The sequence below is a fragment of the Macrosteles quadrilineatus genome, unplaced genomic scaffold, assembly GCF_028750875.1.
Source record: "Macrosteles quadrilineatus isolate MER2022 unplaced genomic scaffold, UCM_ALF_1.0 Scaffold_9__3_contigs__length_116548681, whole genome shotgun sequence".
NCBI lineage: Eukaryota > Metazoa > Arthropoda > Insecta > Hemiptera > Cicadellidae > Macrosteles > Macrosteles quadrilineatus.
Window position 1 is genome coordinate 97874816 of NW_026542602.1, and position 144179 is coordinate 98018994.

Below are 144179 nucleotides of genomic sequence, written 5' to 3' on the forward strand. Positions count from 1 at the left end.
GAAACTCTTTTTTTTAGTCTTTCTGTCATAAAATTTAAATAACGGATGTAAGATTTTTGTATTTAAAAAGACAAGGATTTTAAAAATTGTGTATTTTGTATAGGCTACGGGATTAGGCTTACTTTATATTTATGTTCCATTCATACTTAATATGATCAACTTATAACTAAGGTCCTAATATGAAATGACCCAAGACAATGCCTTTATCTGAAGTACAATGGATACTCCACATGATCCAAGTGAACTTCTTCTAAATTGTATAGTTGTTGTCCTTAGAATCACACGTCGACACCTCAAACACGTTGTTAAAATGCATTTGGTCATAATGAGAAATTTTCGTATGGTGTATTGATTTCAAGTTAAAACTGAAAGCCATAAAAATGTTTCACTCATTTTCGAAAAGATTTTTAGGTCGTCGAGCTGGCACTTGTTAGTCCTATTATGACCACTATAAAATAAATTACTTACGTTTTTGCTGTTGCCACACTTATACTGTTGATATATAGCCATCTTGATCAATATTGTATCCATTTTCTAAACTGGTGTAAACTGTTGATAAATAAATAAATTGCATTTGCTTTGTGTTAGATATCTTGTTTCAATGCCTTGAAAAAGTAAATTTTTATTTTTTCTTTAAAACGTTTACAGATTGAAGTACATAGTTTGTACTGGGAGATTTTGCTCCATGTCCAGGATGATTCTATTCTCCTTGTTTTCCCGAAGGGATTTTTGTCAACCATACTAAACACAGTAACAATTAGTACTTTTACTTTTGGCACGTGTGTCATGATTGATCGAACGTAGGTATTTTTGTTCATTGTTTTTAAGTGTATGATTTGTAGAGTTCAGTTAATTTGCCCCTATCCATTGTTTTTCTTTTACAAATAGAGGTTTAATAATTATACATAGCCTACTAGAGATCGTCCAGTGGTTGAAAACTCGACCAAAAATATGTAGTGTACAGACTTCTCTTATTTCACCACACGCTGTAAACAAAATCATGTGATTGGAATTTCTTCCATTTCTCTTGATTGTCTATTTATATTGCGTCGTTATTTCGTCACCAGTATGACAACCCATGTTAACCTTTTTTTTAATATTAACAGATTTTTTTCAGCTTATTTTAATTTATAAAAGGGTTCTGCAATCTGCACATCTACCGGAAAATATCTTCCTAACAGAATGAGTTGGAAAGATTTTCCCTGCGATCCACAAGAGCTGAGAAAAAAGGGTTTCAAGAAACTCGCTTGCCTAATAATATATAGACATATTGTTTCTTCCGATGAATACCCACTGAATTAATTTAGTTAACTATGTCTGAAGTGGTTGGAGAGCTTCATTAATTGAGTTTTTCAGAATGTGTATACTCTAATCATAGGGTTAAGAATTCTTTTGATGAGAAGATTGTTTTGATGGCATTTTAGTTTGAACGTATCTAGACTTTAATTATAAAATATATAACTAGAAATTGATACGTCTGTTCATTAGTAGAGGGACATGATATATTACTGGATATCCAAACAACTTCAAAGCTTAAACAAAACCAAAATCCTTATTGTTCATGTGGATTTTGGCAGCAATTTCGTATGAAATTCCCCAATGATACAACCTAAGCTCAGTAATTAATATATTGTGAATTATCAGCTATTAAAATGTTGATTAATGATAATGAACTAAAAATTCATAGCCATGTACCATAGTAAAAAATATTAATTTAGACAATAGTCTATATTAGACAATATAAACAATAATACAGACAATAGTCTGACACAGTAAAATGAAGTAGAGTACTTATTTTAAAAGAACAAAGCAATAAAGTTTTTCTTGAAACTACATTCAATTTAGTCTTATAACCTAATCTGCAGCCGTCTGATGATGTAGTACGTGTTATTGCTGAGTAGGTTACCTACAAATAACCCTTTTTGTTCGATAACAGTGGTGATTTATGTGTGGTGGATTTAATAGGCTAAATCAGATGATAGATTCGACAAAGAAGAAGACAAATATTTGTTTTTTATATTAATTCATACTTATTAAACAAATAATAGTTTGCAGAACTTAAAGTTATAAAGTTATCGTTCAAAAGGCATAATATTGCATAGACAAGTTTAAAGTAGTTTTCATTTGCTAAAGAACCTCAGTCAAACTAAACATGGTAATAGGATGTGAATTATTCAGTTCAGGTCTAACAAGGTCAACGGTTCTGTTTATTATGTGTGTACAATTACTTGATTTCAAACAGTGATTTAAGCTTTCAAATAGCGATATAAACTCATGAAAACGTTGGTTTGCATTATATTAAAACTAATCAATAATTTAGTATGCAAACATTGCTAGTAGATGAAATTAGATATAACGTATGACTTTGTTGGGCAAAATCTTCTCCGCTATCAAACAAACCTTAGTTGGATGTCAGTTCAGAGCACACAAAATTTTGTGTACTTTATTAGTTCATGATAAAATATGTATTTGGAAATCATTTAGATTTTACTGCGTGAATAATGAGGGATGAATACTTATAATTAATGCAAATTAAAACCATTAGTTTTATTTGATCAGTGAATGATATAAAACCAATATTTTCCAAGTAATGCTTAACTACTTTACCTTCTAAAAAACATCTTTGGATCATATCAAAAATAACTAGAATTCATGACATTTGATGCACAAAACACAAAAAGGACATGAACCTAGTTTCCAATTCTTGGTTTGGTATTATGGAAAATAACAATGAAGAATGTTTTAGTTATATATAACTATTAATTTTAAGTTTCATAATTAACTGCTTAGTCGTCTAAAATATCCCATATTTTAAAAGAAAATGTCGCAGTGAAAGTAAGTAAAAACGTAAATACCAGAGAGGACTTAAACCGAGCAGCTGATTCCTCCAATAAACAGTTGAGACTGATTCCATAAAGTCAGCGAATTCTGATCCCTTCATATTAAACCTTGAGCTCAACTTCCTTCCAATGAAAGTTTTGACCTTAAGGATAAATTTCAATAATTAATTGTGTAAGTACAACTAAACAATGTTTGTGCTCCTATTGATTTTGGGACAAATTAAAAAGTAATATAAAGTAAATACACTAATACAAAATAACATTTGTCGATGGTGTATTTAAATATTGCTCTCGTTTAGATCGAAAGTTTAAACAGCTTTAAATAAGAGATACAGAACTTTTAAAATACAACTAATCTTCACTCACAGCTTAAATTACGCCTATTGTATATACATTATTATCTAATGTTACCATACAGTTCAATGTGATGTTTAAAACTACTTCCTTATTCTTCAATGGATTTAAAAATTGATTCTAAACATATTCAATTCATCAACTGAAATAACTCATCTTAATAAACTGAAACTTCGGTTCATGATTATATATATGGCGAATAATTAAATCGCGATGACTAGAACAGTGATTTACAGTTTTGTACACAAGACAAGCCCCTTGTCTGCAATACAATGGCTGCTAGACATACACACGAACACTGGACTGGCTCCAAGCTGTATTTTCCCTAAACAGCTGTACAACAAGGTGTATTGACAAAATTGTCATTTAGCGATAAAATATCTGCGTAGTGTACAGATGTATTGGATCACTTTCGTTGTGGTTGCCTGTGTTCATAAAAGGGTAATATGTCTGTGTCACCCTATGATATTTTTCCAACTTGGCATCTTTAGTGGTCTTTTAGACTCATTATTAATCACAATACTTTGATTTATGAGTTGGTTTTCTAGGGCCTCACAAAAATATTTTGTGTCCATTTTAATCCAGTTACTAGATAGATGTTTTATGACAAACACGTTTAACTAGAAATATAAACCATATGAAGAACCCATTAAAAATCTTAAATTAGACAAAACATTATGCAGAAATCTACTTTTAAAGATTAATAGGAAGAAAAATATGTGTTGAGTTCTTTGTATGAATTATTACTATGACAAAATGTAATTATCATACACCACGAAGCATTCAAAACCTGTTTCGAGATGAAATTGGAATTTGATAAAAATAAATACAATAACAATAAAAATAAAGTAAACTAACTTAAAAAAATAGAAAATACAAGTATAGTTGTCTAATACCATTGACTATTGGAAAGCTAATACTTGGACCAATGATAAGTTAAGGGAATTTTAAGTGTTCGAAACTACATCAACTAAGCATTAATCCACAATGAATCAATCAACTTCAGCCAAGGAACGTGAAGTGAATAGAAGTGTTTTACTTAATTAGATGAAGTGTTTGGTTAATTTGTATTCCTCCTTGTCTTTCAAAATAGCTTAGGTATAAATTAAATATTACTGCAATAGTAAACAGGTTATATGGTCGAAGTGGTGTGAGGCAAAAGTATAAAATTTTAGATTTCATAAACAGTTATGTAGCTTGGGCAAGTGTTAATATTTCCGATACCTAGAGCTTAATACATAAATTAAAAATATAATTTCTTTCATAATAGTTCTGGGAATAGATGCGATTTGTAATTTGGCTATCAATTAATGATGATGTATAAGAAAGTTTAGAGAGAGCTACGATAGAAAAATATCAGTATTTGTACAGTTCCCTTACAAAGAAAACACACTAATATGAATAACGTTAAACCACATAAAAGAGAAATAAGTCATAGCAATACAGAAAACTACAAAAAATAAAACAAGTTATTTATTCATTGTCATGATTTAAAATCGTTCTATTTTATTTGAGAAGATATCTTTGATATTTGAGGTTATAAGATAGTCGGAAATTCAACGAGTAAGCCATGATATTTTACTCCATATGTATTTTTTTTTGCAATATGTCTTACTCGACTACTAAAAAGCCAATTTCATGTTGGTGGGGTTCAATTTGAAATACAGCGACTTCACTGAATTTGATAATTTTATTAACCTAAATGAGGTTATTTGTTGAAAATATGCTGATCCAGGAAATAGTATATTTCGTACCAAGGGCCAAAAATTCGTACATTTCAGTCCGTGGTACGAACGCTATTTTTCTCCACACTATTCCACGCTATTACCACTATTCACCATAATATTGTTTGATATTTATAACAAAAACTAGCTTGTTACCTTAATGAGAGTGAAATTTGAGTAAAACTTGAGTTGCGTAATTTGTTTGGTTACCATTATAATAAGCATTAAACCATACAATATTATGATATTTCTCTTTTCACCACAGAGTATTTTTTTGTCCCAAGACGCTAGGCACGAGCCTGGAATTGTTTTTCACATTTAGTGCGTGGAACAAGCAACATATTACCTAGTAATCTTTCACTTCCGGAGACCAGCACCATACTTTGGAAATCGACTAAATACATGTAAAAGAGTGAAAATCAGCCGGGAGGCAAGCTTTAAAATAATTAGGTCACGGACAGTGACGTAATCAAAATGGCCGCTCAGCCAATAATAATAATGCCGCATATCTCGGAAACCGCGTAACCGATTTTGACGCATGACATCTTATTTGAAAGGTCTAATTATTATCTATAAAAAAGGTTATTACACCTTTAGCGGTTAAACCAACAATTTCTTTGTATTTTAGAAAATATTAATTTTTTACGCCCCACAAAATGGATTTTTTGGATTTATCATTTGGAAAAATTAAAATAATCAAAATTTACTTTCCACCGTTGAATCCAGCTTTAAAAGATGAACAATTTAGTATATTGAATCATTGCTCTATGTATATTGGTTACCGAGATATTGAAAGTAGTAAACACAGAACACTCTGTCCCCCATGTTATCCTTATGGGAAAAATAACATTCTATATCTCAGTTATTTTTTAACGTATCTTAATACAACTTGGTATGTGGTTTCACCTAGTTGAGCTACTTGATAATGACTATAAAATATTTATATTTTACATTTACATGGCAGCAAACCTACATACTCATTTCCCATGTTATTCATATGGCGAATTTATGCATGATTATTTATAAACATTGTACTGTACTTTCTCAGGTTATGTTGACAAAACTTGACGTTGAGCTTAATTTTAATTAATTATCTAAACATTTGAAATTCACTGAGTATGCAGGTCTACTGCAACGGGGGTTTTATAAATATAAGTAATTTTATTTGGGAAATATTTTTTTCCTGGATTGGTCAGACTAAAGCCGGGTTTACACGATGCCAGTTGGCGAGACAATTGCCAGGAGACAACTGACTGGCTTGGAATTACTGGCTTCGTGTAAACACTTCAGGCCAATTGGCAAGCCAATTGTCCCGCCAACTGTCCCGAAATTCAGTTGTCTCCGGGAGTAGACTGAGGACAATGAGCTGGGCCCAGTGAGGCCCCCACCCCTCGAAAACCCAGTTGTCGTGACAATTGGCACCGTGTAAACGGTGTAGAGGCCAATAGCACTGTCTTGTCTTTTGGCAGTAGTACCCTGGTTCACTGTAAAATGCCTGGGCAAGTGTTGGCCACGTGTGAACAGGTTCTCGTTCAACTTGTCTGGCCTACGACAATTCCAAAACCACGTGATGCCAATTGGCAAAGACAATTGTCTCACCAACTGGCATCGTGTAAACCCGGCTTAAGAGATCTGATGGCAATTTGTCGCAATTGTTGAACAAGAAACGTGATAAAATCCTTACGTGTTGTTTTTGTTTCTTTTGAGTTTACATTTTTCTAGTAATTTTCATATAGGGTTTGACGTCTTGTGTGCTTCTTAAAACATAGTTATTGATCGTTTAGATTATTAAAGTGGTTACCTAAAGAATATAATATTCATAGTATTTTTTTTTTGGGGTAAAAATCTTTTGAGCTTTTCAAAACACAGTTATGGATTGTTTTTTTGTGGCTACCCTACCTGAAGAGTAGTATGCATTTCAGGCTTTGGACTGTGGATTCCTCACTTAAACATATTACATAGCAATAGACTGTTTATTTAATCCTTGTATTTAACTGAAGAATATTATGAAATACGGCTTGGCGTCTCTGTTATTTCCCTTTAACAAATTAAAATAATGTATTATATATTTATTGTATATAATACGCGAAGCCGTTTTTGTTAACACTACTCCTCCCTTATTTGTGGGCCAATTTCAACGTTTGAGGTGTCAAAAGATTCGTCTCAATTTCTAAGAAAAAAACCACGCCTTGATATTATATGCTTGGATGAGAATCTCCCCCAGACAAATTCCGAAATAATTCAGACGGAGGCAGGAACTATTTCAAGACAAGATTAAGTTGCACTCCATTTGATATAAAATCCACCTGCAAAATACTAAAAACTTGCATACTTAGGGAATTTAAAATACTTCGATAATTAATTAAAATTACGCTTAATGTCAAGTTTTGACAGCATATGTTGTAATGAAGTGTTGAGGAAGCCCAAGGTTGGGTAATGTAATATGGGCTAAAACACCAAAGCACCGAGGAATGGTCCTCAGTAACCCGAGGGAAAAGTACTGAGGGAAAGTGATTAGGGAAAAGTGCCCAGTACTTTCGGCCAGGGGTGGATACTGGGTACTTACCCCCAACTCTCCAAGCATCTTACGAGTTACGACCCTATATAAGGAGCATTCTTGGGGGACTTCGACATGTTGGGCCTCCGGGCCCGACCCCGTCGGTAGGCGCCACCGGTGGGGTATGCACTAGAAACGTGTTGAGCCCCGGCACCCCCGCACTAGAGGTGTGCTGAGCCCGGTACCACAGACAATGGAATAAACCATTAAAGTATTATATTGTCTGTGCCGGTACACCTCGCACTAGAGGCGTGTTGAGCTCGGTGCTTTCCGTCCCTGTACTAGAGGCGTGTTGAGCCCGGTACACCCTGCACTAGAGGCGTCTTGAGCCCGGTGCAGCTGTTTGGCGTGTTGAGCCCCGGCATCTGTTTTATTTCAGTTAAAGTCCCCGGTAGCCAAAAAAGCTGCCTCCCGGGACCATAGATCCGTCTGGACGAGGATGAAGAGGCCCACCTTACCTATTTAAGAAGAGAAAGAGTTGTCTGGGAGAGACGGCAGTCTGCATCTGCCAACGGAATGCGTAACACCGACGGTAGCTGCTGCATTTGGGATAGTAACCCACTCAGCATTTCCCGAGACGGAGCCAGTTGGAGGACTGCAGGAGCCGTGTCGATAGGACCTCTGTGAGTCGCTACGACGGGACAGCGTCAGGAAGGAGAACCAACGTGAGGAACCCAGGACAGCTAAACGGGACAGAGGGGTCTTGAGCCGATCGACCAAGACGTCAAGGGACCGCGTAATAGATTGCCCTGGTCTATGGGGTTTCGAAGTAGAAGTCATTTATCAATAGTTTTTGTGAACAGTTCTGAGAATAATAAATGTATCATAATTCCTACAAGTGTTCAGTCAATCTGTGTCCTGAAAACTCCCGAAAAGGTCTAAAGCTGTAAAGTAAGGAAAAGCTGAGAAAGTACAGTACAATGTTTATAAATAATCATGCATAAATTCGCCATATGAATAACATGGGAAATGAGTATGTAGGTTTGCTGCCATGTAAATGTAAAATATAAATATTTTATAGTCATTATCAAGTAGCTCAACTAGGTGAAACCACATACCAAGTTGTATTAAGATACGTTAAAAAATAACTGAGATATAGAATGTTATTTTTCCCATAAGGATAACATGGGGGACAGAGTGTTCTGTGTTTACTACTTTCAATATCTCGGTAACCAATATACATAGAGCAATGATTCAAAATACTAAATTGTTCATCTTTTAAAGCTGGATTCAACGGTGGAAAGTAAATTTTGATTATTTTAATTTTTCCAAATGATAAATCCAAAAAATCCATTTTGTGGGGCGTAAAAAATTGATATTTTCTAAAATACAAAGAAATTGTTGGTTTAACCGCTAAAGGTGTAATAACCTTTTTTATAGATAATAATTAGACCTTTCAAATAAGATGTCATGCGTCAAAATCGGTTACGCGGTTTCCGAGATATGCGGCATTATTATTATTGGCTGAGCGGCCATTTTGATTACGTCACTGCCCGTGACCTAATTATTTTAAAGCTTGCCTCCCGGCTGATTTTCACTCTTTTACATGTATTTAGTCGATTTCCAAAGTATGGTGCTGGTCTCCGGAAGTGAAAGATTTTTACACTTGTTCCACGCACTAATTACTTCAGGCTAGACTATGGGTTGCGGCATTATCTTTTAGATAAAATCCATTGGTGACTGGCGGGATTTGAACCCAGGACCTCAGGGACTGGAGTCCCGCGCTCTAACCACTAGACCAGCTCGCTCCCCCCATTTCACTTATAAATCTTTTGTTTTCGTAAGACAGTTAAATCAGGAAAAGGCTTACACCAATTCCTGGTTAAATGTCAATATTTTAGAATCTTGTAAACTAATCTTATTAACATTGTAATTAATTAGTCTAATTTATATGCGATCGAAGCAGGAAAGCCATAGGTTCCATAATTTTCACGTTTTATTAATAAAATTAGATAGTTGTTTCATCTTTTGTAAATTATAGAAATCCTGATTCTTAGGATCATCACTAAACCATGAAAACGCTCAATGCTTTTATATATTCAAACAATCTGAATAGAAATCACAACAGAACAGATAACCAGACCTCAAACTCTGCCCCATTAGTAATCAGTTGCCATTAAATATGCATCTGACCCAATGCATTAACCGAGACAGCTGGTCGGTAGTGGTCCTATTGAGATTGATAGTATGTACCATTTTACATCGAATATATATTTAGATACAACAGTAAATCAAATTATACACATTATGATTATATCAGGTCTACGCCTAGCTTAAAAGACAAAGATAAATGCGATAGTCTATTTTTGTATTTTACGCTCACAATATCAAGAGTAATTTTTATAGTTTTCATAACGGGGTTCCAACTTTGAACTCACTCATAGCACACGAAGTATGGCTATAACTATACGATACTGGTTTTTTATGAGACGAACTGCGCGGGATCAAACGTCATATTACCAAGGACTATGTGACTTAGTAACTTGATTAATTAGTTCGGCCTTTAGCATTAGTTTGTGTCGGATCTTGTACATTTCGCACGTAGATGAGGTTTTTAGTTAGTACTAAAGTAACTTCTTATTTTGAAAAGACATGCTTTTAGTATTACACAACTGATTTGGCAGTCGTGGTTAAGCGTTCGACCCGCTTGCGGGACCAGATGCGTCATAAACCTTCAGGTTTGGGGAGCAAAACCAGGACACCATCCTACCGAGGGTTTGGGAGATATGAAAAGTCCCCACAACACTTGGTACTTGGTATAAATTAGTTGTGAGTATAGTTATCACTTATAAATGTAAAGTAAATGCATTTTCATTCGGATTTTATTGTTGATTAGCTAAAATAGTTAGACTAAATTTTTTTATTTGTGGGTGGTGGGCACGTGCTCCCCCTCCCCCCGGCGTGACACCTATGTGCGGGAAAAAAGTCAAGTTTTTCTACCCGAAGAAGCAGATGTTTTTTTCGGGTTCCGCGAAACGGCGTAGGCCTACGATCTCTAGGACGATTGTATTTAATGTGTACGTGTGTGTGTGTGTGTGTGTCTAACTGTACATGACGGGTCCCGGATATCACCAAACAATAATAAAGGTAAGTAAAGCCCACAAAACTTTCACAAATAAAGTCATTTTCTTACTTAAAATTGTCTTACTGAAGGAAACTAACTTTATATCTGCTTCGTGGTCTAAATTCTATATGTAGTCTTAAATACCCATACGTTACTTTAAGGTATTGGAAGTGGTTCTATTTATTGAATTTTAGGGGCGAGTTGTGTGAAGGGCTATCTTGGTTAATATTGAAGGTAGTACCATTGTCCCTTTAAAACTTAAAATAACCTAATCACAGCCAACAAGGTAGGCATAAAAGTTCAGGGTGTTACTTCGAAGCTAAACAAACAACGATCTTAAACCCGCGGATTAAATAACTGATGAGCAAAATGGTTTCGATGATTTAGAGTTGTTCTAAACAAATGGGGTTCTGTGTTAAATGTTGCATTAATGATTGCATTTCGAAACCACTCTAATCATATTTTGCACTCAAGATTAGGTAAATTGAATTTTGAAGTGAATTTTAAACTGGCAAAGCAATTCTTGAACAAATTGGTAAGATTGTTGAGCGATTATTAGCAACCTGCCAGTTACGTCAAAAGAGGGTTTATGTAGACATGTAGTATGCTGTCGGAAAAAGATTTTCAACCTATTACCACCAAAGCACGATGGTTTAAACATATGGACTTACATTAGAAATGGACGACTAAATGGATGCTTTATAGTTATTAAGCTAAAGCAAAGTGTAATTCAAACTTGGTCTCGGTTAGCTTAACCCAACTGATCAATTTGGGGTTTAGTTAAGGTGGCTCCTACACAGCAAACTTACTAACTACGAAGATGAGCTTAACTCCTAATGACTGCTTGGTTCCCATATATTGAGTTACACCAAAGTTAATTTTATAAAGGTGTAAGATATTGAATACACATGGTTTTATGGGGACAAACAAACACATAGTATGGGGAGAATGTATGATTTTATACCTGCTTACAAAAACGAAAGGAAAAAAATCATGCTATGGAAATAAAAAATCTGTTAATTTATGAAACAACAAATATATAAAGGTGAGGAAGCAGTGATTATATCTATCATCATCATCATAATATCTATATATTAATAGGCAAGCATGTATCTTTAAAACCTTTTTTCTTAGCTTGTGTGCATAATAGGGAAAATCTACGCTTACTGTTAGGAAGATATTTTCCTGTAGGTGTGCAGAATCCCTTTAAAAAATTAAAATCGGCTCAAAATAAGCACACAAAAATAAATTTAAAATAAAAACAAATTAACATGGGTCATATGGGTTGCCTTTCATATGGGCCATAAGCCTTTCTATCGCGTGATGAAAACCCTTGTTTAATGTTTTTAAGATATAGAGAAATTACTGCGCAAACAAAACAAGCGTTTATCACACAGCCTTGAAGGCGGGACGTTGCCTCGCAACAAGTTGATATTGATGATAACAGACCTTGTGCTGATCTTATCTCTTAGTTGTTCTCAGCGTTGCATTGTATATATTATTTGTGTTACATGGCGTATAACGTTGTTCAAACAATTGTTCAATGTGTAAAAACATATTTTACACAGTATTTACCCAGACTCCGCTTAAGATCTGGACCTAATGTATAAGTGAGTCGAATATTCACTCTGCTTACTTACAACTAAACATCAAACCTGTACCAGACCTTACAATAGGGCGAGTGAAGTACAGTATTTAAAAACGAAATATAGGTCATATAAGTTATACCTGACAACCGTCTTATGCAGAGACGAATTAATTTAACTATTGTTTTGCATATTGAAATGTAATGTGTAATATTTAAGTCCACAAACCCTACCTTCTTATGAAATCGTAGACATAGCATATCCGTGTTAAAGTCGTATACAGTTTTGGGATACAAATAACCATAGTACTGGGTCAAGTCCTGGATTCTACGCGGTTGTAAATTACTGGAATTCGTTGTATACATCAAAGTTTGCTGAATTGAAAGGACAACCAACAGAACCATAGCTTTCTTATAGCACAAAAAACATAAAATAATTGAAAACTAAGTGAAAAACTATAATTTTAGTACTTGCACGTGTGGCTTATATTCAACTGTGTTTCTATTTAACTTATTCATTCAACTATATTTGATAGTCAACGATTTAACTTATTCATGTGTTTCGATGACGTTTGTTTTGCTATAATATTAACCACAAATTAAGTTCAGTATTTTTTTTTCATTTTTTTAAGCCACGGCACGAAAATCAGGTGAAAATAACAGCACTCCTTGATTACCAGGCAGATAAACTTTCTTGTTTCCGAAACTTCTAAAATTTACGGGCGTTAAAGACAAATTGCTCAAGTTTAGAAACAAGTGTATTCAATAACTTTACTTGGTAATAGGTTAGCTTTGTCTTAAGAGCTTCCTTAACAACAGGACGTATCTGTTGAAGTTTCCTAGGGGGTTTTATCTTAAGAATTTCTTAATCATGGTCTCGTGTTTTAATACAGTAATGAAAATATAATTTTAAGCGTTGTAACTTAAATTTATAGCTTTAAGTTTAAACATTTGGTTACTATAATGGATACTACTATTACTATTATTTCTTGTTTTGTTACAGCGCTAACGATTTCACATTTAAAAATTTGTTATACCGACAAGTCTTTAACCACACAGATTTGGCAGGGTGAGGCTAAGTGACTTTAGGCAGATAAGAGCACTTAAATATTGATGACGGGCAGATCTCTACGTTATTGTATAGTCACGTCACACTTGTAAAATGTTAGAGGTGAGGATTATAAAATTTAAAGCTTGGAATCAATACTATATAACTTAAAGTGTAAGAAAGCAATATTTTAATATTTAATTTGATAGCAAGTTTTAAATATTTTAAAGCTTTTCCTTTGTATTTTTTATTTTGTAAAATTATATCATTGTGACAGTGATGAATTTGTTGATAAAACGAGAATGAGAGCTTCGAAAGAAGAGTGGTAGGCTATAATTATAGATTTTCAATATCTGAAACGTAAGCATACGAATTCTTTAGTTGAATACACTTTGAAATGCACTTTTATGAGACCTGCTTTGAATACCGTATTATAAGCGGATGCGTTTGAGAGAGATTATCGTCTAAAATTGCTTCTAATATAAATTTGTACGATCCATACAATCATGATATAATAATGATGCACTCAATGCAATCAGCTTATATGTATCATAATATTATGCGATGGTTTACCCTGTTTAAGAATAAATTTCTCGTTGCAATACTCTCATTTTGAAAACAATACTTTTAGAGCACTAGTTTGAAGATGATAATTTTATGTAGTTTGAAACGCTTTAATGTTTAGTGAAATATCAACCATAAACAGCAACATACCTTAAACGTCCATAGGAAGTATTTTCTGACTCCAAAAAAGGTCTGCTTGTTTTTTGTTAGAAAGAAACATTTCATGTTTGGAAAGAGGAAATTTACAATGTTTGTTAAGAGGTTTTCACTCGAGTTTTGTCATTAGTAACACAAAACCAAGAAGATCCTTTCTTGAATATTCAGTACCCTCGTCCACCCAGGATGATTACTCAAGTCTTCGGTGACTTTCAAATACAACAAAATGTAACATATTTTGCAACACATATGCAACACATATTTTGGTGTGTAGGCGATTTTTAAAATTTTTAGTTGATTCGCCACTACAAACGGTTTCCATACAACTGATGCAAAGCTGGTTAAAAGCCCAATTAGCAAAACGTTTTTGATCGTTTATTGAAAACGTTTACTGAAGTGCTTCAGTACAACATCGATTTTAAGACTAAAATCTACAACAATGATCACTATAGTGGTTTGTGGTGACAAACTGGCTAATGTGTGTTTGGTTGTATTGTATGATCAAAACTAAAACAAAGCACCCTTACTACCCTTACTGCCCCTTACTACAAACCCTTACTACCAACCCTTACTATAACCATTGACTTTATAAAGTCAATGCTATAACATAACATTTGTAGTGAATTCCCCCATATAGGGAATAAGCTATTGCCGTAAGTCTCATGATAAGATCTGGGCCCGGGACTGATATGGTAAGTCCAGTGGGTTTAGACTGTAAAAGGTTTTCTGTTTTTTTCTTATATTAGAATTTTTATTTCTTTATATATTCTAAAATTAAACTGACAGTACCTAATCAAAGAAAATTTATGTTTTTTACAATATTAATTTCAATTATTCTCAATAACCGTTTGAGATAGGGCAAATATGTAAACGAGTAATGGCTGTATTTTTGTGTGTTCTTTAACTTAAAATATTACAATATTAAAATATTACAACGGTTAGAACAATATTTCTTTATTTCCAACGGTTGGTGAAATATGGGCAAAAAAGTGAAAATTGGCCATCGTTTTCCAAGATGGCGGCCGTAGCACAGCATGCTCGTGTGTTGATTTTTGATATGTTGTTACTGGTTATAGTACTACACATGTGCAAAGTTTCACCACTTAAGGAATTATTTCCAGGTAGACGTGTATTTTTAGCCTACCTAAAATGACTGGACTAATTATTTATAAATAATTTCGTTAAATTATTTCTACGATATGTTCTGTTTTAGGTGTGATTAAATTAGGGGCCCAACCAAGTCTCCGGTTGGGAACATAAGAGGGTAAGCAAGTGGATCTAACGGGGTAGCGAGCTGGTGTAGTGGTTAGAGCGCGGGACTTCGGTCCCTGAGGTCCCGGATTCAAATCACGCAAAATCACCAATGGATTTGATCTAAGTGATAATGCCGCAACCCCTAGGTCTAGCCTGAAGTAATGTGAATAACAATCCCGGGCTCGTGCCTAGCTTCATATGAAAAAAAATGGATCCAACGGCGGATCTAGAACGGACACGCCTTTAAAATTATTGGTAAAAAAAAACATTTAATACAAATAACAAACAGACGGTAAAAGCTACGACGAATGTCTATACATGATTGTAGGAAATGCTATTACAAAGACAATAAAACAAATTGCAATTCAATATGTTGTTTAACAATCGAGCAAAACGTGATTTACGAAACCCTTGTACTACGACATATCATTATTATTTCACATTATTATTTTTATTTTTTTACTCATTATTTTTGTATGTATGTATTGTATGTAATTTTGTATTTCTATTTTCTTGGTATGGAAAATATAAAATCACATGTCTTACAAAAGTTGAATTTATTAAATAAACAATTAAAAGCATTTTGACACCATCTTTTGATCAACACATCAAAAGTACAATTATTTCAAAACAATATTTAGGAAATCTTATTATATTTGGAGAGAGAAATACCTTTAAACAATTAATATATCCATAGCTAAAATTGTAAGACCCTCCAAGATTTAGTTATTCTTTAAACTATTAATAAAAAAAAGACCAGAGCACACAAAATCGATTTAAATTTAATTAATTAACAACAGCTATTTAAAATTGTTTTTAGGGAATTTTGCCCATGGAAACATCAACCCTGTGAACATAAAACAAATCAAATTCTGTAAACTATGTAAACTTTAAATTTTAATCTCTTTGACATTTTACGTATTACAGCCCAGAATAAAACTCCTGAAATTGATTAAGACAATGAATTTATTTTTAAAATTAAATTTATAGCAAAAAGAAAGTTAAAATAGCTACTTCACCTCTGATTTAAGGGTGATGTGAAGACATGTGAGACTTGTTCGAGCTTTGAACTAAGAATGAAGAAATTATTTCCTACTGCACATGGGGCTGTGAGGAGGGGATGTTTCCGCCAAAACTATTAACCAATCAAACGCTCGCATTGCCCTAGTCTCATCCCAGCAAAACTTAACATGATTTTTTAATTTGCTTGTTCCAACAAACTTCTGGTTAATTTCCTGTAGTTTGCTCAACTGTCTTATGTAACTCATTTATATATTAAATTCTGTATGAATTTTAAAAATTAACTAAAAAAAGTACTAAATATGGTACACCCTTACACTTTAAATGTTTAGGGGGGCACAGGGGGGGGGGTTAGCAAGAGGGTTAGGAATGGGGTCTTATGGCTGAACACTATTTTAAGATTTTTGGTACACATTTATTTAGTACTTTTCATTTCTTATCAGACGATAGACTATACATATGAATGTTGACTGGGCTATAAAGGCATTTTACTCAACAAACTAAAAAAGTATTATCAAAGAACATATCTAACTTCGCATAAACGAGGTCAAACAAAGCCATGAGAGGGGCAAATTTAAGCTGGCCAATAAAACTATTTACTATTTAACAAGCCAGAAAATAAAATAAAAACATTTTAAACACAACAAAGTAACAAATTTACGGATCAACAAAGATTTTTTACAGTTAAAACAAGAAAACTGATTTTAAATTAATAAGTAATAGTCAACAGTATGATTAACAATCTAAAATATAAATTAATTAACGAGTTTATACATAACACATTCATTTAGATAACGAAAAAATACATACAAAATATTGCTCCTCCAAAATTCTAACGGCACAACAATGCGGATCTGCAACTAAGTTAGTGCTGTAGAAATTAGGACCCTAAAAACGTCCAGCCTTGACGAAGTTCAGTTGACCAGTCAGCAAGGGATGATTTAATTTATTATAAAACACAATACAAATGTTTCAAAAGTAATATTAATTTTATGATAAATATTCGTACAAGACTACCTCCACGAATAAATATCCTCAAAATAAAAGAAAATTAAAAAATTAGAAAATATGATTATTTATGTAGTTTAATAGTATCTGGCATTATTGGTGGACATTTAAAATAACATTGAAAATTATCTCTTTAAGTCTACTTACATTATGAAAAAGTGTTGTCAATATTTTTATTATTTTTTTTTAGTTTTACCTGTACTTCGTAAAGGGGAGTTGTTTTGTGAAACAGTAAAGTGAATACTGAAAGCAATGTAGACAATAGTATTTATTATTTATTTGAACTATTGCCTAAATATCTATTTATTTCAAAAAAAGTTACTGGTAAATGTACATTTTCTTTTATAGTTATTTGTGCAGCTAGTGAGAAAAGTGAGCAATTGACTCACTCGAGAGAAATCCTTACTCACGAGCCGTAGGCGAGTGAGGAATGGTTTCTCGAGTGAGGCAATTGTACTTTGAACTCGAGTTGCATATTATACTTTTCCTACAGTTACCATAAAACAAATAAATTGGGGAAGAAAAATAACCTATTTTTACACAGAATTGAACTTTTAATATAACATTTAATGTGAAGTGACAAATACAACAGTACAACAGCTGACCAGCTGATTTACATCCAGTGCTGCCAACGAATTTCGCGCGCATACGACGTTGCCTGCATGTTACGCGCTCACTATTTCGTGCATTCACGTTGCAAATCTGGAGTGAGACAAAGTAATTAGAGTGAGACAATGTTAACATTGTCTCACTGATGAGTGAATTGGCCACTTTGCTTTCTCAAATCAGTGAGAGAACATGTACATTGTTAGGTAACTGTAGGAAAAATTATTTTCTATTATATGGCTCTGACGCACTCACAAAAAATGCTAAGTAGCTTAACCGTTTTGCGAGACTTTGGGAATATTTTATTTAAACCAAATGCGGAAGGAGGAAAAACAAACCCTCTCTGTTTTGTCCTCGTGGTTATTCATTTCTCCAGGAATAACATTAAATGTTTACGATTTAGTCTTAAGGTATTTAAACAATTATTTCTAAACATAGTTAACTATTTTATCGCTTTTATACAATTAGGATACAAGCCTTTATTGAAACGTATATTTAAGTTATAATGCTGCATCAATGATATACAACACTCCTGCTGCATAAACTTGACCAAATTGAATTTATATTACATTATATACATACATATGGATATACAAGGAGGGGTTCTATGTTTGTATGTCTAGATATTTCCCTATGGCCATTCACTGCTACCCACTCATGGTTGCAAAAGTAGATTGTTCTTGGAATCCACTCCTGTGCCCATTTAAAGTTCCGAGATGAGCTTTTTAAAAGTCCCTAAGGTACACATTTTTTCAACATGGTCATTTAAAACCTACCTCATAACACTTTTATTTTTAACTAAATTCATGTTTATAAAAGCAAATTTTTGTGCAAATAATTTTAATAATTTTATAACACTTTTTTCAATACAGGATGGAAAAAAGTCACTTTCTAAAAGTTTTCCATTTATTCTATGTAAAAAAAAAACTTATTTTGTATTTAAATTGCAATGGTTTTTAATGTATTTAAATTCACCCATCCAGTTTCTAATTCAAGCTAAGTTGGGGTATTGTGTCCATTTTTTATGCATAATATACTTTTACCTCTTTAAAGGTTATTTATATTTTCCAGCATAATCAAGTCTTAGCAACACATAAACTAGGTTCATTAAAATGTGAAGAATACTTACTAGGCAAATCTTTAAGTAATAAAATATCGCAGTTATAAAGTTACAAGAAATCTCTGCTAAATACCTAAAACACAGCACGACATGTAATGTAAATAATGTTGCAGCTAAGTTCACAAACGTAACTTACCATTCAGTAAGTAAAATAAGTGATAAAACCAACCTGTCCTAAAGTTACAAGGTAAAGTTGCAGGTTGTAAAACAAACCTTGGTTGCTGAAGTTTACAGATTGAAGGTTTATGTTTGTCTTTCCCTTTTACGTCTTTGCGCTGCACAACGTCTTTATTTAACTGAGATCCTTTCAAAAATGTAAAATATTGACGTTGAATTGGACTAACATCTGCTCATAATCCTGATCCTGCTCAAAAAAGTGTAAAACACATAAAATATTTAAAATGCTCCCGCTGCAGCAAACCTGACGAATAAATACTTAAATTGTTACTTAAAATGTAACTAAGCAAAGTTCAATTTGCCTGGAATGATTTTCAATTAATCTATTAAAGTAACATTTATGATTAACAAGTACTTAGGTTTGCTGCTACAGAGAAACTAATAAAGTGCGTTTTTTATTAAAAAAATAATAGCACAGTATAAAATAAGTAAATCTGCCAAGTTTGATCAAAATAAAACCATTAACAAGTCAACTACAACATTTTACAATATTCTCCATAAGAATAACATGGGAGTTTTTAATTAAAAATTGTTTGAATTTTCTCCGCAACCAATCACCGTACAAAAACACGTTGATATACTAATTTATTTGTTTTTTAAGCTCTTTAAAAAGGTCTGGAGAAAATTTGATAAATGTTATGTTTTAAGGGTGAAAAATGAGGAAAACCCATTTTTACCCTATAAACCCCGCCCGTTAAACCCAGTTTCCATGGTCCGAGAATGCTGGTTCGCGAACTTATCCAAGTTTATCCCGTCTTACACCTTTAAACGAAATGTTATTAAAATCTTACAAAAATTACCCAAGTTACCGAGTTCACGGACACACATATATAATAATGCATAAATAAAAATTTGAAAGAATAGTATTTTTGGCCTACGGGGACATCAAAATGAAAAAGTAAATCAGTCCCGGACTTAGGTCTTACCATGAGACCAACGGTTGATAGCTACTTTCCTATAGGGAAATTCGCTAATAAAATAAACGGTATCAGCATTCTGACACATACTTTCTCCCATAAGTTTGTCAACAACCTTTATCATGTGTAAGCGGTGAGAGTAAATATACGGAAATGGGATTTATACAATTTTGTTCACAATTTAAAGGACTACATACTACATTTTTATCAAAATCTTTCGGGCCATTTTTGTGAAAATCGGACTTTCCGTTATTTTATGGGGTTTTATGGGAAAATAACTTAATTTACAATAACTTTTGAATCATAATTTTTACAGAAATGGGATTTGTACCATTTTGTTCAGAATATAAAGGACTATAACATACAAAATTTTTATCAAAATCGTTCGGGCCGTTTTTGGGAAAATCCTATTTTTCCGTTATTTTATGGGGTTTTATAGGAAAATTCCCATTAAAAATAAAAATTTTTTAAATATTAAAAAACTATCAAAATTTTAAGAACCATAACATACTATGTTAAAATAAAAACGGATTTTTTTCTAAAATCCAATTTTTCGTTATTTTATGGGGTTTTTATGGGAAATAACATAATTTACCATAACTTTTGAACCGTAATTTTTACAGAAATGGGATTTGTACCATTTTGTTCAGAATTTAAAGGGCTACAACATACTACATTTTTATCAAAATCGTTTGGGCCATGTTCGAGAAAATCAGATTTTTCCGGTTTTTTATGGGTTTTTATGGGAAAATCCCCATTAAAAATCAAAATAAAAAAATGAAAAAAAACGCCTAGAGATACCATGGATTAGAACCTACATACCAAATTTCATCGAAATCGGACCACAGGTGTAGTCCCTAGCTCTGTACACATCCAGACACACAGACACACACACAGACATCACTTTGAAAACCACTTTTTTGGGTCCAGGGGAGTGTAGGAGTTTTGCCAACGGGTATCAGGTAGAAAGGGTCCCCATCCATGAATTCCACATACTGCGGAGTTTTGCCAACGGTTGTGGGTTGAGCGAGAGCGATTACACGTGACCGTGAGAGTGGCTTCCGCTAGGGGTGGACAAACCAGGCAGGATGCTGACTGCATTCAAAGTAATGGAGTTATGCACCTCTGACTGTGAAAGGAAATGTATTGAATTTTTAACCTAACCTAACCTAACCTAACCTAACCTAACCTAACCTAACCTAACCTAACCTAACCTAACCTAACCTAACCTAACCTAACCTACCTAACCCACTGCGACAAGCGCATAACTGCCAAGCGTAGACAACCCTGACAATCGCTCTCCCTCCCTCCGTCACACTCTTTCTCCCACCACCACCGTTGGCAAATCTCCGCACCAAGAGGTGGCCGAAGGCATCCCCCCCATCTACCTGACACCCGTTGGCAAAACTCCGGTTCCCGGTCCAGGGGGACCCACTCAAAACTCAAACTCGAAAATTTTGACGAAAACAATACTTTCTCCATATACTATGGTATAGGGGGAGAAAGTAAAAAGAAAAACAGTGCGGCCACAAATTAAGTGCCCTGTAGGACTTATTATCTGTGTTTAAAAGATACAGTTTTAACATAAATTTTGACTTTATTTTCATAACATTATTTTCATCAGGATTTTCATCAAGACATTATTTTCATAACACAAAATTTATTAGATAAAATTCATCCATCCAAGGTAAATTCTAAAAGTTACTTGAAACATTTAAAGCATTTCCTACACTAATAAGTGCCTTTATTATGCATCTACTAGCTGCTGTACCCGGGCTTCTGAAGCCATGTGTTATGAATTATTCAAGCTTAAAAAATAAACGAAGTGGATTAAAAACACCAGGATGACGCAATAACTACAATATTTTATAGTTAAAACAATATTCATTAATCAAAACCAATAAAAGAACTATAATTGTAAAACCAAAGTAGTAATGAAGCAGCTTTTGTTTTGTTTAATTTTAAACGTTGATGACGCTATCAATGGAGTCTTTACTCAACTGTCACAAACACTCTATAAAATATGAGGAGGTCGTTTGAAACACATTAGGCCGGACTCTTGCTTTGGTTCATTCTCGTGTCGCAATTATTTTTAATAGTAAATTTAATTGAAGTTATTTATTACTCAACAATCTTAACAATTTGGTAATAACGCTTCCGTTGTGATTTTAATAAAAGAAGATTATAGTAAACATAAAACTAAACTGTAATTTTAAAACATAAAAAATCATAAAATAATGATCAGCTGATCGGCGCAAACAAATTTATGTTGATAAGCTACTCAAGACAATTTTTCATGTATTCAGTGAGTTCATTGAAGGTTTTGGTTACCTGTTAACTCAGAACATTGTATCACACAATGTTTGGTGCAGCTCTGGATAAAGTGTACAAACAACTTAAACTTAAAATGGTTTTCAAGTCTTATCAAGAAGTTTTTTAATGTTTCATTATCTGTGTCGGGGTTCATCTGTAGTTTTGTCCGGTGTAAAGAATGACTGTGGCTGTAATAATGCTATTAAGTGTAAATATACATTTTCTAAATCCCCTCTATAGTCCTCTTCCTTGTTCTAAATAATCTTCATCTTCAATATGTAAAATATCTTAGTATAGTGACATGAATTTATGCTAAGCTTCCTCTGCTACAGCAGATTCTACCAGGGGCATCATTGACTGGTAAACCCTAACAAGTGTAGAGTTCTTGTAATTTGTCCTTTTGGTGATCCTCTTTGATGTTTTAGTCTTCTGATATTATTTATTTTATCACTCGTCGCCATTTATTGGGATTTTAATAAAACAATATATTCTATTAATTTAATGAACTCATTTTATTGCAAATGTAAACATAAAGCTAAACTGTAAAATTAAAACATGAAAAATTATCATGATAAAATAATGATCAGCTTATCAGTCGGTATAACAATTTCTTTAGAAAATCTTTAGCAGTGAAAAAAAATATGATTATGATAAACTTATATTAACTGTGACACAGAATTCAAAACCGAATAGGTATTAATTTGAAAAATAAACTACCTTTGCTTAGATTACCTATACCTGTATTTATGAGCTGTTTAGCTTTAATTACATAATAAAGGTCTTTTTTAGTGAAATTCTTACTAGGTATTTAAAGAAAAAGATTATCAACAAAGTTATTTTTTGTCAGCTTGTCTAGTAAAGATATGAAATTACGGAACATCAGATTAGTTGTAGTCATAAATTGTTACAAACGTACAACAAAACTATTATGTACTTTAACTAATTTAATACAATTAAATTGTGCACATAATGTTTACTGTGTAGTGTATATTTATTACTGAATAACTTCACATAAACATAAATAAAAACAACAACAAATAATCAACTGATCAGCTGGACAGTCTTTGGAAATATGTATCAACCATTTTATGTAATGGCTTGTATATTAAAATAATGAAGGTACGGAATTTAAATTGTTATTACATAGAAGGTAGGAAGCTATATTGTTGTACTGTATGTGATTATTTCAATATCATATGCTCATAAACATAGATTTGTCATATTCGGGTATCGCCAGTTACTGTAAAGGCTTTTTGACGATTTAATGCTGTTGGTAGAGAGATTTCATGAAAATACCTACAAATGTTTATTTTCTTTAATTTGATATTTTGGTACAGTTATATATATTTCGAAACATCTTCTGACTTGTCAAAATTACAATTAACACTGCATAGACGAATGAAGAAAATACTTAAACCAAAAGCAATAGAGTTGTGAATAAGTTGAGTAAGCTAGTAATTTCTCACTGTCACTCATAAATCATTGGTGTCTACAGGTTCATTCTGTATGCTTCCCATCTAGCACCGACTGTAAATATAGAGAGTGATATTGCTACCTCACCATCCGTCATTGTCATTCAGGTTGACATTGTCGTCACCTCGATAGCTTCAGCTCATAGTGGCAATTTTGTTGTAACTGTATAATATTTCAGCCGACCTATAATAAACCGATTCTCGCATTAGTAATGAGGGATGTGCAACGTGACACGACAGAATAAACAAGTTTAGTCATTGGAGCAGCTGTAAAAAAATATGGTATAGCATTCTTGGTTATAGGACTATCAATAAACGAAGACTTCGTTTTTTACATTGGCGACCAATACTTACTTCTCAAAGTCCCATAAAGAACACACAACAACAATTTTATACCTAATGAATATAAATTGTAGCATTCCTATAACTATAAGCTTATTTGTGTAAAATTCAGGCTAATCTGGTTCAGCGGATTTTTTGTTGATGGAATGAACTCTTAACAAATAATTTTCGGCTCAACTATATAAAGAATCGAAAGTTTGAGTAGCGACTTAATGTCTAACTGAGGTCAACAAAAACAAACCGTTGTACTTATCCTTAGTATATGAAACCAGTTTATGAGAAATGAGTTGGCCTAAACGGGTAAATCCACCTCATACCTTATTCATCGGGTATTTTTTTAAAAGTCTAAATAGAATTTTTAAATTTTGAACAACACATCTAATAAAGCTTCTTGCAGGTCTTTTTAGCGAATTTCCCTATAGGGAAGTAGCTATTACCGTAGGTCTCATGGTAAGACTTAGACCCGGGACCAATTTACTTTTTCATTTTGGTGTCCCCAGAGGCCAAAAACACCATTCGTTCAAATATATATATATATATGTATATATATATATATATATATGTCCGTGAACACGATAACTTGAGTAATTTTAATCCGATTTTGATGAAATTTGGTTTTAAGGTGTAAGGCGGGATAAACTTAAATGAGTTCGCGATCCAGCATGATCGGACCATGGGAACAAGGTTTTATGGGGGGTTTTATGGGGTAAAAATAGGTTTTTCTCACTTTTGACCCTCAAAACACAAAATTTCCCAATTTTTCTCTAAACCTTCTTAAAGAGCTTTAAAAAACAAACAATTCAGTATATCAAAGTGTTTTTGAACGGTTATTTGTTACGGAGAAAAAAAATTGTAAATTTAAAATTCCCATGTTATTGTTATGGAGAATATTGTAAAATGTTGTAGTTTGCCTGTTTATGGATATCTTTTGATCAAACTTGGCAAATATATTCATTTTATACTAAGCAATAATTATTTGACTTAAAACACACACTTTATTAGTTTCCTTGTAGCAGCAAACCTAGGTACAGTACTCGTTAAACCTAATGTTATTTAAATAGATCAATTGAAAATTTATTCAGCCAAATGGAAATTCGCTTAGATGGCAGGTTTGCTGCGGCCGGGGTATTTTTAATTACTGCCACTAACCACTTTAGACGTAGAATGGGTCAAACATGAATTACCCCTACTTAAGCAACATTGTCTTTTTATATGCGACTCTAAATTTTAAACACATCATTTGTTCTTTACACCACACACTGTTAGGTAATGTTACATGATCTCTGTCCCAAGTTTGCATGTTTCACTGGTCAGATACTGTATCTACGTTATTCTGACGTTAACGTGGATTTACGGCTTTATAACATTGAGCTTGGGGATTTGTGGGCCTCACCAGCACTATCTCTACCAATCTGGATGTTTCAAAATCCAAAACGTTGACAATGGAGGTAAAAGAATTTTTTTAACAATCGTCTGTTAAAAAAATCCTGAAAAAAAAACAAAAAGATATACGTCTAATGACACTCGTAAAAGAATTCCGACACCAAATCGACCCCCAAAAATATCTCTATCATAATTGTTTGTATAATTTAGTTTAATCTTTCAAAGATACTAAACTACATGTTAAGGCTATATTTTTTTGAGGCCTGAAGCTAGAATTCCTGTAAAAAAAAATATTGGATTTGAATTTTTCCGTAGGAAAACAGACTAAAACAAATTAAATAGATATTTGTTGATAAATTTATCCACTTTATTAACAAGCCTCATCTCCCCAATTTATAGTAATATAGGAATATGACTCAGCATTTAATTTTTTTTACAACTAATTTATAATTTCGTTTAGCAAAAAGAAAATATAATCTTTTTGAAGAGACAAAAACACGGTATTCCATTACATTAAGTTAGATAATTTGCTTTTGAATTGTAAACACATTTGCGTTAGAATATAATTGAAAATACATTTTTGAATTAAGTCGAAATTGTCTACAATCTTTTGAATTCAGTCACGGTTTTCTCAGTTTTCACTTCTCCCATTATACTATTCCAAAGAGAAAACAAAACGTGTCCATTAATCTTCAAAGCATTTCTCTCCCCTGTAAATAGCTGCCCATTACTGCCTTTCTTCGAGGCCATTACTATAATTTATATAAACAAACTTCACCACTGTATTATGAGGCAATCTGAACTGTTTGCTAAATATTCTCTAACTTAAATGTCTCAAATGAAAGTCAAAATCATATTTTTTACGTTCGTGGTGTACAATAAACATTAATCTGATATGATAGCTCTTGCGAGTTTAAAAATAGTTCCGGCTAAAAGTTAAGTCGAAAGTTTCAAGCGTGTAAGTATATCATATTATTCAATTTCATGATTAGTTTCACTTAAAGTTATTTTATTTCACCTTAAAGCGGTTGTACCTCAATGACAATAAGTGCTATTTACTTTCTGTAAAAGTGTAATGGTAACTACAAATATTTAATCCGGTTGGAATCCAGACTAGAGCCGTATATATAAAGTAATTCTGTTGTCGAGTAAAATGACAAGAACGCGGAAAGTGTAAATTTTAAATAAAGTGCAGGAAACAGTAAACTCTGTAAGCTCCGTGCCCTGCATAGTGACAAGGTCTAGTTTTATTGTAACGGCTTGTACCTGCGTTGCACCTGAAATATATTTACAAGGCGTAATTGTTCCAATTATTTTAGTGACTTGAAGCAAACACACTTTCAAGTATTCCTGATGTTGGTTTAGGTTTGCTGAACTAGCACAGTAGAGGCGACGTAAAAGTATAAAATGAAACCTACCAGTAAAAATGGTAAATGAAATGTACCAGTAAAAACTGAATTTCTCATATCTAGTATCATTGGATACTTCAGGACAAGCAGTAGTTTAGATGAATATATTTGTTCTATTTCTATTTGTTGTAGGTTTTAAAGCTGCAAAAAAATGTGAATAAAGATATGTTACTATCGTTCTCTATCGTTACCGGACAAAAATAGTTTTAAGTTACAAATTAGTTTCAATGCTCACATGATTATTGTTAAAAGTATATAGAATATGACAATAACCTTGTTGATTCTCACGACTTTATAAAACAGGTTCACCGCCATAGCCATCTTTTGATTCAACAAAATATATTTCCGAACCAATTACGTTAGATACGTCATTAATAACGTTGTCACCATTGGAATTGCAGCATAAACTGAAACAACTCAATTTAGAGCAAAAACAGCCAAATATACTTGTTTATAATCATTGAGTTTTGAACGTCAATGCTCATGGGAAATGCTGTTTGGGCACGGTCCAGCTTAAGTATAAGGGTCCACAGGAACAGGGTCTGTCATTGTATGGAATATAAAGGACTTGTCTTGTGTGATTTACTCAAGAATCAAGGTATAGTCCTGTTTATTAAAAAAATTGCAAACTATTATCATGAATCAAATACAAGCTTTAAATCAATATTTTTGCCCTCTTTGAAGAACATTTTCCACGCTATATATATAAAAATAGGTAAATTTATCACATCATATGCTGTATACACAATGTTATAAATAGGAGGATTATAAAAATCAATCACTTGCAACTGTACAGAACACAGTTAACAAGATTTAACACAGTGTTTTCCCTTTGAAATATCAATTTGAAAACTTAAAATTTACAAGATCTTTTACATAATAAAATTAATGTGGAATAATCACGTTTGAAACCGAGTTTTGGTTGATGCAATAAATAGCTTTAGTGAATAACTATATATATCACAAATATATTCGTGTTATGTAATGTTTGTGGTATCAAAACGTAATATGGACATTGTACCGCGGATGCGGGGTAATTGGAGCTGCGAGCAACGATGGTACGTGACTTTCATTTAAACTTGGTATAAGCTTTTGGGGTAAACGATGTTACCATTTACACAACACATGGTTGGCGAGCTAATGGTAACCACAGTATAAATGGAATTTTCACATAAAAAACACCGGGAAAACCCTGTTATTTATAAACCAACAATATTTCTATTAATTTTGAATTTAGATGTGGTTTCGGATATTCGAAAATTATTAACACATTTTTTTTTCAAGAATTGTGTATTTTTGTGCATTTTAGTCAAAATAGGGTCAGTAAAGTTTGGTGGTTGAGGAAATTTTGCGGATCTTTTTTTCAGCGTGAATGGTAAACTCAGTTTCACATCGTTTTGGGATCTGGAATCTGACTCCATCCTCAAGTGATAACGTACCGATAAATAACTTAAATTCAGTTTTGTGTGCAAACATTGTTGCACATTGTTTCGTGTGAAGGCTTATGTTGTTCTGACTACAAAATGCAGTTTCCTGTGAGGTGATTTTCAGCTTTAGCTGGATTTGTTTACTAATCTTGTTATGTTTTGGTTGCTTTCTCACATGAGGACGGGATCAGATTCAAGACTACGAAACGTTGTGACAAAACTACTAATCGTGATAAAAACTGTCCACAATTAGCCCACGATTACAAAAAACGAACTTTAAACACAGAATGGTAAACTGTGTTTTGTGAAACATCGTTAGTGGTCATCGGGAAGCTAGTTACTCGCTCAAATCAAACGTGACGTAATCATGAAAATATAACGAGCCATAGGGTAACAGTTACGAGATTCTTTTTGTATCCTTTGTTTTAAAACTTATATCTTAATTTTACTGATAATAGCTTCATGTAAAATATTAAGATTTCAAGAAACATGCAGAATCGTCATTGATTGGTTTGTTTTAGTAAAATGCGTAAACGTATAAAAAACGGATCTCGAACGACTTTTATATAATACCCGAAAATAGTCAGGGTATTTAACAGATTTTCAACATATTAAAAAAAAAATAAAAAAAAGTATTTTGAAAAAAATACCTCTTTTCGCCATATTGCCAGTTGGGGAAAATAAACAATACATTATGGGAGAAAGAGTACAGTATGGACGTTCTAATTGATACGTATTATACATCTGCCTGTTTAATAATAGTACAAATACACTACAATATTTTGACAACTAAAATAATTTGACTTATTACAGCAAAATATTCTTATTGCACCTAAATAACCTTTAGAATAAAGTTTTGTCTCAATCACAGCTTCAATAAGGTAAAAGATGCGCAGTATATACTGTAAAAGATACTAAATTTAAGGGAAGCTCAATTTTCAATATGGAGGGATCAGAGCTCGGTGACTTTATAGAATCTGTTTCAGCTGTTTATTGGATGGATCAGCTGACCGGCCTTCTATTTGCTCGCATTTACTTCTTTACTTACTTTCAATGCAATTTTTACTAGAATATCTTATGTACGTGAATTTCACTTAAGATAAATAAGTTGTAAGTTATTTGTCTAAAGTTTAGTACTGAGACCGAATTTTTTACATAATTTTAATTCGACGTTATGCTATTGCATACCGAACATAAATTACAGTGTTGTTAAAATCAATTCGAATAACTAACTCCTTCTTAACCACATAAGACGCTATAAATTCCAAATCGATACGAAAATAATAGCTATATTTTACTGAATAAGATTTTAAGGAGGATCCCAGTAAACTTAAATATCACTTAAAATTAGGTGCTTACTAAACGAGAGGATACATCGATGCATCCAATATATTACGATGTTGAATACATATTTCCTTTGAAGTCAAGAGAAGTAGAATGAACACAAAAAAGTACTTCTGATAACTTACATTGATGTGACGAGGTCTGTGAAAGGAGGACTTGGTCCGTGTCCAGAATAATCTTATCGTACTTGTAAAAGGGTGACCCTTCCTAACACCTCTAGAACCCTAATAACCTAAGTAGATCTTAGCCAAATCCATTGCTTAAGAACCCACATTTGCCCTTTATGGTGTTATATATATTATTTTTAAATCCTTACATTATAGGAATGTTTTTGTAAATACAAACCAGTATATAATTTTCTTTTTAGTATTTTTTTTTACCACAAATACACTTTTTCATTATAATAAATTTAATTCCATAGTAGTAGTAACATTGACTATATAACACTACCAGTAGTGTTATATAGTCAATGGTAGTAATATTTAAACAAGGTAATATAGACCACTGTAGTTGATTCAGACGATCCAGAAGCCACCATGAAAATTAAAACACTTAGTTTCTAACATTATATGACATAGTCAACGAATTAAAATCAAAGTAACAACAAATCCAAATATTTTGGCCAGGTGTGCAGATAAAACTTTGAATGAATAAAATGCATTATATTTTTTCAAATGTTTTGTATTAACCGTGTGTAGTATACCGGTTTGGTTTTATTCAGTATAAAATATTATGTTTTGTCTAGAGTAAATACCTGCATATAAATTTATTTTTTTCAAAATAAGTCCTCAATGGATTAACAAGTCCATTCTTATTAACAAGTAAAAACAATTAAAGTCAATTTTCTATCTTAAGCAAGAATTGTGGTTACTGTATTTACTTATATTTTAGGAATTAGTTAAACTAATATACTATCAAAGTTATTAAGCTAAGACAAAGTATAGTTAAAACTCGACTGATTAGATTAGGGTTTAGTTAATGAAGCTCTCACACAGTTAACTTAATAACTAAGAACTCTTAGTGGGTTACCATATAAAAAGTTTGACTTGAGTTTATAGTTAAATGTATGTAATGTTTAGCACTCATTTTTTCTACCAGACTGTTTTTTTATTCAGGAAATTATCGATGATGTAAAGATCTTCAAAATCTTTAACCTATAAAGTTGTTACAGTAATATACTAAATCTCAATGTATAGCTATACATAGTAGTTGTTAGAAATAAATGAGGACACATTGTTTTGATCTATTCCTTTTTGCGCAAAATCTACTATTTCTATTTTCATATTCATATAATTTAAGTAACTGATATTAATATTTTAGAATTAATTTTAAATAAATTTGTTGTGCTTATTTTTGAGCCTATTTTAATTTATAAAGAGATTCTGCACATCTACAGGAAAATATCTTTCATTTGGAACCAACCGTGTGTAATTCGATCCAGTAGTATGGTCAAGCTAGCTCTCATAAGTTTTGCAAAAGTTTTTTAGTATATAAGATATGTCTATGTTAATCGGGAATGTGAGCTATCATCATACCAAATTTCAGCCCAATCCGACCAGTAGTTAAAGCGTGATTGAACTTCAAACAAACAAACACACAAACTTTCACATTTATAATATTAGGCCTAGTAAGATAAGATAAGCTTACTAAAATGTATTCAATTAGTTCACAGACGACTCATAATAAAATACTGTAACATTGAGTCTTAAAATTAACTGTTTTTTGTATCCTAATCAACAGGGCTTTCATAACTTGATATTACAACATTAGTAAGCCTCAATTACACAATCTAAGCTTATCTAGTAATAATTGTACTTCTGGTTACTTACCAAACGATTGTACAGCTTTATTTGAACTGTGCATGGTAGACTTTTCTCCCTATTGTAAAAACTGAATTCTTTGTTTCATGTTGGTGACGTATGGCATCAAAGATTTCGTAAAATATAATTTTTAATGCTTCTATTTATTTATTTTTTTTACATATTTATTGTCTATGTTGGTGCAGATTTCACGATTTTTCCTTACCCTTAAAGAGCTTTATTTAATCAATATACTTTAATCTGTAGCCTAATAATAAGAAACAAATAGCATTAAACAACTTGTAGAGCATTAGGATCTAAAATTAAAACTACCCTTAAATGATGTATACGAATGACAATTCTATTCAAGAAAGTGTGGTTCTATAATTTTTGTTCTCTATATTATGCTTATAGTATTTGAGATAGTAAATCGCTTTATTTGCTAACTTGGTTTAGCAATTAAGACAACGGCTCTTAAAAATACTTAGGCACAAACTAAGGCTGGGCTGAACTAAGCAACCTAATGTCGTCAAACCGGCCGGAAAGTAGATGGGGTAAAGTCATGTGGCTTGGCAATATGGCGGGGGTTTGAGGCTCATGTTGATTTTCTCTAAAATCATCTTCTTTATTTTATGTCCACGATTTATTAATTGTATGCTTCATTGAAATTATATAGATGTAAATTAAATTAATATGTTTCCTATCACCAATAAAGCACCATCCACCATGCATATGAATAGTTAAAAATTAATTACATAAACGAACAGTTTAAATAAATCTGGAATATTCTTCAACTACCATTTTATAAATATAAATATTAGTAAAGAGGTGGGTTTTTAATGCATAATGATTAGTATTCTAAACAATTCTGCGGTTTTCTCATAACAGCTAATCTTAAACTAATCTTTTAGCGTCTTGGTGCAATCATCCATCAGTACCAACGTTGAGAACGACTAAAAGATAAGCTCAACACCGACAACTGTTATCATCAATATCAACTTGTTGCTAGGCAACGTCCCGCCTTCAAGGCCGTGTGATAAACACTTACTTGTTTACAACATTTATTGCTCAATGTCTGACTCGGAGTGCGCACAATTTATCAAATCCACGTCCCCCGATATGTGGTTACTGATGTATATATAATTGACGTTTCGTTATTAGAAACCATATTTTAGTATGAACCGTACTACTGCCACAACTAAGCGATAGAAACTGGTTATTCCAGAAAATATATAAACAATATATACAAGGTACAAGGTATACTTTTGATCGAAGGTAGTCCAAGGATTTACACAGCGCCATAAACAATAAATATGCTTATACAATCCCGGTATGATTTTATTTGATTTAACATTATTTAAGGAAAGTAATTCATATACACGGTGAAAAATGTATACACAATTCAAAGTTATTTGACTTTAAAGAAAGACTACAGTTTTTTACGGAAAAATTTTTATAAAGATTAGTAAGAAAGTCTTTAATATTTAATCTTGAATATAATCCCGTCCTTAGGTGAGAAGGTACCATAACACAACAGGATTAATACAAAACCCAGCTAACAAACATCCAGTTTTAGCTGGAAAACGCTCCTGGACTATTATTGTACTACTCATCCCACGGAATGACATGGGCCACTGAGAGGATTATATGACATGAATTGGCTTTTATGTTCACCTGTTTCATGACCATTCAATTAAATTTGTTTTTGCCATCAACCGGAAGAAACCGATACAAAAACCTATTAGCGTCATGCTATAGCAAAAACAATAGTTTTTAATACATGTGTTGCGGGTCTAAAGTAGCTCATTTATTCCCTAGGGAGCTGGTGCCTTTTTAGTCCATAGGGAGTAAATAATCAGCTGTTGTACACTGCGATTGTGTGCAATCGCACGTATCGAAACTATCGGTTGATTTCATCAGCGTTTTGTGATCCACCCTTACATCCTAGAACGCTAGGTTCTGGCAGAGATTAAATGGGTCACATATCGGTCTACTCCTTAATATACGGTTCTAGCCCTGAATTATTTTACACATTACTTTAGGCTAGTCCTAGAAGGTTGCGGCATTATCAAACAGATAACCTCCATTCTTGATCGGTGGTATTAGAACCAGTTCCAATTACCTTTTACTGATATTTTGGCGATAGAAACATTTCCATAGTATACTAGTATAATTTATCGTACAGTTTTTTGTTAAATTTTTAGTAGATTTTAGATAGGCTACAGTATTGCCAAAATACTGTAGCTAAAAAGTATCCTGAACTCATGAATTGCTTACGTATTTTTGTCACTGATTGCATCAGTTACCGTGAGTCACAACAAATGCTTAAATTGCTAGTTAAGGCTGATTTACCCCTGGAATCGGTAAATAAAATGGAATAAATAATATACAAAGTGGGAAAACCAATAATTAATGTACGTTTTTCATCAATCATACATACGGTTTTTTAATTAACATGTATAAGGTTTAGTAACCAAAAATTATTGTTTACTCTAAATTTAATCAACATCATTCTACTGGTTAGAATTTTTATTTAAACCTTATTTTAATAAAGAATACGTAATATACCTTGAATCGCAATTAAGACAAATATTGATGAATGATTTAGTTTGTTTCAATCTTTATGTATATACCATTAAAAGAAGCAGTAATTGGTAGTTTTGTAAGTTAAACACTGCGTCTGCACTAAACGGGAAACCTAATTAAACGAGTAGAGGGCTGGAAGTTAATTATTGGAAATCTGCCAAACCAGTATAACAGTAATTAAGTAACTTTATTATCGTTTTGTATAAAGTAATTGATGTTTTGGCCTTGTGTAAACAAAAAAATTTAAGTCATATTCAATGGTTTAGAAATACATAATTTAAAATTATTTAAGGTAGAATCTCTTGTCATTTAACATATATACATGTTTAATACAAAAATGCAAAGAAAACTTACCACAGTATTCATGAGTGTTGTGTTTAGCATTAACGCCATGAATACCAATACTGAACCTTTACCAGGTTGTCTAAAGGAATAAACGCATTTTTTCCCCTAAGGTTTATATACCACTTTAAAGATAAATAAATAATAAGGTATGTTTTATTTAATTGACACTATACATGTAACTCATTTCCTTTAGTCATAAGTTTTTAAATGAATCTGTGATAAAAAACATGTTCCATTTAAATCCATTATCAAATCATTTAATAATGAGTTGTTACTATAATAGTATTGTGATAAATTTATAGTAAATATAATGTTCTATCAAATTAAATAAGTTTTCATGCTATGTGTACGTGAAACTGGGTTTTTAACGTTAATTAACAGTGCAAAATCATGTTATTTAAACAATCATAGACTACGCAATAACGGCGTAACGGTCTGATAAACTGGTCAGACCAGGGTTTGGATACATTTTTGTCATTTTGATGAATAGAATAGCTGTTTAAATTAATGTATTCAATAGTAACTCATCCTGTATCATTCTACTGTTTGCAGTTGGCAACAATCTCTTGTACAAAAATAATGCCATCGTTGGGCTATATGCAGACATTAATTTCACGTTGGATGACTCTCTGGGACATCATCTCTAAGTAGTTTCTGTCTATCTCACCCCCACCCCTATCCGTGACTTCCGTGAGAAGAGGGACCGCCTGGGAGAGAGCTTTTAAGATCTCAATGCTAGGGGTGTCGAGTGTTAATGCTACTCATCAAATCCTGGGAGAAGAACATCCTGAAATATGCTGCCAGGCCCGGATTCTTTGTTATTAATTAGGGTAACTCACAAACATTTCGGTGCCCCGAAATGAGGGGAATGATCCCAGAAACTACCCTTGCATCTGAGTCTCTTTCTGATCAAAACATGGAGAGTCCTAGGGGGTTATACGACGAGCGACCAACTTTCCCTCGTTTCCGATGTCATGGATGGTCATCCAAGAAATGTTACCAGGTCTTGAAATATAACACCCATGAATATACTGCTTTTTGGGAGTTTGTGTTTTGTTATGAGCACAAAAAAATTGAACGTGGCCAAATTCACCATACGAAGTGAAGATATAGAAATGAAGGTTTGAGAATGTATTTGTAAGTTTGAAGTGACGAGTTCTGTGAAGGGAGGTCTTGGTCCGTGTCCAGAATAACCTTATCGCCCTTGTAAAAACGTACCCGTCATACAATTGCAAAAAATGTCGTCTAGTAGTACCTTTTCTGACGTTGACTGAATGTAACGGTTTTAATAATTTATGAGTTTTATGGAATCTTCTTTAACTGAGAATATTTGATTTGACGATTTCACCTATTCATATTATATTGACCTCTGTGCGACCTTGTTTTTACACATAATCCAAATTTTTTACAGTTGGTTACTTTCAAAGTGTATTTACTCTCAGTGTATTTATTCTCAGTGTTAATTAGTAAAACTATATGCAAATACCTTGTTATTTCGAAAAATATATAGCCTACAGCTATTTTCATCATATGGTGGACATCAGGCTTTTCATATTTTATCTGTAAAATTAGTCCACTGATTTGCCAAGAGAAATAGTCACAATGTAAAATAATTGTATCCTATCATTATAAAGGTTTGATTGTATTTATCCCTGTACATTGTACAGGGTAGAAAAATATATTAAAATGTAAAATTAATTTGGTGTTAATATATCCTATCGGCCGAGTAGTGCATGTTGCAACAAAATAATAAAATAAAACCAAAATTACAAAAATAGGATTTAGCCTACATTTACATTATTGTAAATTATTTATGATTTACCACCTAATGATTGGTGAAGTAAGACGAAAAATAAAGGTTATAATACGTGCAAAAAGAACCTTCTCGAACCCTTATTTACGGGCTACGCTTTGGCTTTCCCACGGTCATTAAATTTAAACACAAACCCGTAACTGTAGGTCTTAGTGACGAAATTTCATTTTGTTCAGCTAAAAATTAAAATATAATCACTTTTATACAGTAGGTTAATAAGACAACATGTAATAAAATATCATACATATATTGGTACTTCCAAAACTACCTTCAAGCATTGACTATTTAAGCTAAGGAAAAGCAACAAGTTGAGTGTCGTTAAAAGAGAAACTGGTAATTGATGAGAAAAGTTCTACAAGAAATTAAAGTTTTCTACAACGATATGCCTCCCCTCTTCAATGGTCTTGGATGCTGAAACTACGTACAATTCATAGTTTGGTCATACTATTTAAGAAGTTTTAGGGTAGTTTTGTTTTATTTGCTTAAACTAAATCCGAATACATGATCATGTAATTATAATCGGCCAACCGCAATCAATTACTGTTTTATAATCTAATAAGTTCAATATGCCTAATTATTGACCTCATTATGTAGATTAAACCATATTAAACCTAAAAAATGGATATTTTGTACACTAAAAGTGGCATATTTCTCAGACACATAAGAAACGTAATGGTAGCCGAGAAAATTAGAAGACACTAAATAAATTAATAACCATTTTAGTTAGTTATTTTAATAGTTTGAGTTTCATCAGGATGTAGGCCTAGTGAAATAGGTTTGATTTGAAACCACTTTGTATAATGGAATTTTCATCACTCTTTACAGAAAGTAGTTATTATAACAAGTTTATAACAAGTGATGATAAAGAAAAAAATGGGTCCTCAAGCGTTAATATTGTAATTTAGAGCAAGGGGATTTTAGCCTTTTCTACATTTACTTCACCGTGATCTCAGCTCTCCATTTACGCAACAGTGTTTCTTTACACATTATTTTGATATATTAGTTTCTTATCAGTTGTTTTGCCGTTTAAAAATATAATAAATTCACAACAACTGTGGTTACAATAATACCCAAATTAGTTTTGCAGTGCTTTTAGTGTATGTAAACATAACCATGAACTGATAATTTTTACATTATTTAGCTACTGCCCATTTCCTTTATTTGATATACAAAAATGTTAGTTAGGAAACACAATAGTTTTTATTTTACTGAGGTATTCATTACGAGTATGTTTTTTTTATGAACAGTTTCATCCGTAACTAGTATTGAGGACAATTATTTTGAAATGAAAAGAAAGGTTTTTTAATTTTGTTTCAGGCACTTGCTTTTCTCCCAGTGCTCGGGTTATGCCTCGCAAATGAAATTTTGTGTTTTCGTGTTTGGCTTTGCCTTACCCATGAAACTCGGGCTTTTACAGAAAAATGCCACTTTAGGTACGGAAGTAATGGCATTACTGTATTCCATTACTATTGTATTGGCAATTTATTTTTGTATACTAATTTCTATTAACCGATCAGGACACTATTATGACATTTCTGTCCAACATATTATGTAACAATAAGGATTATGTAGGGTTTTAGGGGATTAGCGTGATTATTTATACTTAAATCAATTATTGTGTATTGTTAAAATCATCTTGTTAAAAGAGCTGAACAATTGTGTAGACCTGTAAAACGAATAAAGCCTTTGGAAATAAAAGTCTTTTATTGCATACGAAACGTAAAAGCAATGATTGCGTCTATCGTATTGATGTTCAAAACGGCTTCTTCAAAATTACTTTATTTCCTTTGAAAGTAAAAGTTGTTTGACATGATTGGAAGGTGTGTAAATGTAGAATTTTCCACATGAATAAATGAGCCTTGTTTTATCAACATATTCAATAGATCGAATTCTGTTTTATATACATATGCTACTTATTTTAATTTATTTAATAATTTTAACTTTTGACTTTTAATATTAATAGTAAGTATCTGGTCACAACCGATTTTATTCACATAGAATTTGTAAAATCCAAGATAGCTTTTTGTATCCATACATTATTTATTATGACAACAATTGGTTGATGAATACAAGTTTTTAGTGAAATTTTAAAAACATCTATTAACTACAAATGTTATTAAACATATATAAGACTGCATGATTACTAAGGTGAATGAAGTGTTTGTATCATTCGTATAATAGAAATTCAAATTTTTCTACAACAGAGTTTTTACAGAGTAGTTATCTCTTATTCCTAATTTTTATTTGTTTTTGTAAGATAATTTTTTGATTCAATTTGATTTGTGATATTTATATTAGATACACTCATGTAATTATGGCGCAATCCTAACGCTTTTAATAAATATAGCATACATTTTAATTCCAATGATTTTGTAGAAAAACATCACCAATCAATATGTTAAACATCGTAGGATTTTGTTTCGTAGCTTTAAGAACTTTTGTGCTGACTTGAGTTAATTTGTAAAACAGTTTTGTTAGTAAAATTCGCTGATGAATAAAGACTTTATTTATTAATTTATTTATGTGTCTGTATGCCATGTTGGCATAAATATATTATAAAACTGAAATTAAAAAAAAATTAAACATTCATTGGTACTAAACCATATATGTATAGGTCACAGAGTGTATTTGGATTGTTTAAACCAAAGGATTTTCTTTTAAACAGAAGTTAAAGTAAGGAATTAAAGGTAGAGGCTTTGCTTACAAATCCATAGTGTTCGTTAGTAGATTTGTGTTTTTAAAATAACTTAATAACCCAAAAGTTACTACATAATAATTAAATTAGTGGAAACTTGCCATAGTGTGGGTTTACAACTGATGAAGAATCTCGCTGGAGCTAAATATGGTAATGGGATATGAATTATTCAGTGGGAATCTGACAACGCCAAATGTAAAATTGCAAATATCAGTGTGAATATTTTGATTTCATGTAGTGATTGTGTGTGTTAAAAACAAAAGCACGGAAATACAATCCTAAATGTAAAGTATAATTTTTGTTTAGTTGTGAATAATTTAACATTTGTACATGTATATATAAATGTGATGTATGTATAAATATAATGTGCAGACATCTCTATTAGTAACCCACACTGGATATACAACATGTAATTGGAATTTCTTCCATTTGTTTTGATTTTCTGTTTATATTTTGTGTTTATTTCGTCATCAGCATAGCAACACATAAGAGCCATGTTAGTTCGTTTTAATTTAAAATTAATTTTTCTGCTTATTTTTTTAGCCTATTTTAATTTTTAAAGGAGTTCTGCACATATACAGGAAAATATCTTTCCAGCAATATGCGTAGATTTTCCCTGCAATGCACACGAGCTTAGCAAAAAGGTTTTAAAGAAACATGCTTGCCTATTAATATAGACTAGAGGTCGTCCAATGGTATTTTAAATTATCAAAAAAAAAAAAAAAAAAAACATCAAAGTTATCTTATGCAATTGTAATGAGAAAATTGATTTAAAAACCGAAGGCCAGTTGGCTCATCTCATCATTTAACAGTTGAGATCGATTCTATAATGTCAGCGAATTCTGATCCCTTCTTATTGCACATCGCTCAACTTCTTCCAAACTTTAAGTGTTCTTGAAGCACTCTGGATCACTTTAATTTTGTATAGTTATGGAAGTTTTGGAATTGCTGAACGCAATAATCGAAATATAATAGGCTTAGAACTCTATTACAAAAAGTTCGAACTTATCATTTAGATGCTAATGAGAACAGAATTCTTAATTTGATGGATTATTAGCGAATTTCCCTATAGGGAAGTAGCTATTACCGTAGGTGGCACGGTAAGACCTAGACCCGGGACCGATTTACTTTTTCATTTTGATGTCCCCAGAGGCCAAAAACACTATTCGTTCAAATTTTTATATATGTATATATATATATATATAGACATATATATATATATATATACGTCCGTGAACGCGATAACTTGAGTTATTTTTGTCCGATTTTGATGAAATTTGGTTTAAAGGTGTAAAGCGGGATAAACTTGAATGAGTTCGCGAACCAGCACGATCGGACCATGGGAACGGGGCTTTACGGGGGGTTTTATGGGGTAAAAATTGGTTTTTCTCACTTTTGACCCTCAAAACACAAAATTTCCCGATTTCTCTTTAGACCTTTTTAAAGAGATTAAAAAAACAAATAATTTAGTATGCAAAAGTATTTTTGTTCGATTATTAGTAACGGAGAAAATTTAAAAAATTGTAAATTTAAAATTCCCATGTTATTCTTATGGAGAATGGAGAATATTGTCAAATGTTGTAGTTTGCTTGTTTATGAATATATTTTGATCAAACTTGGCAAATTTATTTATTTTGTACTAAGCTATCAATATTTTACTCAAAAACACACTTTATTAGTTTCCTTGTAGCAGCAAACCTAGGTACTCGTTAAACCTAATATTATTAAAATATATTTAACTGAAAATCAATTCAGACAAATGGAAATTCGCTTAGTCGGCAGGTTTGCTGCGGCGGGGGTATTTTAAACTTAAAACTGTAGTTTTTATACTAATGACTTTTTGGTAGATGACGAATAAGGAATTTCATCGAATAATTGAAAGCGAAAGCAGATATACAAATCAAATTCCTAAACTTTATTGTGCAAACAGAAATGTTATACATTTATCCCAACAGGTCTAATTCTAAGCCTTTTTAAAATTCATATAGTTATCAGTTTCAATATTTTTTTGAAACATTTGCTCTGTCTTTTAAAATATATTCATTATTAACATAAGCCTATGCTAAACACGCTACTAAGTATTTTTAAGTCTTAAAAATCAATCGCTCCCTAAACCATACTTTTTAGACGACCAAGGCGATTAAAAAATAAATTGAAATACCGAAGTACCAATTATAAATATAGGATGATTATTAAATATCGTTTCATACTAAAACAAAGTGTTGCATACATAATCTATATTCCATATGCAAATCTATATTCTATGTTAACTAATCAGAACGAAAATATTGAAATATTTTATAGATCGAGATTAAATTACGAATATGTTTACTTTCTGGTCCTGTCAATGTATTAGAGTTCCATATATTGTTATTTAGATTGCCAACGTAAAATCTTGCTTGAATCCCTACTAACTTAACTAGTTTAAATGAAAGTCACGTACTATCCGCGATCACAAACGGAATTAAACCAACTCCGTTGTACAATGTCCAAATTACTTTTTAATTTCACCCTAGCATTCAATATAACCTTTGCTGCTTGTATACAGGGTGAATCTTCTAAGCTGTCCTAAACAGATTACAGACGAACGGCTTGACATACAGAGATGAAACAAAACTTTTCCCCACTAATTCATACCCAAGGAACAACGTAAAAATATTTTTACCATTTTTTAAATACAGGGTGTTCAAGAAACTGGGAGTCATGGGTTCGAATCTCAGAGTTTTCAAATGTAAACATAATATCAAGTTTATGCATAATTTTAAAGCTCTAGACTAGACAAACAGTTTAGTAAAAACAGAACTCATTTATCTTTGTCCTTTTTAAAATGGCGGCCATTTTTATAGAAAATATTGATACTTACAGAATACCCTGTATCTTGACAACTACTAAAGTTATTTTCGTTCTGTTTAAAAATTCTTAATTCTCGTAGGTTCAGCTTTAATTTGATATACGACAAGTCAACATTTTAAAAACAAAATATTTTTTCTATGATTTCAATTTTTTTTAAAGTTGGTAGCCTTGTAAATAAAAATTTTTAAATGGCAACATATGTAAAATTCTGTATCATTTTTAAGGTCTTGTAAAAAGAAACAATTTTTAAATTTAAACCTACCGTCTATCCTTGGTCGTTTTCTAGTAATTAACCAAAAACTCCAATTGCCGATATAAAACCCATGTTAAAAACGTGCAGTACTGAAGATTAGTGGATGCAGATACACTATTCCCATGATACTGTGCGTTTAACATGAGTTTTATATGGGCAATTGGAGTTTTGGGTTAATTAATAGAAAACGACCAAAGATAGGCGGTAGGTTTAAATTTAAAAGTTGTTTGTTTTTACAAGACCTTAAAAATGATACAGAATTTTACATAATGTTGCCATTTACAATTTTTCATTTACTAGGCTACCAACATAAAAAAAGTTGAAATTATAGAAAAAATATTTAGTTTTTAAAATGTTGACTTGTCGTATATCAAATTAAAGCCATCGACATACATCGATGATTAAAGCTGGACCTACGAGGATTAAGAATTTTCAAACAGAACGAAAATAAGTTTAGTGATCGTCAAGATACAGGGTATTCTGTAAGTATCAATATTTTCTATAAAAATGGCCGCCATTTTGAAACGGACAAAAATAAATGAGTTCTGTTTTCACTAAATTGTTTGTCTAGTCTAGAGCTTTAAAATGATGCATAACATGACATATGTTTACATTTGAAAACTCTGAGATTCGAACCCATGACCCCCAGTTTCTTGAACACCCTGTATTTCAAAAATGGTAAAAATATTCTTACGTTGTTCCTTGGGTATGAATTAGTGGGGAAACGTTTTGTTTCATCTCTGTATGTCAAGCCATTCGTCTGTAATCTGTTTAGGACAGCTTAGAAGATTCACCCAGTATAACGAATAATATTAAAATAAACTAATAGTAAATATACAAATTCAGGAAGTAATAAAAAAATCTAGGTCAAATTTACATTCACAGAATTACCACAAGGTTCTCAAACATGTCGTAAGTGTACACAAATCATATCTAAAAATTAACTGTTTTAGTTTAAATTGTTAACATTACCAAGTTAACGTGAAAACTGTACTTAAGAATTAGATCATTGTTTAATCCCTTTATCTGCAAATTAGTAACTGTTGCTTTTGTAAGACTTTCTTCACACTATAAATGGGCCAAGGATATTAGGATGGTCCAAGGATATTATTATGTTTACTGCAAGGATATTGAGATGTAATGTTCAACAGATTAGACATTTAATAATGTTAACTTGTACTCGTATTAATATCAATTTGTTTCTTTTCTGATGGAGATATCTATGGGTTTAATCTAATCTACGAAAGTTTACTTTAGAAACCCTTATGTATAAAGTTTAACGCTAGAGTAATAGTCAAGGTATTTTAAATATTGAAAAGATATATAAAAAAGAAAAAACCCTAATTATTTAATAAACAAGTAAAACGTTTGAAAATATTAGAATAAGCGCATTCAGTTCTCTGAAATTATTTCAGACATACAACTCTTATCTAATGTACGAATATTTATACTGTATTAAATCTGATTCAATTAAACTCAATTTGTTTTTCAATCGTAACATTTTTATCCTAAGTGCAAAAAGGTGAAAGAATGAGAGATTTTAATCAAGCACTCCTTTTCTACCAATGAGGTGTTAAGTTGATTGCAAGTGTTCCAAACTACATCAACAGATCATTAATCAACATTGAATCAATCTTGATCAATCAACTTCAGCCGAGGGATGTGAAGCGACTTGAAGTATCTTTGGTAAAGTAGATTTGTTATAGTATGTTATTCGGCTTATACATTTCGAAATTGTTTATTCAATAGTATCAAAGTGAGATAATACAGTCGTAATAGTTTGTGAATTTGAAAAAAATACAGATATAAAGATCAAGTTAAGTTATTTATCTTACCAATATAATTAGGCCTATGTAAGAAATAATATAAAAATGATGTGGGTATGTTGCAGGCAATGGTTGCACCTAAATCATCATCAAGAATTTAAGAGCGTCATCAAGTTTATAATTCAAACCCAGCCGTGCTAGTATTTAAGTTCCAGAGAATATATTGTTCAAAATATTCATTGCTTTAAGAATTGATTAGCTAATTCATTCCTCACTTAACTTTCAACCAAATTTGGCGATAAATAATTGAAACATCAAGTTTTGTGTAAAATTATAACATGATACAATCCATCAGTTTCCTTGACATTTTAAGCACCTGCTAATGATGATATTAAATAAATCTCATGGACAGCAACCCTTAGATAGTGTAACCAGTTCAATGAATAATGAAACGAAATAGTTTGCGACAATCTAAATCATTGGACGATTTTGATTGGTGCACTTTTTAGCTAACTGAATGCAACTAAACTGACATATTTGGTTTGAAATAAAAGCTCATACCCCTTTTTAGATAGGTCTTTTGTAAATAAAAACCACACTCAGCTTTTCGTCCCATGGTTTTCTTGAAGTTTCGAGTCGCCCAAATCTGGCTAAAATTAACCGAAATGTAAGTGATTAAAATAATTTATAACTAAAATTAAAACATTTTGACAAAATAATTTAATTGTATACACTGGCGATTGGCTGAGTGCTTTAGTGCTCATCTTATAATTAGATTCACCGGGTCGATCCATTAAAAAATGTAGCTTTCAATGCTTTGAAGACCTTTGTGTCCCAGGTCATAGGTTTAATAACTGGTCCTGACTGAAAGATGTTGCTTTTAGCAATGAATTTGTATTCATTGCTTTTAGTCAGTACCAAAGCTACATACATGATCAACGTCTAATTGTACCCTCATTTTGCATTTAAATTAAGCTTTAAATGAGCACCTAGCAAGGCTGTACCAATGAATTTATTAGATTAATTATTGAATAGTCGATTTCGTAAAAAGAGTATAGGCATTGAAAATCAGTTTTCAACAAACTCAAGATAATTTTTGTAATAAGATAAATGCGTGAAAAAGCAACCATTGCTTATAAGTTTATAAAACTAATTTGTATTAAAACATAAAAATTGATAAGTTAATAAATATTAAACATCTGAGTAAAGAGAAGGGAAAAATCAGTACGGGTCATTAGATCTTGCAAATGTTTATTAATTCTGAAGTGGGAATCAATATGGAAACGGCGGAAAAGATTGTAACCGTGGCTAGAAGCTACCTGTGGACGATCGGGAAGATTCGGCTCCTCTCGGGTAAGTTCGGGTTAACCGGGGAGCCCGGGAGAGCTCAGTTTGGTTCGGGACGCGTCGTCAGCATCCCAATGTGCTGATAACCAATTAGGCATATTGTTTAAGTGGTGCTGTCAGTAGAAAAAACAGCGGCGCCGGTATGACACCCTGTGGAACTCCGTGAAGTTAGCGCAGCCCCTGGCTATCGAAAAGCACTGTCACCCAGCGCGAGTGATAAGGTTTAATTTTTTATCAGCCGATGTAAACTAATTAATCGTCCAGTGCTTCTAATTCGAAAAGGAAAAATAATAACCTTAAATTAATTTATATAATATATCAGTTTGAAAACTTATTTATTTGTTTACATAAATATATTTATTAAATACATAATTATACTTTGTTAACTTAATAATCAAGAGAGAAGTTTTAGTGAGTTCACGTGGATTACGCTATCAAACAGATTTAACTACAGTTTAGAGGATAATGTAAATATAGGTAAGTATTTAATACCAAAATATTCAACCTTAGGTATTTTGTGAGTGTGTTGAAAAATACAATAATTTATTTGTAACGTAATGGTACTAAAAGGTTTGTTTTAAAATATCATTTACACCGGTTGTTTTCTACTCTTTGTTCAAAACTACATAAACTGTATTCCTTTAATGTATTTTTATGGTAATACTCTGGTATCATAAAGTCTTAAAATTATATCTAATTAAATGTACTAATTGTATGTAATTATTATGTAATTATATGAAACTATACGCTTTTGTTAGTAATACATTTTTTGTCATTTTTTGCTATTATTGGTCTCAATACATTTATCCCACTAAAAAAAGCAATGATACAAATTTATTCCCAATCTTAATTTTGGAAATTCGTCAAACTTAGCCGCGGCCAAATCAATTATATATTTTAATATAGGTCAAAACAGCATTCAGTTTACTCGTATATGTTACCCTAGTAAAGTAAAATCAAGGTATTACTATGCGTTCCATACTATGCCTAAAATGAATCAGGCAAAGTATGAACACATTAAGTCATTCTATAGAATGTCCGTCGGCACTGCAAGTAAAGTGTAAAATGCGCTGTTGTAGAACATTTTAAGACTTTTATTTCTTTGGTTAAAATCAACAAGTCTAATATAAAATAAACTAATCTTTTCATTTTTTGTATCTTGCCTAAAAGCTTAGACAATTTTTAGACTGACTAGTCAATCTATAGAAGGCTTGCATTATATACTCTGCCGGTGACCTAAAGACTTGTTTTTAGACTGATGATTACTACCGGTTTTCTTAAGATAGTCCTAAATTTATTCAGGTTAAGTGAAAAATGTAAATTGGGTTTTAATACTATGATTCATGTCTGATAGTGCTTAGCCATTATTACAAAAGTATTTTGTTTTGAATTTTTCTCATGAAACAGTGAAAATACAAGACTGAAATATCTAAGAGTTGCCAGCTGACCTTTTATATGTTTTTATACATTTACCTAGTAAAATATTTTTACCACACTATGATGTTTTTGGCTGTATTACATACGTTAATTGGTGGCTGAAAGTTACGTTTTGCTGGCCATGCCAGCTGTCGCCAATTTGGGGACCAAGCAGGTTTTTACAGGCCGGGGCCGCAAAATCAGCTGTCCGCTTACTTACTTCGAACATGAATGCGTTTTAAATACACATTCAAAATCCATAGCATTGCAATATAGAATTGTGTTATTGTCCCCGTTGCCTAGCAACTATTTATTTATATTTTTGCTGATTCCTCAAATTATTTCTTAACCTTAAAGTTGTAGTTGTGTTGACTATCAGTGTGCATTATTATAGTGGTGAATAGTGGTAATAGGGTATAGTGTGGTGAAAAATAGCGTTCGTACCACGGACCGAAATGGTTTTGCAGCTCTCGATCGATTTAAGTTCTCGACTTCGTCTCGAACTTAAAAACTATCTCGAGCCGGCAAAACCTCATTTTCGGCCCTTGGTACGAAATATACTATTTCACCACACTATGATGTTTTTGGCTGTATTACATACGTTAATTGGTGGCTGAAAGTTACGTTTTGCTGGCCATGCCAGCTTTCATCGTAATTTGGGGACCAAGCAGGTTTTTACAGCCCGGGGCCGCAAAATCAGCTGTCCGCTTACTTACTTAAAACATGAATGCATTTTAAATAAACAATCAAAATCCATAGCATTGCAATAGAAATGCGTTATTGTCACCGTTGTCTAGCAACTATTTATGTTTATTTTTGCTGATTCCTCAAATTATTTCTTCAGATAAACTTTGTAGTTGTGTTGACTATCAGTGTGCATTATTATAGTGGTGAATAGTGGTAATAGGGTATAGTGTGGTGAAAAATAGCGTTCGTACCACGGGCCGAAGTGGTTTTGCAGCTCTCGATCGATTTAAGTTCTCGACTTCGTCTCGAACTCAAAAACTATCTCGAGCCGGCAAAACCTCATTTTCGGCCCTAGGTACGAAATATACTATTATTTTACTCAATTTTTAAAACTTACAGTAAAAATTAGCATTTTTTGCCATTAATACAAAAATTAATAGCATTTGTCAATTTTATACTAAAACAAATATAAAGTGATAATTACAGAGCTATTAAAGATCTCAGTCATCATAGTTCAGTCCATAGGTTAACCAATACAAATACTAGGGTGTATGTTTTATCAATGGTTTAACTGATTAAAAGGCTTTCATTTTTATAAATTGGCATTTTGCATTTTCTTTCTAACGTCTAATGGTAGCTTATCAAATTATGCATAATAGTCTTAATATTTTGGCTCTATAATGACTCACATTACCAGAATTTGGGCGTTACTAAAACCATTGACTTTGGATACAAAATCAATAGTTGTATCAATAGTAAAGCTACAAAAATTAGTGTCTCTAGCAGAGTTCATATGTACAGTATGTACACACAAATCAGGTGGGTGAAGTAAAAAAAGAAAACTTGCAAACAGCATCGAATGCCACGTCAATGTTTTGCCAGTACTTAACGTAGTAGGCCTACTATACAAAGTAAAACATGTATTTTTTGTTGTTGAAAAGTTGAGTGTTAATGAGTAGGCCAGTTTAAGTTGCGCGTAACTTCCGTACATGGCCTCAAGTTTACGTGTCCAATAAATTAAATAATTTTAAAAACTTGTTATGTTTTACATCGCATGTTTTAAAGTCGAGTTTGTGTTATATTTTTCTATTTTTATGAATAGTAATGTTTCTCTTATTATAACTTAAACCCTGCAGGAGAAGTAGGTTTCCAGACAATATAATTGTTTTTATTACGAAAATGCACAGGTAATCCCAACGATTGCACATTAGTTTTCACCTCTTCCTGCCTTTACACGGATACGATCCGGTTTGACTACAAAAGTCTTTAGGGTCAAAAAGATAGTTTTTAATTCCACGTGCCAAGATGTAAAATAAATAGCAAATGAGAACTGGCTACATCCAAGACATATCCTCACGCCAAACTTATTTTGAAGTGGCAATTGGATGTAAGGTCAAAGTGCAAATTATGACATGTGTATATGCAATTTAGGTCAGTAGATATAGCTGCATGTGCAAATAATATTGCTATTGATAAGCTGATTTAAATCAACACAATTTGTTACTAATATTGTTTTCCTTATTGCATTGTATATTTAAAACGCATCTTCAACAGTTAGCTTCTATGATTTTATATATTGAACCATGTAATCCTAAGACAATCCAAATAGTCATTTCTCTCTATTTGAACTGATAATGCACTATAATAATTTTTATCAATTTCAAAAGTGGTAGTTAAATCATCAATTTTGCTAACTACCTCTCTCAGTTACCACATCCAATCTCAATGGGCTCTGACATATGCAAATGCCTATCAATTTGAGAGCTCAATACTGTCACTTTTATTATACTCGACTCGCGATCCGTCTCTCTTACTTCACAAGGCATCATCAGTCCTACGCAACAGACAAAAACAATAGCGTAACAATTAATCGACGTTTTCGTAATAAAGTTTACTGCCTGACGTTTTGCTCTCGCTTCTAAAAGCCTTTCTTAATGGCTAAGCTGATACAACAGAGTTATCTCAATCTAGCCACTTGGGAAGCCATTTAACATCAAGGGCGAATCGTCTGGAATACAATGCATTTGGCAATGAAACTTGCATTGAACGTATTATTATCCCGGATTTGGACAACAGTATTAAAAGACGTACAATGATGTTTGAAGCAATAAATGCCTCTTGGGCAGAATATAATCAATAAAAATATTATCAACACTGTTGACTGTGTTTTAGGATTTAGCTTTAACATAATTTGTTTTAATGAATTTGACACAAATAACCTTCTATCAGTTAGTTACCTTCGTTGAACTGCTAAGAAAACTAGGGTCCTCTTAACACTGTATTAAAGAACTGATTTTCTTTAACTTAGTACAGTACTTTCCTGTAACGTTGTAATTTGTTAGCTCTATGATAAGGAGCAGAGTCCTTACAGTTTAAACCTAATAAAGTGATTTTCAGAATAGTTACAGAGTAATTTAACTATAGGATGCCAATTACTTCTCCTCACTGTTATTCAATTTTTAAATTGTGAATCTTCCTGAAATCAAATCCATGAAGTATTATAAAATATGACTAGGAACTTAGATATAGCCTATACGTTTTTATTGATTTAACAGATGTTTCTGGAAACAGTTTGTTTCTAAGTATCGCACCACCTAATAATTTTACTTTTTAAAATGCTTAAAGCAACAATGTAAACACGCTTCGTCGTAAATAAATGTCTGTTGATTTTTATTGAAATCCCTTTTCAAATGACCCTGGTTATTAATTATAGACTAGCGTAACAAGTCACCTTTGCCCAGCAGAGTGGCTTAAGCGAAGTGAATTGGACGATGAATGTTTATGACCGTAATTGGACCTTCCGACCAGAGGGGACGGCTTTACGTGGGCTGCATCTATATCTCAGTTCAATTTGTCCTCCAATCTTTTCCCTTTTGCATTTGCATATGAAATAATTTGAACAAAGTAACATAAATTTGTTTGCATTGAGGAAACTATATACACGGAGTTTTTTGGAGGAAGGGCCGGCATAAAGTATTGTGCTGAATTTTGATCAAATCGAAGGATATGAAACAGATTTTGGGACTGTAACGTCAAAAAGAGTAAAACAAATACCTGGTAACTAGCCTGGTAAAACAGGTACTTGGATAAGTAAAACTCGTCTTATTTTGAAAGTTTGCATAGTAATTTTGGGCTTGATGCTATTTCGGCATCGAACCCGCTATCGTTGAGCTTTTCACACTAAATACATGAAAAAATATAATTTGAATTATTTGTGTACATTTAATTATTTTTAAATGTTTAGTTTAACGAAGGTCGAATTCCTTAGCTGAAGTAAAATATGTTGTTCTCAATCTGAGCTTTTAGAGCTAACATCATTACATAAATAGACTAAACATATTCCCTTAGGTTACAGATTTACCACTGTCATAGATCATTTGAAGATGATAAGGATTTTTTCTAAAGGTACTAGGCTATAATATGTGAATTGAATTTTGAAAACAGTCATATTTTTCACATTTTAGACGGTTACAACTAATTTAATTGATTTGTAATGAAATATTGCAAATTTATAACATATTGTTAGGAAAGATTGAGCGTAAATCTTAGAAATTTAAAAAATCTGTTTTAAGCTTCAGCAAACTCAAACTTAACTTTACTGTTTATAAAACAAACATCAAACATTTGAAAATGGTTGAGAATCTACTTGTGGAGTCCAAAGTCAACGACACACTTCCTCAATCTTGAGCTAAAATTATTATTAATCAAAGTCCTGTCTCTAGCTAACATTTAGCTAAATAGCAAACATATGTTTTTTTTCAAAACAAATGAAAAAGAATATTATTTGTTATTGGTTATGTGGCTTATCAACATGCTAAATTATCAAGTATGAACAAATTTGAAAGAAACTTAAAATAACACTGTACACAAGTGATTAGAGAAATGCATATACATTATCCCCAAGATATCAATGCTTCTGGATTATTACCATGGTGAATGAAGACTGTTATAGCATCAATTAATGACAAACTGTCCGGAAGTGTGTTTATTCTTTTAAGAAATTTTCAGGTCATTAGGCGTATTGTCTTATCTATGATTGACCTGTTTGTAATCTATACTGAGTGACGTTTCCTCTGATAAGGCTTTGTAATAAAATAATAACAGAATAAAAAAACCAACACCAAACTAGGTAACAAAAGCTGAAGAAGTAGCAAGAGAAGAGTGCAGAAAAAAAACATACTGTTTCAAAGAAAGGTGCGATGTACTTCGTTGTAGAACATGTAATATTTGTAACTCGTGCACAAATTAAACTGGAGAAAAGAAAATACTTGGTGAGAATAGGTAGGCCTGTATAAATAAAGAAATAGTGGCATCATAGAATTTCGAAGTAATACCCAAAAAGTAATATCCTTCAAACTGATCAGTACAGAAATTGTATACTGTTGTTAAATACCACAAATACTTATGCAATGTTAAGTTTTTCAACACAAAATATTACCGAAGCAACATTTACTAAAGTTAAGTATTGTTTTAGAAGACGTCTTTATAAGGTATTTAAATCCCATATGTTTTTTACAACCTGTCGACATTATTAGTAACAACTCAAATACCAGTACAATGGCACATTTGGAAGAAAATTACCCTCAAATAGACGACCCATACTCTGCTTTTGACATTAGAGATGTTGCCACACACGAAGATGAGGAGGATTATGTGATTGCTAGGGGAAGACACACAGCGAGTTTGTTAGAATCGTTCAAGAATATAGAAGAAATTAGGAAATCGTTATTTCCAGAAGAGAATGAGAGGCTTTCGTCATTGGATGAAGAAAGAATGAGTTCATTGCTTAGTAGGCGGGCTACAATAAAACATGAGTTCAAAGAAAGTACACATAGTAGATCTATAGAAGAAAATATGGTTAATAAGTCAAGTTCTTCTTTACGTTTGCCAAGTTTAGTTGAAAACTATCGGGATAAGACTCGCTGGAAAGTGAAAAGCATTCCGTCAACTCTTAATGACTTAGAATCAACTGTACCGAAGCCAAAAATGCCACAAGATAAAAATGAAAGAGGTTATACCTCTTGTAAAATTACAATAGGTAAAATGAAAGAATATTTGTTGAGGATTTGTGTTTGCCCATGTTTTGAAGAGAATCCAGTGGAGAAGCACCCAAATCACCAATGTGCCAACCTAAACAAATGCGCAAAATGTGGCAAAATTCGGAAACAAGCAATTTATTCCCGGATTGAAACAAGAATTTTACTTCGTTCGGACGACGCAAAGTAAGTTTTTCCAGAATACATAGAACAAGGCATTATACATAGAATACATTGATTAAGTGTTTAAATTATACTGTTTAAAAACAATATTTTTTTACTTTGCCGAGTATAATGGCAAGATTTCTTATAATGTGACTTTGGACTAAGATAGTTACTACATGAAGGTAGCTTTTTGATAAAATTCAATTATACATTTTGCACTAGTACAAGTAGTTTGACGGCAACTAAGCTTAAGTTTCTAAGTCCAACTAAGGCTATCTTTCTTAAGTTTGAACTGCCAACCTTCAAAATTAAAGATTAACTCCACAACTACAAATATAGGTACCACTAGTAACACAGATGATACTAGGGACCAAAAAAAAGGTTTAAAAATAAAACCATCTGGTATAAGTAACGGTACTGTAGAGTACTGAAGGATTTTAAAAATAGCAATAGCATAGAATGAATAAACACTATGGTTTTCATTTATTCTATGGAAATAGTATTATTTATGATGTACTAAAGGTATACACTGTCTTATTAATATGTTCTTCTGTCTGTATTCCTGGCAAATATAAGTTCTAATATAAATGTATTATATCGAATGATAAACGGTAAAGTAAATCTATTTATGCAAAATGCTTGTGGATGGTTAACATAGAACAGGAGGACAGAAACCAATGTATTGAAAATTGTGTTAACTACCATTAGAGTGATATGTAGTTTGAATCTAACGCAAAGGTGAAATAAATAAACAAGGTAATTTTGAGCAACAAGAAAATTTGATCATTTGTCTGCAAATAGTCAACCTGTTGCTTGACGTCGACCATAACTATGGCAAGAAAGTTAAGTGAATGTGTTCCCTAAAAGTATCTTGAATTGTGATTTTTATTTCGACCTCTCTGTACTTGAACTAAAAGAAATAACAAGTTCTTTACTAATTTACAATATATTATTTCAGATAAATCATATTGTTTTACCTTAAGTAATTCGATCTATAGAAATAGACAACAGCTTTATATCTGAATGTGAAAAAGAATAGTAAAAACTCATCCAGTGACACTCAGATAATAATTTTCACACATTAGACTTATTAAGAGTAGTCTCAAAACCGCTGAAAAGTGATTTGCCATCAGTGCTAACACATTCAATATGATTTGGTCAAGTTCAGTTGATAAATATATGAGATAGTGCTATAAAAGAGACAACATAAATTATAATAGAAAGAAAACTCAATACAGTAAAACTATTGTCGGATACAACTAAGTATTTTAGTTCATTCCTAAAACTTAATTAGCAAAATATTTATGTGCGTTGCATTTAGAAGTTATTAGTTAGAAACATTATACTGCATTTTCAATGCACTACGTATGGCTGGTTTGAGTTATTCGGAGGCACGGTTGGCCGGGTGGTAAAGGGTTAATAGTTGCTCAGGTTTAATTCCTGCCAAAAACCTAAAGATTTTCGACCAAACCACCACTTTCGGTTAGGAGACCATCAGCTGGATGCAGCTGGAAGTTAAACTAACGATAAAAAAAACAATCTATTGGGTATGTTACAGTGGTTATTGTCTCGGACGTTGGGGTGAGTGGGATTGGATTCGACCCCAGTATATATATACACATTTAAGATACATGGGCCGTTTTCCATTGAAATACATTAGTCACAAAATTTGCTCCTGGCGTTAGAGCAAATAAAATAAAAAAAGAAATAGGAAAATATAGATTGCTTTAAGCAAGAATAACTGCATATATATTGGACAATTTCGTCTTCAAAAACCATATGATGGTTTCAGGAGTGTTTATATATATATTTTTTTTTATTATAGCAGTTTTACAATCCAGTAAGCTATTTTACGCTATCGCTTCTTCTTTACAAGATTGGAGTATCTTTAGTGATATTGCAATAGAACCCATCCAAGCCGTTGCGAGAACGTTGGATCTGGATTTTTATTTGCCCTCTACTCGATGTAGTATTTGAGCTTTCCACTTGGGAAATAAGGCAAAGTCTACGGATCCCCGATGCTGTTTGTTCCATGACCATTTAAAATATCGAATCTATAAGCTATAAGTACCTAAACTAATAAAAGAAGGTTCTGTGTATTAAATCATTCGTTTCAATCAGCAATATCGACTATGTCATTTGAGTAATCGTTAACCAAGCAGTCAATGTCAATATCTTAAAGCTCCATCATTTCGGGTTTTGATGTAGATTAACTTGGTTAATGGTGTTAAGAGCACATTAGTCTTCAAAATTTAGGCTTCCAATGTAATTTATTGGCTGTTGGGTACGCATTATCCAAAAAGCAGAACTTGACCGAATATTGGCAGAACTCACGAATATCAGAAATTGAATGGATCATAAAAATGACGTAACTGGCCCAAATACTATTTAATATTCGTAGTAAAACTTAAACGCTTGACGGTTTCGCATGACGGTACATTTTATGTGGTCAGTAATGATAGCAAAACTGAATTAACAGCTATGTCCCTCGTGAAAACCAAAAAGAATTAGTTTTGTTTGGTTGGTAAAACCTGTTACTTGACACTTGTCGAAGAAGGTACAGTTTATGTGATGTTTTGAGTTGAGGAAAGTTTATGGAGTCTCTACCGTCCATCTAGTAAGTTCAATGCGAAACGAAGAACGCCTTGACGGCCCTGCGTTTCTCGAAGAACGTTCGTCATACCATAGAATACTTCATCTATGGTGATACTTTAGGTGCACAACACGTTTCCTGAACACAAAGTAGCTAAACAATGATTCCATCCATAAACTGGCGGCCTATAGGATCTTTGTGGGTATGACTGGTATGACTACCACCTTGATTCCATCAAGTGGTGTGGAGGTTTCGTGTTATACATTCACGTTCAGAAACTTACTTAAGATTTTTTCAATACTTTTGGTTTAACAATCTTTCCATCAAATCGTATTAATTAATTCAATTACATAAATGTATCGTAAAGCTTTAAAATATCCCAATATCGACAATAAGTATAAGTTTTTAACAGCATGCAGTGAGTGGGGACACTATAGATCACAGTGGGGTAGTGATGTGACGTTGCCATGGTGATGACGCCTTCCCCTCCCTCCAAAATACACCGACTGCCAACACGTATACATCCTGTCTACCCTCTATGCATCCTGTAGCCTCCAACAAGGTGCGAATTTTATGTATGAAAATATTGTTCACTATAGTAGCAGTTTTGGTTTTACAAAGTATGGATGGGCCACTTGTATTATTATCGAATAATTTCAATAGGTACTAAAGTACCATCTATCTATTAATCTATACTATTATAAAATTGATGTGGTGTCTGTCTGTCCGGCTGCCACGACTAAAATACTAGACCAACTCAGCCTAGATTAAGTACAAAGATTGTCCACATACCTAGGAATGTCATAGGACTATTCACTTCCCTGAGTTCCTCTCGGGCTACGCCCCTTGGATGTCCAAAGTTTAAGAGCTGAGGTCTTCAAAAGTAAATATTAATTGGTCTCCATGGAAGAATGAGAAAACTCACATACTTTGTTTACCTTTGCGTTGACATTCCAATGTAAACTGTCAGAACTGCTAAATGCCTATTTAACAATTTCAGACAGCTGGTCCAAAAACTAACAATACAACCAAACTACTAACAATTATCAACATATTATGTCAAAGAAACCACTTTCTTTGCCTGAATTAATCTTTCGTTTTATAAACATTACGTGTCTGTCTAATTCTGAATTCCACAAAAAACTACAGAAAAGATTATGCTTTTGTAGTTTGCTTAACGATTGAAACTGTGCAAAAATTAGTCTATTGTTGTTTGGAGAGGTAATTGTGCAATACTAAATTTCGATAACAGTAAGATACATTTTATTCATCAGAACTGTTTTCTCGCGAGTATTGCACACAGCCAATTTCACCGAAGTGTAAGAAAACATAATTGGCGATTCAAAACAGATTATGAGAACCAATGAATTTTCATTTCAAAAATATACATTTAGAGTAATAACATGAAAACTCTATTAAATTAACATAGTTTGCCTTTTAACAGATTGAATGAACGGCACTTGGACGCGTTGGGGTGCGATGGAGCGCAGAACTCCCCATCAACGGTGTGAATAAATAACACCTGAGCACCGATTGAAAATCTCACGGAGCGTTTTAGGGATTTCATTCCCTCCATCAAGTGATTGCTTCAACTTTGATTTCATTTCGATTGAAAGACTTCTGGTTTCATTTAAGTAATCATACAATTTGTTTAGTTCCCTGATTGCAAAGCAACTCAGTGTGGACAGATTTAATATTGATTTGTAGTTTAATGTCGTTGGTGAACTGCGGAATTACTCATCCTGTATGTAACTAAGAAAAACTTATGTTTATGGTGAGTCGGTGGCTCAGTTGGTAGCGACTTCGGGCCCAAGGCAGCGCTGTCGTGGGTTTGGATCCTGGTCACTGCCGCAAACATCAGTACAGTTCACCTTCGTACTGTACCGGCTCACCTCTTGCTTCGCTGCATAACGCTCCACTCACTAATCCGTAGCCTATGTGGACGGGCAAATGCAAGGTTAAAAGAGGACGCCAACCTAAAAAAAAAAAAAAACATGCAAGAAGGACTAGAGAGACACTTAACCATTGGCCTTTGGTTATTGAAGTAACCATTCCAATATATATACTGTCATTTTCTTATTAGGTTTAACCTTTCACTCTTAATACAACTAGACATTCCATCCCATGTTAAATTTGTAGCCAGATATTTATCAAAATCGTTGTAGTTTATGTGATCCACCACAGATTGTGCTGATCTAAATTATTAAATTCTGTCGAATACACAAACTGTTTTACCAAGTCAAACTTAGGAAATGAAGTATCCAATAGTCAATGGAGGAACAGAGATTTATTCTGGTTTCTTTAGTTGATCGTGAAGTGATATTAAAAAAAAAATAAACCAAGTATAATTCAAAGTGATTTGTCTTTTAATGACGCTTGATTTTTCCGTACTTTTGGTTAGGAAAGTAATGGTAAATATTGGCTGAAATCAAATAATTGGTCAATCCTCGGATTTAAAAGAGTTCGTCTTATTCTCGTAGATCAATTTTGGGGACGAATCAGAATTTGTTTAACGATGAAGAACTTTAGCTGAATTGTTTTAAACTACAACTTTTACTATAAAGATCATATGCATTTAGAAGGATAAAAAGTAACCCAAAGAATGGATTTGTGACAAAAAAGTCTAATTAAATATATTTAAAATGATTTATATTCAAAATAACTGTTCTAAAAGTAATTTCAGTTATTATGTATAGTTGTGTGTAGAAATGGGACCATTCGTATATAAGATACTACAGTACTACCAAGGGAGAAAACAAGAAGGAAGACCTTATATCAATCATATGCCTCCTTTTGTACACATTTGAAAAGGAAATAAAAAAAAAATAATTAAAAAAAAGAGTTGTCAGGAATAGTTTTATTCGGTATTACTTAGAAGTACAACTTAATTTTTACCTTGTAAAACTTTCTGTAGATAAAAAAAATCTTTTTAGATAAGAGTAGGCCCTACTATACATCAAATCGGTTGAAATCATTGTAATACAAAAATCTAGAACAAACAGTAACAAAACTTTAGTAAATAACCATAATATACTACGTCTCAAAGAATCGCTGATCTTTATTCTGTAAACAAGTACAATTGACTTGAACTCAAGCCAAACTGCAGTTAAATGTTAATCTGGCAAGACTCTGCATTAACATACACTAAAGTAAGTCGCTGGAGAGTTTCCAGCCTTCTTAACAGGAAAAGCTTTTGAGAAAATTCTGTTTGTTAAATGATTTTCATTCTATTCCCCAGTACTCCCTTCTTTCTGAATTTTTAACTATATGAACAATGTTTGTAAGGTAATTACAATCTTTTTATTTGTTTAAATTACCTATTTGCATAGGATCTGTCACTAACAAAACATAGTATACTTAAAAATAAATATAAATTTCACTTTGGTTGTATGATGGTTGTATTCAGTTGAAAATTAGTACTTGAGTAATTATTGTACTCATTCCGGTTACCTTTTTATCCTAAAAAATCACAATCTTTTTGGTGGTTTGAAACTGGGCACAAAAACTCAGTAAATGACCGAAAAAAAACACTAAACCGTGGCTTTTGAATATACAGGAAAAGTCCGTCAAGGTCCTATGAAGTATGAAAACAACGAACTCCATTCTATACTCAGCATTGATTATAAATAAAATAAATGAATTTGAAAAAAAAAAACAAAAAAAAAAAAAAAAAAAAAAAAAAAAAAAAAAAAAAACTTAACGCTAAACCAAAGCATTATGCGAGTATGATAATATACTATAGCCAAAGACAAACAATTCATCCACTCAAAACACAAGATTATTTTATAAAAATACAAGTTCATACATTTCATTTATCAAAGCAAGATTATAAAATCTTAACAACAACAGAGATTTAACCAGTCTATAAAAATCCTGTCTACATTCATTTTTTAGTATTAACAGTGAAAAAGGTTTAGCGAATAAGAGACGATAAATTTAGTTCATAATCGCACCAGAAAGCTAGAAATTGCAAGCTTTTAGCTTATTTCCCTAGACGTGAACCCTCAACTTGTTAACAATAACTAATACATTTACTTCTTATTTTGTAGGTTTCGTAATTTTCCAATATTTGATTTGAAACTCTCTTTCCCAATTATCTTTGATTTATTGTTTTGCAATGTAGAGTCTCGTTTCAAAACACTGTTAGTAAAATTCGTGTTCTTCACTGTTTTGTATCATAATTGGTCAATAAAATGTTTATGGATATTGAGCATGCTTTAGTGTCGTAAATGATTGTACATGCAAGTTTTACGTTATTGTACATTATTGTTGTTAATGTTATGTTATCTACCAGGATTTGAATAGAATGTTAGAGCCTTATTAAGAGTAGTTTGAAGCTATTATCATAGACTAACCAACACAAGGGAGTATGTTTTATCTATGCTATTATTGTATTAAGAAAAGAAGTTAAGCTAATCCTAAAGGATATGATATTGGAATTATCAACTCTATCTCTTTTGTGTATATTGCTGCATTAACCAAATTAGTAATTTCAAATTTATCTGTATAAGACAAGTTTTGCTAACAGGAACATTTTTTGTAAGCATAAATAACTGATAGCCTAACAACAGATTGCTTCTGGGTCAACGATAAATTATGTTTGGGATTTCCTTTGCCTTTCTTACTAAACAGTGGTCTTAAAAGTTGTCTAAGATTAATAATCCAACAAATGGTAAACTATGGGAAACAAATTTTATTATAATTGTTAATTATTTTTACGTAACACTAAACCATTGATAAAATATACTTCATCTTTATACTTATATGGTTATACCCTTGTTATAGCTGTTAGTTATACCCTTAGTTATAACATACCCTTGCATTGGTTAGTCTATGACTAAACCTAACTTCAGATAAGACACATTACCATGAATTTATCCCTATGGAGTCACAGAAAACAAATTTAAATCAAGTTCCCTCCTGGCCTAACGCAGCAAGGTATTATATACAATGTACAATGTGTATGACGATTGTCCTAGCTGTCAAAGTTTGTATAATAAAATGTGTATTATAATCTCTTGTACTGATCTATTACAAACGATGCAATAGTAGTTGGAACCCGTACGAAACCCAGAGCATAACACGATTTTACCGCAATCGAGTGAGTTGTTCTGATGATGTTTGACGAAAGTGTTGGGTGTTTATTTATCATTTCTGCCACAGTATTTTTCGTTTTCTTGAAAATTGATATGAAAAATATCTACTAGAGGCAATCTTATCTTCACCACATTAATTCATCATAATATACTGTATATGATTTATAAAAATACCTGCTTTTAAACGGGTAATTTCGTCAAACTTTTAGTGACGATTATTTGTATTCAATGATCTTTTTATACAAATAAAGCCAATTTAAGTTAGCAAAAGCTTTGTTAGGGTACACATTTTCAAAAACAATAAAATTAAAACTAACTTGTACTTGATAATCAGAGGAGCTTTCTCTACATGCCAGTATAACTCATACTACTTTATATAAAATCAGTGATAGAGAAATTGAGGCAATCTAAATTAACATTAGACATTGTAAATAACTCCCCACGTTGTTGTGAAGTGAACTCTGAAGCGTGGCTTATCGTGTGTTGCATGTCCGCTACGCTTGAGTGCGTTGATGTCGACTAAATATTTATCTTCTACTTCCTGGTAAATTACAGCGTAAACTTTACCCGTTGGTTTCAATACTTCACAAGTTTTGGTTTGAATTTATTAATTTTACTGTTAACACATAATTTTATAGCTGAAGTAAAATAGTTTTAAGGCTTTTAAAACATTTTATAAACAAATACTGTACCTACATTAAAATTGTATTCAGGCTCCCACAACAAATCGGAAATCTATAAGAGAGTATTTTTAATCAATGAGTAATCGTCCTTGTAAGTGCCAGTACTAAGTAGACTTATAATCGTATGGTAAAACCTGAGAAATTTTTAAATGTTTTACCTTGATGACATTTCACAGTGCCAAAGTTTACTTCATTATATTTCCTATTTTAGTTTGGGCTGTACCATGTATGCTTTACTTTTCAGATCCACCTCATACAACAATCAATAGTTTATAGTACAATAGTGTTTTTGCTAGATATTCTATTAATAGTGTCAAAAACAGTTATCAGGAAAAATTTCCTCGAAATAAATTGAAACGAACCAAACTCAAAATTGTCCTTAGCTGATACATAAGTATGATAAACATATTAGGGATTATGTCACGATATACTCATGATCTCGAAAAAAAATCCTAATCTTCAAACCTAGATGTAAGTTCGATTTTGATAAACGTGTTTTACACTTACGTTATTTATAAAAAGGACTACATACGTATACAAGAGTTAGAACATCGAGGGAAGGATTGCTTCTCATGAACATCAGCGGTAATAATTTAGAAGGAGAATGCTTCGCACTTACAGAACACAGGTTCCCATTGTGCCTGCTATTGAGAGACTCAGTTGGTAATTGAACTGTTCGTTTGAATTACTGATATAACGCAATCGTGAATGATACTTAGCTTTATATGGTCTACTTAGATGGATCCATCATACGTATGGTTACTAATTTACATGACGAACTTCTACTATTACCTATAGGTAAAGCATTGTCTTATATAACGAGAAAATTTATTTTTATTTATAAGAAATAGCATTGAAAAATGTCTAATATTTGATCGTCTGAGGCTTGGTGATTCCTTTAAAGTACGCCATCCAGTGCTTTATACACAATAATGATAATATACGATTATAAAATACACGATATAATAACCAGCGACAAACAATTTAAACCGTTTTTAAGAGGTTGGTGGGTTCATTTAATCTTTCATTTGCCCATCAACAATAACTAAGGATACGTGGGTGGAAAGTACCCAGCAAAGCCCGTATACAGTGCAAGGGTGGACTGTACTGAAAAAAGTAGTGGCAGGTATCAGGATCCGAACCCACGACATCGCTGCCTTGGGTCCCAAATTCTTGGCGCTACCGACCATATTATATCGATGCTACCGACTGAGCCACCGACTCACCATGTATTTATTACATTCACTTAAAACATGTATAAATACAAGATTTAATTTATAATTCAGTGCACTTTGTCAAAGTAAGATTAGAAAATCTGAATACAGATATTTAACTATTTTATAAACTCCCCTTTACTTATAACTGTTGTTAAATATAAACAGTGTAAAAGTTCAGCAAACAAGATGTGATAAATTTAATTCATAATAGCACAAGAAAGCTGAAGATTGCGAGCTTTTAGCTTATTTCCCTAGACGCGGGACCTCTAACTTGATGACAAAAACTAATACATTTGCTTGTTATTTTGTAGTAAACGTTTGGGAAAACTGGCATAAATTGAAGTATTTGGTTGTTGACAAATATAATTTTTAGTATAAAATAATTTTAGTGTACCTATTCGATTTAAAAGAGTGTTACATTTCCGTTTAGTTGGCATTTAAATAACTGAAATGATTTATTGCAAAATAAATTAAATTGATTAGTTTTCGTAAGGTTTTTAGACCTTTCTGTTTTCCTGGGCGCTATTTTACTTGAAGGCCAGCAGCATATAAGACTTCCTCATTTATTTAAGTGCAACTTTATAAATACTTCATGGAAATAGGGTAAATGTGTCAAATGTTTTCCTCTTCTCCACACATATCCGGTTAACCTCAAGCTGAGATTTCACCACCATCACAATGTTTGGGTTTATATTGGCTATTCCTAATTAATCATTCGTCCTGATATATGTAAGGTAAAACTAAATAAATTCTTTAATATCATAATTAAAAAAAAAACATAAGATTTTATAGATTCTCTGGTTAGTATGTTACTCAAGTTTGCAATGCTTTGAAAATAAGTACTAAAATAATTATTAATTTATAGTAATTATTGTTAATACAAGTTGGTAAAACTGAGCACACGCAGATATTTAATACAACTTACGCTAGTACAGTATTTGCTTTAGCTTTTATCATTACCTAAGTTATATTTTACGAATCTCCCGTGCGTAATACAATTAGCTCACTATGCACCTTCTCTATTAAATCTTATGTGCAAATAAACAAATATATATATATATAAACCGAATATATTTGCCTCAAAATGCCTAAACAACACAGTAGAGTAAAATAAAATACCCACTGCAAAACTTGTAAAACTTACAAATAAAAACTTCTATTTTCACACTGTGTTAAGAACACGTTTCCTAGTATTGCTTGATCCTGATCTACGTCAATTTTAAACTGCCAACAACTTTATTTTATTGCCAATGCGGACTATTTATAGAAATCGTTCCTGGGAATGGAAAGGATGGACTATCCTTTCACTTGGAAGAGCAGATTATTCTGGACACGGACCAACGCAGCCGTTCTCACCTCACTTGACTGGTCACTTCACATCGCTTCACCAAAAATAAAACAGTTCCCTCTCAAGGAACCGTTCTTTTTTCCAAGATTTACCGTTATTTTATGGAATATGTCCATTTTTCAGATGAATCACGTTAAAGTTTCTGGTTGAAAAAGAGCTCCCTTTGTAGGAATTGTTCTTTTTTTATGATTTAACTTTATTTGATGGAATTGGTACTTTTAAAATTGATCACATGATTCTCATTACTGGTTGAAAAACAGTTTTTTTGGAACCGTTATTTTTTTGCAAGATTTACCCTTATTTTAGTAACACGTACTGTTGAAGATTAACCACGTTATAACTACTGGTTGAAAAAAAGTTCCTTTTTTTAGGAATCGTTATTTTTTCTAGATTTGCCTTTATTTAATGTAACACGTACTGTTTAGATGAACCAAACTAAATACTGTATAGCGGTTAAAAAAGAGTTCCCTCTGTAGGAATTGTTATTTTTTCCTACCTTTATTTTATGTAACACGTGCTGTTGAAGATGTATCCCGTTAAAAATTACTGTACATTTTAGTTACTGGTTTAAAATAAGTTCCCTCACTAGGAATTTCCTTTATTGAAAACAATTACCTTTATTTGATGGAATATGTAAATTTAAGAGGAACCACGTAATTATTACTAGTGGTTGAAAATGGTTCTTTTCCTAAGAACTCTTTTTTTTCTTACGGTTTATACTTATTTTGTGAAACCTGTATTATTAAGATGTGCCACATGATTCTCATTAGTAGGTAAAACTAGTACTTTTCGCTGTACTACTGTGAAATGACCAGTTTTCTTAACATGTTCAACACCTGCGAAAATTCATCATTATATTGCTTACTACGAAAACTAATGTTTACTATATTTTTTTTTTATATTTTACGACGTAAACAAACAAAGATTTGTTATTGTTTTGTCAACTGTTTCAATTTTCAACAACCAAAATGGTACAGCCAAAGTAGATATTAACTTTCAATTGAAGTCATAACCAGAAAAATGCACTGAGTTTTGTAATGTTCAAGAAAATAACCAGTCTCTGTAGTGTAGCTAAAAGTAACGTTCAAAACACGAAAGTGAGTCTATTCATATTCTTGACCATTTAAAGTGCTCGATAAATCTCGCATTGCAAACATACGGCCTCAAATATGCGAATGCGATGACTCATTTTCTACTCTTTTTATAAAATCTACTATTTTTCTATAAATCGTTCTATTTTTCTAAGATTTACCTTTATTTTGTGTAACATATCTTATTAAGATGTGTCACATGATTCTAGTTACTTGAAAACTAGTTTTATTTACAGTACCTACAAAATACGGCTAGTAGAATTAATTAAGGTGCAAAATAATATACAATAGCCTTAGCAAATTTATAAAAATCAATGCTTACCAAGATTTTGTTTTAATTTTTAGTTATATTGCAAGCTTCAACCCCAAGCCCTGATTGGAAAAGACTTAAAGGAATGGAAGGTTTCTAATTAATTAGTTGAAGCGATTTCATTCCCAGAGAGGAAAAGGATTACCATCGCCCCTTCGTAATCCTACCGTCTACAGTTTTATTGTGGATTAGTTTCCTTGAAATAATGGCGAGGTTTAGATTAATTACTATACATTTAAAATGCATTGATTGTATTGGGTATACAATTTATTTTATATAATTTTATTTTAATTAACAAAGTTAAGCTTCTTGGTTTGTTCAATACAATAAAAATTTCAAACCTTTCAAACCTTAACCCTGATAAAGGTGTTTTATAATTTTGCCGTCTTGTTGAATCAGAATAAGTGTAAATATATGTTTTCAAGTGTTATTCGAAGTATATATAAAAAATTACTTTGTATTATATTTAAGTTATTTATTAGCAAAGACAAAACACATTTAATACAATACTAAATCATGAATATATTATTACAGCTCGGACTCTTAAGCAAAATATAAACTTATAAAAGGGAACGTATAATCTATACATAAATACGCAAGGAGTTTTCTTTTCAGAGTCATAACTCAATAAAGGCTGGACGGATTTTAGCGTTTTCGGTGTCAAATTAAAGTTGTTTTAAGTTGGTGTGCAAATACTTCTCAGGATTTTAATAAAGGGTATAGTTAGTTAAGGGCTAAATTTCTTTTAACAATAGTGCTATCAGTCGACATTGGATCAGACTCAATTCAATTTGCTTACAATAAATCCTATGTACATGGTTTGAAAAAGTTGTTGGTTAACCTCAGCCTGCATGACTTGTTACATCCAAAGCAAACCCAGAATTTATGTTTATATTTTAACATCTGTTTTCTAAATTCTAAATTAAGTTGTCTAAGTCTGGTTCATAATTTAAGACGAAAAATTGTTTATAATAGTTTGATTTATTTGCTTTACATCGTATTTATTGAATACAGTTTTGGTTACGGTTTGCTATGATGAAGTGAATGTTCAAAAGTGCTTATTCACAGCACAGTTACCCGTTACCATTTGATTATGTAATTTATAATGTGTATAAACATTGCTCTGTAGTGTTATTTTCTATTGTTTGGTTAACTTTCGTGTTTTTTTTTAAATTTAAAATTAAATACCACATAGAAGACGATGAACTAACGAAGGGCCGAGAAATTTGACCTCTATCATGACCCTCCCAATGGAACATTTGACGGAAACAGAGCGGCAGTGGCTTACATATTAAGCGAGAAAAGACTATTCGAGACAATTAAATCTTTACTCTCTGTTTTCATAAACGAAAGGTTTGTTTCGCTCATTTGCGGGATTCGCCATACTTTCAGGAAATTATTGGAAACTCCCAATGTGAAAACAGGACTGCTTGACTTTCAGAAATTATTTAGATAACATTCGTCAATTTAATTTCACCTTTGCCACATTAAGCTCTGAAGCTCATTTAGATGAGAGAATCAGGCATGGAATATACAATAGTCAGATCCATGACACGTTTTACCACCGAGTAGATACTCTCTTTCCTCAAGAAGGTCGTGATCCCAAGTAAGCACAGGTATATGAGTACATATCTCTATGTATGACGTTGACACTCGACCCCAACAGCGCATGGCACATAATGCAAACAAAACATTTAATGAAAATGTTATGCAAGGAATAGTGTCACACCAATATTTTATGACTGTGGCAAAGATTTGTAGGAACGAGAGCTCCGAGGAGTCAAGCTAGATTCTGACTTTATTATTTTATTGCAGGTTGCAGTTTTTCTTGACTGTGAGGAACGGGTTATCCAGTATAAAATAAAACACGGTTATTCAAAAACCCATAAACCTATAGAAAAATTATAAAAACATAAACTGAAAAAATAAAAAATGTTATTTTATTAATAAAGATAAAACTATTTTAGGTGAGGTATGCGGAGATTTGGATTTCAATAGTTTAGTTATCAACATTTGTATTATTCGTGTTTGGATTAAATATGGGATTTAGATTGACAGATCATTAGGCATTTATACGTGGATAATACTAATTGAAAATTAATGAGCTCATTAAATTCTAAACGCATACAACCTGCGGATTACATGTACGTTGTATACGCATTGCATTCGGCTGAACAAGGCCACTGTGTTAAAGTTATAACATTATACCTCTAAAATATATTTAATGGTTTCAATCATATAAAATATCAAAATAATCACGAATTAAATAGCATTTATTCTTATTGAAAATAGGTACCTTCAAACAGTATATGTCTCCGATCATCAAAATGTACTGTTCAATTGACATCAAGTCAGGCAAATGTAATCAACTCCAATTATAAAAATTAGAAAAAAAGAAAAACTAACCAACATCAAATAACATAAAAAGGCGAATAAAGAAAACTGTTTACGGATACAATTACAAAATGGTATAAAGTGCAAACACGCATTTTTTTACAGAAAACAATCTAATGCGATCTTGTTTATGTAACTTTTTTCATTATTTCACGTCAAAATTGATGCATTGCAATTAAAAATAGATTAAAAATAGATTATAAAAGAATCAACTGACATAAACTTACTCAAGTCACCACAAACATCGTGTTATGTACTTGAACAAAACAAATACAAATATTTTGGGACATCAGCAACAAAAACGTTTAGTAAAATTTAAAGTAATAATAGTAAATTAACTGCAGTAGAGAATGACAATTTACATGTTAACTACTTTTCATCACGCCGCAAAACAGGTTAGTTACATAACAAATTAAGGTGGTGAATATCCAAGGGTGAGAGGGGGTTAATCTAGGATCTGCTGACTTTTCAGGATTCACCCTCCCGCACCAGCTTAGGCTCATATTTACCAATAAAAGCTGATGCACTTCCCCATACCAGATGATGGATTAAGCCTGGTTATTCACCAGATTAACATGGTTTGACGATTTTGCAAAAAAGGGCATTAGTAAGGTCCCCGTCATTAATAACGAAGAGGACTTAATTTGAATTTATGATGATAGCAAACACACAACTATACGTTTCTAAATTCAATATAAATTCATGAATAAAATCAAACATTGCTCTATTTCTGCGATAATAGGTCAGTTTGGAAAGCAAGTTGAGATATATTGTGTAGCTGTTCTAGGTTTATTACAATTAATGGCTGACAGTAATGCCACAAAATATTTCTTCGTTACTTAGCAGTCGCAATCGTAATATAAATTCATTTTACTGCTCAACATTTATGTCATTAAATTACCTATAGATTGTGAGATGTCAAATGTATAAATTTCCAGTAGAATCTGGAATGAAACAAAATAAGGGTATGAGACCATACGAAATACTCGTGAACATAAAATTTATTCTTGTGGTTTTTTTCTCGTAAAGCGCATGTACGCCAGAATAGTGTCCGCAGATTCAAATTATAAGGACCGGGCTCTGTTCGGGTTAACACATAATTTGAATAAGCGGGAAACGCAGTAAAATTGCATTAGCAAAGTTAAAAGCGTTTGTTTTGATGGCTGCGATTCTCCATGTATTATTCGAGAACACAACTTTGTGATCGCCAAACTTGAGCTCGTGTTGAAAAGAGCCACTTTAGGTCTCAGTGATTAAATGTACTATTATCATTCTTATGGTAAGTCGGTAGCGATTCGATGTCGATACGATTAATTTATACGATAACCCTAGCAATACTGTTTGAAACCCTGATTTTTTATTAATAAAAAAAAATGTTTCAGGAAATTATGAACTACCAGCCTCGCAACTGCAGGTAGAAACATGATCGTGTTGGCGAGGTAGTATGATCTTCAGCACTTCAACATGTAGTCTCCAAGGTCACCGTGGGCGGGGTCGAGTCAGGCGTGGGGGTGTGACGTGTCAGGTTGTGATTGGTCAGTAGCTAGTCACGTGACATGTTCCCCCCACCACCAGTACAACCACCAGCCCCCTCTCCTATGCCCTGCGCCCAATGGGAGCTCGACATGGACTTACGTCATCATATCCAGCATTGCGCCTGCACCTGCAACCACATGGGCTATGGAAACTATATGGACTATCAGGTATAGACTGACTGTCCTTTGGTGACATTTTTAGTTTATTTAATTGAAGTAGTTCTCAGCAGGAAAAAATGATGCAGATAGATTCGGCAACACATAAAGAAAGAAACTGTTAAATAAAATAACTAACTTTGATTCCGAAAAGCTACAATGAAAAGCAATGGTCAAGTAATCCGTCTCGTATTGAGTTTTTTTTATGATTGGTTAAACCTTTTAATATATACAAACTACACAGCAATCTATGGATTTATGTTAATAACAAAACAAACTTTGTTCAGTCAACTCGAAAATACTTAAAACAATAATATACATGACCATAAATCCGAAAATGAGTCCCACATTTTGGTTATACAGTATAAAAATCTAATTTTAAAACTAAAAGGTTTTATATTTGAAAATATAACTTATAATACTGTGACTGTAAAACAATACAATAATCTCCCAAAATTACAGTGCTAAAACGTAAAACACGCCATAATGGGGAGTTCGTGAGGATTATAATTTATCAATAAAATAATTGAAAACATCCATGTCAACGTTTTTCCATAAACTTTTGTATTGATTTAATGTTTGGTTAAAGTATATTAACTGTTTGTAAAATGAAATAGGTGTTCGTTAAATTGTATTGGTTAATCAGTAGAATCAATGAAGCTGTAGAAGAGCTGATCATTATTTCAGATTTTAAAAAATTAATATATACATTAACACTTATTACTTCCCTCTGCATATTCATGGTAATAAAACGGAAATTATAACATAAATCCAGTTTGTTGTTTTTATTCAACACCAATGTTTTTAATTTTAACGATTTATAAAGAAAATATTGATTAACAGTCTATATAAATTTGCATAAAAACAAATAAATATGCCTAACAATGACTCACTTTAATTTTCAATTTTATATTGTGTTAGCTAGAGTGAGTAGTTTTACTAAATTTATCAGCCCATAATGAAAGTAATAAAGTAAAGGAGTATAAAATTAATCTCAACGAGCCAGGAAGGTACTCGAAGAATATCGTTTAAGGTTACCAACGTTTTGTTTTTAACTACGAGAACAGAGATGAATATTGGATGTAAAAAAATAAAATGTAATTTGAAAATGTATAGGTTAATTAATATTAGTTCATATTTATAAATCACCTATGTGAAAATCTGACACCCATCTAAGCACCAATATGCTCTATATGATAAACCTTTTAAGTCTACCTAAAATTAAAAAAAAGTAAATACCTAAAAGATATCCATTATTCAATAATATTACGATAACAAATATAACTTGAAAACATTGAATTAATTTTCCTTTGAGTGAATCCGGATACATTTTCAAATGCATTCAAGCCTGAAAAAAAATATTTGATTTCAGTTTATTCGCTCCGCTGAGGTATGTAATTGATAAAATATTCTGTTTGAAACGTTATAAAACATTGTTTCATATTTAACCATTATTGTTACCCCAGTTAGATGAGTAGATGAAATAATCCATTTTAATTGCATGTGGTTTTAACATGTATTATATTTCGAATAGTTTTATTATCTTTGGTTTTGTGTGATGTTAATAGATGTACATTTTCAAATATATAACTCTTGAGTAGTTTAAATTTATATTCTTAGTTTAATACATCCTCAGCATGATTATTTTTGTGTTGTTTATCTTTAAAATAAAATCAATTGTTTTCATTAATGTAGTAAAAGTTAAACTGTTTTCTTCTAATTTTATTTTTTTGTAAGTTTTTTTACGAGGATGTAATTTGCATTGAATGTAAAACTCCCTCGTGTAAACATTTACCACTAAAACAGCTTTCTATAAGAAATGGTTTACATAGTCCTATCAAAAATCTTTAAAAGAAAAAAAAGATCATACAATATGTAAATTATAACACCTTCTTACCTAACCCAAACACTTTAAAATACAAGAAAAATGATAGAGCATTGATAAAAGCTCAAATAAAGGTTTGGTACTATAATGAATTGGTAATAAGCCAGAAGTGATAGATATTAAACTTAACTAAAATAACTATTTACATTGTTGTTATTAAATCATAAGAGCGTAATAAAATATAAAATAAGTTTTTTATTAATATTCTATCTTACTAATATTATATACTGTATATTTACACTTATATAATTAACATATCAAATTGTGTTGAAATAGACGTATGTTATTTTATTGTATTGCTATAATAATCCATAAAATGCTGATCTATAAAGTGAGTCAATAAATAGTATTCTTTACAGTAATCAACATTTTATCAGCTCTTTCCCAAGACTCTTTGGACAACATCCAAAAGTGGGTCGGTCGTATTTCAAGGATAAGCTGGAACTTTATAAATATCTTTGAGGTCCTTTGTAACATGCTGAAACCCAAGTTAAAAGTTTAATTTATTAAAGTCTATTATAATACGATTTGTTTGAATAGTTTATCCCCCTTAAAAAATCCACAATTATGACTACTAGCGTTTAAAAAAATTTAAGTAATTTTCCATTATAATGTAAATGAATAACTGTATTTTGTTCATCCATGAATAAATTCATATGTAGTCCACAATTATACTTTCAAACTTTATAAACATTAATGAATTACTTTTTCAAATTATATCATATTCTATGCGTTCCTCCTCGAATTTTAGATTACTTCAGATTGCATTTAATTTTGGGTTCGACCTAGTAAACCAAACTTTTGCTTTTAATATAAGGATTTGTTTCCTGTGTAAACAATTATGCACTTTATAAGGCTGGTTTCGGCCAGGGAAGAAATTACCACATATTAAAGTACATATTAGTAAAACTGCACTTTAGTCTAGTAAACCAGTGAATATCATAAATTGTCGAGTACGATGAAATTTTCTGTCCCTCATTTAAAACAAATATTACATATATGCACGACTGTCTCAGTTAGTGGCCAAAGGTAGGGTCAACGTAAAATATATTCGGATTTCAAGCAAAAAATGCTTTCTTCAAAAAGTTAAATTGCAATTTTCACAGTGTCAAATAATAAACTTAAATGCACAGTCACAATCCATGAAGACTGTTCAACCCTGCTTAAATAAGCGATACGTGAAATATCACTGACTGTTTTTGTGATGTAAAGTTTGGGTAAAAAATATTTAATGTAGGCTCAAATGCAAAGTAATGTATTACACTGCGTTGAAGAGTTGGTAAACTTGACGTACCTAATTACTTAATTACCTTAATTACCACTGCGTCGCCGATGACCAGATGGTCTGGATAGGCTGTGTCAATTCATGTCTAGGCTATCTTGGATTGCGGATGGCTCCTCTCCAAGGTTCCCTCATAAATTTGTCTATGTCAAATATGGGGTCCACCAGGAGTCTCCCCCTTACCAATCTTTTAAACTGGGCATTGTTCGCCTGCTTTACTTCAATTGGGAGTCTATTGAAAAGTCTCACTGCCATAACTGGGAAGCTGTTCAGTGACTTAGCCAGTCTGCATCTTGGCACATCCAGATCGATAGCTCCTCAAGTGTTGTGCTGATGTACTGCACCACGCTGTATAAAGTCACCAATGTTCTCCTTAACGTAGCAGACGGAGTCAAGTACATATTGACTAAAGATGGTAAGAATGTTAAGAGAGGAGAACAGAGGCTTACTGTGGTCTCGGCGGCATGCCGAAGTCAAAAGCCTCACTGCTTTCTTCTGGAGCCGCAGAATCTTCTGACTCTTTGGACAGTGTCCCCATAATAACAGCCCATATGAAATGTGACTGTGGAACAGTGCGAAATAGGCCGATACCAAAAAAATCCACTGGCACTGATTTTTTCAATTTCCTTAGCAAAAAGAGGACTCTAGAAAGCCTATGGCAGACCTGAGTTGCGTGTTCACCACACGACATCTTCGGATCAATCCAGAAGCCAAGGAGCTTCAAGGGGTTCCCAGCATCAGTCGTCTTCAGAGTGCAAATGAGTCGCTGAGTCTTATCATCGTTGAGCGCAACTTGTTGCTCACAAACCAATTCTTGGCCTCGTCAAGTAATCTGTCTGAGTCCAGACGTATTTGATCTATGTCCTTTCCCCTTGCCAGCAGGGTAGTTTCATCCGCATATAAAAGTGAGCGGCCCTGAAGATCTAAATCATTGACAAGAATGACGAAGAGAAGGGGACCAAGCACAGACCCTTGAGGAACCCCATGTCGCAAACTAAGCTCTTCTGATCGAGCACCCTCGACTTCCACTACCTGCTTCCTGTTTCTCAGATACGATTGCAAGGTGTTAAGAGCAATCCCCGTTATTCCATGATGTTTGAGTTTACTAACAAGTATCTCGTGAGAAACGCAGTCGAAGGCTTTGCTTAGATCACACAACACCAGTCCCAGAGAGTCGCCAGCCTCAAAGGCCTCCATAACCTGACCAACTAATGATCGCACAGCCGATACAGTTGATCGCCCCTTGCGGAAACCATGTTGGGCACTTAGTATAATATCGTTCCCTTCAAAGTGAGTCACCAGTTGTTCGTTGAGAATTGACTCAATGATTTTACCAAAGGCTGGAACCAAGGCTACAGGCCTGTAGTTGGTCAAAAGTTGGGGGTCACCTTTCTTAAAAATTGGCACTGCCCTAGATATCTTTAACTCATCCGGGAATACTCCCTTACTTAAGCATGAATTTATGAGCCAGGCCAAAGGAAAAGAGATCACATCAATATCTGACTTGAGTAGGTGGCAGGACACACCATAAACATCAGGACTATGAGAGTTTTTGTAGCCCTTAACTATTTGACAGATTTTTTCCGGAGTAACCAGCCTCCAGGTTGACATAGTAGGTATTTGTCTCGACCGATTTCCAGCTCTTAATAAGGATGAGCTATCAAGAGTTTGAGAAGTGAGGTTAATATTGTCAACAATCTCATTAATGTTCTGAATAAAGAATTTGTTAAACTCATCAGGGCTATCATTAGACTTAGGCTTAGCAGAATTTCTATTTTGGTTAATTAGTGCCCAGGCAGCCTTCTGGGGGTTGTGAGCCATCTCAATAGACCTTGCATTGAAATTTCTTTTAGCTTTGTCAACCGTGTTACGGTAATATCGATTTATTCTTAAATATATTGTTTTCCAATGAGCAAACTCCTCACTAGATGATGCTGAATTCATCAAGTCCCTGTACAGAACCACATACATTTTAATCCTATGCAGGTCATCTGTATACCATGCTTTATGAGACGCAATCCTCCTAGGCTTAGCTTTGTTTTCTACACTTTTGGTGTAATTTACAGTGGGTAAAATTTCATTAAAAATTCTATCAAATATTTCAAGAAATGCAGAGAATGCTTCATGAGGCTATAGGAAATCACAATACTGTACAAAGTTAACCCAATCAGTTAGCTCAAGAGCTGTCCTAAATCTATGGAAATCTATATCTTTTACCTTTCTATGACTAAAAATATAATTTCTATGCCAAGAAACTGGATTTGGACTCACCGAGGTTGAACCGGAGTTTACCCTGGAGACAACGGCATCGTGGTCCGCTACCATGGCATCCACTACCTCAATGCTGTAGTCCCACACGTTCAGACTGGTAGCCATGGTGTCCAGGCAGGCAGTCCCCCTAGTTGGCAGACGGTTCCCAATAAAAAGTCTGCAGCTCAACAGCAGATCAGTGAAGACACGCTCTTCCTCTGATTGTTCTTCCAGGTGGATGTTAAAGTCACCACACAGTATAGTTTTGTAGTCAGTTTGTGACAGATACACAAGACAGTTCTCAAGAGACTCAAAAAAAGCTTCCAAGTTCCCATCAGGGGAACGGTAAACTGATAAAATAGTTAGGGATAACTCGGGAATACTGATGCCGCACACCTCTAGGCATAGTTCTACACAGAATCTATTCAAATCTATAGTTTTAATGGATTTAGTCAGATGTTCCGAAACGTAAATTGCACTACCTCCATGTCCTACGTTACTTCTGCAAAAAATTGAAGCAAGCGTCATATATTCTAGCTTTGAGTAAAATAAACTCTCGTCAATGTTCAGCCAATGCTCAGAGATACAAAAAATGTCAGGCCTAACTTCGTTAATAAATAGAGATAGCACATTTAACTTAGTCCTAATACACTGTACATTTAAACCCACTACTTTTAAAATATTGTCCTCAGTGGTGGGAGGTGACAAACAAGTTCTTGAGTTTAGGCCTAGTTCTATGTTTCCGGGTTTTGACCCACCCTCCAAAATAAAAAACGCTTGAGGGTTATATTCTTCGGCCACATAGCACTGTCCATTACTTTGGCCATATAGGCAAAGTCACAGCCCAATTTGAAACTATCGTTGGTCCCTTTAGTGGTCAATTTTTCTATCACAAACTCAACACCAGGGAAGACTTTGTCAACGAAACTACGGACGTCCTCCTCAGTTGTTCCTTTAACCAGTTTTCCGAGATGAAACCATGCCTTTTTAGCTCCCCTTAGACCGTTGTCCTCAGATGAACCCACCAGTATTTGATTCTTGTGTGCAGACGATGTTTTCTTAATGAAGTTCTTCCTTTTGACCGTTGCATCTACGGCTACGCTATTCTTCACAGCAGACTTGGTTTCTTCATAGCACCGTTCTCTGCATTTCGTACATTTGATGCAAATCCTTGATCTTGATTATGGACGAACGAGTTTCGTTTCCTCCTATTTCTATATCCAACTTGTTTCCAGTTGATATCATTGCCATCATGATTACGTCCTCTACCCTGTTGATTTGACAAACCTTTTTCTTCTAAAGTCATGTTTACTTCCTCTTCTTCCGAACTAATATCTTCGTCAGTTTGTTGATGTAAGGTTTTATTGGATTCTTCTTCACTTTTTTTCAGTGACGTCATTCGAATTCAAAGTTTCCGGTCGTCTGCCGACCTCGTTACTAATTAACCTCACTTTTTCAAATTTTAAGCTATCAAGTCTCTTAACTATATTAATATTGTCTTCAGTTAATTTTCTAACAGTACTGGTTAGATTTAGTAATAGTTCCTTGATATTTACATGGTCTTCGAGGCCTAATATGTCCGATTTGATCTTGCCCATTCTGCCGATGCATTCCTCACACATCCATAGCACTGAGTCCCCCAGATCACTAATTTTCTTGTAATCTTCAATATTCATCTTTATACACTTCATGTGGAACCATCTCCCGCAGAATCCATCACATAAAAGTCCCTTGTCATTCTTTTTCACAGTGATTTTACATCTAGTCTGGTTGCCGGTCAAAAAACCTGGAAGTAAGGTCCACCCGAAGTTTTATGGTGTTTTCTGTTTCTTCAAGACCTACATAACTAAAATCTGCAAGGTGCCACTTTGTCACCCTTGAGCAAATTGAAATATTCAAGATGGTGGCCAAGATGGCTTAAAAACTGTATATTTGCTGTATCTTTTCCTATAGAAGAGACAGGATAATAATTTTTTTGTCTAATTTTATGTTTTATGGGTCAGAGAATACCAATAATTGATTATCTTAGTAATAAAAAGACCCCCGCCACAGCAAACCTGCCGACTAAGCGAATTTCCAGTTGCCTGAATTGATTTTCAATTAAATGTATTTAATTTACATTAATTTTTATGAGTACTTAGGCTTGCTGCTACAGGGAGGGTAAAAAAGTGTTTTTTTTTGTGAAATATTAATAACTTAGTATAAAATAAATAAATTTACCAATTTTGATCAAAATATATCCTAATATAAAAAATATATAAAATATAATCAAGAATAACATGTGAATTTTAAAATAACAATTATTTGTATTTTCTCCGTAACTAATAATGGTACAAAAACACTTTGATATGCTAAATTATTTGTTCTTTTAAGCTCTTTAAGAAGGTTTGAAGAGAAATTGGAAAATTTTGCGTTTAGAGGGTCAAAAATTAGAAAAACAAATTTTTACCCCATAAAACCCCACGTAAAACCCCGTTCCCATGGTCCGATCATGCTGGTTCGGTTTACTAATCCTGTATATCTGCTGTATCTTTCCCTATAGAAGAGACAGGATAATCATTTTGTGCCTAGTTTGATGTTTTAATTAGAAAATTACCCAAAATAATAAATCAATATAAGTTTTTAATAAATTTCCACATTAATTTGTTGCCAAGTTACCTTATCAACAATTTTTTCAAGTATTTACTTGACTTAAAACATTATATCTATGGTTTCTGAGGATAAGTGCTACATTCAAACAGAACACAGTCATCAAATCAGTTAACTTACAAGCAGTTCTCCTAATTGATGCTTGTGCTGTACTGGGGACAGTGCATTATCCTTCAGGAAAAGTGAATGACTTTATCACCTGTTTTTTAATTATAGTTTTCTTGAATTAAGAAAAAAAAACACTGTTCTTTAGGCTAGTCAAAATACGGTCCAACATCAAACTTAAGGTAAAAGAAATAAAATATATTTCTTCCCCATATATTCCAAAATATATGGGATTTTGTCAAAAAAGGTGTTAAGAATATTATACTAAAAATCAAGAAAATCCAAGTGGTGGAAAGCCGCCATTTTTGAAAAAAACTTCCGCCATATTGGATTTATGTAAGCTTTTAGTAAAACATCAATTATTTGACAACTAATCGTCTTAACGATTTGCGGTTTGTCTTAATAGATTCCTCTTCAAGTTTACTTTAAGATAATAATAACCTTATACCATTTCATTATTGATTTATTTAAAATAGACAGCTTTAAATTGAAACAATAGCAAATTTCGAAGATTTTTTTTGTAAAACCTTTAAATGTTTGCAAATACAAACTCAGGTGATAAGAACATTCATATTTTGTGGCTCTTAAAAGAATCTGAATACAATTTTCAACAATTATCAACCTCATATCAGTTTGTATATTGCTTTGAAGATATATTATGGGATATATTGTTATTAGTCTTCAACTTGGAACGCTAGTCGTGACGCGGGCTGCACCACTACATCTAGTTCGATTAAAATACACTTTGAGGTGGGAAAAATTGCTTTGAGAACATTTAAAACATATTTTGGAATCATACATTTATACATATAGGGCAATGTATAAAAAGATCTGACAAAATCCTAGCATGAGAACACTGAACACTGTTTTTCATAATATGTTGGTGCAGACAAGCCTTGTATGGTTTTCGCACCTATTGTATAATATGCATGTATTCATTATAGTTCAATAAATAAATTGATTGACTGATTGATTGATTGATTGATTGAAAAAGTTGGGGTTTTGAAACATACCAAAATTCAATTTTTCATAATAGACAATTACATATATGTGTCCGTGAACACGATAACTTGAGTAATTTTTATACAATTTTGATGAAATTTGGTTTGAAGGTGTAAGGCAGGATAAACTTGAATGAGTTCGAGAACCAGCATGATCGGACCATGGGAACGGGGTTTTACGCGGGGTTTTATGGAGTAAAAATTGTTTTTTCTAATTTTTGACCCTCTAAACGCAAAATTTTCCAATTTCTCTTCAAACCTTCTTAAAGAGCTTAAAAAAGCAAATAATTTAGTATATCAAAGTGTTTTTGTACCATTATTAGATACGGAGAAAATTTAAATAATTGTTATTTTAAAATTCCTATGTTATTCTTATGGGGAATATTGTAAAATGTTGTAGTCTGCTTGTTTATGGATATATTTTGATCAAACTTGGTAAATTTATTTATTTTATACTAAGTTATTAATATTTCACAAAAAAAAAACTTTTTTACCCTCCCTGTAGCAGCAAGCCTAAGTACTCATAAAAATTAATGTAAATTAAATACATTTAATTGAAAATCAATTCAGGCAACTGGAAATTCGCTTAGTCGGCAGGTTTGCTGTGGCGGGGGTCTTTTTATTACTAAGATAATCAATTATTGGTATTCTCTGACCCTTAAAACATAAAATTAGACAAAAAAATTATTATCCTGTCTCTTCTATAGGAAAAGATACAGCAAATATACAGTTTTTAAGCCATCTTGGCCGCCATCTTGAATATTTCAATTTGCTCAAGGGTGACAAAGTGGCACCTTGCAGATTTTAGTTATATAGGTCTTGAAGAAACAGAAAACACCATAAAACTTCGGGTGGACCTTACTTTCAGGTTTGGGTGAAAAATGCCTTTTGGCAACTAGACTAATCGCACACACTCCGAGTTAACTTCACCCACCGCCATCTTGTTGCAGATGTTTTGCATCTGAAATCACGTATTTTGCATCAGAATGTTTTAATGATTTGAACTTAATAACTAGTGTAGTTTATCTATTTCTATATATTATTATTATCTATCTATCTATATATTAATAGGCAAGCATGTTTCTTTAAAACCTTTTTTCTCAGCTCGTGTGCATCGTAGGGAAAATCTACGCATACCGTTGGAAAGCTATTTTCCTGTAGGTGTGCAGAACCCCTTTATAAATTTAAATAGGCTCAAAGATAAGCACAAAAAATGAGTTTAAAAATTTGAAAAAATTAACATGGATCTTATGCGTTGCTATGCTGGTTACGAAATAACAACGAAATATAAACAGAAAATCAAAACAAATGGAGGAAACTCCAATCACATGTTTTATTTACAGTGTGGGGTGAAAATAGATAAGTGAGTACATTACATATTTTTGGTCGAGTTTCGACCACTGGACGACCTCTCGTACTTATTTAACACGCAAGCAGGTTTTTTGTGACAATTACTCCTCCGAAACTACTGAACCGATTTACATGTTCTTGGGGTCATTGGAAAGAGCGTAACGTGAAGTTGTGCAAGAAACTTTCTTATTAGGGAAATAATTAGAGAGGAGGCCCTGGGGCCCTTTAAAATTTTGTATTTCTCCATAAGATTAACATGGGAAACAAATATTGTTATGAAACTCCAGCTGTTGTCAGAAATTAAAAGTGAGAAGAAGAACACATGTTAATTGTAAACAGTCAATAAGTTTGCTACTTTAACAGTTAGTTTGTTACAAACATTTACTTACTTGGATGAAATGAAATAGTTACTATTTAAATTTGGGTTGGCGTAAATATTACATTGGAAAAACGAGAGAGCCTGGATAAATTTATATACTAAAAAGAAAACTGAATTAACACTGTGCTGGATTTCTTGGTAATCATTGAAAGAGCCCATTTTCAAACTATGAAAACATAGGAAAGTCATAGAACACCACCAAGGAGAAGAAATATAAATGTGTGTTTTTTTTTTTTACTTTATAATCGTCATTATGGACAACCTAGTGCGGCTATAAGTAAGGCTACTTTTATAAAACACTAAAAAAGTAAATCAGCTTTTGAAAAATGATAAAATATTTACAAGAAATGTTGATTATATTTATATGTTATGAACATCTTGAGTATTCCATAATCTTTGAGTCAAATATTTTAAGTCATCAAAAATTGTGACTGTTATTTGTTTTAAAATAACGCCGGTAATACTTAGCAATTGCTCGATTTCGAGCAACAGGGACGCTAGTTCTGATTACTACTTAAACATGAATGGCATTTTTTATCAATAGGAATAAAAGTTTGTAAAAAATAATAAACCACTACATACGTCACTCCATTAAATTACTTTGATATAGATTTCAGTTACATAATATACGTTAGTACTTTCCTGTTAAAGGGAACATTCATGATTATCGATGATTTTTTCTCGATATATCGATATTTTTGTTTTCCGATCCATTACAAATTGACAACTGATCTTGTTTAGGCTAAAATATACTATTATATGGATTAAGAAATGAAACTGTTCTAAGCTAACCTAACATAACCAACCAAACTTGTACTATTTAAAAATTCCTTTTGATAACAGAAAAGGCAAGTTAAACACGGAATTTTTAAATGTTACACAGCAAGTTTGGTTAGTTATGTTAGGTTATTTTTTTAGAACAGTTTCATTTTATTATTGTTTGTTGATACTGAACAACATTTATCGTAGTTGTCAGCTGATATGTTTCAATTTTTAATATCGATATATCGAGAAAAAATCATCGATAATAATGAATGTTCCCTTTAACAGGAAAGTACCTATACTTTTGAGTACACTCCACCAAGTTAAAAATGACAAAGCAATTTCTAAAATATTCTTTAAAAGACATTCCGCAACTAAATATAAACCGGAATGCAATAAATTATATTTAAACAACAATTAATCTTTTTGACTCTTATATAGTAGAATAAAATTACCTGTGTACGAAGTTTACCCTATATTGAGTTTGTGAGTGTGTGTGTGCTGTTTTACTAGTTACGGTGTAAAGTAGTAACTCAGTGGTAAATTCTCTACTTACTAGATAGAGTGGATAATCAATAGCCCTGATGATTCACCTATTCCCTTAACTGTGGCATTCTCATACTTTATCCTCAGTCCTTTTCAATCCTTTGTTGAGAATAGTGTAAGTAAGCGTGAAATGAAACTGACTGTAGTGGTGAGTAAATATAGTAGAGTAAGTTAACTATTCTTCAATTAAATTTGACCTATAAAGTCAAATAGAGTTGTTTATTCAAATTAATTTATTGGTAAAAAATGAAATATTTAGTTAAAAATATATCACATATCATACAATACTTCAAATCCAACTTGAAGTGGAAATGGAATTGCATTTAACGTCTTGCTCATAAAAAACCTTTTGATCGAATAAAATACACGGTTTTCTAGAAAGGGTGTGTGAGTTGACGTTTGAACTGACGTAGTTTTAAACTTTGTGGAAAATGTTGAAATTTCTATGTTTTCCTGTCTGGTGATTCCCTTTTAGCAAATTTCCCATAGGGAATAAGCTATTACCGTAGTACTCATGGTAAGACCTGGACGCGGCACCGATTTTTTTTTCGTTTTGAGGTCCCTAGAAGCCAAAAACACCATCCGTTCAAATTCATATATATATATATATATATATATATATATATATATATTTATATATTTATATATTTATATATTTATATATTTATATATTTATATATTTATATATTTATATATTTATATATTTATATATTTATATATATATATATATATATATATATATATATATATATATATATATATATGTCCGTTAGCACGATAACTCGAGCAAAACTGATCCGATTTTTATGAAATTTGGTACAAACGTGTAAACCTACGTTTATTCGAACGAGTTCGCGATCCAGCATGATCGGACCATGGGAACGGGGGTTTACGGGGGGTTTTATGGAGTAAAAATAGGTTTTTCCCATTTTTGACCCAAAAAACATAAAATTTAGCAATTTCTTTCCAAACCATTTTGTAGAGCTTAAAAAAACCAATAATTTAGTATATTGAAGCGTTATTATGCGCCTAATGGTTACGGAGAAAATTCCAAAAAATTGTAAATTTAAAATTCCCATGTTATTCTTATGGAGAATAAGTAAACTGTTGTAGTTTGCTTGTTTATGAACATATTTTGATCAAATTTGGAAAATGTTTTTATTTCTTACTATTAACATTTTACAAAAAAAAAAACAGTTATACCCTCCCTGATGCAGCAAACCTAAGTACTTGTTAAACTTATTCTATTTAAATAGGGAATAAATGTTATATTTTTAAATAGACATTTCAGTGTAAATCCAATCAGTCAAATGGAAATTCGCTTAGTCTGCAGGTTTGCTGCGGCGGGGGTATTTAAAGTTTAATTGTTTTTTTTTTTTTGTTAAATTGACAATAGTCGTACGGATGGGGTTTTTTTCAACTTTGGTATTTTTAAATATTTATTGCAACTTTTAAGAGAACAGGATTCATGTAGATAGGAGACACTGTCCAATTTTATACTAAGGGAAACTTGTAACTTTTTAAACAAAGTCTTCAAATTAAATCTTTCTGTGACTTAATAACTTTGTCCACAGTTGAGAGGACTCTCAAAAACTCTTACCGATATCGAACAAAGCTTTGAAAATATATTCACTAACCTTACATTCCAAGTTATCTGCCATATAGTAATGTATATATCTGTGCTAAATTGACTGTGTCAGTCGTTGTTAATATTTAAAAATCTATTGCTAATAAATAGTGTTCAACAAAAAATAACTTTTCTTACGAAGAATATTAGTTATAGAACCACGTCAACCCACTTTTTAGGCCGCACAAACATATAATCACTGATACTATTGTTTAGTAACTGATGTATTGAAATTTGCTGCAATTCACAATACGGCTTTTGAATAACAGTTTGACCAGATAACCCGATTACTCTAAAGCGCCAGTTTCTTATTCCCTAGCTCATGTATTGCATTGTAGCAAAAGATAAAAGCATAATTATTTGTGGCAATGGGTACGATGGAGAAATAGAGTTTAGTTCAGCATAGTGTTTCTATTTCTAGCTGGGTTAGCATCTCTTTTTAGCCAATCACGACCTAATGTCTAGTTAAAAGGGGTTGGTAACGAGGGTGTCATTGTTTTGACAACGTCCGGTATAAGTGATGTCCGGTTTAAGGGTAGCCAGAAAAAGAGAAGCCTTTGAACCAATCTAAACCAATACCCTAAAAACTAAAGTAGTATATATATATGAAATTTACATTTACTCATACAGAAGTTGTACAGATTTTTATGTAGTTAGGGATAGAAGTATTCTGTGGACCGACAGTTATTTGGCAGAGACATAACGTGTTGACAATACGATGCGAAAATTGGCCGTGCAGCTTCATGTTAACTGTATACAATAGCCCTCATTGTGTACATTTTCTACCCCATTTCATGTCAACAACTAAACGACAGAGTTACAAACGGTTTGTTTGCAATTCTTTCTTTTACAGTCTTTATGTGCTAGCAAAAGACTGATTTTTTGCTCAGTAATGTGTCTGTCTAAATAATAATATAAAAAAAAACAGTAAAACAAATCGAAATATTGTTAAAATTACGAATATTTTGTATCGGTAAATGATATTTTTTGACTATTAAGTTCTCATAAAAGATTTAAGTTATACGTCAACAGTAACAGATTATGAAGTATGCGCAAATCTTTATTTTGTAGTTATTAAGAAATGTTAGAGAAGTATCATACTTAAACTGCTATGCATACTCAATTTCAGTTTAAGAATGTGAGTTGTTACGAAAATGATTAGTACCCTACTATGCTTATTTGGTGATAATGGAAAAGTGTCGACAATAGTTATTGAATACATTGCATGAATTTAAATTTAAGTATTTCTTTCTGCATGACCACAATTATTCTTACTTCTTTATTTTTATTCTATTGAATATACAATTAAATCCTTATTCATTTATCATAAAATATTTTTCATACATATTCTTACCATGGCAACAGGGATAACCATAGCAACGGCGGAAACCATGGCAACGCAAGCAACCATGTTCCCTTCGGTAACTATGACAACAAGAGTTACCAGGGCAACGGGTGTTACCAAGGAAACGGGTGTTACCATGGAAATGGGTGTTACCATGGCAACGGGTGTTAACATGACAACGGAGTTACTTTATGAACGGGGATTACCATAGCAACGGGAGTTAGCCATACTAACGCCAGTAACCATCGTAACGGGGGTTACCATCGTAACGGGGGTTACCATCGTAACGGGGGTTACCATCGTAACGGGAATTACCATCGTAACGGGGGTTACCATGATACCGGGGGTTACCATCGTAACCGGGATTACCATCGTAACGGTGGTAACCATGGCAACGGGGGTATCAATAGTAAAGAGGGTAGCGATAGCAACGGGGTTTCCATAGCAACGGGAATTAGCCATACTAACGCCAGTAACCATCGTAACGGGGGTTACCATCGTAACGGGGATTACCATCGTAACGTGGATTACCATCGTACCGGGGGTTACCATCGTAACGGGGATTACCATCGTAACGGGGTTTATCATGGCAACGGGGGTTCCCCATGGCAATGTGGGTAACTAAGATTTTATTAGATTTCGTTATCCGATGTATGTTTAAAGTTTAATTTTGAACAAAATAGCACTACCAGCATTGCTGTAAAAATAACTGTTCAAAATGTATTGCAACTTTTTAATTTTCTACTTAAACATCATAGTTACTCCCAATGTTTACCCATGATAAGGATTGTTGCCAAGCCAATGAAAATAAACTATGTGTCTGATTGCTGATAGGATTTTGTTCTCTTCCAGACGACCTGCATGTCAGAGCACGGTCCTCCAGTGCGGTTGCTGAACGGCGCAGTTCGATGCAACGGTCAGGCACGCACTCTCCTGGCCACCGCTGGGTCCATCAGCAGCAGTGACAGCAGTGACGATGTCAAAGGTACATATCACTGGGGTATGAAATACAAGGTTTTACATTAAAAAAACTCAAATTACAAGTACAGAGAGTGAGACAAAACAAGCTAATAAGTTAATAGTCCAACATTTACATTATTACCGATTAGGTGATGTGCACTGTTGCTTTCGTGTCTGCACAATTTAGTTTAAGGAATATTATTGAAGATTCAACACTTTTTTTAGCTATCTAAAAGATTATGATGCTTGTCACGGTGAAGTTCTAACATACGCAGGTCTCTCCTGTTGTTCAGCTATCCTGGAGGTGCGGCTGCGGCCGTGGGTGGTCACTTGTCTGGTGTGTCTGCTGGTGGCTGGGTTGTGTCTGGGGCTGGGATGGCCTCTCTCACTCTCAGGGTCTCCGCCCCCTCCACCTCCTAAAGACACTCTGGAGCAGCGCCTAGACATCGTCCGCAGGATACTCTCCGAGGTCCCACTCATAGATGGGTAAGTCTTAGCGAATTTCCCACATAGGGAGTTATAGTATGACCTGGACCCGGGACAGATTTTTTTAAACTTGTTGTGTGCTTGTTTAACATTTTGACACTTCCTAGTACTTTGCAGGTATGCAAACTTTAATCTGACTACTTGCCTGAGTTACTTCATTTGCCAGGTTCCAAAGCTTAGCTTAATTCTTGGATGTGCTTTTGCACAATCCAAACTACTACTGATATGAATCCCCCGTCACTTAGTTCGGTAGGAAGGACAACTCCCAAAGTCAATGTAAGGTACAAGTAGTTCCTGCAGCTAAAGAGCGAGAGTTGGGCGATTTTAATGTGGACCGAGCTAAATGTACCTCCTGAGTTAGGGCCAGCTCGTCTAGGCAGCGCAATACGACTTCCAAAACACCATTTTATCCTAGATCTAAAGAGTGTTTTATTTGTTATTATTCCACACTCACCCTTATTTCTCTTCAAAAGTTTAAGGGGTGTGGGCTTTTACATTTCCAAATTGAACGACCTATCATGTTATATTATAGGTTTAACTTGTCATATATATTTACAGTTCTAATGGAAAAGTTTAATAAGGGGTTTTGTTATGTTCACGTCTGGAAATTCACGAATTAATTGTTATATTTCCTTTATTTTCTTGTAAAATCTAAGTTATGGCAAAAAAGGGCTTATAAATAAAAGTTTGTCATCAGAAACAGGCTACGAAGAATAGTTAAACTAAACCCGTAAGAATTACCTTACATAACTGTGTAAAGAACGAGAGAAGCTACGGTGGGAATCATGCGATTCCGTAAATTGACAAGGTCTACTTCGTCAAATTTGTGGGGAGCGAGCTAGTCTAGTGGTAGAACGCGGGACGTCGGTCCCTGTGGTCCCGGGTTCAAATCCAGCTAAATTAACAATGGATTTTGAAAAACAAACCAAAATTATTTTAAATGTTACAATATAATGAGAAGTATTCTTACAGTATGAAAAGTAAATAACAATACCTCTAATTGGATTGGAATTGATGTTTTTCTTTTAAGAATCGTGGTTTCAAACACCAGTAATACGTGAAGAAGGATACAGTCCAAAAAGCTTTTAACTCCTTAGTTATTTTAGCAATAAGCTATTACCATAAGGGGCACGGTAGGACCTAGGACGTAAGACCGGGGACAAATAATTGTATCCTATAGGCATACTAATATCACGTTACCCAAGAGAACAGTTATTCTTCCCTCTAGCAGCAAACCTAGGTATTTGATAAACCTTATGTTATTTAAATGGGGAATAAATCTGACATGTTTAAGAAAATATCTTAGTAAACATCCCATCACACAAACGGAAATTCGTTAGTCTGAAGGATTGCTGCGATGGTTATATGAAAAAATAGCCCGGTCAAACCCGATCGTAGTTGAAATTTTTGGAGGAGCTCTAATTGTTTCATAACCTTGACCTAGTTGTACAGTAAAAATCTATCCTTAGCAGCTATTTACCTTATAAAAAAGAAAATTAATAAAAAACACACTACCAACCATACTTAAATCATTCCATTCAATAATATTGCTATTGTTACATTTTATGTTCAAAGACACACATTTATAACTTGATCTCTAGTGTTGAGTTGATCTTTGACAGTGGAGATTCCCCCCCCCCCCACTCCCTCCAGGAGTTATAGATTCTATCCCAAAGTGATAAACAGGATTGACCTACATGTAGCTGCAAATAGCGTCATGGATCGTTAACTAAGCTTGTTTGTTTCAATTACGTTAGTAATTACGTTCAAATTACATTTGTCAACGTTATAGCTTCATTAGAGTAAACTGACACTCCATAAGATCTGCTGAACTGTTATTCAATTGATTTTTCAGATTGTCCTTAATATTTCGCCACAAAGATTTATTTGCGAGAAGATTTATGGAGTATCCTGTTATAAAACTAGTGGAAACTGTTGATTTGATATGTTAACATAATTAACGTTATAGAGTCCGGTGATGTGGTTAGAAGGAATAATTAACTACATTTTATAAGGAAATTCAAACATGATACAAATAATGAAAGAACGTTTTAAAATTTTAACATAGTCTTTGTGCAAATACTCTGATTATGTTGTTTCCCATGTGTTTTCTATGCCAATATAATTTTTATTTTTTAGAAAGGGACTGTCCAAACCTTTGTCTTTTTACTATCTAACGTCCACCCTTTTGTTAGATATTTATTAATTCATATTCCAATGACAAATGGCATCTGGTTCTGGAAATGATCACGTTTTGAATCGAACAAGTGACCTTCAGATTTGAAGACGAGCTATAACCATTCGGCTACCCGGACAATTATACTCATATAATTATATAACAGTATTGCTGGGTTAGAGGTTGGCGTCCTGGACTTGGCCGAGTAATTGGGTTAATCTTTGGTATACCTATAAAATTTAATGAGTTTTGTCGGGTTCCCCTAAAGATCGTCTGTGATAACCCGTTTGAAAATTTTATTAGCGTAGATATAAATCAACTAAATAAAAAAGACAGGAAATATCTACAAATGGCAATCAACTTCGATTTGAAATTCCAATCATCGTCCAATCCAAGCATCAATCGAAGATCCAACATTTGTTATAAAGTAGATGTTTAGATTTCTGATAAAAAATTATGTATTTACAATTGTGACCAACAATAAAAAAAAACCGTGTAAATAATATTTTTTAATTTTCCCAAATTCATTTTATTTAACGATGATGAATGAGCATTCTTGTTTAGTATTTTTGAATATCTTTATTAACTGATGTTTCCTTTCTTAGTAAAAAAAATTCTCCTCTAAATGGTGTTTATTTATAAATCATGGCCGATGTTATAATAGTTTATTTATCTCATAACTATAATTTGTGATATGCTTATATGCTTATTGTATTGTGCGTTGCATATGCACTTTTTTCTTCAAATTTGGATCGAACTTTTTTGCTGATTTCAAGATAGTACAAAAATTTATCTCTTAATCCTTAAAGGAAAACCTACGAAGAGTCCTTGGAGCCTAGATTTTCTAGCTCGTAAAACAGATAAAAAACTACAAATGAAATTTCTAACCGCTCAGTTTACTAGATATTTAATTACATTCCCGATGGTTTTTTAAAAATATTTTGAGATCGTAAATAGCTAGCTCTTCAGTGGCTGTTTGAAATTGACGAAATTAACTTTGCTCTTGTGACAGGCAAATATAAGATGGCCGATAGCTTTCATGGTCTCCCTTGGAGAACAATTCAAAACTAGAAAAGAACATTTCTAATCCCACGGATTAGTATTTAAATTGTGATCACTTTGGTGTTTAGTATGTCAACGTGTAGGATATATTAAAACGTAGTTCAAAAATATTGTATACGTTTTGCTTCAAACTCCACATAAATAATAATAGTACTGATAAGTAGGTCAATAACTATGCCAAACCTACCCAACCTAAGCAAGTAGTTGTATATTTAAATTTGAGGATTTTTTTCTCTCTGAAATTGGCATCTAATTGACCTGCAGAAGTGTTTTACATTCATTCATTGAAAACAGTCCATGTAATTTTCAAAATATTTATCCACAACAATAATGTAAACTCATCTGCTTAATATCATAAAACTATTCTTTTTTAAATATATGTATCTGCAATTATGATGTAAAATTATCTACCTGATCTCCTTAGTAACAGTGCTATGTGCAGAGAATAAATTCAAGGACCAAGCATGGGAGAGAGAGTCTGTCACTGGTGTGACGCGTTTCGGACAAAATTGCATACATATGGATATTTCATGTTTTCAATTTGTTTAAAGTAGTTAATAACCAGTAAATATATGTTCGACTTATTTTATCTTCTATGGGAAATTGTTTATTTATTTTAAACCATCTTAAGTACAAAGTACGATAAAAAGGTGTAAAAAGACTTTTAAATCCTAACTTTACTTCTGTAGAAAAAATTTAGCATTTCATTTAACTTACAACATTTTTTTAGTTACCAAGCCTATGAATGCATCAAATCCGCAGCATGTTTGTGCATCAAGTACAATGGCGTTTGAAATGAGACGGTTTGGTTTGAGCTTTGCAATTGAAGGCTTTTGTGCGTCATCTCAGCACAACGATTCAACATGGACTCTCAATGATGATTGGACTCGTGTTCAAATAGGACACAGATTTGTATGTATGTCAGTGTCCAACAATCAGCGGCTGTCTATTGAATTGTATTGAAACAGCTCGTCGGACTGAAAGAGCAGAATTTAAGTTCATATTTGTTTGAATATTTGTATTTTTTTTGTTAGAGCTTACGCTTTATCATACAATTGACGAATGAAATATCGAATCTACATTATACTCTAATACCTGCTATGAATTAGGCCCTGCCAAAACCGGTTCAACAGGTTTTTTGTAATAAATGGAGCAATTGTGTCTGATAGTTGTAAAAACATATGGAATTTTACATTACAAAATAGTAACAAACATCATACATCAACCGGTAGTACGAGCTGTCATTAAAAGTGGTCAAGTCTCGATTCTGTAAATGTTGTAAATACTGAATGAAAATTAAAGGCCCCTCGCCCACTATACGATTTCGGTCGTACGACACTGTGTCGGAACGACAACATTTCCACAGTGAACCATTGGATCTTATGAGAGCTCGCCCACTGTACGATAATCTCACGACTACGACAAACTGTCGTGAAGCAGTCGTCCACTGCCACTGTGATACACGACTGTCGTACGACTGTTTTACTCGCAGTGGCGTACACAATCAAATGGGCGCTCGCCCACTATACGATTTTTATCGTATGTCGAGCGTTCTCCCCAGTAGTCTTATATATACTTTTTGCAATTAACTCATACTTAGACATTATTATAGTTGTTATATCACTTTGCGTATTTCTTATCGTGAATAAATATTTTCTACAATTCATTCATACTTTTTTATTATAATGTTTTATAATTATAATATTATCAATTATTAGGAATTATAACTTGGTCTTATTTTTCAACCAATATTTTGCGTAATTTTGATCTTCCTATTTATTTTTTACAGTTTGTTTATATTTTTCCTTATATTATGTTTAAATACTGCATCACTTATGAGTAAATATACCAAAATAATTACTGTATTGAAAAATGCGAGTTTGGCTATTATTTATTATTGTATAGTCTTAATTATTAATTATATTGTGTAAAAAAGTTCCACTAAACCTTATAAATATCTTTTTTTTTGTAGATTATATTGATTAAATTAAATCTATTTAAAAACTAATCAAAAAAAAAATTAACATGAATACTTTTTACCATACTATCCCAAAACCCTATGATAGTTATGGTAAATTTAAAAACTTGTAAAATGCATGGACTAATATAATTTGAAAATTTCTTTCAATACATAAACTTAAAAATAATTTACACATAAAAATAAATGTTTCTTTAATGCTGTAGGCCTACATTGGCCACTATCGCTTAATCTACGCCACAGCAGCCACATTGCAACAACACGTAACGGAATCATTGTTTTACTATTTGCTACAGAACCACTGTTTTAATATAGCGCAACACACCTACACCTCACTCTTCCAGGGCTACCGAGTTAGGCCTCTCGCCCACTATACGATTTCGGTCGTACGACACTGTGTCGTACGATATTCTTATCATATGTGTGGTCCTCGCCCACTATACGACACTTTGTCGGATAAATGGCCAGTTGCTCGGTAGCCCTGGAAGAGTGAGGTGTGGGTGTGTTGCGCAATATCTTAAAACAGTGGTTCTGTATCAAATAGTAAAACAATGATTCCGTACCTGTTGTTGCAATGTGGCTGCTGTGGCGTAGATTAAGCGATAGTGGCCAATGTAGGCCTACAGCATTAAAGAAACATTTATTTTTATGTGTAAATTATTTTTTAAGTTAATGTATTGAAAGAAATTTTCAAATTATATTAGTCCATGCATTTTACAAGTTTTTAAATTTACCATAACTATCATAGGGTTATGGGATAGTCTGGTAAAAAGTATGTATGTTAATTGTTTTTGGATTAGTTTTTAAATAGATTTAATTTTATCAATATAATCTACAAAAAATATATTTATATGTTTTAGTGAAACTTTTTTACACAATTTAATTAATAATTGAGATTATACAATAATAATAGCCAAACTCGCATTTTTCAATAATTATTTCGGTATATTTACTCATAAGTGATGCAGTATTTAAACGTAATATAAGGAAAAATCTAAACAAATTGTAAAAAATAAATAGGAAGATCAAAATTACGCAAAATAATGGTTGAAAAATAAGACCAAGTGATATGTCAAACATTATAATAAAAAAGTATAAATGAATTGTAAAAAATATTTATTCACGATAAGAAATACGCAAAGTGATATAACAACTATAATAATGACTAAGTATGAGTTAATTGCAAAAAGTATATATAAGACTACTGGGGAGAACGCACGACATACGATAAAAATCGTATAGTGGGCGAGCGCCCATTTGATTGTGTACGCCACTGCGAGTGAAACAGTCGTACGACAGTCGTGTATCACAGTGGCAGTGGACGACTGCTTCACGACGGTTTGTCGTAGTCGTGAGATTATCGTACAGTGGGCGAGCTCTCATAAGATCCAATGGTTCACTGTGGAAATGTTGTCGTTCCGACACAGTGTCGTACGACCGAAATCGTATAGTGGGCGAGGGGCCTAACTGGCCATTTATCCGACAAAGTGTCGTAAAGTGGGCGAGGACCACACATATGATAAGAATATCGTACGACACAGTGTCGTACGACCGAAATCGTATAGTGGGCGAGAGGCCTAAGTCACATAGCACGATTCAAGGTCAATGACTCGTCAGATGACATAATTTTGTCACGTAAATTTAAACTTAATAATATCTGTTCAATATTGATCATCAAACGAATTAGGGCAATTATTTACTTTATTCTTATTTCAATGTGTCTAAAACACCACCAAATAAATACGAAGTTATACTTTTGAAAAAAATATATTATGAATTATTTATAATTTTTAAACATTATTGGTTTTGGAACTATTATTGAAAACTAATTCAAAACATGCCCAATCATTTAACCAGAACTGGTAAAGTAACAGGTACTATCACATGATTTTTAAGGGGTAACAATAACTTTATTGGTAATAATAAATTTTAATTGAAAGAAAACTACAAACTCAATTAATTGTAAGAAGGTCCTGAATTGTTTCCAACTGAGTAAATTTAACTTAAGTGATGTTCAGGGTTTATGCTATTGCTATATATCTACAAGAATGTCACACGCGTTAGCGTAAATATAACTTTGGATCTGTTCATTATCTGAAGTATTTAATTTGCTACTAGGAAATAAATATAGGTTTTAAATAAAAATACACTTACATATGAGAGTTTCTCAGTATAGACTGCTTTTCAGGGCAATCAAGTCTAAGAATGTAAAATAATTTATAACCAACATTCAATACCGGTATCTAGTACGTACAGTATTATTAACGTATTAATTTGAGTAACCCATGAAGAAGAATCGGTAATGTATTTGAATTTAACTATTTTGTCACCCCATTTCTGTTCCTGTCCCAAGTCGTTGAACAAATTAAAAAATTCGTGTGTTTGGCTAGACCCTCAAACCATCGGCCACTGTACGTGCAATAAACAAATAAATAACAGTTCCTGGGTCCTCAGGCTTTTAAAATACACCCCTCATTCCACTGAGCTTTGCAGTCTTTATCAGTGAAACTCAAAGGCGCCCGAGTCAATGATTTTCCGCTACACAAATGGCCCCAGACACAATGGGCTTCCTTCATCCTTCCGCCTCCTTTTTTACCAATGACTAAACATATGCTAAAAATAATAATTGCGTCAAGTATTCACATATATTTTTTTTCTATTTTTAAAATGAATATTCAAATTATTATTTTAAATATTGTGTACAATCTTTTGACTAACTGGAAATTTATATAATATAAATAATAAGAGGTGGACATAATGTCAAATCCACTTTTTTGGAGGAGGAAATAGTTCAAATCCTCGTCTTATCTTCATCTTGTTTCTTATTAATCTTTATCCATCTTATTCATCGTTGTCCTTTGGTTAGAAATCGCACACGACTAATTTGATCCCGCTAGGGTTGAACCAGTGACCTTCAAATTTGAAAGCAAGCATTGTAACCAATCAACTACCTAAGCCATAATCTTTTGTTCGTACTCAGTCTATGGGGATGGATAATGCCCTTAGAATGAACGTAACGGGAATGAGTATGTTCAGTTAGGATATAATATATACATTTTTGATCATTTACTTGAATGGATACGTACGTAACCATTACGATTTTTACGATGAAACGTATTAGAATAAAGACTTAAGACAGTTATTACAATAGATAACATACCTTAAAAATTTCTAAACTTACGTAAAATAAAACCTTTTGAACAGCCTCTTGTTAAGGTCATGATGGCAAATGAAACTTGTTAAGCACCAATAGATCTTTATTAGATGGCTTCCTATTTATGTTGGATAGGAGTGTAATTTCATATTGAAATTAAATCACCAGCTATTAAGTTTAAAATATACTACAATACACCTGAGCGTCCATTTAAATTTAATAATCTTTTCCTTTATTTGATCATAGCGTTGAATATAATTGGATGGAATCAATTAATAAATAATATGGATTTTAATACATACTCGTTATTTAATTAAGTGGGTTTCATAAATTAGTGAGTACCAATGAAATTACGTACTAACTTTATTGTATAGTTTATACACAATAACAATAAAAACAGACTTATAACCACAGCTGCAATGCGGATTAGGGGGTTTTATAATGTAATGAATTCAATGCAGATACCTGTAACCTACATTGGACTAGATATTTATTGTGATAAAAGTGCATTCGTTGAGTCAATATTTTGAATTGTAAGTTCATGAAAGATGTTATCTTCTTGTAAACTAACTTGTTAAAATTGTTGAAGTGGAGATTAGTTATGTGGTTCGGGAATACCAGCCTTGTGTTATACTTGATATGAAACTAACCGTGGAAACCCTATAAGTTTTATTCATGAAGTGTAAATGTTGCAATAAAATGCGGTATTTTGCTCGTTCTATTTTTTTAAATAGTAAATGCGTAATTTACTGACCCAGATGGTACCTACAATCACTAAAACCTTTATGGACCGCGGGGAACTAGGCCGAAACCCTTATCAGATCATTTATTTGTGTGGCCTTTTAAAAATAATAATGGTGTTTTAAAACATTTTTGTACGAGAACCGTCCAACACCTCTTTTGTTACTATTGATATTGATATTTTCGAACTATTGCAAAATAATCCAATGATATAATGGCACGTGATACAGAACCGACCTTGCTTGCACAGCAAGATGTGGAAGCCGGCCTACAATCAAAATGTAGCCTTCTTATAGTCTGATGATTCATTGTTTAGTGAACTAAGAGCAAATTATTTTGCTTTATGTTTATAGAATAAACGTCATACGTAACAATAATTAAACCATTCAATAGTGCAACACGTAATAAATATAGGAGAAAGGGGTTAGTGTGGTGTATCGTAATTACCCACACTTATCATGAAACAAACTATGCAAATGTACTCCATTTGTAACGCAGCATGTTGCTCATTTCTTTTTGAACTGTGAGGGTGATACCATCAGATATCAGACAAAAGAGCGCAGAAACTCTTTTGAATGTCTAACCGTTGAAGTAATGGCTTCATTGAAGTGAGAGCCTTTGAAATAGCCTTTTACGAAATTAAATGGCAATATCTTTTTCAACCTAAAATGTTTATCTCTCAAAAACTTTCACGTTGTATCTTTTTTCGCGTTGTATTGGATATTTACTTTTAAACTTATTCTTTCTTATTAGATACAATATCTAAATTTTATAAAGCAATGCGTAATCAACCTTTTTTATAATACAAAATTTTATAACACAATTTGTTGTGACTTGTAACTAAAAAAGTTAGGTTGCATGATAAATAATGTTATCAAACGTGCAGGGATGCACTTAGTAAGCCTTAATCAAGACTCAATGAACTAATTGTTATCAAAGAAGTTATCATATTTTATTCCCACAGAATTTAGAAAACCCTTTTCAAAGACAAATTATAGATTGTAATATAAACCCCAGTTGGTGTCAGACATTTTATCATCATATCTACTGTCAATTAATGACTGTAAAAGCTAAAACTGCAGCGGGGGTAATTACTAACTCTGGCAAAATTTTTTCTGTATTTAAAAAAATCCCCCAACTAACGTTAACATTTGCTCAAAGGACTTTTTAACGCACTAAAGTCTATCGATTCGCAACTAGTTTCTTTTCTAACAATTACATTTGTTTTAGACACAACGACTTGCCATGGAACATCCGCAGCTTTGTTCACAACCAGCTGGCTTTGTTCAACTTCTCCGTGGACCTGACCGAGGTGGACCCATGGTCCAGGTCGAACTGGAGTCACACGGACCTTCCAAGGCTGCGGGCAGGACTGGTTGGCGCACAGGTTAGTGATGCTAGTGAATTTACTAGGAGTCTATTCAATTCTAGATTTCTCTCAAATATAAGTTAACTTTATAAAGCACAAGGTGATTATGACGTTGGTACTTTATACTTCTGTTAAGAGTACAGAATATGTTCAAAGACTTTACCAAGAACAGTCATTCAAATGAATAAATACGACAGTTCAAGAAAAGCTAGATGCAATAGGAATGGCTCACCAAACACAATAAGAAATACAAATTATACAAAAAATCTTAGTCATACAAACTTACAGAAATGTTAGTTCATTTAAATTTGTATTAATACTGAAAAATATATTTCTGAAATGGAATAAAGAAAACTAATTTACTAATTCTTTTTAAGAATTGGTGAACTAATATTGAAAATTGGGAATATTAGTGGCGGTAGCGGATGGTCTTACCCCCAGATGGTAATTTGTCTGCTGAAACTAACTGATTTAGCTACGTGAATCCTGAATCGTGTTTTGAAAACTGATATTTTTTGGTTGCAGCATCACTAAAGACTTTTCAACCTAAAAGTTATAAGTAGCCTAAATCTTCTAAAGCACACATGATAATGTGAATTGTCTTTCCTCTGTGCAGTTCTGGTCGGCCTACGTGCCCTGCGGCTCGCAGTACATGGATGCTGTCCACATCACTATGGAGCAAATAGACGTTATACGAAGACTAGTCGAGCTCTATAGCAGAGATCTGCAGTTTGTCTCTTCAGCCTCAGGTTGGTTAAATTATTATCAATACATGAAAACAGTTACGTACTATTGAGTGTGAGAAATCGTTTGAGAACATAAAAACTTTTAGTAGAATTTTACATATACTGTACTGTAGGTATAAATATTTTATATCTATATAGGTATATGAAAATATAGGTATTATATTTTAGGTATAGAGATTACGAAGTCATAATAACCGTAACAAGGAAACCAGATTTTCAAAGGTGAAAACCTAATTATCTTGATAAACGTTTGTTCTAGCTTGATTAAAAGAGATATTAAAAGTTCAACCGAACGGTCGTAACTTTTAATTCAGAGTTGCCGTAACCAATTCATCCTCCTTACCAGGACATTTACTTTGAGCAAGTTACATCTATCTATTTTGTAAAATAATGTTCCAGCTTACTCTTTTCTTAATTGAAAACTTTATGAAAACCAGATTTATTTAGTATATGGTTATATAGTAAATATATACTGTATAGTTATGTTTATTTCGTGTTTTATATAGGACTAGATATGGGTAATAGTAACTTATAGATTATTCTGGTTAATACAGTCCTCTTAATACGTAATACAGTAAATGTTAAGTTAATGTTATAGAGCTTTACAACAAAACTTTAAAAAATCCATATTTTATTGATTTAATTAGAACTATTTGTATGTGAAATAAAAGCTTTCTTTGTTAGTGATCCATTTTGAAAACTTAAGGCCCTCAAAAACTAGTGTATACACTTGTATAAACAACAATACAATTGTTGAGTAAAGTTATGTATTTAAATCATTATTTGTTATCAAAATATATAGCATGTTTTTTAATTCACATTTTAGTTATCTTTTTTGTTTTTTGTTTTTAGTTTGTAAGTACAAACATTACATAATGGCGTGATTCGAAACTCTCTCCTGAAACTCCGAGGGCACGTTCCTTAGGTCAAAACAGAACAAATATGTAATTTAAACATACACCCTAACTCGTTTCGTTTTCCGTCTATCAGTGTGTATACATTTTTATAGAGAGTTTCGAAACACCCTCCCTGTATACTATAGTATCCTACAGTATAGTAAACATCAAGTATCAACTAAAAAAACTCTAATGTAAAACACCACTAATCGTACACAAAATTGTGAGTGGGATGAGAAAGAGAATAGGTGCAAGACAAAGAGAGAAAGTGCCATTGTTTGGTAATTATCAGCTCGTTCCGCCCTCTAGTCCCAACTGATCAATGTATTAGCAGTGTTAAACTGCGTAAATATTAGCGCAAATTGTTTAACACATTATCTTCATTCCTGTTTACATTTATTGACAAGCACAGAGCAGGCAAAATAGCCAGCCTAGTGGGAGTACATGGAGGTCATTCATTGGCTAGCTCACTCGCTGTACCTCGCATGTATTACTCGCTAGGAGCTCGCTATCTTCCTGTTCAGTCTCACACCTTGGTCTGTTATTTTAGGTATTCTAGAGGCTCACAGAGCAGGCAAGATAGCCAGTCTAGTGGGAGTAGAGGGAGGCCATTCATTGGCAAGCTCACTCGCTGTACTTCGCATGTATTACTCGCTAGGAGCTCGCTATCTTACTATACAGTCTCACACCTTGGTCTGTTATTTTAGGTATTCTAGAGGCTCACAGAGCAGGCAAGATAGCCAGCCTAGTGGGAGTTGAGGGAGGTCATTCATTGGCAAGCTCACTCGCTGTACTTCGCATGTACTACTCGCTAGGAGCTCGATATCTTACTCTTACACACACGTGTCATACTCCATGGTATGTATTCTTGATTTTGTCTTCGCATTTCTGAATAGTGTATACATGGTATAGTATACATGGAGATAGTGTCTTACAACAGGTCTCTTGTAGCCTGTTGGACTTTGCTATAAAGTTATTTTTAACACATTGTTGTTTAATAAATTAGATTAATGATGATGAGATTTCCATTTATGGTTGAAAACTGTAAATCACGTACGCTCAAATTACTGAAAGTCAATTGTTTTATTTTATCCATTGGGAAACATGGATTAGACTCTCGTTTTTAGAGTAAAAAGGTGGGATATGCAGTTAAAATACTGGCAAAAATATTTTTCTTGCCCGCTAACTTTACCACGGTTCACTGTTGCATGAATAAAAGGCTTAGTGCTTGGAAATTAAATACATCCAGCGACCGTAAGCTTCTCTCCTCTGGCGTGGATTTGATTTTAATCTTTTTTCAACTTCCTGGTAAATTTGTTTACGATTATTCAAAGCTATCTTGAGTAAGGCTATTTTTGATATACCAACATTTAATCTGATATTTAATTGATGTTTTGTGCTTTCAGTTATCCCAATATCACCAAAAGTCTTTAAAAACTATTTGAAATTTTTTTGCCATTTTGAATTTGATTTTTTAGTGATTTCCCATTTTTGGATTTTGTCGGAATTTGGATATGTTATAAAGCAACATTTTCTTGGTTAGTATGGCTCCAATGGCTTGTAAAGAAATTTTGCCCAGGTTTAAGCGTGATTTGTCTTATTTTACTGGACTAATTTATACATTGAACACTATTTGTTCTGAAACTACGTAAAATGGAGTAAATATTTTGTAATTCAAATATTTAATCGGTTAGGTAAATTTTTATTTATAACACAGACTAGTAATCTGTTATGTAAATAAATATCTGTCAATTCCACCGGTGTGTCTGCGAGCGCAAACATGGCTGGAACTACTGGGGCGAAATATTACACAAAGGTCCTACAAACCTGGCTAACTATAATGTATATACGCAATGCATATGCTTTTAGTATATTAACTGAATGGCTAGCGTTGCACAGCCGTTTAACATGCTTTCTCAGGTGTTAATTATTTACGTGTTCATTAACGTTCGTTGGTTCTTTTACAAAATTTGAGATCTACAAACCGAGTGCTTTAACCCACTCACTGTTACTGTTATTCATGATGGACCTGACATACAGGAGTGTGGGCTGGAAGGGAATGTATTGTGTTAATTTAATAACAAACTAAGTACATAGTTAGAGCATGTTTAAGTCTCTTGAAATTGTTAGTTTTCAACACAAATGCAATTAACAAGAATAATTATTTAAGCCGATGGAAAAACTATTACTGAAAACCAAAAATGAACTCATACTGACCACGTTAATCCTTTTAAATTAGGTCGCTATAAATCTATTTATTGTTATTCCCAACCAGATTACACTCTTAACGACAGTAATGTAACTGAGTAAAACTTTAAGAATAATTTAACTGAGTTAAACTACTGTTATTAAGCACATTTTCTTATTTGTTGTTGTTACGTATATTTTTCTAATTTGAAACACTTCATTATTTCATGCCACTGGTTTTTAGGGCAGGTTGTTGCGTTGGGCAGGACGAGGAGAATGATGGCCTCTCACATTTTGGTTCTGTAAGTATATTTTATTTTGCTTAATAAATTAAGAAAATCAGTACTAAATGATTCAATAGCTTAGGTAGAATACTTGAGTCCTAACAGCGTTCTTAAAATCATCTCACATGAAATAATAAAATGTATGATAATATGAACATACTTGTTTAAAAAGAAAATTGTAAATAGGGTACCGATACATTAAGTACACTTATCTTCTCGTCCCAAGCTTGTAGTTACGTTAGAGTGCAATAATATACACTACAGTTTTTTTTTCAAAGCGTGCTTAAATTTTGTATTATGATACCTGAAAAGTCAAAGACCATGAATGGATATTTATTTGTGTGTAATATTTTTTCATCATCATAATAACGAATCAATGGTAAACATTAAAATGCGATCAATGAATAAAAAATATAAAAAACATCTTAACATTTTCTCTAGCTAAATCTTATTATTGACAAATCATTTCTAATATAGAACAAGTTGCACATTAAATCACCATTTTTATTAAAGTTTTTTTTTATCAAATAAACTATCTACAGTATAAGCCTGCATTGATTAATATTTTTAATTTAACGAAACCACAAAGACTCAGTTTTCATAATCGTGTAGGCTATTCTTTCTGTGAACAAATTGTAAACGCATATTTAATAAACATAATAAATAAAGATCTTTCGTATAACTAAATACACTATAAATAAACACAGCTAAAACGCGAATTTACTGATTTCATCAAAATATAGTTAACAATATATTTGTTATTTCAGCTCTTTTAGGTTTTTAACGCATTTTAATATAATGATAAAGCAATATGCAGTTCAGAACGCAGTTAATTTCAGGTTAAACCGAGTTGAGAGGACAAGTTCCACCTCAGGAGTGTTTGTCGATTGGGTGTTGGTTTTAGGTTGGTACGTTTGTATAACTACATGGAAAGCCACTTAAAAGACGTCAAAGAACAGCAAACATTAGAGTCAACCACTCGAAACCATTTACATTCAAAACTGCAACCACAATTCCCGTAATTCCTTCGAGTTTAGCATTTACAATTGAAAGTCAAATTTTATTTTGTGATGTAAATACAAAAATAGTTTATGTACACATATTGTTATTAGATAACTATAGTAGTCTAAAAGTATTATGTACAGTTTAGATTGATGTTTACATTTTGAAGTGAAAACGTGGAAAGTGAGTTGTAACATATGTGAATTAGCAAACTATTTACAGACATAACTGTTTTCAATTATATTTTATACACAATTATATTTTATTATATTTTTTACAATTATATTTAAAAAATATATAATTTAATCAAAGACTGACCATAAGGAAAAATATATAAACAATAAATTTCAAAGAAAATACTGTACTAAATAATCAAGAGGAAGTCCAGGGAGTATTTTTTGCATTAGTACCGAGAGGTGTTCAAATTATAAATATCGTAATACCAGTAAGCTATATTTTGTAAATCTTTAATGACCCTGAGATAACACCAGACCGAATTTTTGTGGTTTAACGATTATATTCATTATTATAATTTAGGATACCCTTTATATCTATGTACGTGAATAAAAATTACTGTCTGTCATTTAAACCCAAAAGTGTTTTTATTATTTCCAATGTAATATTTTAAATATGCAAGATTTGAAATATGTATTTGGTGTGTTGCATGTAGTAGTATTTTTTGGAATTTCTAAAAACACTTAAAACACTTTACCTGTAACATGTATTATAATGTAAAAATATATAAATTAGTATTTTGTTTTATTATTACTGAAATATCATCGGAAATTTAGTCTTGTAACACTTGACACATAGAGTAATGTTTTACATCTACGTACGTGTATAATCATAAAAATTACCAATTTATTTTAGTCTTTCCAAGGTTAAAATGCCTTAATATTCTGCTGATTAAAAACTCAAATTAAATTATAAAGTTTAACCGGGTTTAAAGTAAAGTTTTTATTTTACGTTGTTTATTTTATTTACTTAGAAGTATGTACATTAATGCAAAAATCTCAAAGGTTTGAAAAGGTTACACTGGACACACGAGTCATTAATCATCGGTTTAATGAATGTGGGCAATTTATCATACGGTTTTTGTCCGTAACAAGGGAACAAGGGGCACTCGTTTTAGGTCATCATTAATTCATAATCATCCTGTTAGCATAAATGTTGGTTAGTGTTTTAATTAATGATTTTAATTCTAAGTGCAAATGAGTTTTAAGCATCATAACCGGTTATAATTTGGAAATTGACAAAATAAAAATAGAGTACTTTGAACAAGTTACGGGAAGTAATTTATTTCTTTATCAACGATTATTAACGTGTTTAATGTTGTAGTAATAGAGATCGATAGTTTAACCTAATAAACTGAATGCTACTAAATCTTTTGGGAAATTAATATTGATATTGTAACATTTAAGCAGCTGGCAATACGTTGGCTTTTTAATTTAAGCATAATGACATGTTTTGTTTAATTGAACTTTTTGCAGGACAACATTAATTTTGAACATGTTTTAGAGATATTTAAAGAGATGTTCAATTTAAAAACAAATTTACATCCAAACAAAATCATATAACTTTGATTATGGATTAAAGATTCTTTCATTTTATCGAACTGAAGCTTAAGAAGTTGCCCTAGGGAATTTTCTTTTTTGTATTTTCATATTTTGTGGTAAGGGAGCTCAACAGGCTAGGAATGTTGGTAGACCTGAGCCACACGTCAGTACGTACTACCACGGAAAAAATACTAGTATGTTTTCTGTGGTACTACGGAGGATGCCCTGAATGTAACCAACACATGCTCCTGTCATTTTCTTACGTTTTATCTTTTCACAGTTGGTAGTACGGGAGCTCAACAGACTGGGAATGTTGGTAGACCTGAGCCACACGTCAGTACGTACTATGGAGGACGCCCTGAATGTCACACAGGCTCCTGTCATTTTTTCACATTCCTCCGCATTTCATTTGTGCAACTCAACTCGCAATGTGCCTGACCACGTGCTCAAACTAGTGGTTAGTAATGTTTTTTTTTTCAACCATGACTTGTGCATGGTGAGCTTTAAAGTAATAGTGTCATAAAATGGGAGTAGGGATAAAATGTACTTTAGTTGTTTTTTTCACTTATATATCTCGTAATTAACTATACAAAACTTTTTTTGTGGAAGAGAAAAATAATGTTTGACAGCCGAGCATACAGAAAACAAGTAAAAAAAAATAAATGTTTCATTTGAAGTGCAACAATACCACAGTCTAGGTATGTTATATGTAGCAACTGTTTCAATTTAACCTCTCTTAAAATGTTATATTGTTTTATAAAAAGCCAACTATTTGCTTTCCTTTGTGCTTTTCGCACACATGCCCATTGGTTCACTCCAACCTTAAAATTAAACAGATCATCTAATTTGCTGTGCTCAAAGAACTTTCGATTATTTATACGTATGACGAAGACTATATGTAAGTAGTCAACAAACTTCAATCTAATTTGTAGGAAATTGAACTACTTAAAGAAACCACATTAGTAAAAAATAAACCACTTCCATCCGTAGGCACATATTAATGCAAAGCATGGCGACAAGAATAAAAAATTCCAATTTAGTCTTCAATTCTAGAATAATATTCATCAAAAACACAACTCGCTGAAGCTTGAAAAGTTGGGAACTGCGAGAATGACGACTTCAACTGAACATTGTGAACTACTTTACAACTAAATTTGCATATTTACGATCGTTCTAAAATGTCATTTGAATCCGTAAAAGTTTTAATGCAGTTTACTCCTTGAATTACACGCTATTCCTTGGATCTTTTTATTGCTGTTGACTTCAAAGTCGTAAACTAGGTCTTGAAATGAATTCTAAAGCATATTTTATGGTTTCAGGCCTTAAACGGGGGGATCGTAATGGTGAATTTCTATTCCATGTTCATAACCTGCAATCAGTCGGCTACTCTGCAGGACGTAATTGGTAAGATATTTATAGTAAAATAAAATATATTTTCATTATTGTGTGTTTTTATTGGGAATTAATTTGTATGATTATTTGTTTCATACTTTCGGCACAAATAAAAGGCGTCACGTTTTTGTATAACTTAACCATATGTATCAAACATGTGAGGTTATCTGTCTTTGTTGTGTTTAATCAACTATAGAATTAACTATAACTTAGTTTAATGGCTTAATAAAAATCGTATCAACCAAATTATATCCTCAGGTGTGTTTTTCTCCTTTAATCTACGGACTCGGTTGTTTCGGCTCGCAATCCTCATTTTCTACTAACGTTTGAGTTTTAATTGAACCGGTTTGGCAGGATAGAATAATTTTCGTTTTCTAGATTATTGGAGCTACAGATTACGATTGTAATTCAAAAACCCTATTCAGAAAAATCCTATGCTCTAACGAACGAATGCCCTGTTGATAAATTCGTTTAAAAACAAACCTACATAATGTAACATTTATTTTTTCAGCTCACATAAACTACATCAGGAAGGTTGCTGGAGAAGACCACGTGGGGATAGGAGCAGGATATGATGGTATTAACTTGTGAGTAATGAAATTCTTAATTTCTAAATTTCTTAAATTCTTAATTCTTAATCCACAACAACCGTTCCATCGTGTTTCCGTTTAAATTATTCTGAAGCTAACGTGTATTTTAATATGTGCTAGTAGCTTTACTTGTTACTTCAGGATGGGAAGAGATCACAAAAGAAACAATGTTTTAATTCAAGAAAACTACTGGAGAAAAATGTGACAGTAGGACTATTGTTGATTAAATATTAATTTAACAACATGATTTGACAAATCAATTTCGTTGCTTGTCTAAAATAAGCTAAATATTTAAAAAGCTCATGCGAGAATAAAAATGATGGATTAAGGTAAATTAAAAGTTCAAAATAAAAGTATTAATCTTTTTGCTATGGAGACCAACCAATTTAACCACCCAAGCCCCAACTCAAAAGTACAAGGTTTCAGGCAGGTCAAAATATTAAAACAGCAACATATTGCAATAGGCATCTATCCAGTAAATTTCAATGGACTTTCATCACAATTGATCCAACAATGTTAGATACATTCGAAGCCTTAGTTTTAAATATTTAAACTTCACATTTTCATTCCTAGCAGGATTGCTGCCTCTTCTTACCATGAATTTAACCATCCAAATGGGTCTCGAATGCTTGTATGTTATATGAACCAAGCAAAGTGAGGACGAGCTGTAGTAAAAGAATAAAGTGTACTTTAAATGGCTGTGTCTTGTGTTGGATTCACAGTTCGTTACGATACCACCAACTGAGCCATTATTTGAATTATTATAATCTGCACGGTGGGACCTGTCTCCTAATCCTCCGTCTACCTGAGACCTGGCCAATGGTGTAAGGCTCGGGCCAGCTCCTGGTACACGAATGATCAGGGGACAGGTCCCATCATACAGACTTTAAGCTTTATTATTTGTGTAAGCCACCAACTCTCCACAGTGTATTTATCTCCCTTAGGCCACCCAGAGGTCTCGAAGATGTGTCCAGGTACCCTTACCTTTTCGCGACGCTTCTGGAGGACCCGAACTGGGACGAGGCAAGACTGAAAAAACTGGCGGGCCTCAACTTTCTTAGGGTGTTTGCCAAAGCGGAAGAGGTACAGTCTAATTGTTTGTATATTAGAATAAATGTTAATCTTACCTGAATATAATACTTGTTTGATATTAATTATTGCTTAGTTAGTTAGGAGCCAAAAACGAATACAGATTTTATTTGTTTTTATAATTAACCACGTGTAGGCCTACATAAATGAGATGTATTAAATTATATTTTGTATTCACTTAGTGGTATACATTATTATCTTGATTTGCCTCATTTATTCTTGATTTGAATTTCTAAATATAATATAACTTGCGTTCCTTCATTTGTACTTGTAGAGGTATATTCTCCCGGCTTAAACAAAGTTTTCCCGCCGTTTTTCAGGTGCGAGACTCCTGGAGCACAGACCCCCAGGCGGTTGCGGAGGAATTATACCCTCAAAGATCCGGTGCGGACTGCGTCGAGGACTCGTGATCCTCCGAGGATCTTAACTAGCTTACAGGACCAACCAATAGTCGCGCTGCTGTAGTAACTCCAGGATGTATTGAGGGTATGCGATTTGCGTAAAGCACAATCAATGAAAGACATAAAGATTGTTAGACTCTGCTTAAATTGCAAAAGCTGCATCATTTAAAATCTTCAATTAAATATGAAAATAGCTGGATGATTTCAAACTTTGTAATACATTTTGCATTGTATTCTGTTTTTTAAGCTGAAACAATAATTGTTTACCCAAAAAGGGCTAAAAATTTAATCCATAATCTCAAGCCACCCGTATTAATAATTGTAAAACCTTGAAAGTAATTTCAGTCAGTTCAATTTGCCTTGGTTGTAACTTAAAATGACATATTTTGCAACAAATATGTTTCAATTATGAACAAATCTAAAATGAATAGTTTACATTTATGGCTTAAACAATATTTTGAGACCAAAAGCTATGCTATAGCTTATAAAGGAATAAAATTGCTGACGCTGAGTACAAAAGTCTTTCCCAAACTCCAGTGGCAGTTTTAAAGTTTATCGTAAGAGAATTATCCAGTCCCTGATTGTTTCTTGTTACTATCTAAAGACAACCCTTTGTCAGATAGCATATTCATTGATAGAGAAATGTACAAGAACATATCTGGACCCAGAATCAATCCCTCTCTCAAATCTATTCAAACTACAGCATTACCGGTAATATTTAATTTGTAGATGAGCATTACAATCACTACCAAGACAGTTTGAGTTCGACCTTTGGTCGTTGAGCTGGCATGAAAATTGCGTACACATATCTAAGAAATTTGATATATTATAGTTTTATACCCTCAATATGGCCTGGTATACGATCAGCTGTGCTGATTATAAGTATTAACCAATAGTGTAATGTTAATAGTTACTGCCAATGTATTATTGCTCAGCCATAGTTGGTACACAGTCCCGTCGCCTCCCTGATGCCTAAACTAAACAATACATTGTTGGAATTGTTTTGTACAGCGAATGATAAACTCAACTATTTACATATATGAACACTTTTAACCTCATTTTTTGCGTACACCTGTAAAATGTGAAAGTTTTTCAGTCAATTTTTCATTTCCATATCCATGATAAAACTGGCTACAACCTTAACAAGAGAATGTTAATTATACTACCTTGTCAAAGCTTAAGTACAACATTTTATATAATTGGTAAATATTTGAATATCAATCAAATTTGTAACGTTTATTTGCAATTGGTATGGGGAATTTACACGAACTAAAAATAATATTCATAAATATATTATTCAGAATTTTGTTAACTTTGTCCACTACAACGAATAATCACTAAAACCTCTTATACCTGTTTAACATTATGACACCTCAAAGATAATATGTCTCCCCCAAACCCTTTTAGTAGGTAGATTTTGTTCGTAACACATAAATAAATTTATTGATTAATTTCTTTACAAAATGGAGTATATTTTTAATTACTAATATTTATATTGCTATAAATGGTGCTTAATGTTCCTGGGCTGGCGGCGGGATTTCTCACTGTTCAAGAACACCCTCTTGCTCTGATGTTCGTTTCTTGTTTAGTTGGCAAACACAATAAAATATTTTGTATAATTTAAACTTCAGCGTGTCATTTAATAAGACTGTGTTTGCCAACTGAACGAAAAACATTTCGTAGTGTAAAATAATCCTGCCAGAACCCTGGATTTCTATCTTCATCGTCCCAATTCCTTTATACCTTTCGTCCGGGTTTTAGGAGGGAGTGTACTTTTGTATTACGGTGATGAATGTAAAAATCCGAAACATAGGAAGGGGCGTCAAATGTGAAGTAGGTGTGTAGACTTACTAATATATGTTTTTCCACCAATTTGAAAAAGTAAAATTAAATATTTTAACAATTATTTAGAGGAAATTAAAATTGTACAGCTTTAACATTGTCTCATTGCTGTTATTCGAAGTATAAGTACTGTAGGTTGTATTTAACCAAAATTATCTTGGCTTTCGATGAAAGATATCTTTAAACAAAGACAGTACTTGTCACCAAATTTACTTATTTTTACTTGATATTAAAACCACTGGATAACGAGGCTTCCGAACCATCGAGTTGCAACATTACCACTTAGATAAAGATGGTGATTGGCGTGATTTGAATCCAGATTTTTAAGACATAAGTCCCAACTCATTCTATTTTGGTGAAAAATGATATAGGCCTACTATTGAAAACAACTAATCAACAAAAACCAGTGGTTGTAGATTTTCTCTGAAGGTGTCCTGTTCAAACTAGTCTTAACTTTTAGAATGTAGCAAATGCATTGCATTGTTAGTGATAAAAAAAACTAAGTCAAATATGGCTTGAAACAATATACTAATACTTTTTAAGTCCTTTACAACTAAAACCCATTGTTTATAACAGAACCATGGACAACGCTCTTGTAAACTGTATGTAACTGTATTATTGTTTCAAAATCAACTTTGGATACTACCCGCTTTTTGGCGCCTCTTCATAAAGCAGATATTAGGTAGTATTTAAGTGTTTTGGATTGCGTTTTGTTCATTTGGTCGATTTTTATCCCAGCGATGCGTCGGCTCCTGGGGGCGTAATATTATCTAACCACGGCGGTTCGCCCGTCAACTTCAGTGAATGTTATGTGTTTTGTTGTCGACCTTACTGTATTGTACATTGACTCAGTGGGGGAAACAATGGTGCAAGGCCACGATTTTCTGTCATGGTTCCCCTACTACACGATAGCGTATATAAATTGTTGCCACATTTCATAGTTTAACCTATCCTATACTGTGTATTGTTTTATAAGATTATTTTAGGAGGTTGTTTTATAGAAACTGATACAATCATATTTAGAGAGAGTTTTATAAGATGTTACTGTTTGACGTGATTAAAGGAGTGATTGAGAGATGGTTCATGGTGGCTTGTTGGAAAAATTAGTTATTTGCGAATATGAATTTTGACGATTTACTATTTTTTACAGTCCTTGGAAACTAGTTTTTCGTATTTGTTTTTGAGGGTTTAGATTGATGTTTAAATGTAGTGTGGAAGTTTCAATTAATTTATTTTCATAAAATAAATGTCATTACAATTTCACGTAGATGTTACAGTTAAGGTTCTAAGTAGTCTTAAAAAATTATCTTTAAGTTTACCAATATAGGAAACACAGAAAAAAATACATAAAACAGATGTCAAACCTCCACATACACACAAACACACCATAAAATACACTCAAAAATACTAAATGAATACAATGAATTCACTATGATATACAGCACACGATAGAACACTCGGAAAAAAGTAAACCAAACAAAAGTAAAAGAAAGAAAACCTATAAAAAATAAACAAAAGATATACAAATTAAAATGTACTAAAAATATTAATCAAAGTACATAAGAAAAACAGTTTTTCTCTTATATAAATAACCATTGTAAGTAGTTCGTTAAAATGAAACAGTTATATTATAAATATTTTAGACAATGCAGACTGAATTTCCAACAAGCCACTACTAGAATGTTTTAAATGTGTTGCCTAGAAGGCCTACGTATTCGTTTTAATTTCTCAATGTTCTAGCCGATGTCCTAGAGCTTGGGCCGTTTCTGTTCGTATGACTGTGAATAAACTCTATATAAATAGTTATAAAATAGGATTTCTTAAATTTTGTACCTGAATATTTTAACAGTGTACATAAACTATGGTACATAAACTGTTTATTACGTAGTATAGTTGTAATTTTATGTAGAATATATATCTGGTTTGTTCGGAACTACGTTATAAAGCAGACACTGTGGTAACTGTAGATGGTTTAATTATTCTAATTTTCAAAATAAAAAACCACGCAATTTCATCTTGATAGAAAACATAAAATAAAATACTTTTACGAGATAACTTATTCTGTTAGCATTTCACAAGCTTGAGCACATCTCGCAAATTATTACGCACGCTTTCAGACTCGACTAGATAAAAAAAAATTAATATTATGTTACGGATTTTATTTTGAAGACACATTGTTTACAATCTTCTGTCTTTTTTAAAATTTGTGCTAAAAAATCATCCCATGTTATAATACAGTAATTAGAAACAGTTGAAATAACAGATTTAAAATGTAATGCCTCTTATTTATCTTGCTTTGTGACAAAAAAATATAATTTACAAATATAATTTTACCAAATTAAAGAAGCTATGCACTTGCGAAAGTCATTAATATTTAATGATAATTTACTTTATCCTTAGACATGTATACTATTTAGTTGCATAAAACCTTGTAAAACAATTTAACAAATAAATGTATTAAGATGTATTAGTATAAATTGTGATGATTATAAAATATATTAAATATTAAGTTTATTATAGCATTTATTATTAGCATACATAAATTAATTTATAAAAAAATGTGTGATTCACAGGTTAACGAAATAATTTTGTCTTTCCATTAAAACATATAATGAAAAAAATACATCAAATACAATTTTGCAGTTTTTTGGACTATATCTCCTGATCATAATTAGTATTTTGCCTTTTATAATATGGTTTTTAAACTGAGCTTGTGTTATAATGTAGCCTAATCTTTTGTGTAAATCGAAGTATAAATAAAAATAAAAGACTCTAAAATGAGATTCATAAAGTTTATAAAACTGTTTTACGTGAGAACTTTAAATAAACGCACAAACTAGTCTAATTTAGCCTCTGTATCATCGATATTTTGGTCCCTCGATGCTAAGATGTACATCAGACCTAAATGTAAAATAAACTATTGATTAAATTCGTAAAAGCTTGCTTTAATAACCTTATTCCTCCATGATTATGTAATACGTAGTAGGACATGTTATTAAGGAATAAAATAAAAGATAGCTTCTGAACGAGTTTCGCGTTCTTAGTTATAACATTGACTACTGACCTTAGTGTTTATATAGTCATTGGTTATAATAAATGAACGTATCCTATACGAGCAATATGAGCAATATTTGCTTGTATGTATACTTGTATGTTTCTATTTATGCTTGGACCAAGATCTCGATCTCTTCGACGAATTCCTTCGAATGTTGTAAATCATTTATTCCTGGCCTAAAAAACGTGTTTAATACAGTTAAAACTGCCAAATAAAAATCTAATTACTTAAAAAATGAAACTGAAAGTCAACATTTTTTAACATTCGCCTTATCGGTTGCTAAGTAACCGTGTTAGTTGAACAAAATAAAAAGGACAAAGTAAACTAAAGACTTGTAACTTGTGTTTTTAACAAGCTGCCACCAGTATACTAGTAAATTTAAAATGCAGTACAAAAGGAAACCCAGTTTTTACTATAGAGGATGGATTACACTGAAGATTACTCGATATAGAGTTACAAACGATGGACATTAACTACCAAGACATGGCTCGGTCACCCGGTATTGCTACACACATGAATGCTATTTCATAGGAAGTAAGGCTTCCACGGTCACAATTACTAACACAAAGTCCTTGTTCTTCTGGGAACGACCTCGTCGGAAATCTAGGAGACTAGCAACTAGTGTTTCTCCTAGTTTTCCGTAGCAACTAGTGTTTCTCCTAGATTTCCATAGCAACTAGTGTTTCTCCTAGATTTCCGTAGCAACTAGTGTTTCTCCTAGTTTTCCGTAGCAACTAGTGTTTCTCCTAGATTTCCGTAGCAACTAGTGTTTCTCCTAGTTTTCCGTAGCAACTAGTGTTTCTCCTAGATGTCCATAGCAACTAGTGTTTCTGTTAGTTTTCCGTAGCAAATATTGTTTCTCCTAGATTTCCATAGCAACTAGTGTTTCTCCTTGTTTTCAAACGCGGTCGTTCCCAGAAGACCAAGGACTTTGTGTTGGTAAATGATATTTATATTTTAACTCATGATATTCAATATTAATTTGAATTACAATGGTATTTCCAATAAACACTTGTAACATTAAAAATATTTATTCTTGTATACTATATTATAACATCAAATATTTTCGAATAATTCTTGTAAATTTAAATAGGTTTACTAAAATCTGTTAACCTGTAAGCCTAAATTTGTAGTAGTAATTAAGTTTATATTTACCTTTGTATTAAAAGTTTTTATTGTACCTACTACATTTAATTTATAATACAGTTACATGTGTCCACAAAATTACTCATAAAATTTCAGCTGATGTATACTTTTATATATTTTTCATCACGTTAGTTTTTTGAGTTATGGAAGTCGTTCTTGGTCCCTGGTGCTTTGAGTATATGATAAAGCGCTATCTTTCCTGTCGCCCCGCATATCCATTTTCCCTTTATCATGTACCGAAGGCATTTTAGATATAAAAGAAATATGTTAAGCCTTACGATCAGTATACTGAGGTCTGGATTTAACTGCACCTCTACCAAGAAATCTCTTAAGCTCTTAATCCCTCAACTATTTTTGCTTGTATTGTTTTTCATAAAAAAATAATTGATATAGTTCAAGGAAGCTAATGCAAAATCTTTTCAGCCATCGTGGTTTTCAGGAAATACATAATTGAACGGTATTTGAAGTTGTAATACATTTTGAAACCAGATAGCTTTTATTTTAAAATATGTAACGAAGTAGTAAAAAAACAACTACCGAAGGTTATAACCTAATTTGATTTAATATCTGCCAAATTCATAGGTATAGCATTTTTAATTTGTCAAACTCTTTCAGAGGGAAAACTTCATTCTGGTTATAATTTATACATGGAAACAATCCTAATACACTTTTCATGTATGTTTAATACATAGGTGTAAAATTAAGTACAAGTTTTAAAATCTTGCGAAGTTTTTTAATCTTATCTGGAAGGAACAGGTTTTAGCCTCAAAACGCTTCATCTGAATTTGACAGATTGATAATTTCAATATTAAACCTATAACATGTTCAGACTCCTGCAGGCTATTGGTCAGTTCTTCAGGAAGGCTACTCTCTTAAAAGAGTCTACCTGTATGCCTTAAAAATCTCCTCACAGTAAAACATCTTATTGAAAAGTCTCTACTATACAAAACACTTTTGGGAATTTTACCCAAACCCGTTCTCAGGAGAGAATGTACCCACCCAAGTTGAAAATTTCCATAAGAAAAACTACACAAAAAACTATAAAGGGGTAAAAACACAAAAATGTCCAAGAGGAAACTTAAATTACAGCAAATAAATGGCAGGTGAATAGAATCCACTCGTCTGCACGAAAAGCACAATTTTGTGCCCGAAAATTAAGCAACAATACTTTAGATGACATAAACTTACATAAACATCGCCAAACACAAACTTCAATCGAAGAAGTTCAGGATTGATAAAAAATATTCTGACTTAATGGAGGTAATTCTCTACTATTAGCTCAACAGGTTTTTGTTGTTTTTCGTAATATTTGATGCATTTATTTCATTGTAATGTAAGAGAAGCTGGTAGCCTCTTTGAACAGCCTTTTTAGAAATTTCCCAAAAATACGTCTTTTTAAATGCTTGGAACGTAACCAGTACAAAAAGAATGAGTCGGTTCAGTGAATGAATTAAATGAACTGTTTTATTTTTAGTCATGTCACCGGCACAACGCTGGCTTTGTTCCACAGTGTCAATCTGCTGTGTATAACTTATTACAATTATATAAATTTAAAAACTGATAAAATTCAAGAAAAATTAACAAATAATAAATATTAATTATTTAAAATGGTGGGATCGATGAACACTCTAAACGCTTAAAATATTTAAAGTAGGCTAAAGTAAAGTTTAAACACATTTTTCACAATTTTCTGCACATCCAAACATATTATACAGAGAATGTATGAAAGTAGAGGGCCCTTGTTATGTCTGTAGTATTCACAATTGCTAGCTCCTTAGTGCTTCTTGTTAGTGGCTTTTGAGTCTGGACTTGGCCATTATATCGACTTCTGGGGTAAATTTTTTTGTGGAAAGAGAAAAAAAAATTTATTGTGTCTGCTAAAATGTTTATACTATTAAGAAAGCCAATATTTTGGGTCATCGGATACATAAAATTCCCAAGTAGTCTAGGGTTCGCCTTTTTCATAAACGTATCTAGACGTAGCAGTGTAAACCATTGGTCGTACGTCTAAATAAATTGTTTTACTGTAGTACTACATGTGTTTCAACAAGATTTCGGATATTGATTTGCTGAGTATCCATCACTGAAGTATGTAAACCGTAAATATAGGATTATTCATTATCAAAATTCGAGCAACATATCCTACCAGGTTCAAAGTTTAAAATTTAAAACGTACAATTCGATCGTCAATGGTGTACAGTGGGTTTTTGGTTTTTGTCATGTACCAATCACTGGCATTACTGATGCTCCTACATTCACGTCAGGAAATTTACCATATGAGCCTAGAAATATGTACTTCCGATTTACCAAAATTAGTGGAAATCGCAAGATTTTTTTATTGGGTAAAGTTAAGATGGTAAAACATATACAGCATGAAAATACGTGTCCAACCAAAAAGAAATATAAATAATTTATAGACATTAACGTTTCATTAGGTAGTTACAGTACCTCCTAAATGTCTTAAAAATTAAAGTTAAGTATTACAATTCAATACGGGATTTTGCTCGATAGAAAAGCACATTTCAATTCAGTAGTGTACGAATATTTATTTCGAAAAGTAATTGGAAAAACAATAAAGTAAAACAGAAAAATGGATTTACTAACAAACAACACATATGTTTATTCTCTGCTTTTATTTTTCCACACGAAGCTAAAACACTATCAGTTGTTTGCTTTCGATAGTCAAACAAAACATGCAACCCAACATGAAAGCCTTACACCCTTTATTTTCCCGCTCTTTTTACACAATATAATAAAATAGTATTCAAGTTCATATATAATTGTTTACAAGCCTATAAAAGATTTTATATTTGAGTTAACCACTTAATGTTTGTAGCATGGATTACAGACATTATTTTATATGGTCAAATTCATTGTATGAATAGCGATTTAATATGCAGCCATTATCTTAACTATGTCTACTATCAACTATTTTAATTTGAGGAGTGCTACTTAGTGCCATTAAATAACTGTTGCTTGTGTCCTTACTTAAAAAGTTTATAAACTTGGAAAAGGATACTAAAACTGAAATAAAACAAGAAACTTCTATTTCAATTGTCGTTTCTTGTGCCCTTAATATGTTTGTAGAAAAAAATCCTTTAAAGTTAATCTTGAAAATGATTTAAGAATTATTTAGTAACCCGGTTGGTAAAAGTTAGTAAAGTGCATATTAAATGCATTCGTTGTTTGGTTTTGGTTAGGAAATCAATTTGATTTATTTATAAACGTTATAATATTGTACTTGTTTTTTAACAAGCCGTTGAGAGTCCTTAAATAAATCAAATAAATAAAAGAAATCGGTACTAAGACCTTTAACGGTTCTTCATAGGGTTCTGTACGCGTAATTTATTAACAAAATCAGTATAATATTACATTTATTATATTCTAAATAACTCCATATAATTCTTGAAACTTTGACCTTTTGCTTTAACTGTAGAAAATATATAACATTATACACTTTATAACTTTATATGCTTTTCAGGCTGCTAGTTTATTGTTGGTGTTCTTTTTTGTTAACAGTTTTGTTTCAATTCCAAACAAATTGGATACCAATACGAGCTCAGTGTATAACTAACCATAATAAACCTTTTTAGAACTGCCCCAGCAACAAAGAACGGGTGAACGCCATTCCGGTGTTTCCAATACAGTGAGTTTAATGGCCCGTGACGACGACCTGCAGCCGCCAAAATCGTGCGATTTATCTTCCCTGGTTTGGTTTGACAGGAACATAAAATATTTATACGATGACAACATTGTTGAAACAAACGTTTTCAGTTTCTGTTGACGCTTAACGTAAAATAATACATTTTGGATCTTAATATTGTTTAATAGAAAAGTAAAATGAATATGTATCATTGTCAGAGAGGAGTATGTTAGATTTTTGAAAAATTGTATCTATTTCAATAAATTGATAGTTGCAATTCCAAAATCCTATAATATGAAGTAGCATGATTGTTAAAATCAGTTTCATATACAACTAGACTACTTTGATATGCCTCTAATGTTTTTACAGCATGTTTATAATTAACATGTTGTTCACACCATCTCGTTAATTCTACCTGTTTCACACGTATATGACTTTTTACAAGATTTATCCAAACTGCGTGAACGAATCGATCAAGCCATCCCCAAGAGTGTCTTGCAGAAGACCCGAAGCTGTTTAGCTTTTATGAGGGTTTTAATATTTACGCGGATCTGATGGCTTTCTTTGACCAAGGTGAAAGGCTTGTCTATAAACCCTTGAAAGGGGTGACATTAGAGTTTTAATGAAAACCCACTTGCCTTGACGTACTTGTTCTACCAGCCTCATTAAATTTAAAAAGTAATAAACTTTAAGGAGTTAAATTCACTTGCTGGGTATTATAGAATTACGCCATGAATTCCCAAGTTACTCATTAAAAATAACAAATTTACTGTGCTAGTTATGCAGAAGATGTGGCTGAGAAATTACGGATTTAATATGCAATAATTTCCGAAGTATTTATAAAAATTTAATTTGGATAGTTAACTTTATGGTTGAACCTAGCTTAGTATTAAACCACTATTAGTTTATGTGGCAATTAAGTTCAGAGATGAGAGTAGCATGTGGTATAATATAAAGAAATTTGATTTAAGTCGTTTTGATGGTTGTATCAAAACAGAAATAAGATGAGTGTTAAATTAATAATTAAATGATCATGTACAAGTAAATATTTATTATATTATATTTTTTGTGTCCTTTATCTAACTAATGTATAGCTTGCATTATTAATTACAATACCTTTTTACAATCAGAACATTGATGTAAAATTGTTCAAATTTGTGTCATTACTAAACAAAACTGTACATATTTTTTTTAGTAAAATATTTTTCTCTTAAATAATCCTTTTGGCTATTGATACAACCCAAACGTCAATGATAATACTTTAAATAATAGCATTACGATACGCACAACTAAATGCCCTACGATTTGGTTCACAACTACTTTTATTGGTTACCGTACTTAAGATATCTGAAAATTTACAGTAATTGATTTAACAGCCTTCATGTCTTCTTGCTGGCTCATAGAATATTCCAATAATGTTTATTTTCACCTCCAACAATGCTTTTATTAAAATTTGTTCAGAATGAAATTTTGAAAATAAAATTATTGATTAAGATGACACTATTATGTAACGATTTTAATATGTAACTTACGCATGTAGGTGCTTAAGTTTAGTTAAGTTTTAGTATTACCTTTCATGTACCGAAAGCTTATATGCATGATTAACATATAATATCTTTATGAAAAGTCGTTGGATAAACAATTTCAATATATATTTCGTATTATCTTTTTTACAACCCATTCAACATAATAATATTTAATTAATTTGTTATTTAATTTATTAATAACTAAATAATCCTTCACTAATAATCAATTTAAGATATCACCGGAAAAGTAGTTAATCTGTACAGAGTATAGTTTTCAATCTGCAAAAATAAAACACTTAGGCCCATAGAGCAAGTAGGGATTTACCCATTTGATTTTATCATAGTCTTAAAAATACGACGTGTATTAGAGAAAGTACCCAATAACCATATACAAGCACATTATGGGATCCAAGGCATGAAATATGGTCATAAAGTTGATGTAAAGAGCCCCTAAGGTAAACATATACTGCTATAATTTTATGAAACCACTTTTGGATTTAGGTTTAGGATTTTCATACCGTAGGTTAAATAGGTGGTATGCCAAAAGTAGCCAAGCGAATAATGCATCCCATATAATGATAATAAATCTCAGTTTGACAACCATATTGAATTCACATTTTTGAAGCTAGTTGTTTAAAACATTTAAATGGAAATATGTTCTGCTTTTCATGAGTGTGCTGTTGTTTTCAATATAAATATAGGCATAATCTTTGAAAATCCTGTATTATTATATGTTACAAAACCATTCAAATTGAGTATGTTCAGTGTATACTTATCCAGTATGCAATCCATAATTTCTTGAAGAGTATATTCTAATTATTTTATTTTACAATTAATCAATAGTTTCAAATTTGAACATCTATTTTAAAATTGCTTTGGACTCTTGCTTGGAAAATCTTGGTCGATCTACCTGATTGTACTCCTCGATTACACTTTTTATAGTTAAAGTGCTTCTTCTGTCCTCCACGCATGGCTTGCCATCTTAACCTTCTACGTTTAGACAGCTCCACTATTTCTAGGTGTTTATAGATTTGTGCTAGTTTTCTACCGCATCCTTCAACCCTCATATACTGGTCCATATATTTTTCTTCGCACTCTGTTTCTAACACATTGAGCTTTTTTCACCTCCTCTGTTTAGTGCTCAAGTTTTTTTGACCATACAGTAGTACTGGGATGATTATGTTATGGTATAAATATGTTTTTGTTACTTTTATACATTACCAACGAACGATCAATATGTTTGTCAACAACATCCAACGCAAACATTTCAGTGGCAGTTTAAAGAAAGCTTCTTTCCTTAACCAGGTGATCCTTTAGGTCTTAGAAAAAAGGGAGAAAAGTTAACTTTCACATTAGCCCGCTCTGCATGTAAATTGAACTAGGGTGCTATTTAAAAAAGTTAAACCCAGCTGTTAGTTACACTAAATTCATATTGCACTGAAGGAAAGTAAAGAATTTAACCAAGCATATTTTTGCAAAGCATGAATACAAAATTATTAATTTAAGAAATGAAATACAATAAATTAAGATGTGAAAAATCTTTTAAGGGTTATAAACAACATTGTTTACATATAAATGCTAGTAGGGGTATACACTTTTAAAGTTCGTTCCAAAACACTGCTCTGAGTGTTAACTGATTGATCAGACTTGCTAGAATTAATTATTTATGCATAAGTTGCACTTACACAAAAAAAGATTTAGATAGAAATTCCTATTGAAACTTGTATACAGGTGTATTGCATACCTGAATACTTCAATATACGTAGTATGTCTAAGTAATATATTTCACGCGTTGTTTGGTATCTCTTATAAAAAAATGACACTACTTTAAGGACCAAGTTATCACAAATCATAATTTCACATTCAATGCAGTTGTTATCTCATCAACCTCCCTTTGTTTTTGCATTACACTGATAGGCCAGTAATCTGAGTTGGCTTCGGACCAGTTGGAAACCACTGTTGGCACTTTTGACTTCAGTTAAATCAACAATACTTGTAGCACGTGTACATGTTATTTGATTTGATCTCTAAACAAGTAGTAACATTTTAAAGAGATGTTTAACTTGAGCAATTCTTAGTGGACTAACACTTATGAAAATTTGTTTAACATGACAGAATTTTACTCTCAGCTTAAATAAAGGGGTTATTGCAACACTAAGTGTATGGGGCTTCAGAGCGAGCGAAACATATGAGGCCTATCAACAAAAAATCTAATTGGTTCTAACCAGGTTCGTTCCTTTGAAAGAGTTTATCTTACTGTTTAATTAGGTAACTTTAGTTTAATTTACCTTCTTTAAAAATACTGGCGCACACACTAAAAGAAGTATCCATTTTTTCTATTTGCTTTGATATAATTGTATTATTTTATTGGACATGTTTCAAAAGTTACTAGTAATTTTAAAAAATGTTTACTAAATTTACTTTAATAATTGCTTTGGAATAATTGACTTATCCTTACACTACTTATGCTCAGAAAAGGTTGGGACATAATTTACATAGCCTAGTGATTCCTTGGGTCAAAATGAAGAGAAATCAAGAATAACATTTTTCCAACATGGATTCGTTAACCAGATATCAGCCGTTTTGTATTTTTGCACAAACATTTTTACCTCTGAACTTCATCAACCGATCTTTATGAAACTTATTATAGCCTAAGGTAGAAGAGACTCATATGGAAAAAGAAATTATCTTGATTCAAGCAAAAATCTCAAAATGGCGGTCATTTGCATTCAAACTTTAATTACAAAAATATGGCTGATTTTATGAAAAGATGTTAAGAGCACTTTTATTTAATATTTCCAATTTACTATCAAGCGATGCCAATTAAAAAAAGATCGAATAAAAATAGCTCAAATATAACGACTTTTAGTTGTAAAACGGAATAGAATGAGGCTAAGCTAGTCAGAGCTAAATGGGTCTCTTCAACATTAACATACATACCAATTGTTTCATAAAGATCAATTAAAAAAATTTAAAGATAAAAATATTAAAAAATACAAATGGTAAAATGGTAAAATTAAAAATTATAAATGATAAAAATGGTATTAACTTGCCTTTGAACAATTTTTGGATTGCGCGTCAGAATTCCTAAGCCAGATCACTTTAGAGACTTAATAAACAGTAATATTGACCTGAAAATTCCGTTAAAAACCCCAACAGATTTGGAGGAATCAATTAATTACTTCAATACCACTATACAAAAAGCAGGTTGGGAAGCCACTCCTAAAGCAAAAACCTCGGTGACGAAATCGATAAACTATCCTTTGTTTATAAAAAAACGAATTGCTGAGAAACGCAAGCTAAGACGGATTTGGCAGAATACTCGAAACCCAGCTGATAAAAATAGGTTTAATCATGCAGCTCAAACTTTAAAACGATGTTTAGTAAATCTAAAGAATGAATGGTTTTCCGACTTTACCAACAATTTATCTCCAACTGAAGCCACAGATTACTCCTTATGGAAATCCACGAGGTACGTAAAGCGCCCAGTACAACATGTTCCACCTATCAGGAAAAATGATGGAAATTGGGCCAAAACTAACATGGAGAAAGCAAGTATATTCTCAAATTACTTTTCAGAAGTATTCAAGCCCTTACTTCCCAATCCACCAAACGACGAGAGTGATATTTTTGAATATTTGGATTCACCTAATCAATTATCTTTGCCTATATCACCCTGTACACCGTCCGAAGTTCTAAAAGTAATACAAAAGGAAATAAACCCAAAGAAAAGTCCCGGATACGATTTAATCACTGGCAGGATTCTGAAAGAATTGCCACGAAAAGGAATATTATTGCTGACCTTCATATTTAACGCAATATTACGGCTAGAATATTTTCCAGTTCAATTGAAGATAGCTCAACTTGTGGTAATTCCAAACCAAATGAGGTCTCTCCTACAGACCCATAAGTTTGCTTCCTGTTGTATCCAAATTATTTGAAAAACTAATCTTAAGAAGATTGAACCCAATTATAGAAGACTTAAATTAGATTCCTGAGCATCAGTTTGGCTTCCGGAAAGGACACTCTACAGTTGAACAAACCCACAGACTAGTAGACATCATTAAAAATTCATTTGAAACAAAAAAGTACTGTTCTGCTGCATTTCTGGATGTACAACAGGCATTCGATAAAGTGTGGCACACTGGACTTCTGTATAAACTTAAATCCTTGCTCCCCCATTCTTTTTACAGTTTGTTAAAATCTTACTTAAATGAACGATTCTTCCAGATAAAATTTCAAGAAATTTTAACCGACTTGAAGCCTATTCAATCTGGAGTACCCCAAGGCAGTGTTCTTGGACCTGTTTTATATCTACTATATACCTCCGACATCCCCGTGGGCCAAAATATTACGGTTGCTACGTTTGCGGATGATACTGCATTTCTCTCCATTCACGAAAATCCTCAAGATGCTTCAAATCAATTGCAAGTTACATTGAATGATTTCGAACTGTGGCTAAAAAAATGGAGAACTAAAGTTAATGAAACAAAATCTTTACATATAACATTCACGCTGAGACAAGAAAACTGCCCTCCAGTTACTTTGAACAATATAGCGTTGACAGAAGTGGACAGCGTTAAGTATTTAGGATTCCATATGGATAAACGATTAACTTGGAAAACACATATTTGGTGTAAAAGACAACAAATGGACTTGAAGGTTCGTAAACTCAACTGGCTTCTAGGCAAAAAATCTAAGCTTTCGTTGACCAATAAACTCACACTTTACAAAGTTATGATCAAACCAATTTGGACGTACGGGATACAGCTTTGGGGAACGGCAAGTAAATCCAACTTAGCAATTATTCAAAGATTTCAGTCAAAGGCGCTACGAAGAATAGTTGATGCTCCGTGGTTTGTTTCGAATCGAACAATCCATGAAGATTTCAGAATACCTACAGTAATTGAAGAAATAACAAGAATTAGCAAGAACTATCAAGAAAAACTCGAAACCCACCCGAACAATATAGCCGTTAATTTGCTGGACAATAGTGATTTTCCCAACAGACTGAAAATTGTGAAAGTTCTAGAACTCCCATACCGATTTGTATAGTTTTAGTTATGACATGACTATTTAATTTTGCAAGATCTTTCACAGGGAAGATTCTTGGTCAAGACACTTATTTATATTATCCCTTTTACTAATTGTTCAAAGTATTGAACAGATTGTAAAATAAAATTAAGTAAAAAAAAAAAAAAAAAAAAAATTGTTCTGTTAGTCGTACAAACCAATATACCCTGTACTTAATAACAAACGCTAACGAAATGATAAATTGTACTAAAAACATCTCACTTAGCAATAACGGTGTAAAATTAAATGACATTCGACCCGATCTGGCCACGAATCAAACCATCTCAATATCACAGACACAGAGTGATTGATATTGATTGCCTAAGTGACAGGTCGGTTGTGATGACTCTGTGGAACAGTAATGATGTCATGGTGACGAATTTGACATGTTATAATCATAAAATGTGTATTATAAAATCCATCGGAATTCCCTAGGAATAATTTAGTTTTTACCGAGATTTTTAGTCGTGATATCTGTAAGAGTCACCAATTGTACTAAATGTATTTAAATTTGTCCCGTGAGGTGAGTAATTTCATGTACTATATGTAAATAGATTGTTATATAGTTAATACCTATATTGTTAATATAGGTTATTCATACTTATATTATTTGTTTGTTTATGTTATGATTTTCTTGAATTGGAATTTATGTTTGAGATAACTTACTTTTCCTAAAGGTTAGCGGGAAAACATATTCTGGACTAGAAAATATGTAAATTAATATGAATATAACACGATACATAAAATATTACGGAGGAGAAATATTAGGTCGAGTACTATGACTGTAATATTATTTTAAAATCCTCTCACAATATTTCGCTTGCTGCTTAACATGCTCAAACATGTAACTCTTTTTCGCAATAAGTTTTTTAGGTGAATAAATTGCGTACTGTTCGTGCAACTAATTTAGAAGATGCCAAACAATAAGTCCGATTGAGTTGATTGGTATCAATTCAATTCATATTAAGGCTTAACTGTGCATAATTGCTTTGTTACCAAACTTCTAAGTATTCACCAATAGACATTGATTTGTATTCTAACAATGTTCTTATTTTTTGTCCAAATTACTTTTTCATGAATAGATAAAATATCTGTTTTATTAGTATACATTAAAATTTATCCATGATTATTATTTACTATAAACGTAACATTTTTAAATGCTTTAAGCACGAAATACACAACTACAAATACACATAAATACCAAACCAAAACATAACTTCTAGGCCTATATAAATATAATTAACATTAAAGATAAAGTTTCAAGACAAAAGAAAATAGGCCTACGAAGAATTCTTGGAACGATACCTACGTTTCATGATCATAACTTATTTTCTCTCCAATAAATATACCAAATTCGACATTTGTGTTTGTTATGAGCGTAGTATAACTCAAACGAACTCTGATTTTTATTAACCTTTGCTATAGTGACAAAACACTATTTTATATCAATATCAAAGCTTCAAAAGCTTTAAAATGATCGTCGAACATTTGTATATGTACGCTAGGGGGTTGTGCTATTACAAAATAAATGTTAACATAAATTTAATGGTCACCTAAAACCTATAAGTGTTCTCCGAAGTCACGTATAGGAATGAATGTAGACAGTTTCAAGCGTTTAAATACATATTATCGATAGTACACAAAATTTTTTATCACAAATGTTAAACTGAGTTTATTTGCAAGACAATTTCATCCCAACTGACTATCTTAAAAAAAAAAATGAATAAATCTCTTACAAAAAGTATAACTAGAGCCGAGAGATCTAACCTGATAGAACCAAAATACAATCTCAAAACAAACTGTCTCGGTAATATACATGGAGTTATTCCGCAGAGATTTAATAATTCAACAACCTTTAGGAAAGAGGACTCTTGGTTTGTGTAGTCTTATTTCTCTGTTTATATTTCAACCTGTGAGTTACCTACTTAACATTTTTAAAGAACAATTGTAAAATTATAACACTTTCCTGCTATATACAATCAAAAATTAAATTTGTTGAAATACAAATTAACAGAAAGCTTGTATAAAAAGCTGGTAACTCGTTTCAGGGAACTTGCAAGGTCCGAAAATGAATTGTTGAAGGTATTGAAGGTACAAATATGTACAGAAAACTTGTGCTAACATCAAGTTTCATTAATCGTTTATTTTTAATTTGTGTTCATCTTACAAATTATCCCTTGTAAAATGTTATCAGATAGTATAAGTAAAATAGTATACTTTGATAACAAAACCTGAGGGTCTACGAGCTAGAGTTAGTATTCGATCAACTGGATAAACCATAATGTTTGATAGAATTTCAACGTTAAATCTTTGTAGGAAATCACATTCCCTCGGTAGATACTGAGCATAGTTGTGGAGCATTTAACCAATCGGTTGAGTCAACTATTATTATTGTAAAAAAGATTCAAGTCAATTTAATTTTGATGTAGGATTTTGTAAAACTCTCATTGTTTCCCTTTTGCACCGACACGAACGCATGTTGGAAGTATAAATCTAAAATACCTATTGCCAAAAGTTCGGCTTGGTTAGATTACCAATGTGCATAAACATTTGGATAGTTTCGTAAACATTGGGATATTTGCGTTGATATGATTGATGAGATCCTGACCTAATTAGTTATAGGCTAGTTTGGACAGTCAAGATGCGAACAAGATATGTTAGTTGAAGTACCTAGTTAACTAATTAACTCTCCCAGCCAATTAGTGGGAGAGGTGCAATATAGTGGACACCTCTGCACCATCTCGTCTTGAGTTGAATAATTGGTAGTTAGGTTGTAGTTTTATGTGACTTGAGACGTTGAAGTTGAAATGTTAATAATGCATTGTAGTTGAATTGTGCATTAAGTAAATCAAAATAAGATACGGAATCGCAAACAAGTTTTGTCAAATGATTATGCATGATAATGAGCCGTATTAACAGTTTTAAATTTTGCTTGAACTCTAAACTAAATAGGCCTACACAAGATTAGTTTTGGTTGAAATAAGGTTTCAAGTAATGATAAGTTGAAGAAAAACTCTATTTTAATATAAAGGAGTCTGATTGTTTTTACGTTAGGAGACACTCTAAAGTAATTATTTAAAGTACTACTAAGAACCAAACCAGGAGAATCCATGAAACAGTGAGGAAAGGAGATAGATGGAGGCAATGATGAGTGTAGAAGAAGCAAGGGGTGCAGGGATATTTAGGCCTACGCTTCATCAAACAAGAGGGTGGAATTGGTCAAGTCGTGTAGGGAGGATGCCCGAATAGTCAGGCAAAAGATTTTTTTTTAGAATATTGAAAAGACCAGAAGAAGAGTTGGATCGAGAAGAAGGTGGATCCACAAAGTTCAGGAAGATCTGAAGACTTTGAGAGTTCACAACTGGAAAGATAATGTAGACTAGAATTATTGGAGACGACTTCTAGCAGAATAGAAAGACCACCAAGACCTGTAGAGCTGCGAAAGAAAATAAGTACAATATAACACTTAATATAGATTTTTCTAGCTGCCAATCATAGCTGTGTTATTGTGAATGTCATAAATGTGAAACTGTTGCTTTTCATGGTTTAGCACTTGTCAAATTTGGCAGCTAGGAAAACAGCTGCACCTAACTCCTGTATGGAGAGGTGCCGGAAAAAGCAGCTGTATTTGGCGGATAGAAAGCCCAGAATTCAGATAACTAGATTTGGGTTACTAAATAGTCTTCTTTTGAAATATTCCCAGACAAGTATTGCACAATCCATACCGAGGACAAAATACTCTCTACAAAATAGTTTTTACGGCACAAAATCGTGATTGTCAAAATAATGGTTTTGATTTAACATAACTTTATGGACCTTTACGGATATACTCGTTAGTTCCAGGGCATAAGGGTTGTTTCATGGCAACACAACTTAGCTCTACTAAACATGTTAACACAGCTCAAAAAAACTTGTGAATCCAAATCTATCAACCATTAATTTATTCGTAAACAATAAAATCCATTAACAGTACTGTAGTTAATTAGTGTAAGTAGTTAATTATTGGTTTTAGCAGTAAAATAATCACTTAAGGAAGTTATAGCACACCGATGACACATACAATCCCTTAAGTGATGAAAAACATCATTTAACAAATTAAACTCAATTGCAGGGGGGACTTTAATTACAACGTTTTTGTTTACTGCAGACATTATTTGCGCTTGACGATTAATGCAATATGTTTTTTACATTAGCAAATTGGCAATGAACAATCGTAATGTTTGGGCGTTGACTATAAACTCCAATTTATTATGTCGGAAGAGATTTGTGATGTCAAATTTCCCTTACAGCTATAAATTTGACAATCGGTTTCATATTTATGGACTTGCGAAGTTTTGCGAGTCTAAAATTATTGCTGCTTATTGATTTATATTGCTTATATTGATTTACGAGAAACTCTTATTAAAAGTTTAACTGTCAGCACTCCAACAGTTGTATACTGTACTAGATATAAATTCAAATATGTCATCTTTATTTAAAAAAATAATGGTTATTGCTTGCTAAAGAAACTTACTGGATCTTTCTTGATATATGTCTGTCCCTACTTAAAATCTTTTAATATTTATGTTTCTTTACATATCCCAGTATTTCCTTTTTCATAGGCCTATAATTACATCTGTAATTATCTTAACTATTAATTAATGGAAATCGAATATTAAATTGACGGATTTAGGTGATACTATTAAAATAAGTGATATAAGATGGACGACATTTTTGCAATACTCTATTACTTAGCAAAAAAATACTCCTACTAAACATTGCGTGATAATTAAAAATTAATAAAAGTTAAAAATCTATTTAGCAAATTAAACAATATATATCTCAATATCCACTTGCATCTGCCACTGTCAACGAAGTTAAATAAAACATTGCGGGGTTGTCAATACCAGGTTAAACTCATCAATTTAACTCCAAGCACTGCTTACGTAAAGTATATTTACACAGCGTCTACAAATGACTATTGCAATGACATTCGAATACTTGAACAGTGTCTTCAGGGTTTGCATGTAATGGTCATTTGGTTTTAATACTTCTAGTAAAAAAAACCTTTAAGCTCGTCTAATGTGCATTGTTTTATTTATCTTTATAGAATATTTTAAGCAGTGCTAATTCCTAATTGCTTAATACATTTTTATTAGTCACTGTAAACTGAACTATTGTTTACGAATATATATAGTATTTAAAGCATCAACAATTTATTAGTAATCTCATTAGTTTCACTAACTTGGTGTATTAAATAAAGATTTCATCCATATGTCTTTGGTTCTAAAGACTTTTTTGAAGATCTGTTAATTTATTGTTAGATTAATTAAAAAAACATGTAAGTTTTAAAATTAATGTTCAAGCATACGAAAACATAACACACATCTGGTGATTGTGTAGTCGTACATCATGTAGGTGACCATTACAAGGTCCAGTGTTGTTATAAAAGGACGATAAATCAGTGTATATCAATAACACAAACAAAAATATATGAATATGGCCATTGTTTAAAGCACAGAGTAAGCTAAACACTTAAAACTGAAATAATCTGAAACACAAATGTAACAATTTTTTACACAGAACTACAGTATACTCTTTTGAGCAGGGTTTAGCTTTAATTAAGTAGAAGCCTATTTATAACGCTGATATACTATCAAACAAATAAAATAATTGGATCATATAATAAATTGTTACTGTATATACAGCTGTACATCTGGTTATCTCAGTCCTAATTAAATATAATGGAATGATACTAATTTAAAATATGAAGCCGTCTGTAGAAGTCTAACTGGATTTATTCTACAGCGTGTTCATACAGGTGGGGACATAATTTTCGTAGTGATTCCTTGGGTCAAAATAAACAATAACATGTTTTTTATGTAAATATCAGGTTTGTATGGGATTTTATGGGAAATTCCCATTAAAAAACAAAGTAAAAATAAGTGAAAATTCCTGGAAATACCATTGATTAGTAGCGACATAGCAAATTTCATCATGTCGTTCACATCCACATTTTACAGATAATTAATTTCTAAGCCCACAGTCTTTAGTTTATGGGAACCCAAAACGGACATTTACACTAGAAAACTCATAACAGACATTTGGATGAAGTGGGTACTTTCTTCCTATTATCTTGCTTAAGGAGAGAAAGTAAAAATTACAAATTAATCATATAAACTGAATTGAAATACTACCAGTACATTTGTTTTTTTAATGCATTATAAGTTGTTACAACTACTACGTACCAAAATATTAAATCATCAGCGATTCTTCCCAAGTGTGAATGATAAACTAAATTAGACCACGATTAAAAAGTGGCTGTTGTAATTATAAACATATTAATTGAAGCTAATTTGTCAGGCTTTGACTGAATTTCCATCGATAGATGTACCAGAGGCAAGGCCACAAGTAGCCTACTTCTCGAAATAAATTCGGCTCTGTCACAAATATGAGTAATCAATCATAAAGACGCCATTGTGAAAGTTATTGCAGAAAGGTAGATCCATCAGTCAGGATAATGATATGGAACTGATAATCCATTATAATACTAAACTGGTGTTTATTGACAATTTATTTCATCAACCTTTTACATAATTTCCCTTCGGTACTAAAAGAGCTTTTACAGGTATTAATATCCCAAGGAAACGAATGATGTTTTATGTTTATTAATGTGTATTATTTTAACTGCAAAATCGTTTTTTCAGCGTAAAATGTTTTACAATTGAAATTTACAACTGATTATGCAACCATCTTAAGTAATGATTAGAATGATGGTGGTATTTTATTCTAAGGGTATATATTATATATAATATATATATATAGGGTAATATTGCATTTGGCAGCTGATTTTTACTCCCTTTTGGCTGAAATAGTATATATTTCATCACAAGGGCATAAAGTGCCTTTTTTAACCCGAGCGGAAAATGAGGAGCGTGGGTTAAAAAGACACTTTTTGCCCGTGTGGTGAACTATATTTTTCGTCATATTGCATCATTAATTAACAAACTAAGCTAGAAAACCATATAATTTTTATGTAAACAAAACGACTTCCAGCTTTTAGTAAGTGATTCTATCACTTCGTCTATTAAGATCGTGTTACAGTACATTATACCATCGATACATTGTTCGATCAACAACAATAGGCTAACAGCTTACCTAATAAATCAATCGATAAATAATTTCGATCAATACGATTGCCACAATCGAAACTTACAACTATTTAAAACAGCTGATTTGTACTCCCTTGAGACTAAAAATACTACTTTAGACTCGCAACGCATGCATTATAAACGGCTGTTTTTGCTGCAGCATGACGAAAATATTATTTCAACCTTAGTTAGATGAATAGATTGTGTTAACCCATTTACCTTATTAAAACAACATTCGTGGTGTTTAAGCTTAAAAAACGTTTGTGAACATTTCTGGTTCTGTAGTTGTCATGCGTTAGGGGAATAACGTAAGGGCAACAAGGAATACATTTTTAAGATTGTTTTACTAAAAGGGTACAAAAAGAAATGGCTTCTTAGTGAAAAACAATAAGCGAGGATCCCAGGGTCGTTCATCATAAGGGGTATTACCGAGCAGAATTGGGTTTTGGCATTCCTACAGTCCTGCTAATGCGTTCTCTTCCGCACCCTTTCCTGTGTATAACTGTTTCAGTTGTTTTCGCTTTTATTCATCAATAAAAATGAAAAAAATGTTTCAGATGTAACCTTGAGTCTGTTTGATGAGTTAATTTATGACTTTCTACTTTAGAAAAATACCTTTACCTTTGAAAGTCACTCTACATACTTGAATTATGAATTCAATAGTAATTGTTAAAAGATCTAAACTACACTAACATCAAAAGCATGAAAATCTACTAATTTTATAATGCGAGATCAACATGTTTCGCGTTTAAAATGTACTCGTTTGCTTTTTATCGGATTAGCAATTTTAATTTTCTACAGGATTTGAGGATACAGAATATTTTGGCACTTGGCATCAAGGAGATTAGAGAAATCCTGTACCTAGATTTCTTACTTTGAGTTTTAATAAATGCCATTGGTAAAACACAGGGTATTTCGTACGTCTTGGATCAAACCTTGTGTGTTTTATTATTTCTCAAGAACAAAACAGAAGAGTGTTTCCATTCTAAGTAGAATATAATAAACTATATAAGTAAACTATGGAATATAATCAATAAAACAACATAAAACGTACAGTAGGTAGGCATAAAATAGGATAGAACTTAATCCACTATCTAAATAAGTGAAACACTGTTTCCGAGTTAACGCAACGTATTGCCGCAGTCCTGTGGGAGAAGGTGTCAGACCTACGTTGTGTAGCGATCACGCTAAGACACAACACTTGTATATCACCACAATATATATGCACAGCTCGACACACTAGCGCAAATGGTCAAACGAACTAGTAAGATAAGTAATAATATAAGTTGTACTTAATTAAATGATGATCTTAAATTTAATCTATTTACGGACTATTTTCGGACATTATTACCTCATTTTCAAGAGAAGGCCGTCGGTTTACATAATTAATTACACGAACATGAAAAAAATTACAAATAAAAGGCACACTTAACACAATTACAAGTTTTCTACTTACATAGTATTTTCTTTATTAAAAAGGCAATGGTATTATGATTATAAGAATAATTGTTAGTTGTATTGTTCATGTTTATTAAATATTTTTATTTTTATACCTTTTAGAGAAAGTACGGGGTAGCGGATTTCTACCCCCGGATATTTACCCCCATGAAAAAACACCTACGTCATTTTGACGTCACGAGGGGCGGGGCTTATACACGGTCGAGAAACAGCCCGCGAATGGAAATTTACCCCCAATATATTATTAAATAATCAATATGTAATTGTTTGATTATAAAGTGATTTGCCATAGCACGGGAATCTACCCCCGGACATCTACCCCCGGATATCTACCCCCGGAAATCTACCCCCGGACATCTACCCCCAGATATCCACCCCCGGACATCTACCCCCAGACATCTACCCCCGGACATCTACCCCCGGACATCTACCCCCAGATATCTACCCCCGGACATCTACCCCCAGACATCTACCCCCGGACATCTAAACCCGGACATCTACCCCCGGAAATCAACGGATCTTCGGTTAAGCATTGTCTTGTAATATCCAGTATTAAGCATGCGATATGTCATTGTCTTGTTTAACATTATCTATCTTCCTAATTCAATAAGCTGTAACAGTCCTTTTTTCACCCGACCACTTCGCCGATTGTTACGATTGAGGTGTCATTTTAAAGCTTAAGATCTTGCGCAGAGCAAAATGGTAATTAAAAAGGATATTTAGATTAGGGCTTCAAAAGGTTGACCAACTTTCACACTATACAGTAACAGTTATAAAGGTGAAATGTGAGCACATTACTAATCAGTTCCATTTTTAAGTCAGGTTGAAAACCAGAATAGATCGTCTGCAACTGTAAACAAGAGATGGAACACTACCCCAAAACGACTGTTCGTTCTCAATTGGCCCTCTATCAATAACCTGTGTTGCCTGTACAGCGAGGCATTTTGAGAAGGAGAAAACCGGCCGGAATGCTTTAGGTTCATCAATAACGAAGATAAACATGGTTTTAGTTACACACCGAGAATCTTTGAGTTGACTCATTTAAACTCATTGTAAATATTCATTGTTATTCATTTTGAAATAACTCCCTTAATACTTTGCAATTGCTCGAGTTCGAGCAACATGTACACTAGTTACATATTAGTAACATAAATCAGTAACAGCTTAATGAATTGGGAAGATAGATGACATTAATCAAGACAACGACATATCACATGCTTAATACTAGATATTTGTTGAGGGCGTAATGGGTGAAATGAAAATAATTAATAACTCGAAGGACCAGAACTAATTAATAGTTCAAGAGAAAAATAATTAAATTAGAGAAAAATGGCGAATCTGCAATTTGATTAATTTCTAAATACTCTAAAAATATGAATACCGAACAATATTAGAGGGTAATTATTAAACGAAGGGCCATTGATTATTTTAATAAACCAATTACTAAAATCAACTACAACAATGAATATTGACCGATACGTAGTGTAGCACGGGGGGTAGATTTCCGGGGGTCGGAAATAAATAATTCTAGGGTCGGACATTTATGATTTGACCACTGGGGGTACATTTCTGGGGGTAGATTTCCGGGGGTAGATATCCGGGGGTAAATGTCTAGGGGTAAATGTCCGGGGGTAGATGTCCGGGGGTGGATGTCTGGGGGTAGATTTCCGGGGGTAGATGTCTGGGGGTAAATGTCCGGGGGTAGATGTCCGGGGGTGGATGTCTGGGGGTAGATTTCCGGGGGTAAAGTTCCGGTGTCAGGTTTATTAGCATTTTGATTAATTACAACTGTTAAGTAAACCGTGAAATGCGAGTTGATTGAATATACAATAATTTATCCATCCTAAAAGTTCGCGGCCGGAAATCTACCCCCATACATGTGACGTCAAAGTGACGTAGGCGTTTTTTCATGGGGGTAAATATCCGGGGGTAGAAATCCGGCGACCCGAAAGTACAAAAAACTACACGAAAAAAAACGTTAACTTAGAAGTTAAGAAATAAGATTTTGACAGAACCATTTAATACATTTATTAAATACCTGTTTTTGTAGTGTTTAAAGTACCATGAGGTCTTGTTGGACTAGTGGGGCTTGCCTAATATTTTGGTATTCAATAAATAATGCATTAGGCCTATAAGAGTAATCTTGATACTATTCTTCTACTGTCATTGTTTTAAAATTTTTAATCGTATTTGGCTTGTCTAGTGTTCTGAAACATAACATTGGTAAATAAATTAGAACGCTGATATCTTATACTATTATTTTTAAAAGTTTTGAATTAAAATATCATAATTACTACCCAATATTTGAATTATTTAGCGTAAAATTCGAAGAACTAATGTTTCGAATGAGTTGTATTTATTGATCCAAGTTTCGCATGGACTGAATCCGACATAGATTGAACCATAGATTAAACTAACTTGCATTCAGTTAATATTACTTACGTAAATTTCTTTTCACAACTTGCATAATTTTAAATTGCTTTAGTAAGAGTTTCCCCATTCCTCTAGTAATCCAGTAATAGGAGCTGGTATAGTGTAAGAGCACTGTTCTTGGATTGCCGAGTTCACGAGTTTGAATCTCACCAATTACCAATAGATTTTATCCAAGTAATATTGCCGCGACCCCCTAGACCTAACCTAACGTAATGTTGCCAGAGTAGATTTTAGCGTCCTAGATACTCACGCATGACTACGTCACCAGCGGGGTGGTTCTGCAGGGGTCCTTGTGGTATGAAGAGTCCCGGAAGTGGTGGAGGGATGGGTGGTCGTGATGGATGGTTGGTTCCCATGATGGTGGAGTAGATGCCGACACCGGTTAGAAGCGTGACACTTCCTGCGATGCACACTTGAGGTAGAATTTCGCTGTAAACATCCAACCAACGTAGAAAGGATACTTATACAACGTTGACACAGTGAGGTGCACAATATAAGGTGAAAATGAATGAATGATGAATGATAAATTAATTTGGTGAAAGCTTTTTAACTGACTGAGTTCATCTGGTTCTCTATTCAGGAGCATTTATTAATCACCCGATGATCAAGGACAGCTGCATAAAGACAAAAGTTTGGAACTAACAGGATTGACTAGATTGTACCGGCAACCTATTGATTAGTAGGCGGCACTTCATGTACTGTTTCCCAGGAAGATTATTGGTGGAAAATATGAAGAATCTTAAAACACTAATATATATCGTAGTTTGGATAACGACTTGAACTTGATACTCATCAAAATGAAAAATTGGTTAATATAACTTGTTGAAATATAACTTACAAAATAGAGTCCAAAAATTGTTCCATCTTGATGATTACATTTCTTGTTGCTATGGATACGATCTTATCCTTTTCTTGTCATTTGTCTAAAACCTTAAACGTTAAGGCATGAACATCAAGTTAAATAAATAATTATTTTGGTCATACGGGCACCATGAATATGGAGTGATCTTAGGAAGTGAAGTATGGTGGGCAGTTATGTTTGCCATCTGTTTTGTAGCTGGTCCGGTTGTTGGGGAGCGGAGGCTTTAATTCTTGAAACCTGAGATCAAATCCCGCCAATCACCAGTGTTTTGGAGATGACAAAGCCTTGATGCATCATCACCTTTAATTAATTTAAATTATTGACCCATTTGTCAGGTAAAAAAAGGATAGGTGAGAGAAAGGCACTTTTTTAAAGTGTCCTCTCCCAAAAGTTAGACCAATAATTATTAAATAGTTTTACATTCTATACCTAAAAGATGTAGTAGTGTCGTTAGAAAACTGCAAACAAATTTTAATGTCAATAATCTCAGTTTAAGTGTCTTACATATTACCTGCACAAAATGTGTTCTATACCTATCTTTTAAACTTGACCCTTTTTTATAATGCCATGTCTACTATCAGTACAAAATAGCCCATTACTGTGATACAAATCATTTTACAAATAAAAATAATAACAGAGCCAAGTACATATTAACACACTTCATACAAGAATACGGATTGAATAAGTATAACAGTATAACTGTAAACTACGACAGTAAAGCCATTGCATCTCGCAAACGACCAAGTAGAAGTTCTAAGATCTTGTTTAATGCATCTATTAGTTGGAAGAAGTTTCATTGTGTTGACTTTGTGTGCATTTGAGCACGGAGTTCAAATATGTCTTGGTTGCTAAGTTCATTCAGTCCAACGCTACTGAGTAAACGTGCTTTGTCTCTTTGGACACATAGTCTTTCAGCGGGAATTACTTATTCACATCTGTAAACTTATTATTGTATTTTCCCGTCCCATTACACGACAAAGAGCTGGTTTCTGTACTATTTTTAGTCCAGAAAAGTTACTTTTCACAATATGAAGGTACACATCAAGTCAGCTGGAGTACGGTAAATTCGCCGGTCAATTTTGCAATAAACTTACGAAGCTCCCTCCCTCGCCACAACAACGCAACCTTCTTCGCGCGAAATAGACTCGCCCACTGCAACAATGCTAATATTACGACTGATGACCAGAATTTTGTCGTGTTTTGTTATCATTTGCGAAATTTATTATAGAAAATGCCTTCTAGCACGTACCCCATTTCACCATTCTGAAAAACTCCTAAATGTGTGGTGGGGATATAGTAGTTCTTCTCCTTCGAAGTATGCAGCTTGAGTGGAAGATAGGTATATTTGTTTATTAACTATAAGTTTAAAACTCGTCTGCTTCCATAAAAAAAAAATCGTGATTAGTAAATATACCACCGCGTCGTTAAAGACTTCTCTGCGTTTATGTTGTGTTACATTGCATGTTCCTACAATGATAAAATACCTATTCGTTAACATTTAGACTGATTAAAATATGGAAGAATTCAAACAACTTGAATTTTTAATTGGATACTATGTTGGCGAAGCAACATTACGTGTATCTGATGAAATAACAGTTGTAAAAGTATAATGAAAACACAGTTGTTCACGGACTGAAAGTGCATTTCCAATGATAAAATATATAGTTTTAACTGCGACCGGTTTTTTTTTTTTTTTTTATATATATAGCCGTTTTAGTAAGGTTCTTAGAATTGAAAAGTTCCTCATAACAGCATTGTTTACTTTCATAACAGCACAGTTTTACTCATTACACCAATGAAGTTCATGGATTGAGAGAGAAGAAGTAAATTTGTAATGTTTCGAACTTTAACTAATCCGCAGTTCAGGCCAATTTAATTATAGAGTGTTGCAATTAAAGATTGTATTTCCACATGGCTATTAAGCTACTGTGTAACGAAAAGCTTAAACATCTTATCCGTATGCTCCTGTTCTTCCTAATGATAAAACTTGATCTAAATTGAGTGCTTAAAAATAAAACTTATACTACTTAAACCATTGCACTAAAGAATGCCCGCATATTAAATAGCAATATGACATGTTTTTTATTAACCACCCTCCTTTAAAAAAAATGAACCATTCAATATTATAATTTTAAAGCTGAGCACCCTTTTAAAAATGTTTTTGTGATAGACTAAGCAAAAAAAGCTTAATATGATGTTTTGTATACAAAACGGTCATTCAGTATTATCTAGTTCAGCGGTCATTCACCTTGTCAGTTAGTATCTAGTAAAAACTAAGCTCACACTTTTGGGTCATTTTAAACTTATGACTTTTTATGCCTTAACCTGGCTTGCAACGCAACTTGAAAAAATTAGTACAATTAATACATTAAGACACTATACCTACAACACATTCACCTAACAACAATTTGATTGAGAATATTATTGTAGGGATATCACGAAACAAGATTTTTTAAGTAAACAAATAAATAAATAATTAATTACGTGTTTCTTATTTGTTCAAAAATCCCAAATTGTAAGTGACACTTTAAGAATAATTATATCCTCATTTAGTTTTGGACTGTTATAATTGAATAAAAAGGTTATAAATTAATAGGAACCCGTCTATAACATCTACAAAACCATGTTCATTCTCTTTGGGTTGTATGGACAGATCATACACAAAACATCAACAGATGTCAATAACATACAAGTCACATATCTCCATATCTATATATCTTGAATTAGCTTCTATAGAGCGTGTCAGAACTGTTTGATTAACAATTATTAAATCTAAAATAGGAGCTTGCTAATTTATTGAGTGCCAGGTAAGTTTGACTATTTTAATAAATACACATGAATAAAAGAACAATAATTCATATTAATCATTGAACTCTAATTACTAAAGTGTCAACTATTATTCCGGGGCGATTTAATTAATTCACAATTTACCAAAAGACAATTATCTTTTTTAAATTTGTCCGATTATGCTTAAAACTCAACCTTGTTTCAAGATTCAACCTCTGTATACTATACACATCATCTGTTTGATAAGAAAACGTATTATTGATTTGGCACATTGTTTGCCGATTATACACGTCATTGCTTGATTATGCACATCTTTAGTTGATTCTACACATCGTATGTTGATTATTTATATCTTTAGTTGGTTAGATATTTCCATTGAGTTTTGGGCACATGCCTCATATTGACCCAAATATGTGTGTTTTCTCTTGGTTATCATACAAAATAGTATTTGCTAGTACCCTTAAATAAGTATATGAAATGTCAAAATTGTTAAATTATCTTCTTCCTCGACGATTGTGTGGTCCACAAAAACGGTCCTCATTTGTCAAACGTGAAAATTACATTTTCCGTTAAAACTTCGTCAAAGTTGCAGCTGCTTGACCTATCATAAACATTACAAAAAGATACTTGCATAATAAAATTACGAACTCTTTTTAGTTCGGATGGTTTCTTTTTCTCCCGATAAATCGAATCTCTTGGTGATTCAAATTTAGTTCCTTGACCATCAAATTTCTAATTATCAAGAGCCCAGGAACATTCCCGTCTAACAGATTCATCTCACGATTTATTATGAAATCTTTTTGGAAATTAGACACACCCTAATTAGTCATTAATTTCTTTTTTGATATAAATTGTGGACAAATGAGTTTATTTTAGCAATCTGTTTTACATCAAAACTTTTAAAATTGGAACAGAGAAACCCAATGTTTACGCCTCCGTTATCTGTAACAGATTGTTAGAACGTTAAAACATCCTCGAAACTGTCCTTGATGTTAGTTTTGTCGTAACATTCGGTGATTTACAACAAATATTCCTACTGTCTTTCTTTGGTGCTATGTTAAAACTTCTTTGTAGCGTACTCAGGATTTATTGTGCGTTTATGAAATAAAATAAAAAGGGTTACTAGCTAACATTATCCAGGTTAATTGATTTACTTTTTTAACGTTATGAACGAATGTTCAAGGTTACTTTGTGAATTATGATAAATTTTCTTTTGACGTTTGTTATGATTTATAGTTTGGTTACTGGTTGAATGAATGGCTTTTTAGATGTTATTTATAAGCAGATGAACACAAATAATGAATCATTTAATTTGCTTGTACGTGACTGCACTTCTACCGGTATAAAAATGAAATGGGTTAAGATACAGTATTAAAAAAGTTTGCAAGTACATTTCCTGTAATTTATATTTTAAATGCATAATTGGAGTTTCATACTTGCATTTGTCCCACTTGAGGGATAAAAACTTATTTTTTTTTCCTAAACATTTTAGAAAAAGTTTGATTTTATCAAAATTTCCTTTATCGATGAATGTCGAACATTGCGATTGTATCTCGAAAGATTCACACGAACAATAAGCATATTCATTCAATATTACACGTAGTTTTCAACTGCTAACAATGCAAACATTCCCAGATATGCTACAACCATACCTCGTGCAATGCACGCTCCGGTTAATTAAATTCCTGTTTGTTTAGCAAATTCAAAGTCAAACCAAAAAGTTTACACTTGATAATCTGATCTCATACAACTTATGGAACAAGGTTAATCCTACTCCGCCTTTAACTTTGCACTTAACTATTGTTGACGACAATATTCATGGCATTACAACATGCAAGGTGTAGGTGCATGTTTTTCGTATCCACTCATTCTTATTTATAACCAAACGTTTTTGTATAATACCTATTTTTAAAAACCTAGAAACATGTTTTGTGTTAAGGTTCTTTGATGTTCGTGTATTAGAACCATCCAAAATAAATTAAAATCATGTGTCCTTTGTTTCATCAAAGAAATAGTTCGGTGTTTTACACGTAATGTATGTTTGGTTAAATTAAAAAAAACATACGTCGTAGTATTATACACATGTTTGATTTATTCATGTGTACAAACAAGAAAGGGTTTTGATTATTCACAAAGAATCCATTTTTGTTTGTATTGTGAACAGTAAGTTAAAAATGCATCAAAGTAGGTTAGCCACTGTCTATGGTTTTAGGCCTTTTTGAAAAAAGTCTGTAATTGAGTAGTCAAACAATCATTTCCAGCCTATAGAAAAAAATACTTAGAAATAAAAAGACTTTTTTGTTTACCCACAAAAGCGAATAATTTGGTAAATTTACACTTCTATCATGTCGCTTGTATTAACCCCTGAAAATATACTGTTTTTGATTCTCTGAAGGGTAAAATTTGATAATTTATTTTTGTAAAAAAATACAACCGACTTCAAACGCTCTAAAAAGAATGAAATAATTTCAATAAAGTAAACTTTTGTATTAGGCAAGCTCACGTATTTTAAGTCGGTGCGGCTCTAAGTAGAGGCAATATGCCGGTTTAACATCACTTTAGGCATTTTTTGGCCCAGAACTTTTAAAATTTTCGGCGAAAAAAATGTCCGAAGCCCCAGGATCATTTTTTAGCCACTTTTTTTAAAGACCCAGCTCTCGACCTATACACCTTTATATAAATTGTCTATTTTTTTAATACTGAAAAACATGTCTGGAAATGGGGATCATTTTTTAGCCACTTTTTTAAAAATCCAGCTCTCAGCCTATACAAGCCTATATAAATGTTCAATACCATTGTACAACTCCATTACTATTTCAAATCCATATCCATTCAAATGTATATTCTCAAAATCATCAACTTGACAGTGCGAGGTTTGTACGCGAACTCGTGCGCGCTCCCGGCTCATGGTGCGCTCCCTTGGACATCCTTTGCGGAAATCCATGAGTTCTGGCTACTTGGGAACCCAAGCCATTTGACATACAATAAATCACCCTTTCTCCTAATTACCTTCTCTACCAAATACATGTCTTTATACTTGGTCTTTAACAACTCCTCTGTATAGATTCCTCCCCTGATTATATTGCCATTTTCATCTTTCAAGATATAAGTCACAGGCTTTGTATTCTTAACTTCTGCTATTGTAAATAGCTCCCCTGTCCAATTTGGGGTATATCCTTTACTAAAAACATGTTTATACTTGGAAATCCTTACGCTATCACCTACCTTATATCTTGGCTTTTTAACTTGCACTACTTTAGAAGTCAACCTCTCATGCACATATTTACTATTCTTAATACTCACTTGGTTAGGCTTCATTCCTATAGATCTATGCACTTTATTATTATATTTTCTAATTAACTTTGGAAGTAAATCCAACCATTTATAACTCCCCTGAGCACTAAATTCCCTATATAGCCAATTCTTCAAAGTTCTCTGGAACCTCTCCACAATTGCAGCCTTAGTTGTAGAAAATGTGTGATAGTGATTAATATTTAAGTTTTTCATTAGTTTGCTAAAATATTGATTAAAAAATTCTTTTCCATTGTCAGATTGAATGTTTTTAACCCCCTTTGGTAGAATGGTTTTAATGGCTTCTGTAACCACTAACCCTGTCTTATTCTTTAGTGGAGCAGCATAAGCTTTTTTAGAAAATGTATCTATTAAAGTTAAAATATATTTATTGCCAGAATTTTCTCTAGCATAGTTTTGCATATCAATTAAATCTATTTGTATGGTTTCGTTTATACCCAATACTTTAAAAGACCTTCTAATGAAATTCTTTCTTGCAGGCTTATGAAGTTCGTATGCAATTTTATTCATTTTTTATAACATCATCCTTTCCTGTAACTCTAAATACATCACCATTAGCCTCAATCAATAGATTATCTTCCATTCTTTTAAATACATAGTTTTCTGGTATATATGGTCTATTATCTATATACTTAAATCCGCTCAAAGATGTGGGGTCAGCAACTAATAAATCAGGATTATATTCCATCAAATTAAATTTTTTTACTCCATATACAAATTTTGATCCATCGTAATGCATAGATTGTGACATTAGACAAATATCATCCGAATGTTCCCCCTCTGGTAGATTTCTTATGAATTGATTTTTGGCATCCCAACATTTTTCTTTTTTATCAAAAGTTATAGTCTGTTCTTTTGTAACACAGTCAGTGTCATCAATGGCTGGTTTAACACGTACTAACCTTTTATTATAAAAACTCCAATAGCCTGCTTCCATTTTTGGAACTTGTGAAACATTCACAGCATCTTTACTATCTGTACCTTCCATCAAATTGCTAAGTTTCTGTTTCTTAGCATTCCAAACACCATTCTCTGATTCTAAAAATTCATAATTATTATCATCTTGTATAAATTTACCATCTTCTTTTCGTATTAAAGTCTGTTGTAAAGTGGGCACATCATCTAAACTTTCACCCTTTTCTACATTAGTAATTTTCCGCTTCTTAGCATTCCAAACACCATTCTCTGATTCTAAAAATTCAAAATTATTATTGTCTTGTACAAATGTACCACCATCTGTTCGTATTAAAGTCTGTTGTAAAGTGGGCACATCATTTAAACTTTCACCCTTTTCCACATTAGTAATTTTCCGTTTCTTAGCATTCCAATTTTTATTCTTAGATTCTAAAAATTCATATTTAGTTTTACCTTGTAAAAAGACATCACCTTTTCTAGTTAATGTCTGTCCCAAAGTTGATACATCATCTACAAACTCCCCATCTTTAACATTACCAATTTTATGGTTTAAACCATTCCAACTATCGTCTTGTAAATTTAAAGTAGGTTCACTACTAGCCCTGGGTTCTGCAGGCTTATTATATGGATTATATAAACGATAAAATTTATCTATAAACATATTTTTATTTAATAAATAATTCCACTTTCTCTCAATTCCTCAATAATGGAATCTATTTCATTATTTACTCCTGAGTTACCGGCTTGGCGACTTAGCCAAAAAAGTCTTAACCTATCTACAAGCTCATTAGGATCATCCCAATAAATATAGTCTATTTTATTACCAGTCACTTGTCTCAAACCTTCACCAACAGATCTTAATAGAGGTTTAATTATATTAAGATATTTAGTATGTCTATTACTTGAAATTGGTGCACCATCTTTGTAACTCTTTAAATGTCCATTTGTAGCTTCCAAAATCTCTTTATAATTTTGCAAATCAGCCTGAGTATAGTTCTCAGGTTCTTTTAAAGTTAACAATTCCCATAAACCTCTTGTCCCCTTGTAGGTTTTATTTGCAACTATAACATCACTACATATGGTCTAATACCATATGTAGTGTCTGTCATACTACTTTTACTGAGGTAATTTCCTAAATAGTCTGATGCTAAAAGACCAAAATCTAATTTCTGTGGAGTGGATTGCTGTAATGGTTGCAATCTTGGTATCATTGATATTCTAGATGGAGTCATTGGGAGTATCTCCATTTGAGGCCTCTCTGTTTTACCAATAGATGTGATTTTTTTTTATTCTTGTAATGGCTCTATTAAAGGTTGGAATGTTTGGAACCTCTCTTCAGCCTCTAGAAACTTGCCACGTTTTAAAGCTCTATATTTCTCTCGTATTTGATTTGCAGAGTCAACCAATTCTTGTTGAATGTTTTTCATCTTTAATTTACATTTTATTTATCTCATTTGACAAAGGATTGTACTCAAACACTTTATCAAGTATTATCAAACAATATGCAGATGTATTTGCTGGTACATTTTCTGCAGTTTCAATCTCTAATTTAATATCAACAATTCCTTCCTTCACTGTTTCATTCTGTCTAGAACAGTCTATTACAATTAGTGGATATTTCTTCATAAACTCAGCCCTACTAATCATAGGATCTGGGATAGTATTATAGTAAGTCTCTCTAAACCTCATAAACATCTCATAAGCTTTAGAGACATCTCCATTTTCAAAGTCGAGATTTAAATCACTATAAGGATAATATTCAGAGTTTAAAAATACTTTGAGATTTTTTAATTTACAGTGATCAAATTCATCAGTTCTTTTTCGTGCACTATTATCCCTAACTGTTTGGAAACCAAATATAATATACCTAGGCTTCTCCAAACTTGAAGACGTCTTTACTGACCATGTATGTCTTGTGGTATTGGGATATGATGGAAGTTCATGCAGCTCTAAGCTTCTAAATGCAATTTGCAAATTTTTATTTTGCAATAACATCTTTTGTAATTGTAACTTCTCTCCATCTGATGGTATCACATGTGGCATCACCCATTGAATTGAGTTAAGTGTAATTTTAGGAATCATATCAGCAGTGCCACTGGCTGGAGCACTAGTGGTTGTTAATATACAATTCAAATCATTTTTGGATCTTTTCAACACCAATTCTTGTTTGACATTTACTAATACCTTATTAAAATCCTCGAATACACCCATTAACAGCTCTAATGGCAAACATGTACTAAACTTGCCACCTTTATGGAACTCTTTTAAATTCGTGTCAGAATCAAATGCTTTGTCAATTTAGTTGTTTTATTGTAAGAGCTCAATATTTTCATAAGACTAGAAATTCCTGGGTTTCTTACAATGTCTATTTCCTTACCTGCAACTTCGTATCTAATTTCATCAAATAAGAACGCAAATGCATTATTTATAAAATGACCTTTATCATGATTTTCAATTTCTCCCTTAATATACAGATAACTTCTACATGGGAGAGTTAGCAAATCTTGATTATTAATACATATTCGAATTTCATCAGAATTATTTATTGCTAAAGTGTTGTGGGGAACATAGGAGTGATTTGTAATTTTAACCACACTATCGTCGAATTGGGATTTTCCTGTAACGTCTAGAAAATCTTCCATTTTTATTAATAGAAAATTTTAACTTTAGTCCTATTGACTTTAGGAACCTAGCATTTTGTACACTTATAGATAAATTCTTATAAATTCTCATATCTTTTTTATATGACAAGTAATTGTAGTTTCTTCTCCGTTAAAGTCAATTGCCTTGTCGTGCTGATCGGCAAATGTAATACTGACAACATCTAAACTTCTCTTATTTACAGGAAAATATATAATATTTCTTGGAACTTCAATAAT

General features: G+C 32.5%; 2 protein-coding genes and 1 long non-coding RNA gene across 7 annotated transcripts; 2 read left to right on the forward strand and 1 right to left on the reverse strand.

Moving 5' to 3' along the window:
* The first annotated feature begins 45201 nt into the window (after positions 1-45201).
* On the forward strand, positions 45202-110419 carry LOC129003965 (dipeptidase 1-like). 5 transcript variants are annotated; one of them, XR_008491662.1, is made up of 14 exons: positions 45202-45618; positions 68560-68880; positions 70241-70258; positions 84902-85034; positions 85285-85495; positions 95837-95993; positions 96592-96724; positions 98325-98475; positions 100049-100106; positions 102927-103103; positions 103966-104050; positions 104550-104615; positions 105573-105711; positions 106038-110419. XR_008491662.1 is itself a non-coding variant. In XM_054432324.1 (14 exons), exons 2-14 carry the CDS (start codon positions 68734-68736, stop codon positions 106125-106127), a joined length of 1575 nt encoding a protein of 524 aa, XP_054288299.1. In that variant the 5' UTR covers positions 45202-45618; positions 68560-68733; the 3' UTR covers positions 106128-110419. The 5 variants fall into 5 exon arrangements, 4 of the variants coding, with proteins under 4 accessions (XP_054288299.1, XP_054288301.1, XP_054288300.1 ...); XM_054432324.1 differs by having other exon boundaries at positions 104550-104625; XM_054432326.1 differs by having other exon boundaries at positions 85303-85495; positions 104550-104625.
* LOC129003967 (uncharacterized) lies at positions 51778-56577 on the forward strand. The gene is made up of 2 exons (XM_054432328.1): positions 51778-52466; positions 56483-56577. Exons 1-2 carry the CDS (start codon positions 51802-51804, stop codon positions 56547-56549), a joined length of 732 nt encoding a protein of 243 aa, XP_054288303.1. The 5' UTR covers positions 51778-51801; the 3' UTR covers positions 56550-56577.
* Positions 110420-133126: 22707 nt separating the features above from the next.
* Positions 133127-134304, reverse strand: LOC129002189 (uncharacterized). The gene is made up of 3 exons (XR_008491553.1): positions 134263-134304; positions 133675-133853; positions 133127-133198 (listed from the first exon to the last, which is right to left on the reverse strand). It is a non-coding gene; the product is annotated as an uncharacterized LOC129002189 (long non-coding RNA).
* Positions 134305-144179: the final 9875 nt, after the last annotated feature.

What these genes read in the sequence shown, in the direction of transcription:
- LOC129003967 (XM_054432328.1), top strand. Translation starts at nt 51,802, where the DNA reads ATGGCACATTTGGAAGAAAATTACCCTCAAATAGACGACCCATACTCT. An exon ending in CTTCGTTCGGACGACGCAAA is followed by an intron (nt 52,467 to 56,482) that starts GTAAGTTTTTCC and finishes GCCTTTTAACAG; the next exon opens with ATTGAATGAACGGCACTTGG.
- LOC129003965 (XM_054432324.1), top strand. Translation starts at nt 68,734, where the DNA reads ATGTTCCCCCCACCACCAGTACAACCACCAGCCCCCTCTCCTATGCCC. An exon ending in GAGGTCCCACTCATAGATGG is followed by an intron (nt 85,496 to 95,836) that starts GTAAGTCTTAGC and finishes CATTTGTTTTAG; the next exon opens with ACACAACGACTTGCCATGGA. An exon ending in TACTCTGCAGGACGTAATTG is followed by an intron (nt 104,051 to 104,549) that starts GTAAGATATTTA and finishes TTATTTTTTCAG; the next exon opens with CTCACATAAACTACATCAGG.